The sequence below is a fragment of the Siniperca chuatsi genome, linkage group LG18 (assembly GCF_020085105.1).
Source record: "Siniperca chuatsi isolate FFG_IHB_CAS linkage group LG18, ASM2008510v1, whole genome shotgun sequence".
Classification (NCBI taxonomy): Eukaryota; Metazoa; Chordata; class Actinopteri; order Centrarchiformes; family Sinipercidae; genus Siniperca; species Siniperca chuatsi.
Window position 1 is genome coordinate 3,208,997 of NC_058059.1, and position 108,479 is coordinate 3,317,475.

Sequence of the window (108,479 nt, forward strand, 5' to 3'; positions counted from 1 at the left end):
AATAAGAACTCTTTAAAAATCATCTTTCATGTTCAGTACATTCACATGCTTGCTATGTTTAGTAAATGTAACCAGTGTTCCTCTTTCCTCTCTTCTTATTCTTTCTTTCGTGTTTGTATTTTACGTTTTAATATGTTAAGTTACATTTACAATCAATCAATCAATCAATCAAAGAATCATTCTCACAGTCTCCTAATTTTTGCATGCAAAGTACATGCACAGGATCTTATTCACACGCAGGTGCACACACACTCCCACACAGACACAAAGAACAGTTCCTCTAGCACAATTACAACATGTGCCGTCATTCGGCCTCCTTGATGGTTGTCATGGAGATGTCATTGATAAGGTGGACAAAATAATTTTCCTTTCTGCACGTAACTAAAGAAAGTCGTGTGAGGCAGTTTTCACAATTAACAGTCCTTTGCTGAATCAGACGTCCTTTAATGAAAAGACAAATCAGACACGCTGTGGCGCTGGGTTGCTATAGTGCTTCACCTTGCGCGTTCATCTCTGTCAACCTTTCCTGTTCTCCCTCTCTGTAACTCTCCAGAGCTGCTGCTGCTGCTGCTGCTGCTGCTGCTGCGGTGATGGATTAACCGTTTCTTAGACCTGCCTGACGACAAGCTTGTATCACTCTCTCTCATCACATACTTTGTTAGAGGAGCAAACACAGTCTGAAAACCCTTCACTGCTGCCTCCTCTGACTTACTGCCACACACACACATACATCAGCTCAGCACTGCCTGGTCACAGAGGACGTCAGCCGCAGCTCTGCAACAGGGGAGTAAATGACTGCAAGAGAGGACTAATCCTGACTGAAGGTTGGTAAGTAGTACAGACACACAGCAGGACATTTATTATCAACAATCCTTCAACTTAATTTTTTCTTCTTGTGACGTCTTGGCAGAATCTGATTGATAACTCAGAAGGAAATTGAATATGTGGATGTTAAGCTTTGTGGTGGCTGAAGAAATGATATTTAATGTTGCGTGATGCTGTATTTAATCATTTCTGACTAATGTTTTGTCTCTTCGAGAGTGTGTTACACCGCTCTGACATGTGCACCGTGAACACACACTGGCAATGAGCATATGTGCACGCACACACACACACACACATACAAACACACACACAGGTTTTTAATGTTAGTGGGCTCTTACAGAGGATGAGTGTTGAGCTGAGCCTGTTCAGGTGAAGTGGAGTTTTCTATCCTCAATCTGTAAAATTGTTAGCAGTCTGCAGGCAGGGTGGAAACAAAGCACTGCAATATAGGCTACTGTACAATACAAGCATTTAGTGTATGTACAGTGCAGTTTGTAAGTATTAAGACATTGGGTTTGAAGGGAAACCAAGGAGTGAGTACAGGATGAGGATAAAGTGCAGACTTTCAGCGTCAATTTGAGGCTGTGTGTGTTCAAATGAACAGTGTAGGAAATGTAGCCCTTTTTATTCATATAGTACCCTGATTTTAGGGCCTTTAATGCTCAAATATTTCTCAGAGTTGTGTGTTTTGTGTCACTGTTTCTTCATTCACAAAAGACCTGTAAAAGAAAAGGTGTCTGTTGTTGTTTCTCAACATGACGACCAAAGAAATGTTGATACCAGTGAAGCTAAAACAATAGTGGAAAGTAAGCACATACTTAAGTACAATTCTGAGGTACTTTTATTCCTTTCCTTTACTCTATTTTATGCTACCTTCTGCTAGTCCACAACATTTAAGAGGGAAATATTGTACTTTTTACTGCACTTTTATGTGACAGCTTTATTTACTTTGCAGATTAAGATTTTAAAACCTACATGAGTGTATAAAATACGATGCATTGTAAATCAAACCACCTCTAGCCTATAATCAGCTCCACCTCAACCAACTACAACATTAAAATGCTGTATGTTAATGCATCAGTAATGATTATTCAATACTATAATAATTAACAACATATCTCTGACAGAGGCCTGGTATTTTTTTACTCCAAGTGAGCTGAGCCGATATTAAAAGGTGGAGTTAAAACACTGCAGACTACTGATTGCTCAGACAGAATCATCACTAGAATTGACACTTGTGCGACACGGGACATCCTGCACAAACCCGCCATTTTTAAATAACCAAGTTACTGCATTTAGGGGGAACTATGTGCAGTGGAAAACAAAATTGAGAAAAGTACCTGGTACCAAAAGCGAGTCGATCCGAGCTGTACCATGCAGTGGAAATGATTCTTTAGGCACAGCGGTACTTTGAGCTAAATGCTAACGTCAGCATGCTAACATGCTCACAATGACCATACTAACACCCTGATGTTTAGCGGGTATAATGTTTACCATGTTCACGTCATTATAGTTTTGCAGGTATTTGGTCATAAACAAAAGTATTGGACAAATTAAACATGTTACCTTATGATGCCACTTTATGGAAAGTTGGGGATCACCAAACTTAATACAATTCATCCTAAGGGGAACATGAATGTGTGAACCAAATTTCATGGCAATCCGTCCAACAGTCAAGATATTTCACTCAAAACCATAAATGCCAACCTCATGGTGGCGCTAAAGGAAAAGTCAGAGGATCACCAAAGTCATTGTTGAGTCAGATTCATCCTCTGGGAACCATGAATCTCTGCACCAAGTTTTGTGCCAATCCACCCAGTAAATGTTGACTGGATAAGTGAAAACTTTGACCATCAAGACAACAATACTCAAGCATAACATCAGAGAGTTTACAAAGATACAACCAGCTGGTAACAACAAGAAACCTGTAGAAGTGTTTTAATGACTCAATGATTGACCTGTGCATCAGTGATGGAAAGATGAAAGTGCCGACCAAAAAAAGGAACAGCATGATTGAATGCATACCACCTCCACCTCATCTGTCAAACATGATGCAGGTGGTGTTTTGTCTTGGACGAGTGTGGCTGCCAGTGGAAAGAGCTCGGCTGTGCTCAGTGATGATGTCACCGTTGACGGCAGCAGCAGGATGAAGCAGAAGAAGACAGAAAAAATTGTCGTCGGCTTATCACCATGCCTGTGCATCTAAACTGGATACAATCAAGAAGTGAAGAAGGCCGCATACAAATATGGCAGAACAAGATACCAAGGCTCTACTGATGTCTGTGGGCCATGCACTTAAGCCAGTTATTGACTGGAAAGTATTTTCAACCAAATATTAAAGTCTTCTCTGGCTCTGGAGGAGATTTGTCAAGTCTGAGAAAAATAACCCTGATGATGTCATAGTGATGTCATCAGGGTTATCTCGGCTTGGGCTTGGAGAATTCAAATTATCAACAGAAACCCTTGTTCAAACTGTGGCCGTAGAACTTGAAAGACATGGGCGTTTACCAGGCAGGGAGGATCTAATAAAAGATACTATTGAGTTGCATTATGGGAAAGGTAGTATCCAGTGCTTTTGGAGTTTGTCCCATACAGGGGACTAAAACTGTACACTGAACACTGTACACCGTGACATCACTGTTGGGTGTGGCTACAGGTGCAACAGAACCACACCCATTAGTGATGCTGGGTGTGGTCAGAGGTAAAACAGGCTTGAAACTTTCAACCAGAGAGAGCAGTGAAACACTACTTTTCAACTTAGTGTTAAGTGACTCTGTAAATTCCTACACGGCTCATCTAATGTGGATGCAAACACCATCAATTATAACTGAAAATCTGCACTTTAAAGGATCAGTCTGGTGTTAATCTATATTTTCAAATTTGTGAGATTTAACCAAAACCAACAATGTGTTAGGTTGTTTTTTCAATACTTTCTGAATTCCTGTCTGTGCCTCTCAGCCTCAAGCCCACTGGTGCCTACTGAGGACGTAAGTCTTTGAAAATGGGTCACAAATATATAGTTTCATTTTTTTAAAAAGGTTCAGTAATTTCCTGAAACAGCTGCCCACTGTAGTTTTTAACAAACGTTACTCAAACAGGAGGAAATAGTGCATTTGTTGGGGACTATTTTCAGCAGCAGATTAATCCACAAATAAACTACAGTGTGTATGTTCCTGGTAATGAAGGAACATGTCACCCAGTGCAACACCAGTGGTTCACTGATGTGTTTTTAATAGTTTTTGAACAACAATGGAGCTTTATTTCACAGAGGAAGAAGATATATCAGGCTCTGATATACAGATAATTCTAGTTAGTAGGATCAATTAATTTTGGTTTTGATCTTTTTATTGGTTTTACAGACAAAAAGAAAATATAGAATATTACCAGACTTATCCTTTAAAATCATTGTTTCCCCTTTAAATCAAATGTGCTGAAGTACAGGTTGCTGGTTAAAAACATAAAGCAGTGTATTGATTTATTACTATGTGGAATCATAGCATTGCTAATAGCAACACACACTATAAATACATGCTGAGTGATGTAGGGCACTGATCATCATGTGATTTCAGTTAGGTTGCAGAATGAGGGTCACGTATGTACATAAACATATAGACATACAGTATATGATGCATTTAAACATGTATAGTCAAACATACAGACAGGTTTTAATGACTGTGTTGTACGGTTTATCTGGTCTATTTGTCTAATGTTTGAGACTTGAATTGAGACAATTCTAACTCTTTTTTTATCATACTTCATTCATTGTCATTACAGCTCCATTATGGTTGGTACAGTAGACAAATATTGGCCCCACACAATAACACACCCAGCAACTGTTGTTACTTTGCATACCGTTACAACATACAAAATAATTTAGTTTCTTTATAGATGTAAATCCTTGCCGTGTTTCAGTTTCATGGTCTGTGACTCGGGATACGGGAAAATGTTATGTTACTGTCTAAGACATTGGTAACTGCCACCTTATCTGGTCTAATAGAGAGAAGCAAGGACAAACCGTACAAAGGCTGATAGAAAGTGGCTGCCTCTGCTGGTGCTGCGGAGGACGAGTGCATGAAAAGGAACTGTTGAATGGATCATATATGCAAGCAAAAAAAAAAACAAGAACTTTATGTTCTGCTCTTTAAAACCCAAAACTACTTGTTTCACATACAAGTAGATTTATTGGTAAAGAAAATGGTTTATATAGCATAACATGATTTAACATGACAGAAGCTTTGCATTAAAAAGACTGGGAAAGAAGATAAGGCATAAGTGTAAGACAGAGTTGATAAAGTGCAGAAGTTCATGTATAGCATACAGTAGATGTGGTGCGTGTGTGTGGTTTAAGAGAAGAGATGGGCATTTTGTGTGTGTTTGTGTGTGTGGGCATATGTGTGTATGAGGCAGATGTAGATTTCCTTTTAAGGAAAAAAGCATGTATGTCCAAACAGTAAATATACACTTACTGTATAGTAAATAAAAAAAGGAAAGAAAGCTTTGGTTGCACTCAGTCCCTTAGGAGGAGGCCAACCAGAGGTCTTAACATTTATCCATACTCACGATGAAATGTACCAAACGTTGGGTGAACATTCCTCTGGAAGCCCAGTACTAACGTTAAATGGTGTTTTGTTCATTAGGCCACGTATTGAGACCAGGCTGTGCTGTTTATCTGGTTCCACAAATAGCCACCATTTAGCAACCCTTCTGGTATCAACTTTTCCACACTTGAATCACGTCCCTTGACCTGTCATACACACACACAAAGAAATGGTTTCAATATGAAGCTGAGTGTGAGTAAGAGTGTAAGAGTGCAGGCAAGTCCACAGGGTCATCAGGTGGGCGGCCTCTCAATGACTGGTGTTTCCTTTAGTTGGGCACACGACACTGAGAAGGCTCAACAATGCTAACATCAGTCTGCTACTTGCATGCAAAGCACCCTTTCCAACAAATGAAAACAGAAACAGAAACATAGCCGTCATCACCAAGCACGTGCTAGCCAGTGACCAGGCTTTACATGGCCATGAGAATGTCAAAAACATGGCTTTGGTATAGCAAACTAACTAATGTAGACAAGCTAGCCAGCCAGGCTAAGCTAGCCCTGCTAAGCTAACTAACATGCTAAGCTTACTATGGCACCAAACAAGCATCCTCAGCTGCCTCGTCCTAGCAAGCAACAAAGCATACACTTAGGTCTCTAACATGCTTGTTCCTCGGAGGTTCACAGCTCAGTTTATTATTATTTGATCTGTCCTGATTTGAACAAAGATGAGAGAAAACAACTGGAATAAAATTATGAATGATAAAAAAACAAATATAAGGGGGAATAGCTGTTGTGTAATGTGTTTGACCTGAGAATGCATGTGTGCCTGTTTCAGAAATTTCATAACTTTTGAATCAAAAGTTGATTTGGGGCTTGTCTATGAAAAAGGTTTATGTTCAACTGGTCTACTTCTGCATAATTCTCTAAAAGTGTTTGTTATTTTCAACAGAAACCTGTTATTACATCTACAAACTACATCTCCAAAACCACCAGCTGAGACCAAGAGGGATGGAGGGAGAAGGCTGTAATCCTGGGGTAGCTATGGATTCAGGTAACCCCTTGCTAAGAGCAGTCTTCCTCCGTCGCCTGCGACTTACACGGCTGCTCCTGGAGGGAGGTGCTTACATTAACGAGAGCGACAGCCACGGCCAGACACCCCTGATGGTGGCCTGCAGGACCCAGCATATTGACGCCCAGAGCGCCAGCCGGGTCAAGCTGGTCCAGTTTCTTCTAGAGAAAGAAGCGGACCCCAACATCCAGGACAAGGAAGGTCGCTCTGCGCTGATGCACGCCTGCCAGGAACAGGCTGGCCCTGAGGTGGTGTCTCTGCTCCTGGCCAGTGGAGCCGATATTAGCCTGGAGGATCAGTCAGGGACATCAGCGTTGGTTTACGCAGTCATGGCTGGAGACTGGAAGGTTCTGAAGCTGTTGCTTGACACATGCAAGGCCAAGGGGAAGGAGGTGATCATTATAACAACTGACAAATTCCCATGTGGGAAACTGCAAGCCAAGCAGTACCTCAGCATTCCTCCCCTTGATACTCTTGATCAGATGGACAAAATGACTTCAGCAGCTCCTGCATCTCCCTCTGAAATTCAGCTGATCACCTCGCCCCAGTGCACCTCTTCTTCCTTATGTCCCTCAAAGCCTATCTTCTCCTTTAAAGAAGCCCAGTCCTGTGGCGTAAGTTCCCATCCATGTTCCCCATCTCGGTTTCAAAGGCTCGGTCAAGTGGCACCGTACGGACTGCAGCAGCCCCTCATGAGGTTGAACTCTGAGCCCTGGCTAAAGATCCCAGCGTCTCTGCTCACACAGCAGCCACATGCAGCCTCATCTTCAGAGAACGGCAAAGACCTCAACCAAACTGAGGACCTCTCTCTCAGAATTCCCAAACTTGATGGGGGCAACAGCCCAAATTCAACAACTGACAGCTTCAAATGTTATGAAGGAAGATTGGCAAGGGACAAAGGAGTAGATGGAGACGGAAAGAATGAATGTGCCGAACATGTAGAACAAAAGATATCCTTACCAGGTCTCCTATCATCCCACTCTGCCTCCCATCCCAACCTGCATTCTGTAAACCTTGGAACAGATTCAATTGCCTCCTCTTCCTCCCTTTCTTGTGGCAAAAACCTTGGCACTCCACTTCATCCCAGCATGGCCTCGTCAAGCCTTTATAGCATAATCCAGAGGCGCAAGCTTGGGGCAGACATCTACAGCTCTGACCCCCAGCTAGCTGTAGACATTCCAAATCTACCTGAGGAGTCCACGCAGAGAGCAAGAGACCTAACAGATGGCAAGAGGCTGGCCCCCTTACGCTGCTCCAGCACACTGGGCTCCAGGGAGTCACTGTTGACCTCGGGCCCGAGCAGGAGAGTGCTGTCTGGGTATGAGCGCAGAGGGTCTGGAGCCTTCTTGTTGGACCACAACTCCCAGGCCAGGCCTAGATCTTTGCCACCTCTGACCCTCAACTCCACCAACAGCCCCATCCTTAATGTTTATAACCTCAGCTCCGGAGCTGGAAGAGGTTTCAGTGAGAAAGAGTCTGGCCTAAAAAATTTCCTTCCCTCTGCTCCTCCTGGGCACCCCAAAGAGCTGACCAGGAGGATGCTGCTGAGGAGACACTCGATGCAGACCGAACAGTTCAAAAACACAGCTTGAAATTCAGCCAGGAGGGAAGCGAAGTTCATCACTGTGTTTTAATGTGAAATGTTTTGTCATGTGATGTAATGTCTGTGTAGTGAAATCCAAAGAGGGAAACCAAAGAGGATATACAAGAAAAACAAAACATCCTTATCAATGTAACGTACAAACTGCAAGTACCTTCCTCTGCTTAGTGTGCTGTGTGTTGTCACTGTGCATGTGGCTTCAGTATGCAGTTTTTTCGTGCAGCAACTCCTTAAATCTGAAAGATTTTTTGGCCACTTGGGGGCAGCGGAGCTAACTGAAAACACAACATCTTTTAAAGTTCTTTAAGATAACATGTTAGCAAACATGTTAACATTTGTCCCTTAAATCCAATATTTACTCTCCTTTTAGTTCAGTTTTGGTCTTCACCAACTTCTGAGAAAAATATCTTGCTCTTTAGCTGCTAAATGCTCCACTGTGTTCACCAGTTACTCTCTAACTGTGTCTTTATTCAGTTTCGTGCTGGCCAGGTACTGTATAGTAAGTTTATCAAAGCTTTTTTTAATAGAAAACCAGGTTGGTGAGACTGGATTTTGTGGGTTCAGAACCTAAACAATAAGCTGAAAGAGGCTAAAAAGCAATGCAGACCTTAAGGTGTGTAACATTTAGGAGGAGCTATTGGCAGAAATGGAATATAATATTTATAAGTATGTTTCATTAGTGTTTAATCACCTGAAAATAAGAATCGTTTTGTTTTCATTACCTTAGGATAAGCCATTTATATCTACAGAGGGAACAGGTCGCCATGTTGAACCGCCATTTTTCTACAGTAGCTCAGAACAGACAAACCAAACACCGGCTTCAGACAGGGCCGTTCGCGTTTTCCGCAGCCACTGTAGTTTCCCCTACACGCTTGGAAGGGGAGGGTGAGGCGAGTGGTATTCAAATGGTTGCAAATTGCAATTTCACCGCTAGATGCCACTAAATCCTACACACTGGACCTTTAAAAAAAAAAAAAGAACAGCATAGTTGATAGTATGGTTGATTATTCTCTGTGGGTTTGTCACTTCAACTAACACCTTTCACATTAACTACAGTCATTTGATCCATTGCTAATATTAAAAATATCAATTAGTGCAGCTTTAAAGTCACTATGTGCAGAACATGAAAATTCCCCCCAGTGGTACTCACCCCCAAAAAAATCACTTTGGAAGACAGAAACACACACTGCTTTATTTTTCTACACACAATGCCTTCAGAATGATTTGAAAGATGTTATGAACACTTAAAGATTCTACACATAGTGGCTTTAAATCAACAGGGTTTGAGAGTTGGAATTGTTTTTACTCGCTATTTGCTCAAGGAGTCCCAAATGGATGTCTGTGAGAAGCCATTGTCAGCCACAATGCTTACTGTGTAAGAACAGCAAGAAAATTGTTTAATAAATGAATTTATTATAATAAAAAGGCATCACAAATCATCGTAAAAGTACATCACTATGCATTAAACTTGCATAATCATTTGAAAGTGTCCGTTTGTTATACCATCCATAAAGAAACCTACAATAACACACACACACACGTGAACTTACTTCCACAAACTGCTAAAAACATCAGTGTTTCCCACATATTTACATGATAAAAATGAGAATGGATTAAAAATTAAAATTAAAAGACAGTATAAAATTAGCATCACATGTTGAGTCATTGTAGCAAGAGCTATTAAAAAAAAACCAAACTGGGATTATCTAACAATTTGTATTCACTTTACAATGTAGTGGCTTAACTCCTCTACTAGGCAATTTCAGATCACATTAGGCAAAATAAATACATATAATAGTATCTATGGCAGCTGATAAATGTAATATTAACAGTGGCATAATCCAACACAGAATATTTGTTTTCTGTTCCACCTAAGTACAAACAACCTTTGCAACGTTTCACCACCTACCAGCTCAGACAAACTGTGGAAATGTACATCAGCGTAGCTCCGTCCTCTACAGTCTGCGGTTGTCAGAAAAGCCTCAAACCCCCCCAACAGCGGAAAACAAGATTTGATAATTTTCTGCCATGTCTTGGACAGGCGTAAAATCCTCATTGAGTTGTTCAGGCCTTGCGGTCATAATCGCTGACCATCTTCTTGATGTGGCTCAGTTTGGACTTCAGATATTTACACCTGCGCTTCTTCATCTGATAATCTGGAGACTGTAGTGATGATGGGAGGTTCAGGGGCAAAAAAACAACAACAAAAAAGACATAACGAGTATGAGTTATGAGTATGATCAACAGTTTGTAAGTTATAAAATAAAAAATAAAAAAACGTATTGAAATCGCTGTAGATCAATAACAATTCCACATACCTTCTTAACGTTCTTTATCCTGTTGTACTCATCCAAGGCATCCTGTTAAAGAGAACATCAACAATTAGTCAGACACACATTTCAAAATGGTCACCAAAATCTCACATTTTTATAACATTTTCATGGAAACATGCTTTATTTTGTCTCTATCACTTCCTCAACATAAATTTTTTTGGCCACTTGGGGGCAGCAGAACAAGCTGCAAACACAATATTGACATATTATCACCTTGTAAAGTTGATATGGCTAACTTGTTAGCAAACGGTGGCTTATTTACACATCCAGACACAGAGCAACGTTATCATTAATTTGGACTCGAATGTAAGTCCAAAATTCACTCCTTTTTGTTCTGGTTAGGTCTCCACCAACTCCTGAGGGAAACATCTGGCTCTTTAGCTGCTAAATGCTCCACTGGGTTCACCAGCTGCTCTCTAACTGTGTCTGTCTGCTGTTTGCTGCTGAGCAGCTCGTGTACAGTGGGTTTATCAGAGCTTTTTAAACTTTACTGAGACCAAAACATTAAATTTGTGGGCCATAAAAACCTAAACAATAAGTTAAAAGATGCTGAAACTGCAAAGCTGATGTTAATTCTCTCCTTTCACATTACACATTTGATTGTTTAGAATTATGAAAAGTTTGATTATAGCAGCTTTAATGTTGTGAATTTGAAAGAAAACTACATTTCTGGTGTCGATTCCAAAAACTCAACAAATCAACATGTTTCAAACTGAACTGACAGAGAGAAATATTGGACAGTTGTTCACGTGTTTCTAGTCATATGAACGAATAAAAAAACTGCAAACAGTGAATGACAGTAAGCTCTCACCAGGTACTGTGGGCTGCCCTCCTGCAGATCATCCAGCTCTCTGTCGACCTCTGACAGATTCTTGTTGACGGCGTCCAGCTCTGCCTGCAGGTCTTTGTACTCCTGGTGGTCGCGGTCAAATTCACGCTTGTAGTCGTTGCGCACCTGCTCATTTGCTATGGGAGGAAATTCACTGAAGTAGAACACAAGGGGAAAGAGAGAGAAGACAGAGAAAGATGGGGCAAATTTAAATGACAGAAAACACACAAAGTAATCTTAGAAGACCACATTTTGTGCTACTTTACACTTCTACTCTGCTACATTTAAGAGGGAAATATTGATCTTCTTACTGCGCTACATTTATCTTACAGCTTTAGTCATTTTGTAGATTAACATTTTGCAAAGTGCAAACACCTCAAAAATCTTCATCTTACCAAGTAATTTGTGTCTATTAAAGTCCTAAAAGTCTTATTTTCTCATAACTACTGACAAAATCTGCCACTGCAGTGAGTGATAATTTCAACCAGTTGTTATAGAAGTTAACTAGTTTTATGAATTTTCTAGAATAAGGTGACATTTTACTTGATTCTAAAGCAGCGAAACCTTATTCTGTCTTCTTTTAAGATTCTCACTTTCATTTGTAGAAAGTTCTTGAAACAAGTTGTTTTCTGTCAGAAACGGGTTGAAATAATTCAGCTAGACATCACTTATTTTTTCACTTATTTTGTGAAAAAGACTTTTAGTATTCAATAACTAATTAATATTTTTTTGCAGTGCAAAACACAATATGATCATCACATAAAATAGTTCGAATCAGCTCTTCCCTGATCAGCTAACATTAAAATGCTGCTTACATGTTAATGCATAGGTGATAAATATGTGTTATATATTAAAGCACTCTGAAAAGATTACACTTTTCTGATAATACTTCTGTACTTTTACTTAAGTAAAACTTTAAATGCAGGACTTTTACTTGTAATGGAGTAATTGCCACTGGTAATGCTACTTTTACTAAAGTAAAGGATCTGAATACTCCTCCCACCACTGAGAGTCGGACTCCTCTGCGTCAGCAGCTGAGATGTGGGTCTTTAACTTCTTCCTACCTGTCAAAGTCGTCGTCGTCCAGCTCGTCTCCTGAGGAGTTATAGTCAGTCTCGTTGTCTTGTCCATCAGCGCGACGCGGCCGGCCGGCCCGTCTCTTCTTGGGCCTTTCGGCCGAGCTGCCTACCTCTGAGTTGCTGCTGTAGGGAACCCCATTTTGCAAAGGCAGTTCCACTGTAGGCCTGTGGGACAAGGAACAGTTACAGTACTCATATTGTTAGATTAATTATACAGAAAGAATTAATAACAAGGATCATTAAAAACAGCAAGACAGAACTCCTGTAACTGTAATCTGTTTAAGAGCCGGAGATGATGACCTTCCATGAATTGCAAATGTGAGTACCCAAAGGCAAAATAGCACCTGTGTATCTAATAAACTGCTGTATGTATGTTTCATTTTCAAATCTCTCAACTCTTCAGTAACTTTTTTTTATGAGACGCAGGAGGAAGTAAAATGCAGCCATTTTGATTTGTAATCTACCAGTTCGTCTAGGTTGAGTTAACAGGTCATCAGTGACTTCCTGCATACATGTACCTTTTCATGTTCCCTAATCAGCACGAAAGTATTTCACTTAGTTTCAGTGTTGCAAGAAAATGTGATTCATGAATTCCTTTGCTGAAACTGGCAAAGTTAGTGACGAACGTAACGATCTAAAAAGAGAAGCTCATTCTGCTGAAACACTCCTAAGAAACCTGAGTAGTATTTGCTTACTCTCCTCGTTGCAGAAAAAAAAAAACCCACAACATGGTTCACATTTTTGCATAAGAACAAGTTCTAGCAATTTTTTTTTTGACAGCAGCAATCTGAAGAAAACCAGCTCCATAATACACACTAGTTCTATACAGCATGTACCATACGCTAATATTCTTAAAATAATAAGTGTTTATACTTGGTGACATTTTGTGTAAACAGGAAATGATACAAGACGAGTGCCAATGAAATGTCAATTTGGAAAGCTACATCCAATTCAACTTAAAGCGGCTATAATCAATATTTTCTAATAATTATTGAATGACAATATGGTTTCCGGTAGTGACGACCCTACAGAGAATGATCAGCTGAATCTGCAGCTCCGCTCGGCTTTACGGAGCTTTATACTGAGTTTCAGCTCGTTGTTTATCTGCCCGGCTACAACTTTACTGTTCTGGTTCACTCTCAGCGCTCTCATAGCGTCGTTTTCAGAGAGAAATCTGTAAAAAGCCACTGTACACGACCTGCTCAGCATCAAACGACAGACAGACACAGTCAGAGAGCAGCTGGTGAACACAGTGGAGCATTTAGCAGCTAAAGAGCCAGATATTTCCCTCAGGAGCTGCTGGAGACCAAAAACAGAGCTGACAGAGAGTCAATATTTGACTCACATTCATCAGGTGACACAAACACGCCTCCTAATGAACAATCATGTTGCTCTGTAACTGCTGGATGAGTAAATAAGCAACTGTTTGCTAACACTTTCGCCAGATCATCTTAAAAAGGTAGCGATATGTTCATGTGTTCATAACTTGTTTCTGCTGCTCCCAAGTGGCTAAAAAAAATAAAAAATAAAATAAAATCAATTTTGCAGGTTTAACAAGGAGAATGTTAACGGTTCATCCAAACAATACTTTACTTTTTGTTTTCTGAGATCTTCCTAAAGAGGTCTCATTCCTGTCCAGATCAGGTTTTGCCTTCAGGGACGATAGTACCCTTTAACAGCACACTCAAAATTCTGAATATTCAAAGATGACAGTTTATACAAAGTTCGGGTGAACATGCTGCAAACACAAACCCCAGGCGCCTCTGTGGTCTAAGACCCACGCCACGTAATTGCAACGTCCCCAGTCTGATTACAGCTGGGCGGTGGTGGAATGTAACGAAGGACATTCACTCAAGTGCTGTATTTCCAAGTACAACTTTGGAGGTACTTTACTTGAGTATTTCCATTTTCTGCCACTTTATACTTCTACTCCACTACAGTTCAGATTGAAATATTGTACTTTTCATTGTACATTTATTTATTAGCTATAGTTACTAGTAACTTTTCAAATTAAGATTCCACACAGTAGCCACTCTGCATCATGAGTACTTTTACTTTTGATACTTTAAGTACATTTTGTTGCTGATACTTCTGTACTTTTACTTAAGTGACATTTTGAATGCAGGAGTTGTACTTGTAATGGAGTATTTTTAAGAGTATGGTATTGCTACTTTAACTTAAGTAAATTATTTGAATGTAAAAAAGGTAATTTATGTATCATTTTACAACACAAGGTTGTATAATGAAATGAAAGTTTGTAGTCCCTTCATACTACACACACAGAACAAAGCAGATGATAAAATTCATATTAAAATAGGGTAACATATAAAATAAATCAATATATACAGTTATTTATATACATATATACTTCTTCCACCACTGCAGCTGTTGCATGTCACCTTGCTCTCTCCCCATATTTCCCATCTCTCTCAACTGTGAACCATCAAATAAAAAAAAAGGCAAAAAACCTTTAAAATGTGTATGTAGTATTGAATTGAGTAGCAACTCGCTCTATGCTGCCATCTGCATCGCACTGGCACGCAGTACATAACACATCCCCTTTTGTCGCTGCAGATCTTTATCACAGTGCACAGCTCCTGTCAGTATACTCACGATGGGGTGGCGCTGTACGGAGGTTTGTCATAGTTGGTGCTTTCGTCATCCAGGTGACTCCTGGAGCCTCTCAGCTTCTCAGGGTAGTCCGACATTGGGAGTGCGTCAGGGGAAACGGACACATTGTTCACCTTTGGGAAAAATTCACACATTACACTTGTGGACATCATTAAAATGTATTAACGCTGCAACGATTAGTCCATTAATCGCTGACTGAAGAAAAAATTAACAACTATTTTGATAATCAAATAATAGTCCAAATAATTTTTTAAGCAAAAACGCCAAATATTTGCTAGTTCCAGCTACTAGAATGTGAGGATTTGATGCTTTTCTTTGTCAGACATGACTGTAAACTGAATATCTGTGAGTTTTAGACAGTTGGTCAGACAAAACTAGACATTTGAAAACTTCTAACAGCCATTTTTTCACTATTTTCTGACATTTTATGGGCCAGATGATTAATCATTAATGAAAATAATCATTAGTTGCTGCCCTAACATGTAGGATTTCTAATATTTGTTGTACCACAAGAGAATACAAAACATAGCTGCACCCAAATCAAGCTATTGCAAAAAACTAAACGGGGCTTTCACCAATGACCATTTGACGGTTGGTTCCCTTCAACAAACACACTGGATCTCTTCCAGCTCTGGTATGATCAGCCTGCATGGACTTGTCCTCTGAAAATATGTGACATAACTGAGCTACACCCTACTGCACCTCCAAAACAACAGTCTACATGTATGTGCTGCAGGTCGATATAGTTACACTGCTCAGCACTTTCAAACTGGTTTCCACAAGCTACAGTGAAATAAGTGCCTCTGGTTCCCAGTATCATGTTGCTCTCCTTGTTATGTGTCTGCTAACTGGTGGACTTTATTTTGGAGTACCAATCCGACCTGTTCTTCCTCTTCATTGCTCTGCAGTGAACTCAGCTCAAGTTCTTTGCTGTGCTGAATGTCAGCATGACTTTTAACTATACACAAAATGACTTTCCTACTCATCGCTGCTTACTAGGGTATGTCAAATGTTGAGAGTCGTTGCAAAACATTTCTGAAAATAGCTTCAAAGAATGATTCATCGTGAAATGTAAATACTGGATCTTAAATGTTTGGATGCACTGACAGTATTTATATACTATGCGACATGTCGGCTACAACTGAAACTGTCATCCGTGTCCGTGCCACACCTTGAAACCAAGCTTACTGCTCCGCACTTCCCCTCCCCCGCTGGTAAACAGGTGACTGCCACCAAACTGGTTGAACCACTTCAGCTGATACGCACTCTTCTCCTGTGCTTCATCAGAGCACACAGGCAGACACTTTACCTGAGACAAGCTTTTAGGATCAGCTATGACAGCTTCTTTTGATTTTATCTCTAGAAGTGTCAGGTGTAGAGCCGAAATGAAAATTTGATCAATAATTAACCGTTTAGGGCTGCAACTAATGATTATTTTCATGATCAATTCAGAAATACTTTATTGATCCCCGTAGGGAAACTCTTTAGGATCAATTAATCGTTTTGTCTAAAAAAATGCCGGAAAATTATGAAAAAAATGCCTGTTTTAATTTCCCACAGACCAAGGTGACATCTTCAAATGTCTTGTTTTGTCCAAAACAGCCGCAGACATTCAGTTTACTCTCATGTATGACAAACAAAAGCTTCACATCCGAGAAGACAGGAACAGCGAATGTTGGCAGTTTGGCTGAAACGACTAATCGATTAATTGACTAATTGTAGCAGCTCTATAACCATTTAAGCCAATCATCAAGGAAAAAAGGAAAATATTTCCTAGTGAAAGCTGCTCGCTTCTAAAAACAAGTAACATAAATAGTCTATCCAGGATTTGCTGCTTTTCTCTTTTGTTTCATTGTAAACTCAATATCTTTGGGTTTTGGACTGTTTGTCGGACAAAACAAGCAATATGAAGACGTCACCGTGGGCTTCAGGAAAATGTGGGGCATATTCTAACATATTGATTGAGAAAACAACATAGATTAATCCATAATGAAAATAATTGTTGAGTCTATGAAATGTTTCCCAGTCCAAAACCCAAAAATATTGAGTTGAAAATAACATAAAACTAAAAAAAAAAGCAGCAAATCCTCACATTAGAGAAGCTGGAACGCATTTATCATTTTTTTACTGTTGTTGCTTAAAATATGGCTAAAACGATGATTAAAATAGTTGCCAATTATTTCTCTGTCGATCGACTAGTCGATTAAACGACTAATTGTTTCAGCTCCAGTCAGGTTGAATAATTAAACAATGCACTCACCCACGCCTCTACGTCTTGAGGAGGCTCCATCTCGTCGACGAGCTTCACTTTTTTCCACAAAATGTTGCTCTTGCCAAAGTTCTGGATTTTCTGGCGAGTCTTCAGAGCGAAGACGAGCATGATGATGAGACCGACGGCGACCAGGAAGCCCAACACCACAGCGATGGCCTGAAAGGAGACATCAACCACTGAGTTACAAACAGAACAAATCCTAAAAAAGCACAAAAAGGAAATAAACAGGGAAGTCAGATCAGTGTGCTCACCTCTTGTGGCTCCACGACACAGTAGTGGTACAGGTACTGATTGACAAATACTCCTGAAAGCTGTGGTTGTTGGTACTGGGCACACAGACCAGCAATCTGGCTGCCGTAGACCGATCCAGTGGACTGAGCCATGGGGTTCACTGCCATCAAGTACACTATGGAGGCTATTAGCATTAGCAGCGCAAGGATGGCGCAGATGATCATCAGCGCTAGGTAGAACCTCCTGCTCTCTGTTAGGCTCTGGTGAGACACGATGATGATGAAGACGGCCAGGGATGCGATGAAGGTGATGGCTGCCATGGCAATCATAAACCCTTTGGACTTTTGGGGGTCATAGTAGTTCCCTCCGAGTGAACTGTAGCCATAGTTGTTTGCAGCTCCAAACCCGCTGCCACCAAAGCTGCTGTACCCGCCGCCGCCATAGCCTCCTCCGTACCCTGCCCCATAGCCTCCCCCGACGCCCCCGATGCCCCCAAAGCTACCCAGGGCTCCCTGACTGTCATAAGCCAGCGTGGAGGCAACACAAGCAAATATGGCCACGCACATCACGAGGACGATGACGGCCATGATTTTGAGGATGCCTGGTGGAGACGTCCAGCGGTAGAAATGCTGGAACTCGTCATCTGGGTAGTAGGAGTAGGCCGGCTGGGAAGGGACTTTACTGGAAAGAGAAAGAACTAATCGTAACTACCTGAGTTTCATCGTAAAAGCAGAAAGTTAGCAAAGAAAGGCCATAAGGATTTTAAACTTATAAACAACTGTGGAATTAAAACACCACAGAATTTATAGCATTGACATATTTTACTTTGAAAACCATCTGTCTGAATTCATGAGGTCTGAATTATTACTACATTTATTTTACGTTGTGCAATTCCAAAAACTTGATTTTAAATTGTTTTGGGTTTTTTTTTTTTTTTTTACAGACAGAAAATTCAAGTGTCCAATAATCAAAAAACTATATTCAACTTGCTCTAAGTCAGCTGGTTACTTCCGGATCTAAAAATTTGCTCAAACTGGATTTGTGAAATTTAGACACCGAAATTTAAGATGAAAACCTCAAACTTGAACATCCGGGCAACTAAGCTTAATCAGTCGAGCCTGAATGGTATTGATCAGACCTCGATCAGAGAAAGAAAAGTGCAGATGAGCAGCTGAAAACCCAGAACACTTGAATTTTCTCTCTCGGCCTGTGAACCCACAAAAAAATAAATACAAAATAAAAGTTTTTGAAATTGCAAAACTTAAAAAGGGAGAGTCAAGTGGTCCAAGTATTCACTAAAGGTCACATTTCACAACATTTAAACAAAACACATGTGGCCTTTCTTTGGGTGGGTGTTCATATACATTCTGTATATACACATACAATACATATTAAAAAAAAAAAATCAATCAAATCAATAACAGGAAGGTTTACTGCACATCCAAGGAAAGAGACTCACTATCCAGTATCTGACTCGTAGGGAGGTGGACTCCCATTGGGTCTGGAGGACATTACTGCTGGGTCCACTGGGTGCAGCTTAGTGGGAAAAAAAATCTGGAAGAAGATTTCTATTGTTAGGACAGATTCACTTCATAAAACATCTTTGAAAAAGAGCTGTAACTGATAATTATTTTGATTATTGATTAATCTGCGGATTATTTTCTCAGTAGCATCACTTGGTCTGTAGAATATGAAAAAAATGCTCATCACAGTTTCTCTAAAAGACCTTAAAAGGTGTTTTGTTAAAACAAAACTCCAAAACTTAAAAAGATATGAAGTTTACTATGGCAGAAGGGCAGAAAAGCAGCATTTCCTCACATTTAAGGAGCTGGGACCTGGGGAGATTCTTTGGCATTTTTGCTTGAAAAATGACTTAAACGATTAATCCATTACCAAAAATTGCTGCCGATTATTTTTCTGTCTTTCAACAAATCGATTAATCGTTTCATCTTTATTTTAAAATCATACTACAACCATCATAACGTACTGTGTGATTTTAAACGGCCATTTTCAGAGCCAGAGCCGGCAGCTGTGAATCAGCTCAAAGTGAAACATCTCTTCGTTTATATATTAAACTGTAACTATAAATGTTTCATCCTAATAAACAATAATCCCGCACGTTTCACACAGTTTGGCCCATTATCATTACAACACAGCAGAGCTGCTGTCAAGGAGATAATTGATTTAAAGCCGCCTCTAACAACACACCTTTGTTTGTTGTAGCTACAGGTAACAAGTTATTATGGATTTACAAGCACAAAGTGAAAGAAGCCTCTGCTGCTCATCTCTCAAACTAAAGTCCACGCACTCACCCGTCTCTGCCTTCTCTCTGCTCCACCTGAAATGCTTCAACTGAAACTGCTGCTGCTGATAAAAACAATCCAGGCCACACCCAGGTGAGCTCCGCTCTCGGTCAACTAAGCCCCGCCCCCCCCAACAGGTGTCACGTTACCGAACAACAGGAGGTCCTCACGCTGTCTTCCTTCCAATCACCTCGCTATTGTTCAGTAAATGTCGGAGGGCAGGAACAACTGTGTCAGCTTTGGTCAGATTGGTCAGATTGGACGCAGAGCAGCGTGGATGCACAAGGAAACTGACTAAACCTACTACTATACTATAATATCCCACAAAGTCATTCATGTTATTGAACTTGATGTGTTTTCACATCTCGAAAGGACTATTGCATTATTGCATTTGTATGGAGTCTCGGGACTGACAAAATGTAGTAAAAGACAAGTCAAAAATATAATTGAATATAAAAATCTATCAATAATGTTGTTAATTAAATCATTATAGGAGCCCGGAGGAGTCTCTCATCACCTTCATGCCATTAGTCTGGTCTTGCTGCCCCCTCTCACTGTGGATCACCGTGGATCACCGCGGATCACTCTGGATCACCATGGATCACTGTGGAACACTCTGGATCACCGCGGATCACCGTGGATCACTCTGGATCACACTGGATCACTGTGGATCACTGGATCATCGTGGATCACTTTGGATCACACTGGATCACAGTGGATCACTGTGGATCACTCTGAATCACTCTGGATCACCATTGATCACAGTGGATCACTTTGAATCACTCTGGATCACCATGGATCACCGTGGATCACTTTGAATCACTCTGGATCACTGTAGATCACCGTGGATCACTGTGGATCTCCGTGGATCACTGTGGATCACCATGGATCACTCTGAATCACTGGATCACTTTGAATCACTCTGGATCACTGTAGATCACCGTGGATCACCATGGATCACTCTGGATCACTCTGAATCACTGGATCACTTTGAATCACTCTGGATCACTGTAGATCACCGTGGATCACCATGGATCACTCTGGATCACTCTGAATCACTGGATCACTTTGAATCACTCTGGATCACTGTAGATCACCGTGGATCACCATGGATCACTCTGGATCACTCTGAATCACTGGATCACTTTGAATCACTCTGGATCACCGTGGATCACTCTGGATCTCCATGGATCACTCTGGATCTCCATTGATCACTGTGGATCTCCGTGGATCACTCTGGATCTCCATTGATCACTGTGGATCTCCGTGGATCACTGTGGATCTCCGTGGATCACTGTGGATCACCATGGATCACTCTGGATCACTTTGAATCACTCTGGATCACTCTGGATCTCCATGGATCTCCGTGGATCACTCTGGATCTCCATGGATCACTGTGGATCTCCGTGGATCACTCTGGATCACTTGGATTTAACGGTTTCATTTTGATCTTGAACTGAGATATGTGGATATACTCCTGCTTGTTAAACACTATTTCACAGAACGACGGACTGCTTCACCATAGAAACCTTGATGATGGTGTGGATGTCATCCAGTTCATAAAAACTAATAATATCTAGAATATATGATGAGATGTTAGATTGCACCTCCCGGGCTCCGTATAATTAAATTGGAGTGTAAGAAGAAATATATAACTTTACACTTTTCTTTTAACCTCCAATCGGCTGATAAAATAAATTTACTCTCCTATTTACATCATATATATGAGCTCATTTTATTTTTCAACTCCTTCATTTTCTTTTTTTTTTTTTGGTCTTGGTATAAAAATCGACAAATAATGAAATGCGTGCAAAGACCAAACAAAAAGTTTAAATTATCGACTGATTGGTGGTGAAGATAAAAAACTAAAAAGCTTTTTTTACCTACTGAAATGAAATGTATACAGTAAAGCTTTATATTTCTTTATAATTATTCAATAAAATATTAATTGATATATTCAGTATATATTCACCCTTTTACTACATTTTGTTAGTTTCGGGGCTCCAAAGACAAAATAATGTAAATAACTGAAAACAAAGAGGCTCTAACAGGTTTCTTAATATCAAACATTGCTACAGTACAAGTGTCATTTCAGGCACGTTATTATATTTATGTAATCATTGAGTTAAGGGCTGCAACAAAGATTATTTTTATTACAAATTAGTCAGCTGATTATTTTCTCCATTAATCCATGAATGGTTTGGTCTGTAAAATGTAGTAAAAAAAGAGAAAAATGCAGATCACAAATACCCAGAACTAAAAGCGACGTATTCAAATTGCTTGTTTTGTCCAAAACCCAAACGTATACAGTTTACTATCACACGAGACAAAGAAAAGCAGCAAATCTTCGCATTCGAAAGGCTGGAACGAATGAACGTTTGGCATTTTCGCATGAAAAGTGACTCGAACGATTTATCAAAATTTTCTGTCTATCAGCCATCAATTAATCAACTACTGGTTTCAGCTCTAATTTTAGTTTTGTGTTTCTCCGGAGTTCCTTTTAACTTTATTCTGCTGAGTTTTGCATAGCGCCACAGAGTTTCGTCTTCCCTTTTCCAGTAAAAGAAACTGTGCCTGCCTGCTGATGAATAAAGGAAAGGTAGACCGGACTGTCAGTACATTAGCAGAACCGTATTCTGAAGACAGAAAGCACCAATCGATCACTTACATTATGAAAGAATATTGACATTTACAGCAACATATTTACAATCATACTTAACATAAGAGAGATACAGACCTTAAGATAAAATGGAGATGTGTAGGCACTTAGGATATTGAAGTGATTACAAAGTATAAAATGTTTAATCTAGGAAATGGTTGAACCAAGTCACAAGTGTTACAAAATACACAACATACAACATTTCAAATCCTTCTATAGGACATGCATTTTTCCAGATTGAGACATTTATCAAAAAAAGTTACATAAAGACCAAACAATTGTCACAGCAGTTCAAGAAACCAGCCTGAGGGGCATTTGTCAGAACAAGCAGAGGTTTTCGTTTCGGGCTGGGAAGTTGTGAAATGTATGTAGACAACTGACAAACATGAACGCTGACAGACAGGTAATTAAGCGGACTTTCAGCAGAGGTAAACATTGACAGAAATAATGCAGCATCTTTCATTTTGCCTGTCTATGCTTCTTCCATCTTCCCCGAACTGACAACATCTCCTACTGATTACATGAAGACATTCACATCGGAGATCCAGTGTCATTTGTGAAATTTAGTGGTAAAGCCTCAGCTACAATCATAGTCACAGTATCTCACGCGCTCTCTCTCTCTCACACACACACACACATATACATACATATATATATATATATATATATATATATATATATCGAGTTCTTTGCAGATTCTGACCATTTTAAAGGAATAGGTCGACATTTCAGGTGCGCTCATTCGCTTTCTGGCAGAGAGTTAGATGATCTCATATCATTTAAATATGAAGCTACAGCCAGAAGACAGTTAGCTTACCATAAAGACTGGAAACAGGTGGAAACAAAAGGAAACAAAACCCAGCTACCAGCCCACCAGTGGAGGAGAGTAACTACATTTACTCAAGCACTGTATTTAAATACAGTTTTGAGATACTTAGTATTTCCATTTTCTGCTACTCTATACTTCTACTCCACTACAATTTCTTATACTTTTTACTCCACTATATTTATTAGATAACTTCTGTTACTAGTTATTTTGCAGATTCACATTATTCATACAAAATGCAACTTTATCGGGGGGTGGTCACAAGCTACCCAGCAGTATATAAAATAATTAAAATGAGCTCCACCTTCACCAGCTGCAACATTAATGGGATGAACACATTAATGCATCAATAATTATAATCCAGTAATATACAATGGGCCATTCTGCATTATGAGTACTTTTACTTTTGGTACTTTAAGTATATTTTGATGCTGATACTTTTGTACTTTTACTTAAGTAACATTTTGAATGCAGGACTTTTATTTGTAACAGAGTATTTCAGCACTGTAGTGTTGCTACTTTTACTTATGTAAAAGATCTGGGTACTTCTTCCACCACCACCAAAAACGTTAATTCACTGTTTTATTGGGGGTTTTTTATTTCTAATTTCTATTTCTAAGAAAATAGTCCTGCACATAAAAAGGATAATTGTCATTTTTACACTAGAACGAGACAGAACATATAAATGAGTGAATTTTAGAGGTGCTTGCAGGCTGACTTTGTTTTTATTGGACAGAGCCAAGCTAGCTGTTTCCCCCTGCTTTCAGTCTTTGTGCTAAGCTAAGCTAAATGGCTACTGAACAAAGCTTTATAGTTACCCTATGGATGTGGGAGTGGTATTGATTTTCTCATCTAACTCTCCACCAAAAAGCGAACAAGCGCATTTCCCAAAAATGTCGAATTAATGCTTTAAGTATAAAACCTTCTTCCCCTTTGGTTCTACACAGACATACAAAACTTTTGATAGATGTTTGCTGACAGACAAGCTCTGAACAGATTTAAAAAGACACAGCAGGCTGTGGTCGTGACGGGGTTTTACTCTCCAGTTAAAATGTCATTGTCACCACCAGTACTGCTCATCTGTCAGCAACAGTTCTGTATTTGTGGTCCGCGGTGGTCCAGGGTAGAGACGGCTCAGAGGTTTAGCTGTATCCGTCGTTCCACTCCATGACTTTATCATATTCTTGGATCTTCTGTTTGATGTGCGACAGTTTGCTCTTCAGGTACTCGCAGCGCTCCTTCTTCTCATGGAAACTAGGGTCCTGGTACGGTAAAGCAGAAACACAGACGGGAAGAAAATTTTAATTAAAAAGGTTTTATTTTCAGATAAACCAGGCAAACCAGTCACTTTAATGATTATTTACTGTGTTATTTCAACTATTCAGGAGCAGACTGTTATACCTATAATGCTGGTGATATTCTGTATTTTTCTTATTGACAACAAATCCCATGAAAAGACCAAAACCAGAGCTTTTTGAGCCTTTTTTTTTTATTTATTTAAATATATATTTGTGAGCTGTTTTTAAAGATTTACATCTTCAGATGGAACCAATGGGTTTGTTGCTGAGAGCCACAGACAGAGTAGAGACGTCAAAAAATATTAAGACAGACGGACTAACACAACTGTTGGTTTTGATCATTGCTTGGGATTTCTTGACAATAAGAAACATATAAAATAACACCAGACTTATCCTTTAATCTATTACAGTATTGAGGTTTTGTGTGGAAGATATCTTCACTGACAGACACAATGCAGTTCATGGGAATGTTTGAAGATGTAATACTGAATCTTATATACAAAACATCAACAAGACAATAGGCTCACATTTTTCTTCCTCCGGTATTCCTGAAGGATTCTGTTAATGCGATCAACCTCCTACAAAAAGAGAAAGAGACTGTATTTAACTTAACGTCGAGTGAAATACAGAACAACCCTTTAACAAGTATGAAACTTAGGTGCAATGATGCCGTAAAATCAGCCTTCTGGATGAATCAGAGAAGGAATTTGAGGGTGGAGGGGAAGTTCAGCGGGAACAGGAAGTGTAAACAGAGGAAGTTACAAGATAGGGAAATGAGGCGCATTTTAACAACAAAAGGACGGTGCAATATTCCAGACATGTAATCCGTCTCTGACCACAACATGCTTCCTCAGCACTCACATAAAACCAAACACTGAAGGAATCTGTTTACTGCTGAGCACAGATGATGCACAGAATCAGATTGAAGGGGTGAGCTTTTGTATGTCAATGGAAAGCACAGTGCAGTGTGCTGTGACAGTGTTTGTGTGGTTTGCACACATGAAAACTGTGTGGGATTAAAGGCCCTGAAAAACTCTTTTCTCATCTTCTTCATCAGTTTCTTACTTTTTAATTTTTGTTAATGTTTTGTTTTGTCAATGTCTGACGGCTTTTAAGTGATGGCAAAGACAGCATAGTGCGTTTTACACCTGGATTCAGCCCCAAGAAGCTGTGTGAAATATGTGTTTATTAGTCTGTATTTTTTACGATGCTGTTGGTACACATGGTGTCTTGTTTACTTGGTCACAGCCGTCAATTCAAGTAGCTAAAATGAAATGGAAACCACGTCACAAATCGGCACTGTAGCGGCCGGGTTTTGGTGTGGTGGGAGTCGGTGGGAGTGTGCCTATAAATAGCAAGCATTTCTTTGAAACCAAAGGCGAAAAATACAAATACAAAACCTGACTTCAGAAACAATAAATGCACAAATAGGCAAATCAAATTAAAATAGTAGACAGATAAATCTGGCAGGTTTTGCAGTGAGTCGGGCATGGAGAGGGAGAGGGAGCTGAGTCATGACAAAAGGTACACAGAGAGAATGAAGACAGAGTAAAGATAGAAACCAACACTGGGGTTGTAATTGACTGTGGCTTCTCTACTAAGAAAATAACATTATTGAGTATTATTCTGTGAAGCAAAGGAGACCAATCACCATCTGGCTGGTGGGGTTCTGGGGCAGACTGCGCATCATGGCATCCATCTCGTCAAACTTCTTGAGAGTAACCTGCACATCTGAGTGGAGCTCTTTGTACTCTGCATACTGGTCGTTGAACACGGCTCGGTACTGGTCCCGCTCCTCATCTGACCGGATTGTTGGGTACTTACTGCAGGATGGAGGTAGAGAATAACGCTTCATTTACATTATAAGAGTAAACTGTACTACATGTACACACTTGTTAGGCCAAGCTAAACATACAGCGGTTACTCTATATCTTACCAAAGCAGTAACACATATCTGGTCGTAATATATCATGATGTCGAGGGACTGGAGCAACCTTGTCTGGCTATATTTACTTTGTGTAAAAGTTCTCTCAGTGTTAGAACGGTATAGTGTATATTTCAGCTGAAACAATTCGTCGATTAGTTGGCTGACAGAAAATGTATCTGCAACAATTTTGATAATCGATTTATTGTGTATTGTGTATTCACTGGTTTCATATCCTCACATGTAAATATTTGCTGGTTTCCTTTTTGGTGCTTTCACACCTAACCTGTTGGGTTCAGTTAAAAAAAATAAAATAAAAAAAAACTCAGATGCATTTGCCCATTTAGTGTGGTTGGCTTGGGCTGGTGTCAAGTGAGCAGCAACTCGACCGAGACCGCTTCAAAACAATCAGACTCCAAGCAACCGGACCGACCACAGGATTTTATGATAGTACATGTGGGATTTTTAGCATGATTTCAAAAGCTGAACTACCATTGAATCCATCTGCTGGGTGTGAACTGTTCAGGAAGCGATCTGTGTAAGCAATATAATGTATATATCTATGCAAATCATTTGGTAACCACGGTAACATGTATGTGTGTCATCACAAGTGCTGGGAATTTTCCCTGATCAAATCAAACAGTCAAAAGTAGTTAAAACTGCAGTGTGATGTGCTTGTATCCTACTCTGTGTACTTTGGCTGTTCATTAAGTCCATTAAAACGTTTGTGAGCGATCCCACAGTAATCCCCCCGTTATATTGCTGTATAAGACACCTCTTTTTCACCCTGTCCCTACCTGTCTACCTTATTATTCATAACATGCGTCGATTTGCAGTCTAATAACACTGATATTCTGTTATTTCTTCGTGAGCTTTGTGACACCAGAGAACATAAATATACACATAAGAAGCATTAAAGTGCTGCATAAACTGCGGTCCTGATGATGATGAGTCGCCAGAACTGTCCAATCAATGTGTCAGTCCATATGACGTCATGTTTACTCCTCTTGATTTGTTTTTAAAGCGTTGGTGTGAACACAAATCGGACCAAAACGAAGGCAGCCGTACTGTATATTACAGTATATCTACTTCTCTTAGGATACACAACTCACTATACAGTATATTGTATTTTTTAGCAACACTTACGCAATGTAGTCAGGCACAACAACAGGTTTTGGAATGTGCCCTGAGGGTATAGTTCCCTGCAAAACCTTTGGTGGAACTGCTTTTGGAGCAGCCTGGATGGGAACGACTGAGGATCCTTGGACCTGTTCTGGACCTTTGGGTGCAGGAGCTGAAACTGGAACCATCTGCAGGGACACAGCAACAGAAAAACAACAATGTCAAAATAATTGTGCAGATTGAGCTACCGAATAAAATAAAAAGAGGCAACTTTCATGAACCCAAATGTGGGTATGTTACTGTATATCCTGAATATACAGTGTCTGTATTACAGAATGCTTACCAATGATTGTGCAGCTCTTGTGTCGGAAGGATACATCTGTGTATACAAAACATACAAAAATATAATCCCATTAACTTTTAGCTAATAATGAGGATTTACTATTAAAAGGAATAGTTTGGACATTTTGGCAAATGCGCCTATTTTCTTTCTTGCAGAGAGTTAGATGAGAAGATTGATACCACTCTCGTCTCTGTCCATTAAATATAAAGCTACAGCTACAGGAAACGGTTAGCTTAGCATAAAGCCTGGCTCTCACTAATTTACATGTTGTATCTTGTTTGTTTAATCTGTAGAAAACCAAAGACAACAAAAAACGACATCTTGTGGTTTAATAAGGGGTTATGCAGTGGATGTTTTGGCCAGGAGCAGTGATTTCCTGGAGTTCACAACATGTTTTTACACTTTGGTTTTTGATTAATCAAACAAGCGTGTTAATTAGTGAGCTGACCGATTCTGTTACCTTTGGACAGAGCCAGGCTAGCCGCTTCCCCATTTCCAGTCTTAATGCTAAGCTAAGCTAACCGACGCCTGGCTGTAGCTTTATATTTACTATACAGATATGAGATTGGTATTGATCTTCTCATATAACTTTTAGCAAGAAAGAGAATGAGCATATTTCCCAAAATGTTGGGCAATTCATTTAAGAGACCAAATGACAAACCAACAAACAAGACACAGACAGGAGTTTCATATTGTGCATAGTGTGTGAAATTAGCATAGTTATAAACAAGACAGTGTGTGCACCTTTTTGCCCTCCAGCAAACCCTGCCAGCACAGAGGTAGGATTCACAGACTCCACCTACTCACTTCTCCACAGCTGTAAGCCTGTGTGCACATTATGTAGTTTGCCGTTGCATTGCAGTCTGTGAAAAATCCTTTAAGTTTAAGAAGATTTTGAGGAGTCCCAGGATCCAACCCTATAAACAAAACAATAAGGCTGGCTGAGATCTTACCTCCCGGCCGTACCTCTCCCGGTATCTGCGTGCAGCTTCATGTCTCCACAGCTTCAGACACACCATGGCTCCGATCAGATACAAAAGCAAATTGAGAAACAGAAAGATAATGGCAGCAGTCTGGCCTGCCTCTGTTCTGCAGAACGCCCCATTGATGCCATTATTGAAGACCGGGTAGTAGCAGAGCCCTCCACGGGTTGTGTCTCGGACATAGACAATGCCTGGTTAACAAAAAGCAAACATGCTATAGGCAGTTCTAGTGTGTAAGAAAATAGATTTTCTTACTTTGCTCTAGTGGTATCTAGCCACACAGATAGTTTTGGTCTTATTTGTCAAGATTTTGCGAGGTCTGTCTTTGAGATTACTGATGCCACGTCAATAAAAAGGAGTTGAATGGAAGTTTGTTTGTGGTGCTCTCACATATATATAAAAAATAGTATAACACTCAGTCTGAGTAGATCGAGGTAATTTGAACTACGTAAGTCTTCAACAAATCATTATATTTTAGAGGCTGATCATATTTGTATATCTGCAAAGTCACTGTAGCTGCATCTGAAATGTAGAGGTGTACAAATATAAAGTTGCATAAAAGGGAAATACTCATGTAGAGTGCAAGTACCTCAAAAGTACTCCATTACAGTACTTGAGTAAATGTACTTAGTTACTTTCCACCACACAAACAGTGTTCCTGTTACTCTGGATAACACGCAGAAGACACTGTCAAACTGTTGACTGTGTGGATAATTCAGAGTAGCAGGAACACTGTTCCTAGAATGGGAGGTTGCTGTTTGCAGCTTGTTTGTTTTGGTGTTTTTTTACATGTCATTATCACAAGCAGTGAGTGCCACAAACAAAATCTCATTCTCCTCTATTGTACTGGGATGAAGACAGACATGTCAGAGACAGATACAGACATGTCAGAGACAGATACAGACAGGATCGCACAGGGGCTTGCTCAGTCATGTACTACTTTGGAAATTGGCAAGAAGAAAGTTATGTTTTCCTCAAAAAACTAAATACAGCCAGCCATTTTCATCAAGGGGGATAAGACTGATATAGTTACTGGATTTAAAAGGACAGGTTCACAGTTTTTCAGGTGTTCATACTGGCATTAAACCACAAACAAACCTTAAAAATTCTGAATGCAAAGCCAATTCAATATCATTATTGCAGGATACTGGAGAAACATTCTTCTGAGCTTTGATAATTTAAGATTTTATTCTAATGTGTGTCTTCTGCACAAATTTTTAAATGACTATGCCCCTCATCTGATAGGTGACTTTGTTTACTTCCGTTCAGACTATAAACTCCTCAAGAATTGATCGCACTGTGTTTGGGCAGTGAAAGCCACAACTCAGTGGAACGCCCAACCAGACGAAGAGTTGCATCACCATCAGCGGCTTTAAAATCAAGGTCTGCTGAAAGCTACAAACTCTGTAACCACTGCCTCTGCATTTTATTGGTTTTTGCTTTGTATACAAATAGTCTTGCTTTTAAATCTGTCTAACATACACTGGTTGCTGACATCATGTGTGTGATTCACTGTTTAATTTTGTATTATGTGTCCGGTCCTGTTTGTTTAGTGCTGTTCTGTCACTGTATGTTTTAGTTGTGACCTGCCAAGGGGCTGCAGATGAAAATGAGCTTTAATCTAAATATGGTACAATACATCAACTGGTAACCGTATGTGTTTAATATTGTACACGGTCCCTTCAAAAAAAATTTAAATAAAAAAATAAATATCTCAAAACCTGAATAAATAAAACCAAAACTATCTGCGGGGATACATAGCGTCAGGGGTAAATGATGAAATGCGTTACCTACCTACTGCCATGTACAGCACTGCCAGCGCCAGGTTTATGGTAAACTCAGTCAGAGGCCACCAGGAGGAGTCCAGCAGGATGGTGCGGTAGTACATGGTCATCCCCAGCACTAACATTATCACAGTCACCAACCAGGCCAGCCCTGCCACCACCAACACAAACGGGGTCTTGGGGCCCGTGTAGTAGGTGCCATCTGTGCCAGCACCGTATAAACCTCCTCCATATGCTCCTCCAGGAGACGAGTATCCGAACATGTTGAACCACTCGTTGTCTTTGTGGATGTAAGCACAGACGCAGGCGAACACAGCTGCTCCCAGCAGGAGCTGCACACAGCCCAGAATCCTCAGCAGCCCTGCCCAGGACTTCATGTAGGCGTAGCGCTGATGGTACTCCTCCACTCGCTCGCTGTAGGTCAGACCTGTGTGGTAGGTGCGCCCTGACACGGACTCATGGGCGTCCGGTAGTTCCAGAAGCTCCTTGCGTGAGTTGTAGCTGCTGCCTGAGCCGCCATAAGGATCACGGTATGATCCAGGAACAGAGGGAGAGTGTGGAGGAGAGCAGCGCACCCCCTCACTGGTGCCGTTGTTGTTTTTAGATGAGGCGGCAGACATGGACCACGGCTTGTTACTGCTGTGGTTACTTCCTCTGAAGAAGTTCTTCCAGGAGTCGGGGATGAAGCGGTGGACCGGTTTAATGTCGAGGGCGGGGTCGGGTGCGGGGTCGTGGCCTGGGTCGGTGGCGTCCTCGCTGCCGCTGGGATCGAACTCGGGGCCCACAGGAGGCTGGTCTGGCAGAGGCGGGGGCGGGAGGGGGTCGGCGCTCTGTGCGAGATGAGCCGCTCTCTGCTCTCTCAGCGGCTGCAGATCGTAGGAGTCTGCTCGGGGTAAGGACCCTTGTGGTACCTGGTCATAGTGGGGCGCCTGGCGGACACGCTCAGTGCGTCCGTAAAAGCCTCCTCCATTGGACATGAGGATGGTGATGGTCCCTGAGAGCACACACACACACACAGGCAGTCAGGAACACACACATGCATTCATTTAGTATTGTTTAAATGTGTATTGTTTCAATTTGGTAATTACTTACAATAATAGGATTACACTAGAGCTGAAACAATAAGTTGCTCGACAGGAAATTATTTGCCAACTATTTTGAGAATTGAGTAATTGTTTAAGTAATTTTCAAGCAGAAATGCCAAACACTTTCTAGTTCCGGCTACTCAAATATGAGGACTTGTTGCTGTCGATCGACTTATCGTTTAAGCTCTCAGAACTGTAGGCAAAGAAAGAGGAAATATAAAAAAGGGAGAAGGCAAAATAAAAATCTGACTGATTCAAACTGGACATTCGGTAATATCATTCATGCAAGTCTGCACCAAATAAAGCTAACCCCCAGTACCTGAGGTCACCAGAGAAAAAGCCCTCATGAGTGAAGATGTTATCCCAGCATTCACCATGCAAGCTGGGTCAAGAATACATTTTTGTGCTGCAACCAAATAAGTAGCACAAATTCCCCTGTTGTTGTGATTTTGTATCCAGGAAAGCTCAACTTACCGGGAGTTGTTGCAAACAGCACAAAAATACATTCCTGACAAACCGATCAGCCCTAAAAAGCCCATTTCTTTAAGTGGACATGATCTTGAGAGGTAAAAAATAATATGAATTGTGCTTGAATACCTCTTTCACACGCAGTCACTCAACACGACTTACATTGGCTTGCAGGTCACAATGCAAACCTGGTATGAACGTACAGTGTGCCGAGGAATCACCTGTAGAGACAAACAAAGATGTGAAGGTCCGAGATGTGAAGATGAGGTGAACCGGATGCTGTAACTGACCCTCTTGGCCTTGATGGACTTTACTAAGGCTGCAACTAATGAGAATAAATACCATCACTGTCATCATTGTTCAATTTGTTCAACCAACAGTCCAAAACCTAAATATAATCAATTTGCAGCGATTAAAAAAAAACAGCAAATCCTTACATGCAAGAAGCTGGAAACTGCGGAGCCCCCTAAAGGTCAGGGCGAAAAACATTTTGAGGACTACTTTTTTACTTCGCAATATTTTGCGTTACCTCGCAATACTTTTCTTCTTCCGTTCCTTCTGAGCCGTATGTCTGCTTGTAATGGAAGGTAGTGAGGAGATTCTCAAGTTAATGCATTTAGCATTGTTTATGAACACCTCACCTTTCATGACGTCCATTGCAAAGAAGTTATCGGATAGAACATTATCAAACTTCTGGGTAGGAGCTGTGCGTATAAGGAACATCAATTATTGCTCCACGCTTAGCAACAGGCCTTCTGCCAAAACCTGTTTCAGCACTGAAGGTTACTTTAATTTGTTTAATGCAAAGCACAGATGACCCTGTGCAAAAACACAAAAAGCTTTCCAGCTTGGTCTGCGTTCGTGATGTATCTCTGCAGGTGGTTCAGTGCTGTCTGCTCTTTGTGTGGCAGAACCACAGACTCTGTTTGCAGCTTTTCAGTCGCCTTCTTGTTTGTTGCTTTTTTTGACTCGTACAAATACAGCACATTAGCTTTATGAGTAGATTCAACTGCACATCTGTAATTCCGCCTCTGGAGACGCCTCCTCTTCCTCAGTGAAAGCCCTCTGGGGTCCAGCACAGCACAGAGGACAGTAACTGTTCCCGAACGAAACCGACAGCATCCTGCAGATCACCGTACTGCCTTCTACGGTCTAAGAAATGATCTAAGAATTCGTTAAATTTTACTTAAACTAATTACATAAGCATGCATGCCTATTGAGCAGTAGTACTATATCAGCATACTTAATGCCCAGTTCAAAGTAACATTCAATGAGCTGATATACTGTGTATAATATATTGCAAGGGAATGCAAAAGTAGCCCTCAAAGAATTCTTGCTGTGACCTTTAGGGCGCTCCGTAGGACACAGACAATGTTTTGACAAATTACTTCAGCTATTAATCAATTTATCAAAATCGCTGTTGATTAATTTTCTGACTAATCGACTAATAAGTACTACAGGTGTTATCCTGGATGAGAAGACAATAACATGTGCGGGTGCTGCTGTAAAAGCGCATGCATGTTCAGTAAACCTACTCTGTTTAAAAAAAAAAAAGGTAAATAAAAGTAAACAAAAACTTCGGGGCTGCAACTAACGAACGATCTATAGATTGTTTTTTAAATTCATCGCTCTGTTGTTTAGTCTGTAAAAGACCGAAAAGCTTCATGAAGGAGGATTTAATGCAGGACTGATGTAGTGGTGGATTGTACATTTACTCAAGTACTGTACTTTAGTACAACTGAGATACTTTTACTTTACTTGAGTATTTGAATTTCATGCTACTTTCAATGGTAAATATTGTACTTTTCACTCCACTACGTTTATCTGACGGCTGGAGTTACTTTACAGATGAACCAAACATGTGATCATGTGTTTCTAAAATACGATACTGTGCTGTAGATTAACCGACCCAGCAGTATAGAAAGTAGTAAAAATGTGCTCCACCTCCACCAGCTGTGATATTAAAACACTGCTTGAGTGTTAAAGCATCAGTAATAATATGCTATCCATAATAATAATAATAATAATAATAATGATACAGCTCTCTGAAAGGGACTATTCTGCCCAGCAAGTACTTTTACTTTAATACTTTAAAGTATATTTTGCTGTTAACACTTCTGTACTTTTACTTGTGAGAGAGTATTTGCTACAAGTCACAGAGTACTTCTTCCACCGGTGGACTGTTGCATTAGACTGCATTACATTTAGCTAGGTGTACCTAATAAAATAAATAAGTGTATTATCACCATGTTAAATAATTAAGAGAGAAAAAGAAAGAAAAGTATTAAAAAAAAGTAACAAGCCAGAAGATATACTAACAAGTCCTAGATATTAAAAGAATATAATTCATGCAACGTCATTTAGAAAAGCAGCACATTAATCATCGACACTGTTGATTAACTTTTTCTATTGATTAACTATCTTTTGTTATGTATCAATCACCTGTTTGCTGTGGTGAACAGCAGAATTCAGGATATTATGATTTCACTGACTTCTGTCAGCTCTGCTAATATATCATCAGGTTGAGTCAGACAGACGCCCACTCCTGTTTATTATAATAATAATAATAATAATAATAATAATAAAGGGGTCTAGAAACAACAACACGGAGCTGCTTCTTTATAATATCCAGTCCACAGTGATCCGGTGTGCAGCGCAGGAGGCCCAGCAACAAACCCGTGAACCCTCAGCTGGCACGCAGCCACAGGGCTCGGTCAAAGTCAACGAAACTCTTTCTTTTCTCTCCGTGTTGAGTCTGCATTTTGGGGGGGTTTTTTTGGGTGTTATTCTGTAAAACACGATACAGACTGTAGCTTTTACAACAACAATAATAATAATAGTAATAGTAATAATAACAATAACGTCGTTCAAACCCAGCTGACGACAAGCAGCGAGGTAAAACTTCACCCGTAGCGGCCCGTTGAGCTAACGCGCCGTTAAGTTTACTTGAGCTTCGCCTTTCGACGCACAAAGCTCACATTTCAAATTATAAACCGCTGCTAATCAATGCCTAACTAAACGCGCTGATCAGTACTCACTTTATGGGACGTAAATACAGTGTGTCGCTTGCTTGCTTACCTTGTTTGCTTCGCTTCCTTCTCCTCCTCCTCCTCCTCTTCTTCTTCTTCTTCGTCCCATTTCAGTAACGTTAAACCACAGGTTTCCACCGGAGGCGACCACGTGACCTGCCCATCCCCGTGACGTCACGCAGAGTGTGGGGAAATGTACCTGTTGTTGTAGCACACCTGACGCAGCCGCACACTGATACTGTGACTGATGTACTCAGTGATAAGCAGTGCTGGAACACAGCTACTTTTACTCAAGTACTGTACTTTTATTTTACTTCACTATTTCCATTTTCCGACTTTATAATTATATAAATATTGTACTTTTTTTTTTTTTACCACACTACATGTATTTGATATATTTAGTTACTGGTTACTTTGCAGCTTCAGATTATTAATACAAATGTAAATCAACAAATAAATTATGATGTAATATTATGCATAAAGATAAGACTTTATTGATGCTTTGGTGAAATTCACAAGCTACCCAGCAGTGTAAATATATATGTGTGTGTATATATATATATATGTGTGTATATATATATGTGTATATATATATATATATATATATATATGTGTGTGTGTGTATATATATATATATATATATATATATATATATATATATATATATACTGTATATATATAGTAAAACAATCAACAACATTAAAGTAATGTACACATTAATGCATCAATAATTAGAATTCAATAATATAATATACACTATTCTGCAATGGGCCATTCAGCATTATGAGTACTTTTACTTTTGGTACTTTAAGTATATGTTGATGCTAATACTTTTAATAAGATTCTGAATGCAGGACTTTTACTTGTAATGGAGTATTTATACACTGTGGTATTTAAGTAAAAGAGCCGAATACTTCTTCCACCAGCTACCACATAATATAACAGGCTGTCATAGGATGGACGGGCAGATAGACAGACAGACAGACAGATAGACAGACAGACAGACAGGCAGAGTTTGAGATCCACTGGTTTATATGATCTGAAAAGTAACTACAGCTCTCGGATAAATGTAGTGGAGTAAAAAGTACAATATTTCCATTTGAAATGTAGTGGAGTAGATGTATAAAGTAGGACAACATGGAAATCCTCAAGTAAAGTACAGGACTTGTGTAGTTACATTTCACCACTATGTGACGATATAATATAAACATGTTGGGTTGGGCCTGAGCTTCTAAAACCTCAAGGATGCTAAATGTAGTGGTAACAAATGCAGTAGCCTATATTTGATAGGCCTCTGCCTCTGTGTCAGATCAATAAAGACACTCAGAGGGAAGCCTGACACATCACCAAAAAAGATTTCTTTATTTGTTTTGAAGTTTTAAAATATTTCACTGACCTTATTTTCCATCAATAGGCTGGATTCATTGAAGTGATGGTTCAACATTTTTGGAAAATATGTTTATATGCTTTCCTGCCGAGAGTTGGATGAGAAGATAAAAACCGCCGTCATGTCCATCCTATCCCGTCACATGTCGGTTAGCGTAGCTTAGCTTGGCAAAGGTAGCACCTCTAAAGCTCACTAACCTTTTACACTTTTTGAAAACAAACATGATATTCTGTGTTAATTAGTGACCTTTAGAGACGCTCTTAGGCGAATTATTATTTTTTACACTTTGGACAGAGCCAGGCTAGCTGTTTCCCCGTTTCCAGTCTTTATGCTAAGCTAAGCTAACTGGCTGCTGGCTTTAGCTTCATATTTAGCGTACAAACATGAGAGTGGTGTCAATCTTCTCAGCTAACTCTGGGCAAGAAAAACCCATGTCACATTTTTCCACGTCGAACTACTCCTTTAAATCTGTGTTTTAAAGAGTGTGTTGAGATAAATGAAGTCCTGTGGCTTTACATTTCGTCAGACTCATAGTAGCTAATGTGCTCATTAGTGTACATTTTAAACACGTGACTGGTCGGCCCAGTTAACATTCAGTGAGCGAGGTATCGTTCAGTTTAACTGTAGTGACCTCATGCTTGTTGCATTGCACACAGGAATGTGCGGACTGAGCCAAGGCCGTGCCTGAAGCCTACAATATTTATCGGCCTGCATGAAGTCATCCGCTGACTCAGAGTCTGTCTACATACAGGCAGTGGAATCTCTTTGTCTATAACCTGTTTTTATTAACCAATAAATATATCTTTCCTGCATACCTCAAGGTAATGGAGGATTCATGCCCACATTCAAAGTGACTGAAATATCACACGTTAAATTAAATGCTTAAGAACTCAGAGTTTTCAAATTAAACACATTTGGGCCTTTTCTTTAGATAGCTGCTAGCTGCTGACCGTATGGAACAAGTGAAGTCGAGTGGATTATTTGATTAACTGTATTGTCACAAGTTCTTTTTTTATATATATTTACACACACAAATTATTATTTAATGTATTTACTCAAGTTTCCAAGACCGCTGCTCTGTCTACAAGTCTTTTCTCAATAAACTTACGTGGTAATTCAGTGATGGCATCTTTAAATGCAGTTTAAATTTGTTTAAATTCAATGTTTTATATTTTTCATAGGTAAAAGTTTATAAAACAATATTGTCTTTCTTATTCTTGACTAAAGCACAAGATAATATGACCAGCTGTATGATGAGGACATTTAAAAAAAAAATGAGAATCCTAAAAGCAGATCAAGTATAATTCTTGAGAACATTTCCGTTCATTGTACTACATTAGTTAAATGTCAGTCTTCATCATCTACATCACATTCTTATGGAATTACTTATGCAGGAGTCCAATGATACCAGTGATATACCGGTGACTAATAATAACTGTTAAATACAGCCTGCATCTTGGCATCAGACCGAACATTGTGGTAAAACATATGATAATAATAAGCACAATATATAATCTGCAGTGGTGGAATGTAACCTGCAGCTGATAATACTCACATACTTTTACTTAAGTAAGGTTTTGAAGGACCTTTACTTGCTGTGTGGTGTTTTCAGTGTGATATCGATACATTTATTTAAGTAGACGTCTGAAAACTTCTTCCACCACTGACAATCTTCTTGCTGAGCACTAGATGGCACTCGGTAGATGTGATATTGTCAGTGCAGGGTGAAGGAAAAAGGTGAGAGCTCTGTTCAACAGAGACAAAGTTCCTACTAAGTGTCATTTTACAGTATTTTACGACTCAGTTTTCACAACAGAGTTTCAATGTACAAAAGCCTGAACACAAAATGCTGTATTCCTAATTTTGACACATACGGTGAGTTTATCAGAGCATCACAACATCGTATATGTTTGCATTTTAAAATCAAATGATCCTTATCAAATGATGCTGTCAAACAGTAACTAATTCTCATCATGACAGTCTGCAGGGATCATTTCATCAAGATTACATTTTTTGCAATTTAAGCAAAAGTAATTATTTGAAACGATCCAGAGTAACCTTTATTTACTGAATATGCTGCATTACTGTAAATATAGAAAATGAGGTCCAGAGTCTGACTTTACAGTAAATCCACATTCATACAAGGCGAAGCAAAGTTGTACTTTTACTGTTTCTGTTCTGTATCGACCACAAACAAAAGATATTTACATCACTTAAACTTGAGTCATGTAAAATACAGCTACAGTAGTACTGTATATGCTGGGAAGCACAAGATATTAAATCACAATTTCTACTTCTGTAACAGATACTCTATACATTGCACTTGATTAATTAAAATTAAAGAAGTTACAAGTTATTAGCAATTACATTATAATGCTGATCATTTGGTTAAATAAGGAGAAATGCTTGCAAACACAGGCTGCATTGATTCAGTGATCAGATCTGAATCAGAATCAGAAATACTTTATTGATCCCCGAGGGGAAAGTCTTTCGTTACAGCTGCTCACTGTCACGTCAGTGCACACAGGAATAGAAGTACTAAGCAAATCAACATATAATACAGGTAAGATAAATTAAGTACAAAGTGGATAAAAGTATAAAAGCTAAAATTAGTTTAAGCACCATGTTTAGTAATAAGCATTGAAACTTGTGCTAATATCAGCTATTCTGAGGACTGAAACGGTGATTTAGTGTTTTGCACTTTGTAAGGACAGCGCATTGAAACTCTGAAACTGAGCCAAAGCAATCGTAAAATACTGCACATTAATAATACTGTCCTTTCTGTCTGGCAGGAAAGACATTTAAATACCTGCCTACGTAGTTTTCAAACTGAACTCATTTTAGTTCTGCAATCAATCAAAAAATATTATTTATCACTAATTAGGTGCAATGTTAGGGGCCCACCCTACAGGCACACCTGAATGTAACAGAGCCATAACTACTGGCAGTAGTTTCACCTGTGCGTTTCCTGCTGTGACAGGTCAGCGTCAGAAAGGTGTGTTTGTGTGTGTTGAGTTTTGCCGGTGACACATCCACCATACAGTGTATTTGTTATTTCAGAAGAAGAGGATGGCTCATTTGTGGACTGGCTGTTCAAGGTTTATCAGCAGTCACCATCTGTAGCTCAGCCACGCTCCTCTCAGCCTGCTGGCCGAGGTTTAGCAGTGTATGTGTGTAACTTGATTTCAAACAATATTTGTCCATTTGGCTACATATTTTATCTATGTGACTCTCGCTTTGCCACAGTAAACTCTGCTGGGCTGCAGATCTGTGCGGAGGGAGAGCATCATCACCTGTTGACACCTGGTTCATTTGAAGCAAATTTTATTATTTTAATAACTGCAGTGCCGTGATGGAGGAAGAATTTAGATCCTTTACTTAAGTAAAAGTACTAATACCACACTGTAAACATACTCTGTTACAAGTAAAAGTCCTGCATTTAAAACCTTACTTTAGTAAAAGTATGTAAGTATTATCAGCTAAATGTAGTTAAAGTAAAAGTCGTCCCTGTGCAGTAAAACGCTCCTGTCAGTGTTTTATTATATCTGATGTTTCTGGATTCATATTCCTGCTGCATTAATGTGTCTGTTGTATTTTACTGTTGCAGATGTTTAAGGTTGAGCGCATTTTAACTACTTTATATACTGTTGGGTAGTTTAATCTGCAGCAATGCATCATGGTCTATAAGATCATCACGTGTTTGTAGCGTCGCTGTCCTGCGAGAACCACGTATCTCTAAAAAGTCGACTTTTCATGAGAAAAACAGTAAGCTTGTCAGTAAGCTGTCAAAATAAATGTATGTATGTCTTCTTTTTAGTAAGTATTCACTTTCAAAATATGTGTTTTGTCACTCAGACCTTATATATGAAGAATGTTTTTGGGCTAACTTGTTACTTTTATTGTTTCTAAACCGAGCCAGGCCCACAGCTGGTGAAAAATAGAAAGAAGGAAAGAAAACATATAAAGTAAAATGCACCAGTAGCAGATGAAATGTACACACATTTAATCTGGAAATAAGTTTTCAAACATTATCAGAATAAGAGACATGGTCTTAATCTGAATCGGCAATGATGTCGCCACAAACCGAGCAAATACAGACAAAAACCGCACACACACACACACACACACACACACACACACACACACACATATATAGACCAACACTTCTGGTTCACAGTTAATGGTGGACATAAGGGATGACTAACTTATTTAAAATAACAGCAACTCAAGAGTTGATCAAGTCTCTTTTTATAAGCCATGAAACAAGTACTTCTGTGTACTTAAATGCTTCATGTTCACCTCTCAGTTATGTAAAGACAGTAAATCATAGCTGCAAAATAAAACACTTTTCACACAAGGATTGGGATGGAAGGAATTATAGCAACTTCATTTGTTGAACACAACACAAATACAGAATATACATGAATATATTGCATAAGGTTAGGGTTTTTTGTCAAGTATTACTAAAGTTGCGTTTCTACCAATGGTAGGAGAAATGGCTTCTTAGGTATCATCATCATCTGCATCAGTAAATCATCCAACAAAACCCAAACCCAAGAGGTTCGATATAACTTATATACTGACAGAGGAATGTTTCCAAACAGGGTTACAGATACTGTAAAGGGTATGCAAACATGTAGAACACCTGCATTCTGACACACTTTATTAGACAGGACAAAAATATACCTCAATGTCTATTTGAGACAAACATGCTGTGACGTAGAGCAGCGAGAGCTCCTGGTCCACCCTGTGTGCTGTATCAACTCTTTCCTATTGGCCTTTTCCACTACAGGAACCTAACATGTAGCCATTGTCACAGGTTCTGCTTTTATTTCCCGCCGTCAGGCCGACGTTGCCATTGGCTGTGCCACTAGCGTGGCTACAGGGCTGAAGGTATTTGCAGAATCCTCAAAGACTCTTTTAACCATCTGGATGAAAAAATGTTCCATCTGTCGCACGATAAACATTTTTAACCAGTTTTTGTTGTGGCTTCATTTCCTAACCCAGGAAACTGAACCTGACAGACGTCCTGGCTCTTTTTGTAAAACACGAGCAGAATATTAACATGTCATTTTGTATGACAATATTATCAACATTTGAAACAAACATGAATATATACCTCTTTAACTAATACTAATAATACGTTTTTGAATTTTGGTTGACATTGTACAAATTTAGATTAAGAATATTTTGTATCGGTAAACAGACCAAATATTGTTTTCATCCAGATGGTAAGAAGAGTTTTCTAAGATCCCGTAAAGAACTTAAGAACAGTGCTAAGTGTTTTTTAAAGATTTATTTATCAGAAAATCAGATGTTTAGTTCTGTGACTTGAATGTAACGGTAATACATGCGAGTATTATAAACTGGGGCGACATCAGCGGCACTTACGCCACTGTTGTCTGTCCCACAACTGCACTTCTTAAAAGTCAGGTTACGGGCCGTTAAGTTCCCATAGTGGAAAAATACTTCTAAATAACCAATTTAAGCTAAAAGCTGACATCAAGGGGTGTGACATGACTGGCTTTGAGGATAAGCATCAAAGCAGCACAGTTAAGAGTTTTTAAAATCTTCTGATAAATATGTTCTTCACATATAACTACGCAAATCACAGAAAAATACCTGCGATCTTGATGTGATTCTACAGTAAATACGACAGCATAATTACATTTGATTCTCTTAATTCCTTTACATTTATAAGACTACCGTTAGACTAAATGCTGATTGATTCTTGCATTGATTTTTTTGATCTATCTAACAACACCGGCTTGTGTTCTACTAAATCAAAAATACTGCAATTTTATTGATCAAATAAAACTGCAAGATTGTTTTAATCTCTGATTTCTGATCTTGATCATAGGCAGGTGAATCCAATGAAATACTGTGATCTATAAAGTGCATAAAAGTGGATAACAGCATAGTATATAACAAAATGATAATAATGATGATAACAGCTCCTTTGACAAACACTAAACGGCTCCCTTTATGGCCAACTTCCTCTAGTGTGACGGTTTAGTTAGTGTTTGCTGAGTAACAAATAACAGCATCAAGAAGAAAATACTTAAAGGGTGATTCAAATACCTCTTTTGGTAAAAGTCGTACATTGTTCTTTACTCTCAAGTTAAACAAAGAACTACTTTAAAACGCAGATGTGCATTATAAAATCTGACAACTTACAAGAGTATGCTGAATAAAACTGGAGCATTAGGGTCAAAGTGCCATGTTGTTGTCTCTCTAAAAGGAGCAGAGTGGTATACAGACCCGGCTGGTGCATTCACCACCTTATTTAAAATCATCCAAAAGAAGGTCTGCATCGCTTGGGTAGAGACGTTTGTATATTGGACGTACAGTGGAGGTCTGGCAGAAGTCCTTCAGTAAGGAATTTGGTTCTGGTAATACTGCAGCATGTCGTACGTTTTGCTCCTGTTGAAAACAAGTTCAGGAAAATCTATTAGTGAGAAGTTCCACCAATGTTATACAGTAGATAGTGCAGTAGCCAACTTCTTATCATGTTGGTGTTTGCATGATGTTAATGTCATGTGAGATTACCTGCTACTGAGGAAACAGCTTTGGATGACTTTGATGATGAACGCTGCTGCTTCTTTCTCACTCATTTGGGGATTAAACCGTCCTCTGGTTAGAAAGAAAAAAGATAACCATTAATGTTTGAGGCTGCATTAATTGATTTTCTTGCCACTTGGGGGCAGCAGACGACGCTGGAAACACAACACTGACATGCAGTTTGTGCACCAAAGTTTTTTATATGGTAAACACATTAGCAAACAGTTGTTTATTTACACATCCAGCAGATACGGAGCAACATTATCTTTCATTTGAGGTCATGTTTGTGTCACCTGATGAATGTCAGTCCAATATTCTCTCTTCTTTTAGCTCCACTCTCTGCTTTTGTCTCTACCAACTCCTGAGGAAAATATCTGGCTCTTTAGCGGCTAAGTGCTCCACCGTGTTCACCAATCACTATAGTAGTAACTAAGCATTTATACACATTTTATACACACAGACATCCTACTGTTGGGACTTACTTGAGGAGTTTAATGGTTTGTCCTCTGAAGCATGGCAGTCCAGTGTCCAGCATGAGGGTCACTAGAGAAACCACTGCATCCATGTAGGGTCTTTATGTTCAGAGAAGAAGCACAAAACAACAACTATTAGTGATCAACAAAGTTACACAGAGTTACAAAGTTAAACCACAATATAAAAGTTCTCTGTGTGGATTATAGACTGTTTCCTTTGACTTTAATCTGCAAAACCCCACATTTCTGCTCTTCTCTCCTGTAACAAAACCTGGAAGATAAACAATCCTTGGCAGAAATCTTAAAACAGCATGGATAGCTTTTCTGTTTCTTCAAACCTACTGCAGACATTTATTTTTGCAGTTTCTTACCGTACAGCCAGATATCCTCTGACACACATCTCCATGAACCATTTGAAAGGCGTGGCCTCCATCTTGCCTCCCATGATCATCACCATCTCGTCCGTCAGCTTGATGTCTGGCTCCCAGCCCAGGTTACCGCCAGGAGAGCTCTCAAACATGAAGCCAAAGTCTGGAGAAAACAAGGTAGATATGAACACAAACAATCACCGTTGCTCTGTATAAAAACAGGGCGGATAACGGTATCCACTGAGGAGATCACATTCAGAAGAATCACAAAATTATGTGACCACCACAACGACGACGAGTCCAGACCACAGTGAGTCCACGTCCACATGCCATACCTATGTGGATGAGGTGGCCCTTGCTGTCCAGCATGATGTTGCCGTTGTGTCTGTCTTTGATCTGCAGCAGGAACAGCAGAAGGCTGTAGGCAGCCATGCTGCGGATGAAGTTATACCGAGCCTGTGGAAAGGAGAAGAGGACATCAGCGATACCTCAGTGAAATTCTGCTTGGGTTTATTGACACGGCATCTCTGGCAGAACTGTGATTAATGTTCAGGAGGTAGAAATCCTATAAGGAAAGTCTTACAAGTGACTGTGCTCTGTAATAGACAATAACTGGACCGTTCACAGTAATACCAACATGTAAGGAGACGCAGCAGCGTGTTTTTCATTTGAGGAAGCTGGCTAAGTTTTATGTCCCGTACTGATCTTTAATTAAATCAGGTCTGATGGTATCTGGTGGTGTCAAACTGAAAAACAAACAGAAAAATACACAAAATGTCCACAGCATAATCACTGATACGCAACAGAAAAGTCTGTTCTGTATAACAAACAAGAAAGCGGAGTCCATTCGGTGTTACAGCGAGTTTCAGCTCTTTGCTTCTGGTTCCCTTTTTAGACTCCCATTAATCAAAACTAACATATATATATATAAAATATATATATAAGATATAAAAACTCACTCTGTCAAACCCCCTGCCATCTCTCAACTAAACTCTTTGAGGAAAATATACCCATTCAGGATCTAAATTCTAAATATATTACGATTTATTATAAAAACTTAACTCTAAATTGTTTTAACCCGTGTACTTTGTATTTATTACTAATTTCTATTTTGTATTTATATGATGTGTTTATGTGCTTTGTGTTTTATCCTGTTTCTGTTTCACTGCTGCGCAATCAAATAAAGTGATCGATCGATACATGATCACACACATTTTACTACAGCTCACTACTCACTGACACATTCTCGCTCCTAACCTTTCCATCCATCCTTGCAGTAATCTCGGACAATATAAGAAGACCACATAAAACAGGGTTGACAGTGGACCCTCACTTTGAAATTTTAGAAACAATCATTAAGGATGAATAAAACGGAGGCGGTCAAAGGTTAAAACCTCCGAACCTTCTGGAAGGCGAGGGTGGATTCATCGCCGTACTGGTTACGGAAGTAATCATACATCCCGAAGTCCGTCTGTCTGCCGAGTTGGTCTCGGGACTTGCAGTCTGGGATGCACTCAATCACGCCACACTGAGGAAAAGAGGATCAGTTAATAAATACCTGATTATGAAAATAAAATTCTATGTTACGAGCCTTGTTTGTAAAGTTTCTGCTATCATTCCTATAAATTATGATACATTTACCAGTGTAATTGTTGAGATATGGGGATGCAAATACACAAACCACACAAGTGATAAGACTAGGTTTTTAAACATGTTTAAGTCATTTACATTATCTAAACCACATTATTGGAAATGAAAACAAATGTGAAAACTGACATAACCCATATATATTACCCAAACTTTTCATTGTCGACATCCACCGTATTGTAGAGATTCTCTCCCTCAATTTTAACCTATCGTACTTTGAGTTTCGCAATGCAAAGAATGATTATGATGGACATTTTGGGTATTTTCACATTTGTTTTCACTTGCAAAAATAAGTGTTTAACATTTTGTTCAGACTGTGTTAAAGCCAGACTTGTCACGGTTGTCACGTTTCTCTATCTCAACAATTATACTGGTGAGTAAAATGTAATCGTAACTATTAAGAAATGATGGACAAAACTACAAAAATAGGATCCAAGCTGTGAAAAAAAATGGATTTAACTGGAGAGAGGTGGTGCAGATAAGAGAGATTTGGAAGGAGTAATGGGACATGAAGTCTTACCCCTGGTGCAGTGGCCACCACTCTGTATGGGAAGACAAACAGATCCAGGCCTACCAGCTGGAAAATATTCTTAAAAAGCCCAATGATCTGCAGCGCGAGCATATCCTGGAGACAGAGGGTCACAAGAGAAATCGAGTCAAAGTTTCCTTCCCTGAAATGTCCCAGCGAATAAGTTCAGTGCACCTATGAGTGGGCGAAAGAAGAAGTGGGGTACCTGTCTACAGTCGTCTCCCACTTTAAAGATGGCAGCCTGCCAGCAAATCCTGTGTGATCCGTCTGGATTCTCCTCTCCGTCTTCCAGAGAATCCGTGGGGCAGCGGAGACCCTCCCTTTCCAGTTCACTCACCCCACAGCGCTTCACCTTAAACTTGGCCAGATAGGGAGCCTTGGCAGCACTGTGACGACAGCGAACACAGAGATAAACACCATATATACGTATCGATCCTGAGAAGCAGTGTCTCAATTTGCACCGATGTTTCAGAAGCAAAATCTCTGCATGAAGCATGAATTAAAATCTGTCATTACCTCTGCATGGGTGTTCCAGACTTGTAGTCGATGTCCAGCACGATGGCTTCAGGGTTACTTGGGAGGTAACAGCCTAGAAAACCCCAAGAAGAGACATACAACAGTAGTCTGTGTTCAGAGACTCACATTTCATTGCATGTTTTAACATATTTTGACAAATATTCACATATTCATACTTCAATGACTTGTGTTTTTCACAGAAGAATATAGTTAGAAATACCTATTTTACAACACAATGGGCACACAAAATGTTATATATCACAATACAAACAGAGCTTTTTATGTAACTGGAAGAGCTTCTATTGAAGATATGATAGCCAGGGTCAATACTGTCCAAAGCAAAACTAGTCAAATTTGGGATAATTTTCTGACAAACATTAAGGATGCAACATCTTAGAGAGGGTTTGGGATATTAGTTAACAAAAATATCGAGGTGTCAGTGATTGACTGCCTTTTTTGTTCACATTGATGTTTTTTTTTCTTTGGTCTTTTTTGCTGTTTGCTTTTCTCCCTTTTTCTGTTTTTCTATTTTTAAATATCTCTGAATAGAGACTAGACGAGACTAGAATACTACAGGAATGTGTCCAATAAAATACAAGTTTGCATTTTTGAATGTTGTATATTGTCAAAATGCTGAAATGAAGACCTAAAAAAACCTCATGTTTTCCCTGCAGCACAGATCTAGTGGAGCAGTCCGTTACCTGGCTGGACTTTGATATCCGACAGAGCTTTGAGACAGGCCCTTTTTCTCTCCTCTCCCTTTGGAACCGGTCTGAAAAAATAATAAAAAAAAATCAGGGTTTACATTACGCGAAAACATTTCCTTGTTTGCTAATGATTTGTGGAATGATGGTAATGAATTTACTTGAGAATGGCAGACACATTGGTGATCTTGTTGAAGAAGTCAAACTCTCTCTGGTAGAAGTCTTTGGCCGGACCCGACAGAGAACCTGTGATCTCCTCAACCATCTGCTCCAACAGCTCCCCGATGTCAGCTACACAGGTCAGATTAATGAGGCAGGAATAAATGTGATTACATCAACGTAATTTAATTTAATTAGGCCTAATAAGGGTTTTCCCATTAGGCAGACAATATAATTACACATTAATAGGAAAAGATATCACATTAACTTAACACGGAGGAGCCAGAAATACACTGCTAGAAGGAAAAAATATGATAGCAAATTGAAATTGCAACGTGAAATTGCAATTTTAGATTTCAATAACAAATAAAATTAGTCAAATGTAAATGTAACACTATCCAGATTATTTGATTATCTGGCAATATTTTAAATATAAAAACTAAAAGTATCTTTGAGGTGGAAAATATACAATGCCACCCATATGGAATTATTGGATCCTCTGTTATTTCGCACATCCTCTACTAACTCTAATATGTCCGAGGAGTGTATGGTGATCTTTACAGCGCTGACCTTAGCTTTTTACTGCATTCGGTGTCAGGGAAGGAAAATCCATTGCATTCAGCCATTTGGCATGTTGTTTCGGGAGCATTGTTCTTGGATGTTTAGTTCGGGCTATCTTCTGCACTGCATATGTCGAGTGCCAGTCTGCAGGCCTGCGTGTCTGTTTTAAGCTACTTTTGCAACACATCTGCACTGCAAGTTGCCATTTTAGTGTGAAAAGTAACTGGAGAAATCACCACAGCTGAAAATCTGATCAAGTTATATTACTGTAATAATGGAATTTCAAGGTCAGACTTCAGTGTTTAGCTACAACAGTCGTGTGGCAGCGTTGATATGGTTTGGAGAAGTCTTTGTTTCACTACATACACTCGCCAGGTTCCTGCAGGTATTTTTCTCAGGAAAAGAGCGTAAATAGTAGTATTAGTATTAGTATTAATATCCCTGCTGCTCTCGCTCACAATCGAAGCGTTAGAGTTCACTGAAATGTGGAGTCTCTACTCACGATCTTTGTGGTGTCCCTCCTCATCCATGAAGATGTTGGTCTTCATGTTCCAGATGAACTGGTGGGCGAGAAGTTGAGACTTCTGCGCCGCCCACAGGATGTACTCTCTCACATAACCCATCTGAGCAGGACAGAGTATCAGAGTTTATTACTACTGCTTCATAAACCATTAACAAAACAACTTACTTGTACTTAAAATAAGCATGCCATTATCGACAGTCCCTCTTACTGATTGGCTACTGATCATTGAGCTGCATTAAAGTAACTAAATATGATGAACTTCTTGATAAGAAAGAGGCACTATTCTATCTCACATCATCTAAAATTACAGTATGTACTCATTTTCTATCACCTTTGTGGGCTGTATGAAGTCAGCGAAGGCAGAATAGTTCATGTTTACCTTATCATAGCGGAGAGCCTGAACAATCTGAGGAATGTAGAACAAGATGGCATCCTAAGAAGAGAAAAAAATAACACAATGTAATGTTTAAGAGAGATGTGATTTTCCTAAACTTGTATTTCTCTACTGCTGTTGCAGTTAGACCATAGAGGAACTCTGAGCTGATGCAAAAATCCACGAGTGTGTGACTTACTGGAGGAAAGGAGCGTAGCACCTTAACCCCGTACTGAGCGGTGAGAGGATGAGGAGGGTACATGCTGCTGAAGTAGGACAGACCGGTGGGTGGGTCTGCTGGAGCCCAACACAGGATATGACTCAGCTCAGGAGAGTCAGCATCAATAGTGTGAAATGTCACCAGGAACTAGGAGGTAAAACAGTGAAAGAAAATATTAAAATGTATTCACAAACATAAAAAAAAAAAAACATTTCCAAAGCTCATTAGCTGAGCTTCACTGGACTCAGGGTTCTCACCTTGACGGCCTCAGGTACATCACTGACAGCTCCGGGGTCCAATCTCACCAGCCGGGTCACTTCAGCAACAATGGCGTCATTCTTAAACCTGGGAACCAAGGAGTTAAAAATAAATGTAAATAATCTACAGTCTGCAACAGGTAGGACTTCACTTTTTTTCAATCTCCTTAAAAAGTGTATTTTAAGCAAGACTATGTAACTTTTGGTGAACAGGAGCCATTGAGGTCACAAGTGACAACAAAAAGCCAAAGTACAACTGTAACTTCCGGGTTCTGTTCCACAAGTAAGAAAACCTCATTCAAAATCACATTTACATTTGTAATGATGCAAATTTGTAAAAAGTGAATATAGCCAAATGGGAGCTGTAGCTTTTGTATGCTAACAAATTAATTGTTGTTTAGCTTTGTTAAAATCAAAAAGGTTTCTACTTCTAAAACAAGTGCTGAACTAGATACTTATGTATCTCAGAATATGGAGAGTAAACCCAAGGAACATGTTTCATGGCTTGCTTGAGGTGAAGTCAGGACTTCTGCTTTCTGTTTTCCACAAGCAGGAAACAACAAACATGTCTCCCATTTGGGTAAGGGTGTGTTTACTACGTGTCTTACCTTTGTGCTAAACTATTCAAATGTTTATCTGTTACATGCTATAGCATAACTGTAGAACAAGTAGAGTCATAAAGTCAGCAAACTGATTCAGCAATGACCCATATAGAGCCATATCTATCTATAGTTTGCTAATAGCCACCATAAGCTACTGGTCAAACCAGACCGAGTAAGGCTGTAGCAGCAAAACCCCTGAGTGTGTTGAACTGAAGGGGCGTTTTATTGCAATCAAATTCAGTTTTTCATTTTAAAAAGGGAGAAGTGTTGTTCCTTCTTTCATCAAGTTACATAGAGTCACTTTAAGAGGTATTTCAGTCTTTTTTGGGGGATATGTATGACACAAACAGAGAGAGAGTGACAACCTAGTTGGTAACTGCATAGCCAGGTAGGGTGCGATACCCCAGGCCAGGTTGACATTGTCCTTCCACTGTTTCTCAGTCAGACTGATGTATTTGGACCTCCAGTTAGCGATGCTGGTCTCCACTGACTGCTCCATGGCGATGGCCAGTTCCTGAGTGGAAAGAGGGTTGTACCACGTCGTCAACCGTTCGATCTCACTGGCCTGGAAGGACAGGGGCAGACAGAAAGGGCAAGGCAGGAAAGAGAGCATGAAGAATGGCTGATAATGAGCAGCAGGGTTAAAAATCAGATCAATTCATCATCAGCCCTCACCAGTAAGGCCAGCAACAGAGTCCTGCGTTTCATGTAGTATTTGTGAAGCTGCGTCCCCCTGTTGCTCTTCTTGGACGTGCCTAGGAGGAGAACATGTACAGACAGTCAAACCATTGTGTTAGTTTAAGTTCTTTTCTTTTCTCAGTCTGTGTTTTTGTCTGTATTTGTGTTCTCGTGGACTTGAGAAAAACGTCTTCAGTCAAAGCCAAGGTACTGTTCCAATTTGAATCTAGCCAGGTAGAAGTGTTCTTACTCTGTGCGTTGTATGAAAGATATTTTGGGACTTGTGTCAAGCTGGGTTAGACAAGTATCCCAGCATGCATTTCACATCAACAAGCAGCCATGGTGGAGAATTTGAGCCAGACTAACAAGTGTTTTAATTTTGGTCCTGTTATTGTGTCACCAAATCATGTTTTGATATTTTTAGCTTTAGCTTTGATAAGATATGATATGATGTTGATTTATCAAAAGTAATGCCTACGTTTTTGTAGCTGTGAGGACACACGAGGCAGGCGAGACAAGCTGGTCATTTCAGCATCTAGATGACGGGCTCTCGAGATGACTGATTGCCCTTTGGTAATCCAGTGGTGGCACTGATGGCTCTTTAGTGTTTTAAACATGAGATATAATTGCTTTTGTAAGATCAACGTAGGTAGGTATCAGAGAGTCGAAATCTAATATTTGGTTACGGTTTATCATTTTATCGGACAGTTAATGTTGTATATCGCTGCCTTTGTGTACCTTTGGCTCTATATATATTTACAGATCTTTCCACACTTCTAAATATATATAAATGAAAACAGTGGCAGTGAATTACAATAATGTTGTGTATTGTAAAGATACTGCACATTACAGTAAAGATAACAGGTGTATCTTACCGTATCTCATGGTTGATGCAGTTGAAGTTAAGTGGACGTTTGAGTTTAAATTATTTACAGTTATGTTGAAGTGTAACCACCTGAACCCCGTCAGCAAGAATTGGAAATTAAGAATACTGCTTCGTCCCCTTCTCAGGAGTTTGGACTCTCAAGTTCAACCTCCTTATTTTAAATGCACATCACCCAAAGAGTCTCTACACACTTTACAGGTTAAAATATAACATCGGACACACAACCATGAGACTTTACATGTACAAACACACACAGGCAGAACACCAAACATACAGGTAAGAATGTTAATATAACAACAGGACTGAGGTTAGGAAACTGAAAACTCCCAAGGATGGGACTTTGAACTACTGTCTGTATTGAGAAAGGCGTCTTTTCTCCGTATTATTATTGTTCACATGCTGTATGCTAGCAGTAACCTGATTTCTTGGATGCAGTGGACATGCCACTGGACAGTGGGTAGGTGTTGATCCATCCCTGGCCGCTCTGCTGGGAGCGAGAGCTGGAGTCCATGTTGCTCCTGAGGTCGGCAGCGGTCATCACTGACAGACTGTTCAAGGACGGGTCCTGATTATCTGTTTTCATATAAATAGATTTAGTATGGCCAAGACACAAGCACATACAAACTGTAACTTTACTCTTAATTATCCAATTCAACTTGTACAACTCAAAATAAAAAGGTCAATATTTTTTCATATAGTAAATTTGAAAGTAAAGTTTTTTTACACACATAACACCATCCAAAGTCAATATTACAGCTTCTAAACACTGAAAAACATCAACAATATGATCGATGATGAGGGAGTTTCTGAAGAGCGAGATGAGCTGTATCAGTTAGTCCTCTGCTGTTGAGATGGTCATGCATTTGAAAGCAGGGAAATCCAGCGGGATTTACATGTAGGTAGAAGTTGCCTTGAATCACTGATACTGGGTCAGACATTATTTTGTCTCGATAATGTGTGGGGGGGGCTTGAGGTGGATTAATCTGATCCAGGATCAGCGATTAGAGGACTCGTCTACCTGAAGCGCTTTGATGTGTATGAGAATGAGACCATGTCTTTTATCGAGGTTGTCGGGAATGAAGAGGAGAGGATTTTCTGGGGTGGAAGAAAAAACATTTAAAATTTGAAGTTTCTTCTTTTGATACCACATTGATCAATCGAGGAGAGGGGCAGACGGGTGGGCTGACATGATGAATAATCGTGCATCTTAACGCAGATGACAAATTTGCGCTTTTCCTCACAGCTGCTAAACATTAAGAGTAAAAAAAACAGATTGATTGTAAAAGTATAAAGAGTAAGATACGAAAAGGTAGGAGAAAGAGGAAGAGTAAAGGCGGAAAGTGTAAGAGTGATAAAATAAGAGGGACCAAGAGAAGAATGTTGAGAAAAAAAAGCTATAAAAATATCAAAAGCTAGATTGATAGCAGGATCTATCAGCAGCATAGTGAGGACAAACAGCGTCAAATTTGACACGCGTAAAAGCATGCCCCTGCTGCAGTGCAGTCCGAGCTCCACCGCTTTAGGCTTACTTAAGATAGATATCGGAGAAGTGCTGGACACGATAAGCGATCCAAATATCCCGGCAGAAAGCGTGCTCGGGGCTGGGGTAGTACCAAGCTCACCAGGTGGGACCAAGTGGCACGCTGCCAGGTACTTCTTGTCGGACAGGATGCTGGCGTAGAAACGGATGATGATGCTGATGTCTTCGCGGAGATGCTTGTCACCTTGGGTGGGAAACTTTGGAGCCACGCTGGAGAGACAGACAATGGAGAGTTTGATCATCAGTAGTTGAGTTAGTTAGATAATCTATAGCTGAGTTAGTTAGCAGACAAAATTATTTACCAATTAATTGAAAAAATATTACACAGATTAATTGAATGATTGCATGAAAATGTTTGTTGCACCTCTGGATTTGACTGCGTGCACAGGGTGTGTGTAGGTACCTGAAGTAATCAAAGGCTGTAGAATAGATCTTCTCTCGAAGCACATTTCTTACAGTTGCATTGGTGAGGACGTCGGAGTGGAGCAGAGCCAGACCCAGAGTCAGCAGCCTGAAGCACAGAGAAATATGATCACTATCCTCACATGCGCCTCTCAAAATTCTGCTCTTTTTCAATCTGCATCATTTGACCAATTTCCTTAAAAACCAAGCTTATTATGAAGACAACTAAAAGAGTAAACAGACATCAGATGACAGGAAGCTGCCTACAGAACATACCATACATTATCTTTAAGCTTTGTGTGTGTGTTTATGTACCTGAAACGAGGTCCAATGGCAGCTACATGGCGGTTCAGGCTACTCTTAGCCCCACCGACGTTGAGGGACATCGAGCGCTGTAGCAAACTGCTGAAGATCTCCACTTGATCTGCGCTGGAATACTTAGCGATCTCAAACCTCTGGACTAGAAACTAGAGGAAAAGAGGCAGACATAAGAGGCAATAAGTGGAAGGTGAGAAGACTGATAAATACATGTAGTAATAACCAAGCAGAAAGTCTTTTGTCTGACCTCAATCCATATGTGGTGAGGGGTAACATCTGGAGGGCAGGGGATAGGCTGACTTTCCTCTGATGCAGCTAGAGGATCAGCCTCCACCTGAGCGTCGGCAAACAAGCCCATCTTAAGCTCCACGGTCATCTGCCATGCTCCCGCCATTTCTCGCATAAACTAGGCAGCCAGAGAAGAAATTAGTAGTGTGTATACAATACAAATGCACTCACAAGACGAAGGCACAAAAGCAAAAATGTTAAAACATCTCTGTACCGGTACTTCCACTCCAACACGAGCTGCCAGCAGCCACTCCCAGCAAGCGATAGATGTTTCCATGCCGTGCGCTGTAAACATCTTGAGAGGAGACCAGCAGAGGTGATGCAGGAGCAGAGGGTCGCAGTCTAGAGTCCAGCCAAGAGAAAACACACAAAAAGGATAGTAGAAGCCAGAAAGCAAATCCAGAGCATTTTAAAGAGAACACAGAGCCCTGCATTTGGTATAAAACATAATCATGTGTTAACAGCAAAGACAAGCACAGAGAAAAAGTGAAACCTTTGGTGCTGATGAGCAAGGCGGCCAGTTTGAACATGGCCTCAGTGAAGGCCTCAGGCTGCGCAGAATCCAAAGCCTCTCCCATCTGCTTGATCATCAGCCGGCCCAGATCGGACTGTCCTCGAATTGCCTGGGCAAAGTGGATCATACCTGATACCTACACACAAAAGAGAAAAGATGTGAGCAGGAGAAGCGCAGCATAAAAGTGTTTCATCTATTAAGCAGAGTTTATGTCCACAGGATCCGGCTGCATCTTATTCCAGTTGACTACGGCTCCATTACCGCTCCAACAAGGTTCCAATCTCTACCAGAAAAGTTTCAGAAACTAAGCATCTGTTCCTCAGCAGCCACATTTCTAATGTAGTTTAAAAGTTGTTTTGCAGACATTTTTTTTTACAAGCATATAAAAAAATGTTTATAGCTCATTTAGATGTGGTAACATATCATATATGTGGTTAAATATCAATATAACCGATCACCCAGTACAGCTGTCGTCATTAATCTGGATTTGTGTTTACTTTGTCAAACGACGTTATGATCATAAAATAATGACTTTATCAGCACAGCAGCTTGGGTTCACAGGGAGTATTTATCAGCCACGATCAAATCACTGTTTCATACTGTACTCACTCCGTTGTCTGGTAACAGAACCAGAAAATAATAACAACTAAATTGTGAAATCGGCTGTATCAAGACACAGTATAGGTGATAACAGAGCGTGACAGAGCTGGAGTGTAACATAGCATGATTTGTTGGTTTTACCTCTCCAGCGTATCTGTTCCTGAGGTTGAGGGAGGCCATGAAGTTAGAGTAGTCCTTCTTCACACAGGCTGGCCTCTCAGTCAGCTGAGTGGACTACAGGAATATGAATTATAATTGATTATGTAGAAAGAATGTAAAATGTCTTAAACACAGACTTTATTCAGGCCTTTTCAGACATGGAATACGAAACATTGCTGTCTTCTTCTATCTGATCTGGCTTTTTGTCATTCACACATACTGTAGGTGTCTGTTATGTAAATGTTCCTCATGGCTTTATTCAGACATGACAGGACATTTACGGAAAGAGCCACGTTGTTTGTGCGATATTTGGCAGCTGGTGTGCGAGAGGGAGCAGTGTCATCGCTGTTCTCAATTCTCTCACTGACAGAGAATTCTGCTGCCTATCTTATACCATCGTACAGTGCACAACCACAGAATGACAAGACGTTAACATGGGGCTCTAATTCAATTCCTATTTGCGGTATGTAAAGCATTCTTCTGGATAGCCATACTTTCATGAATACAGTTGGCAGGCTTGAAAATCACAAATATCTGAAGGAAGTGCTGCTCTAATTATTATTGTGGTTGTACGAGTTGTTTTTTCTTTTGGGCCTCTTCTGCCCCAGTTGCACAGCAAGGGGAAGAAATCCTTTGTATAGACTAATCTGACATGAGAAAAATCTCATTAAGTTAAACAGATTTTTCTTTGAGCACTGGAGATGATACATTTAGTAGAGTGATCTTAATCGGAACAATCGGCTCTTACTCGCCAGAACAAGATGTGTGTTTAATTTCTCTCTGTGCATGTTTAACCTTGTACTGCTGCAGTCTTTATGTTAACCGTTGACAGTATTTAAGTTGGACTATGTCATGTTGGAAGTGTTACTGAATTTTGTGGTGTCCCGCAGGGCTCCATTCTTGAGCCATTTTTGTTCCTGACATAAACCAATGATGGTGCTGCCACCATCACAACCAAATGAAACCATTAATAAGCATTAGCATTTGAAAAGTCAGTTTGTGACCTACCCCCAGTGTGGTGCTCTGTCTGTTGTAACCAGCAAAGTGCAGGATGCTTTCTGTGGCCATGGCCAGGCCTGTGTGCTGGGAGAGACCCGACACCCAGTTCTGGTGTTTGTTCAGATATTCCTGAAAAAGACCACATGAAGTACAGTGGTTAAAACCATGTTTAAGGCCACCATGTAAACTTTATTTATTACGTGTGGAGGTTCTGAATTTTACAGGGCTCAGTGTTTCAAAATAAATGTTACCTGGAGGTGTGATTTGGTCACAGATGGCGCCCACTTCATAGCCTCTTTAAGGATCTCCCCACATCGGGCAGCAAAATCCTTCACTATGCTCTACAATTAAAGATATAACATGTCTTGTATATGTGACGCGTTTACATTTGTTGTCACATTTCTTTCACACTCTTTGATCATTTTAGATAAATTCCACATGCAGATGGTGAAAAATTAGTAACAACAGTGTACAGTGGTGAGTACTGAATAAGTGAAATGATGAATAACTGGTTCTGAGTAAAATAACATTACCTCTCTGGCTTCATATGTATCTGGGACAGTGATTCTGTATGGCGTGTCTGGGATGTCGTAATAAGGTTGGTCTTTATGAATGTCCTGCAATTCAGCATAAACATCACTGTTAATGACATGGTATACATATCCATTAAGTATAAAGACAGACTGAAAGATAGATGCTACACCAAAGAACAGTCCAGTTTTTCATCACTTACTGCACTGAGTGAGAGGGAAAGCGTCTGCAGGATGTCTAACATGGTCCTCAGCACACGGCCACTCCATAACAAGTGGGGAAAACTGAGGAGAGAAAAATGCTGAGTATGAACCTGCATTTTAGTAGTTTATAAAGTCAGTGCAGTATTCTGAGTAAATGAGCATGTGTATCAATGCACTCTCACGTTTCAGCCAGGCCAGACAAATATTTGTCAGCCACTCTGCGGATCCTCTTGTGGATGTGGTTGAAGTTGACCAAGAGGAACTGAGCGTGGCGTTCTAGCTCCTCCTCATGGGCTTTGGTTTTTGCCTGAAAATATAACATTTTATTAAGATTATGTCTGCAACTAACCATTATTTTCATTACTGATTAATCTGCAGATTATTTTCTCAATTAAATCAATTAATCGTTTGGTCTATGAAATGTCAGAAAGTAGCACAAAATGCCCATTTTAATGGCCAAGGTGATGTCATCAAATGTTTTGTTTCGACCAACAGTCCAAAGTTTAGTAAAGTTTAGTTTGCAATGATATAAAACAGAGATAAACAGCAAATCCTCACATTTGAGAAGCTAGAACCAGAGAATATTTGGTATCAAAATAGTTGCAGATAAATTTTCTGATAAACAACTAATTAATTAATCGATTAATTGTTTCAACTCTAATCAAGGAGCACTAGTGGTATTTCCTAAGCCTACCACAAATAACCGTCAAGGGCAAAAAACGTTGCTTTGCCTATTTTCAATTTAGTGGGTTATTTACTAAGACTACAGATGTAAATGAGCCGCAGTTCATCTGATTTTAAAAAAGTGCAAAGTAAAGATGTGTGCATGCCTGGAAAGCAATGGAGTGTAAAACAAAGTTGTTTTCTACTGTTGGATATTATTGAAGAGAAGACACTTTTGGAACTGCAAGAGTATATTCATCCCAGAGGAAGGCTCTGTGAGGAAGTATTATAAATAGGCTAAAGTTGTCAACTCAACAAAAAAAATCAGATTTGGTAGCAGTTTTAAACTCAGAGCACACTGGAGTGACCCTGCTGTGAGCCATAATAGAGTGTTGCTCTTTTCAGTTGTGGGGCAGAATGGAGAGCTACTGTAAAGTAACTTTATAATGCATGTTTTAATTTGCTGCAATATTCTTTACTGCTGTAGTGTTTTTATTTTCCAAACTATTAAGACTTTATCACTGTTTCTCTCTCACACTGTTTGGACCTGGCTAGTCTCTGTTATCCTGTGAATGTGTGATAAAACAGTGCTGCAGATTTTACACCTGCTTTTCCCAGACATTACATTTTAGACAGTTTTCTCTGCTACAGTGATCAGTCAGCAGTAATAAATCAGGTGCAGATGTTACTTGTATTCATTTTCACTCCCTCATCCAATATTTTTTCCGCCTCTACACAGGAACAGCTTAAAATACATAATGTATGAGCCCAAACAGTAGCAACTAATCTCAACTGTGCTGCTTTTTTTCTATGTTACTGGCACAAAAACTGGTGCAGTCCAGTAAATAAGAACAAATGCAATTTGACTGTTTAGTGCCTAAGAAAGGGCCTCAGGTCCTGAGTAAATATCCCCCACTGTGTGATGAAACAGAGGCTCAGAGTCAAAATACACTCTAAACAGGATATGAGTTCTTCTTAAGTGAAAACATCTCACTTTTTCAGCCATCATTTGAAGGAAGACCTCAAAAACCTTGTCGCTAACAGCAATCACACACTGCATCATGCCTGCAAAGAATATATTAAATATTAATGCATATAACAAAAAAGTCACAGCACATGTTTTTTAGAAAGTCTTTTTTTCCTTCTGCTTACCAGATTTATCCTTCTGTATCGCTCTGTCTTCAGAGTATCGAAACATGACCTGAAAACGGTCAGAGTCCAGAGAACGCAGCATCCTAGCAGATGATATGATAAACATAATAGAATAAAAATTACATATAAAATTATAATCACTGAACATGGTCAAGCACATAAGCCAATATATACTATGTAGACATGTTGGCATACCTCATGTATTCCAATCTGTAAACAGACAGCAAATATGTGGACATGGCAAAGTCCAATTTGTTGATGAGAGCAGCCACCTCAGGAGGAGGATCCAGCAGGTTGATGATGGTGCTACGCAGATCATTCAGCTCCGCCTGAAATGCAACAATGAACCATAAACTATGGTATACTTTATGTGAGCATATTTGTGCATGCGTGTGACTGTGCTCTCATACTGGAGTGACAGTGTCGTTCTTCAGTGCAGAGTTGTACTGCAGTTCTGAGCGTAAAGGTTCCCCACTGGGAAATGTGAGCAGCGGTGATTTGGTCGCAATCTCACAAACTCCCTCATACCATTCTTCCGGCCACAGACCTGAAGATTTCAACAGAAACAAATCATGATGCTGAGGTATGATACAATAGATCATTTTTAAATTAATTGCAAATGCATTAACTAATTTAACGTTAGGTATTTTGTCCATAAAAACAATGATGTAACATTTTTCAGAACGAATATGTTATGCAGTGAAGACAGAAATAAAAATGGATAATTAAACAAACTGTACCTGAGCCCTCGACAGCAAATCCCATGACAACAGAGTAGAGCCAAAAGTCCCTGAAGAGCTTCTGCAGACGTGGCTTTGCTTCCTTAATTGGTAGCAACCTCTTAGTCAGCTAACAGCATAAGAAGAAGAGCAAGAGAACAGATCTCTGTGGTTATTAAGGTACAGTAGATAGAACCCTGTGCTCCGGTTTTCCTCACCATCAAAACATGTATGTTAGGTTAATTCTCCTGTCAGTGCCGTTGACCAAGGCACTGGCTTAGAACTGGAGTTGGTCTCTATCCTAATACTTAGGATGGGTTAAATGCGAAGAACGAATTTCGCTATGCATTGTACTGTGTATGACTGTATGTGACAATAAAAAAATTTTAAAAAACACTCACCACTGCAATAACTGGAATTAGGACACCGAGGTTTCCAGCACTGCTTGATGCCTAGAGAGAAAAAGGAGAAGACCTGGGTGTCAGAATGATTCAAATAAAGTGCTTGTTGCATCGTTGAACAGCATCTAAAACCCCCTCCACCCACACATTTCTGATGTCGGAATTCGGGGGCTGCATCTGACAATTTCTGTAACTTTCCAAAAGAAATAATCCGACAATCACGCACACTTTACACAGTGACTGGCCAGGTCTGAGAAAATAGGCGGGGTTTGAACTTCTTTCTCAAGCTCTCTTTTTTACTACTTCCATCACTTTTCATGTTATACAATTCTCAGAGAGATATCAGGGAGGCAGTGGGATGCGGCCCGGGGGAGGCTATTATGGCAGGCTTTTTGCCCTGCCTTCGAGTGCGGCCATGCAGAACAGGTTCAAACACTTCTGTCTTTAGATGAGGTCATAAGGCGAGTTGTCCGTCCACGTCTCAGTTCATTTCAAGCATACTGAACCCTTTAGCCATCTAAGACGGGTTCAGACTGACAATACTGCTGTGCCAAAGAAACCTGCATGTCATACCCCTTTCTTTGTCTCCCCGCGTTTCCTGTATCTTTAATGTCACTATCAAAATAATGTTAGAGATGAGAGGATGAAATACTTCTCATGGCAGTAAAATCTTTTTTAATGTACTTCTGACATGCAACAAAGCTGGAGGTGAACTGGGGGTGTTGCTGTTCATGGTCGGCATCTTTAACCTCTAGGCCACCAGGACTCCCCTGGCAGTAATAACTTGCGCCTCCATCTTAGCACTTGTACACGTACACGAGATATTCTAGCTGGAACGCTTGCATGCTTTCAAATGGCCCACACAAAGCATTACCAGATAAAGCTGCACTGCACTGCAGCAAAAAGAGTCAGGATTTTTGCTGGACTATCTTGTGTTTTTTTGGGGGGGGGGTTTCGGAGCACGCCCCCCGCCAATATTGCAGTTTGATTTCTACTGTGTTTGTATATGTGTGTGCCATACCTTCAGAGTTGGGCCTTTGTCTGAGGCTCTCTCGCTGGCTCTCTTCCCCTCTAAGCCCAGTTGAACAAAAAGCTCCAGCAGGTTGACCAGCAGCTCGTCGACCATCTGCTCAGCCTGAAGGTTGGCTGCTATATTACCCAGAGCATTTATCACAGCCAAGGAACAGTGTCTACATACAGAAGAGGGAACATTTATTTACTAGATTCTCACGACAAACTCTGGATAATACTCGGCAACATGAGGAGTGTATGAGTAGCATATTCTCCCACTTTATGTATCACTTTGTACTCAACAACTCAAAAGAACTGTTATTGTGTCATTTAAGATGGTGGTCACCTGTATCCATGGTCCTTGTAGTCTTTGGTAGAGTAGACCATGGAGCTGGCTTTGACACTGATCTGCTGGAATAAATTCCACACCTCCTGGTAGATGTATTGCTAAGGTGAAAGAAAAAGAAGTTATGATATTAGATATGTTCTAAAACTAGGGGTTTACATTAGCTGAAACTGTTTAAATACACAATAGAGAAGGTAGAGATATTTTTACTTACATTGCCTGTGATGACCATGCAGCCAAGCTGGTCTATGATGAGGACGTCAAGCTGGGAGGGAGGCTGACAGAACTTCTGCTGTAGGATCTGGAGGATGGGCTCCATTACTCTGGGAGTGTCCCGTAAGGCCACAGCAATGTGACCCAAAGCCCTGATGGTGTGGTCTGGGATCAAGTGAGCATCCCTGGGGAAGAGAGGGTAACACATGTAAATACACTTTCAAATGAAGACTTTTCATTCTCAATAAAGGCATCAGATAATATGATGATTGACTTACTTATCATTTTCCTGATAGATGTAGAGACGATTGGACAGACTGGCGAGAAAAGCTTCTACAATGACATTATCCATAGTCAGTCCGGCTTTCAGGCACCTGAGGACAGATGGAGAGCGACAGGTAAAGGCTATGTTGATAATAGTGTGTGTGCATATTCATTCATTCATTCATTTATTCAACATTTATTTATACTCGAGAGATCATTGAGGGGCGACCCTCATTTACAATGACATCAAGTCAATTACAAAAGCAAAGAAAAGGAAGAACAACAACAAAGATATATATTAACAGAGAAAAGGCAAAACCACAGTTAGCTAACAAAAAGCCATTAACGCTTTCCGATTAGGGAAGATAATTTGATAGAATTAAAATGTTTAAAAAATACAGTTATGTAAAACAATTACAAGTAGAGGATGGGAGGTTTAAGATCAAATTTCTAAAAAGTCTTTTAGTGTATTGATTTTAAGGAGGTGCCAGAATATGCTGTACAAGTGTGTATGTGGGTGAATTCACCTGCAGATGTTATCTATGGAGATGTCCCGCAGCTGTTCGTACATGGAGGGCTGGCTCTTCTTGCTGGAATGGGTACTGAGGGTTGACTGGGAATGTTCATTAGTCACATGGATCTTTATCTCACCACCACCTTAAAAAATTAGGATTTGGTAAGAAAACACTGAACTGGAAATAATACTGCCATTGAATGATGGCGCACTCAGCTGTTCGGTTGTTACCTGAAGTGTACTGGCTGTGGTATTTGTACAGCTTCACCAAAACTGGAGAGGGCACCACCAAGAAGTCTCTCAGGGACATGGTGACAGAGTGGGCCACCACAGGAAAGCGCTCACACAGACGACCCAAACCCTGAAGACACAGACACATGTGTTTACAAATTAATAACTATGGCTGAACTCCATTATGGCTTTATAAAAACAAACACCTGGAGCTAGTTGCAACAGCTGTTTGCCTAGTTCTAACGTAACGTATCAATACATTAAACGTTGCACTACACAAACTACTTCTTATGGAAAGATTAGTTATTTCTAAATATTCACATCCACTAACTGCCAGGTGTAGCTGTTGTATAGCTAACTGAACTGACAAAACTAATGTTAGTTTGCTAATAAATGACCCGTTTAGAGTCAGGAGTAAAAGAATATGGAATACTGTCGTATATATATATATATATATATATACATATCTGACCTGAATTGATAAACGCTGTTTAATAATGTTGTAAATCTTGAAGATTTTAAATCACATTTCACAAAAACAACACAACATACCTTAAATTGTGAAACGTTATGCCGATAACATTTGACTTACTGAGTAAATAACGTCCGTTATGTTAGCAGAATCTAAGATTTCTCACTCATTCCAAACTGTATGAATACTACAAACTCTGAAACTCACATTTCTCCATGTATGCAGACATGAATAAAACAAAGTAAAACTTATATAGATATATCTTTTGCTTCTCTAAAACTGTAATTTGGGAAGTTATGCTAGCTTGTGATGCTACAATAACTTCCTGTTTTCATAGTTGATTGCTCTTGAATGGACAGCACTATAGATGTTTCCTAGCAACCGATTTACACACAACCACTCTAAATCTTTGCTGTCAGTTTTTAGTTCAGCACTACATTTTTATGCACACATGAACATAAAGTTTCTTTCCCTTTTGTCATTATGTGGTTCTTAAAGGAGAAGATGACCAGAGAAAAAGGAAGGTGGATAAAAAACAAGCAGTTAACTGTCACCTGTAAGCAGCAAATGAGGAGGGGCATGTGAGCGATGATGACTTTACTGGACGTCTTGGACTGCAGCTTCTCTGATAGTTTGGTGCAAAGGTTCTCAGCTCCTGGTGTAAAAATAAAGAGAGACATTTTGCAGAGCTGACTTCTAAGACAGATTACTTCCTGTCTGAATTAATTGATTTCTCACCCTGCTCTTCAGTAACAGCCCACACCATGAGGTCCACACAGGCAGCGTTGGCCTGACAGCGCAGTTTGAGCGGGCTCAGTTCACTCTGGAGGTACTCGACATCGTGCAGGATCCTCTGTAGCTCCGACTGGCTACTGCTGAACTGCTCCAGCACAAAGTCATGGACCTCCTTTACGTAGTCTGTCTGAAGGTCTGATGAACACAGAAAATACATTGTTATTACTCTCGTCATCATTTGGAAGAAAAATGTGTGGCTTTAAAGGGCTAAATTTCAAAATAATTTGAATAGAGAGGGGGAAACTGGATTCTTTACCTTTTAAATTGTACAGAGTGTCTCTTAGCATTTTAAATATGGCAACGTACAGAGGATCACTGAAGGTTTTGTAGTAGAGATGAAGACCAGGATTCAACTGTCATGAAAGTAGCAGAAATGTATCAATGAACCAGTAAAAAAAAAAAGAGTAGACAAACATCTATAGTGATTTAAGAGTCATACCTCTAGAAGTTCTGACAAGGATTCGTCCAGTGATTTCAAAAACGACTCCGAGACAAATTGTTCAACCTATTTGAGAGAAACAACTGAATAAATCTTCACTTTTTGTAGATCAAATTTACATTTTGCATCAAATTCTCTTAATCAAATGCATCTGTTCTGCTGCTGTGGCTGCTAACCATGTTAAGGAGCTGTCTGAGCATATCCAGAGGGACATGAAACTCTCCAGAGCTGCTTCCCGTGAAAAGAGGGGAGACAGAGAAGCTGGAGCTGATGGTGGAGAAGTAGTAATCAGGGTCCACTGCGCTGCCATCAGGCAGGTATGAACCTGAAGAGGGACAGCAGAATTATTTGAAGCATGCTCCTCAGCAAGTTACTGATGTTTCCTGAAAGCCCAACAGCCTCAACTGCTTCTGCTAGGTTACTTACCTTCAAAGTACTGTGCAGAGGGATCAGCAGGTGAGCTGGGGGTCAGGCAGGCTCTCTCTGGACTGGCCTGAAAACACAGAAAAACACAAGTGTCTGTGAATATGTGAAAATATAATTAGGTTTGTCAACTTTTCTTTTTAACTTCATTTACTTTTTCCAAATTCTCTATACCTGTTGTGACACACTGGACAGGGAGGAGGCTTTACGTTTCAGAGTGTCTCCCTGACACACCGTGAGCAAAGAGCTTGGCAGGATGGAACGGAAGTCATTGAAGGACCGTCGGTGCACCGTGTCACTATCGTCTCCCGTAGGCAGAACAGGAGCAACTGGTCGAGGGAACAGCTTGGACAGTAGGGGCTCATCGGTGTTGCTGTATCGGCCAAATGCTCGGGCGACACCGAGCAGGGTGGGCACAGTGTACCTACACAGGTAATCTGTACAGAAAAAGGGTTACAGAAGGTGGAGCAAAATATTAATACGCAGAACGGCTAAGTAACAAACAAAGGAAGCATGAGGTGTGTTATGTTGGTACCTTTATCATGAGCCTCTGGATTCTGGCAGATATCTTGCAGGACCTGCATGATGTCCATGACCACCTCCAGGATCTGACAACGATGTTACATCATCACATACTCCAATAACTATCCATATCAACAAGATAATATTTAAAGGACAGATTCACATTTTTTTATGTCAATACTCACACGCCCATATGTATACTGAAAACATTTTTTGGTCGCTGTAATTGTTCCTCCTGTCTATACTAAAGCAATTCAAATGTAAGTAACGGGGGACAACAGTCTACAGTCCTCATACTGTGCAAAAATTAATTCTAAAGTTCAACTGAAGTTACTATGAGGCTTCAGCAGTCTGAGTAGTCAAATAAAGTAGGTATCTCCCAAACTTCCAGGCTTCTTAGTTCAAAATACCTTCTTTATGTTCCCATAGAGCTTCTGGACGCCCCGGTAGCGTAATGGTTAAGGCGAATACCACATAAACCCACCGTCCATGGTTTGATTCCAGCCGAGGACCTTTACTGCATGTCATACCGCCGCATGTGTCCTGTCTATCTACACTGTCATCAATCAGCTAAAGGCAAAAATGACAAAACAAGAAAAGAAACATTGATAGATACCTACCCAATTTGGCTCTTATTAGCTTCAGCTAAATCTTAGAATCATTTTTTGCAGAGAGATTGACCCTTATGTCTTACACTGGAATCCTGTCTGGAAGGAGTCTCTTTGCAGCCAGTATGGAGAGGAGGAACAATATCAGCAACCGAAAATACACGCACAAACGCAAAAACACACACACACACACCTGTCCTCGTAAGGTCTCATCACGTTGGGCAACATCTGAGAGTAGTGTTACAAGACAAAAGCTGAAGTTCTCAGCTACAGGAAGGGTCTCTGCAAGACAGGTTCACCAAATATTAAAAAACAGCAAATTATATTACAGTACAATGGCGTCCATACTTGACTTGATAGAGTAACAGACAACACATGTGTATAGTTACCCCTTCCTTTGCGTTCTGAGCTTTCTTCAATCCACTGAACTTTAGGAAGCCCTTTAAGCAACCCAAGAAGGTAGGGGACGATAGCATCTTTGTGCTGCAACAGAAGTAGGGTTACCACTGCAATATCAACATCCTGTAAATTCACTGTTAGCACAAATGTATCATGAAGTGGAAAGGTAAGTAGGTACAATGTTTACCTGCAGGTTTGACTCTACTAGAAAGATGCCCAGCGCAATGACAGCATCTCTCCTCCTCTCATCCAGCTGGAAGACTCCTCTGAAGTCCACGGGGCACATGCATTGTAGCTTCTGGACCTGTGAGAGGACAACACATGGATCACATCCGCTGCTGTTTCGATTAAGATGAGCTGTAAACATAAGCTCTTTGGATAATACTATCTTTTAAAAGTAAAAGCAGAATTCCCCTGCCCACAGGGCTTAAACCAACACATCGTTCATGTCGGGTTCCATTAGCGATAATGATTTTTTTTTGGCCTAAATGTGCTTCAGGAATCGAGCCAAACCTGCCTCTGGCATTAATTAGCCTCATGCTAAAGGGCCATAATTACACTCAGAGGGATTTAAACACCATTTAAACACAGAGTGAGATCATTAGTTTGTACATGTTTTATCCGTTACTCCATGCAGACGATCCTTTAAACTGACAATGCTGTTGATGGATGAAAAAATATTAACATTGGATTTCAAAAACTAAAGATCATCTCAACTCTATGTTTGTCAGTGCCAAAACAGTAATAAAATGCAAAACAAAAGGATATGGGTTTTCTGCTGGTTGTTTGCCAAAGCTCAACCTGCTGTGCTTAGACAACACCTCAGCCTTTTATTGAGCCAGGAAAACCTTGCTTATGAAAACACAAAACATTTGAATAAGAAAAAGTTGGAATTGAACCCACAGGATACTTCCATCGCACAAACACATTTTTAAGCCAATAAAATACAATAATAAGTACCAAAGGCTGTTCTGACGCCCACTAAAAGTGGGTTATTGTACAAACAATGAGGCCTATCATGCTGAAGCAGACCTCTGGGGTTTCCCACGCTGACGTTCAGAGATTAAATTGTGTCAACAGTCACAGGTCTAGAACTCAAACGGTTTGTCAATAAGGCAGTTAGGTGCTAAAGTGAGGATTTGCTGCTGTTCTTTGTCATATTTGATAGTTAACTAAATATTTGATGGTTTTAGACTGTTGGTAAAACAAAACAAGCACTATGAAAAGGTCTCTTTGGGTTCTGGACAATTATAACTATATCATTATTCACAATTTTTTTTTTAAATATTAAATAGGCTAACCGGTTAACTGATTTATCAAGAAAATAATCAACAGATTAATCAATAATGTTTAGTTAGTTGCAGCCCCACATAGGTCAAATAGATGGTTGATGCTTCTAGCTGCACTTCTTAAAGTGTGCTTATACAGCCCTTCATAACAAGCCAATTTAAAGTGACATTACATAGACATAAAAAAGCAGAAAAGGTCACTAATCTTACAGGCTCCTAATCTTACACAGTCCACTTATAAAGTGGGCTGACTGCTATTATTGCTACTACAGCTCTTTCATATACTTCCTGTTTAAGTCGTGGTTAACATTTCCCCATTTTGAAATTTTGCGGGTTTATTGTCTAATCAGTTCAAACTCTGCCTGCTCTTTTAAAGTATTTCAGAAGCTGCCTTGTGGCCTCCTGTAATCCCTGACCACAAATCCTAACCTCCTGAGTGAGTAACATAGTAGTCAAACGCATTATTCCAACATCTTAAAGGGACACTTCACCCCAAAATCAAAAATACATATATTTCCTCTTACCTGTAGTGCTATTCATCCATCTAGATTGTTTTGGTGTGAGTTGCCGAGTTTTGGAGATATCGGTCGTAGAAATGTCTGCACTTTTTTGAATATAATTGGACTATATGGCACTGGGCTTGTGGTGCTCAAAGCGCCAAAAAAAAAACAAAAAAAAAACCACATTTATATAACTCAACAGCAATGTCTCTTTCCAGAAATTATGACCTGGTTAATCAAGATAATCCAGAGACCTTGTTGACATCTCTGCGGCCGATATCTCCAAAACTCGGCAGCTCACACTAAAACAATCAAGATGGATCTATAGCACTACAGGTACGAGGAAAAATGTGTATTTTTGATTTTGGGGTGAACTGTCCCTTTAGGTTTTTAGCAGTACTTCAAAGCCATTTAACACTGAATTTAATTTAATAAACATTTGATACCTTCATCTAACATGTTTTGCGAGATGAAATCCCATTTCAGGCAGCATTATGTCTGCATTATCTGGTGGGAATTAAAGCTGGTTGCCTCCCTTGTGTGATCCCTTAGACTGCATGTCATGACTTGTGCCTACTTAATAATACACCTTGCCTTGTTTATTTTAATTATGACAGGAATATGGAGTTCATGCCTCCTCCTTGTAACGGCCAGATTAACCTGTTTGGGGTTCCTGTTGCCTCCAAGTTCCCATCAAGTACAGTGCACACTGTACACTATAGATGGCAGATTTATTTTTTTTGCACAGAGACCAACTAGTACTTCTATACTGGAATACTACTTTCTGTATGTCAGTTAGTTTGTGGTAATTTAGAAAAATGCATCACGTGAGCACAATATAAACACAATTATTAAAGGTGTTAGAACTAGATTTTGACACAGGGCCACAGGGTTATATAGTAATGCAGGACCTGGTTGATATTGTATATTAGTGGTGCAAATTCCCAGACAAATTTGAAAGTAATAAAAGTACCAAAAAGCAACACACAGTGAACCCTGAGGCAGCTGCACGTTTCGCCTGGTTAGTGATCCAGCCTTGTAGTTATAGTTGTTCTCATTTACTATTGATTGCTCCTGCCAGACACATTGACAACTTGACTGTATCACTCAAAAAATGCTGCAGCTAGTTCAAAGATACATTGATCCACCCTATATCGCTATCCAATACATTTTAATTAAGCACTGATTGCTTCATTGTATGGATTTATGGATCCCAGCACTTTTCTGACTCACCAACGAAGTAAAGACTGCTCTTGCTTTGAAAGCCAGCGGAAATCGCAATGACTGAATTAACTGGGTTTTTTTGTAAATACAGTATGTTGCAGTTTTGTGGACTGCCAGATACACTCACACGTGTTATTAAATTTACCCTCAGCCTTAAATTAGACATTAGATTCGGGCTACAACGAACTATTATTTTTTTAAACGTTATTGTTTAATCTGCCTATTATTTTAGTGATTAATCAATTGATTGTTGGTCTGTGGAATATTAATATTAAATACACATCACAATATCCAAGAGCCAAAGGTGACTTCATGAAATGTCTTTTGTCTGACAGTTTGTTAACAGTCCAAAACCCAGATATATTCAATATACTATGGCGTAAGACCAAGAAAAGCAGCAAATTCTCACACTAGAGAATTATTACTAAATGTTGGCATTTCTGCTTAAAAAAATGACTCAAGCAATTATCTAAATATTTTCCCCAATTAGTTTTCTGTTGATCGACTAATCGTTGCTATGCATTAAATAACCCCTGTACAGGCATTTTAACTTTACATGTAGCATGTAAGCACATTATTTGGGAATCTGGTGGTTAGTCTGTGGCACAGTCAAATGTGCAGAGAAAATTGAATGACACAGGATTGTAGCATTTCTTTTTCCCTTAATAAAGATTATTAGTATTATTATTACAGAATAAAACATCATAAAGATCTGAGTTATCCAACTTCTGTTTCTGTGAAAATGGATAGAGAACATCGACAGCTGACACTGGCTGTATCAAAGACAGCCAAATGACCTACTGTGAAAAACATATTAAATGCAAAACAAATCACATTTTGGGCGTGGTGGCAGCTTTCCTTCCCTTTTACATATCAAGTATTAACCTAAGGGAAGATTAACTACAGGTTCAAAACAGCTAACGTTAGCCGACGTTAGCTGTTTTCAGTCAGTTACAAATGCTACTGTGTCGCGTGCGCCATTAAATCTTAAAATGACATTGAATTCATACATTGACAAACTGAAAGGACATGTTAACTGTGTTGTCAAATCAATAACACAAATCACACCGGTCGAGAATCGAAGTTAAGGACGGGCCTTAATGTCAAAGACTCTTTGACAGGTGTTAGCTTGTTACTGTCGTTAGCTATCGCCACGTAAACCGGTACCTTGTCTATCGGCGCCTGCTGGTGAGCTGCCAACGACCGTGCCAAAGACAAGACGGTGTTGAAGTAAAATCCTCTGCTTCCCCCTCCATTGAGAGACATGTTTAAAGATGCCTTAATGCTGCCACACCAACACAAACATCTTCTTTCATTCGTCCCGAGGAGGAGTCCGCACTGACAACTACGGCAAGCGCAATGTCCAAACAGCGCAAAGCAAGGTCACAATGCAAAATGCTAAAAACAAATACTGTAATCCTTACAGTTGAAATAAACACGACAATATTAACAGTGTGATCCAATGTTTATTTGTGAGCATACATATTAAATTTATTAGACTGAAGGCACAATACTTGGTGTTAACTACTGGAAATTATTCATGTGTTAATATGAAAACTCCAAAAGATATTTAAATAGCTATGACATAACAGTGAGTCTACATGTATGCAAGGTTAGGTTGAAGCTGATAAAGGTAGCTCAAAGTAAACATTTGTAAAAGAGTTAAATGCATTGCATGTAAACATGCCAGACTCTCAAGCTACAAACTCCAGTCTATAATATGTCATTAATATATATGAGCAGCAGTTGGCACATTGGGTCATCAGTTGGTGTAAAAAGTAAAAGGCAATTAATGTTACATAGTTCAAAATTAAACAGAATCTGAAAACCTGCAGTAAAAGCTATCCTAAACCACTCGTCCTCCGTGGAATGATATGGAAGGCACTATTAATGGCATTTCAAAACAGGCATGTCTATGCAATAAAGGCAATTTAACATTTAAAAAGCAAAAATTCCTCAAAACACTAACAGTCATGATGAATTGAGAAGATATGAACATCTCAGAAATAACCTCAGAAAATGCCTGGAATTAAATATATGGCACCACTGCAGTATGTGCAACTAAGTACATTGTTAAAAAATCTGTAGTGACTAAGTACATACAACATTCATTCATTCTCAATCTCAAAAGATCTCAAAATGAATCATAAAATACATTAGGCACTTTTTTAGAGCATCAATCTAGTAAGTTAACTGATTTAAAACATCTCTGCAACTCAAAAGTGAACCCTCTTTACACCACCTCAACTACCGTTTTGTGGAAATTTGCATGTACATATGCAAGATAATTACAACTTAAAACTGCATCTCTATGGATCCTACAATCCTGATTAATTTAATTGACAATCACGATTTAAGGCATTTATTTGTTAATGTACCTGTAGCCTCTGCAGCATGTGACATCTGAATGTAAATTATTTCATCAGGTACTGATTGAAATAATGGTTTAAGTCTTGCTAAGAAAGAAAAAAAAAAATCTATATACTTGCATATAAAAAGGGCTTTAAAATGTTTGCGCTCTGGTATAATCTCTCATTTCAAGTATAATTTATTTGCCTACAGTGTAAATCACATTATGTTGGGTCGGGCATTGGTTTCTCTTTGATTAAGTACATACAGCATTAGTATAACTGAACTCAAAGCGCAGTAGGTGAGACACACTTCTCTGTGCTGATAGTGTTACTATTTCTTTAGTCAATCGGATCCAAATAAATGCCCCATTCCTTTCCCTGAGCTCTTAAGGAACTTCCCCCGTCTGGAATTAAAGAGAAAACAGCAAGTGTGCAATCACAGCAGTGACTGCAATCTGGAGCTTTTTTTCATGCAGATAACGCTTCCACTTGTAATAGCTGTGTTACAAATAAAATCAAGAACATACCGATCCCTTTCCTTCTTTCTGAAAATCACTTAGAGGTAGATATTAGAACCTAGAAGCAGGGTTTACGGAGATTGGTTTGGGACTTGGCCTGGTTAATAATGTGAATGGCATTGTCCCAACACTCCTGCTTGTGTAGCACTGGGGTGTCCATTTCAGTCCGTCTTCCAAACTATGTTCAGGACCTTCACAACTTCCTCATAGATAATGAAGACTATGGCCACGTCCATACATACCCGACCCAGCCGAGGAACGGTACCTTTGTAGAACCTGAATGGGACAAAGCAAGAGAGTGAATATGCTACTTCAGGGCACTGACATGCACTAAAAGATGCACCCAAAAGGTTTCAAATCCATTAGCCACTTACAAATGTTATTTAGAAATGCATTATCACAGAAACCAGGTTGCCTTTCAGGGCAAAACACCACTGTACTAATACTACTAACAATAACATTATTTTTATTATTTTAAAATCCAAAACTTATGGCAGACATGGGCAGTTAAAGTTATTCTCCATAAATCATATCAACTTACGCCATTGGTCCCTCATGCTTCATGATCTTGACGGCACAGTCCACCGTGCTTTTGTACTTGTGAGCTTCGAGACCCTTTTAAATAACACACAGACATGTTAGTTACTCTGCTCAGGGATAAAGTATGAGAGTCTAAGAAGTGACGACACAGACAGCACAGACGACACGCTAACTCGGGATTGCAGAGCGCCGTGCATTTGCATCTAAAAGCTACAAACCGCTCATTTGAAGACAGCGAGGTGAAGATTCTAAGTGAGAGAAGAGTTGGTTTGAAAGAGGAGTCAAAGAAGCCATTTTTGTGGAAAAAAAAAACCCTCTTTGAACAGAAATGGTGGTCTGAGATTCAATCTGCCAAAAGTCTATCACAGTGTTTTAACACCATGGTTAAGCCAATCATATGCTAATCAGGTACTTAACAGTGATGAAGTAGTTGCAGCCAGAAAACAATAGGCCTGATTACTGATTACTGATTACTGGGCCATCATGGAAACAAAAGAAGGTCAGTTTCAGGTGAAACTAGGCAGAGTAAACAGCAGAAACTCAGGAAGACTCCTCCCTGAGGGCGGGGCTTAAGTAACACAGAGTAGCTTAAATTTCTAAGTTCTCAGACCATTTTCACAATTGAGAATGACTTCCGGATGGGAGCCAAAACGTCTTGATTCTGAAAACAGTGTCCAGATGACTACGACTGAAACCTTTTCTACGATGGGACACTCCTGGACGAATGAGGGACTACACCGTCTTTAAGAAGTGAACATGTTATTCAACCAACCTGCATTCTGGTCTTAATGACATCCAGAGGAGTGTTTCCAAACACACTGACAGCACCAGCAACAGCTCCAAACAGTCCAGTTATCATAGGGTTAATGGCTTTGTTGGGGTCATCACCTTGGTGTTTCAAAAAAAGACAAAACAAAAGATGAGTCTTTGGCTGCGTTTTTGGTTGTATGTGCTGATTATAAAGACGTGGAACAATTTATTCACTCACGCACCTTTGTACCAGTTCCTCAGTGAAGTCATGACATAGAAGCGGATGGCCTGGTTGGAGCCTTGTTTCAGCACGGTGGCTGTTAGGCCTTGGTAAGTCCCCTTCAGTCCTGAAGATACATCAGTATCATCAGTTAACTTTATCAAACGCAAAACCTTCACAGCTTTCCAGTTTAATTTCATAGTCACCGACACTTAAATAAATGACCTTTTCAGGAGTAATGAGGCTGAGGAAGAATATTATCATCTAAATAATAGACGCGATGACTCAAATACATGGGAAATGATGAACAACCTGAAGAGTAATTTCCTGTATGGCAAAATCATTATGTGGTGGACTTGGAACAGTAGGTGGCAGTAAAATCCAACTAACCCTGCACAAATGAAGAAACCCTCCTTACCTTCAGTCCTAACAATCTCCCTCACCCCATGGAAAAATCCCTTGTACTTTGGGTTTGCTGACGTCTGATCATGGATGAATTTGACCTAAAATGACATAATAAAAATGATTAGTAAATTCGACAAGCCAGAGGGTCAAAGAATCAAAACAGAGACGATTGCAGTAGCCCTTACTGTCGGAGGCCGCAATGTGCAAAACAGCATTAGAAATATTTTATTTGAATGGAAGTACAATGTATCTTTAACTCATGAGAGGGACTGAAAATTACCAATAAAGCAAACTAAAAATACTCCAGTACAAGTAAAAGTCCTGCATTAAATATCCTACTTAAGTAAAAGTCCATAAGTATTATCAGCAAAATGTAAAAGTACTCATTAGTGTACTGTCAGTGTGCTCTTTCAGTGTTGTTAATGGCACACCCTATTGTCAAGTGGAAGCTATCTCCCCTGTACATGGGCATGTGATCTGTAGACTCTGACGGTAGGGTCCCGACCGCCAGCAACACAACATTTCTCAGTTATTAGGATCCAGAATACAGAGGAGCCTAACAGACGAGACAGATTTGTCCAGTCCCTGCAGCTGACTCTATTTAAATATGTAATTTTACAGTGTGCAGAGATTCTGATTGTAGGTCTGTTACATATTTAAACTGCCATGAAATCATAATCAGCCACTTACACATGAAAACTAGTGACTCTGCTCTTCATTTCATTTCAGATTTTAAAACTCTGAATTTCTTTACATCATGACACGTATCCATGTACCCACAAACACTGGATTTTATCTAACTGGAGTTTAGCCCCATAAAAACAGGTAAATGTAACTAAATATATATAGTGAGCTAGCAACTGAAACACCAAACAATGGTCAAAATATCCATTCGGAAACATGTAGCCAGTGTGTCTTTGGTTGGCCAGTTGTCTCTAATGGGCCTTGATTCGGAAGCAGAAAAAGTCTGAAAAAGCTTTTCTTGGGCCTTCACTGTTGTGCCTGACAGGATTAAAGCTGCACTAATCAATATTTTTATATTAACAACGGAGAATGTAATATGAAAGGTGTTGCTCTGAGAATTATGTGAGAATTCCCCTCAGCTCTATAAAGCACTTTAGCATCTTTCAGCTCATTGTTTTGGTTTTACGGCCCCAACTTCACCGATTTGTTCACTCTCACCGCTCTCATCAGCCTTGTTTCCAGCAGCAGCAGGCAGCTGTTCTAAGCAAAAGCTCTGATAAAGCCACTGTACGCTACCTGCCAGTACTAAACGGCAGCCAAAGTTAGCACCTAGCTGGGAAACATAGTGGAGCTTTTTTCCTCAGGAGTTGGTGGCGACCAAAACAGAGCTAAAGTTAGTTTCCATGCATCAGGTGGACACAAACACACAAATGAGAATGTTGCTCTGTGTCTGCTGGATGAATCAACAGGCAAGTTATGTCAGTGTTGTGCTTACAGCTTGTTATGCTGACCCCTAGTGGCCAAAAATGTATTAATGCACATTTAATAATGCTGGGGTTTTTTTTTTTTACCTTAACTGTCTCCATAGGACAGACTACGACCACAGCCTCCGCCACTCCGGCCCCCAGGCCACAGAGGAATCCTCGCTTGCTGTCTAGTTTACCATTTTCATCGCGCATTTTATTACTGAGGAACTCAAACATCCCAAATCTGTTGGAGTTAATGGAGAGTAAAAATTAAGATTAATGACTCAAAATAGAAAATAATCGGTACCACTTTTTAATAAGGCAACCTTTATAAAGTTGCAGTGGTTTTGCTAATAGTTAATAAATAACTACGGCCTCTTCAATCAGTTATCGATCATTAATAAGCACAACTTTTGGGTTGCCAGGTTGTGAAAAAAACCTTTTGAGTGGTTGGACCGTTACTTGAAAAAAAAAAAAATCGATTTATTAACAAATTATTAACATTTACAACAGCAGACTTGATGGTTTAAGAACCCTTTATTAATTGACTTTGCATTTATAGCTGCAAATTAGACGGGTTATTAGAAAGTAAGTAAGAAACCCATGAGCATTTACTAATGAACTGCCAACAACTATAACTGCATTATTACCAAACAGGAAGAATAAACACCAGCCAAAAGGTTTTTTTCACAACCGTTGCTACATTTCTTTGTTTTATGTGATGGCAAACTGAATATTTCTGCAGTTTGGACAAAAAAAATTGATGATGTCACCTTGGACTTTAGGAATTTGTGATAGAAAACATCAAAAAATATCCAAACAATGAATCGATTAATTGAGAAAATAATCTGCATATTAAAATCGAATATGAAAGAAATCGTTAGTTGCGGGTCTGGTTCATATTAATGACTTTAATAATAATCTATAAAGAATTAATAAATGTTTTATTAACCAATAAAAAAATGTTACAAATGATCAGAGTTTCAACTAACAATTATTTTTATTATCGATTCATCTATGAATAATTTACTGTACAAAACATCAGAAAATAGTAAAAAATGTCCATCACAATTTCCCAAAGAACAGTCCATAACCCAAGGATATAACTAATGATTAATTGATTAATTGTTGCAGATTAATTTTCTGTCGATCGACTAACTGATTAATCAACTAATCGTTTCATCTTAAACACTTTATAAAGGGTGCCTTGTTAGAAAGTAATCAATATATAAGTTTTGTTTCACAAGTCTAGCAGCCACACCCGACATCATCATGGAGCTGTATTGGAAATAAGATGTTCATTCATAAAGTGTGTGTGTGTGTGTGTGTATGTGTGTGTGCAAGCACAGGAGTGTGAGGTTAGAGGGTTTCAGTACCTGACAGCTGCTTTAGGTATCGATCCATACAGCAGTGAGCTTAGACCTCTGTAAAGACCCCTCACCCCATGACTGTTCACTGTCTGCTTCACACAGTCAACTGCAGGAGAAACAGAGAGAATGAATGAAAGAAGAAGAAACAAGTAAGATGAAGAAGCAGTCAAGTTGAAAGATTTCTTGGTTCGACACGTGTCCACTGCAGCCTGAAACAACAGCCTGTCATACCGGGTTTCCACAGACAAACATGATCTTTGCCAAAGTTCACAAGCTCTTATCGAACAGATAACAAAGACTAACTTTCTACTCAAATACGGATCTGTTCATTTGTTCATGTTTGCACTCAAATCTGCAACAACACAAGGTCTGAAGTTACTATGGGTTGTGTTACTCTAATCTAAAGGGGCCTGTTGTGTCTAAACTTTGGATCCTAAACGTCAGTTGAGATCATTGAGACAGCTGCTGATTAACTCGATAAATCATTAATCAACAACCAGTGTGAGTTGCTGTGGGATCTGTAGATTTATACTCAAAACAGTCACTTCATAATGTTTGGGTCCCGCCATTAACCAAGTAGATCTACTGTACACGGCAACTACGGCAACTCAAAACTGATCAACGGTTATTTTACTTGTTTGGTTTGGTTTAATGACGACATTCTATTATATCTATAAAATACAACGTCACAGTTTTCCAGGGTTAGAACATTTATTTCCACTGTTGTCCCTGGTGTTTATACAGCCCATTAATCAGAAACAGGCATTCAACGTCTGACATTGAGCAATATTAGAAAATAAGAATTTAATTATATTAACTTATATTATTTTTTTAGAGAGCAGAAAAAAGTTAAAAACTATCAAAGACACTCACAAAAGAAAACTGCATTATAAAAGACATAGCTCAAGATGCAAAAATCCGTGTATTCAAAAGTAAAGCATAAAAAACATACTAAAATATCCACATTCTATTACAGAATATAATCTAGCAGTTAACACTTGATACTGTATTAATTAAGAGGTATTAATTTAACTATATGTTTATTATCGAGTTCGTAGTTTGCTTTGTTGTTGAACTGGACTGCATTATATTGAGAGGTGTTTTTAATGCTTTGCCCACCACATTTACAAATAAGAGGGGGGGGGGGATATTAGAAACACATGTCAATATCATGCAGTCCAGTTCAACACCGCTGCAAACTACGACCTCAGTATTATACATATTAATACCTCCCTGACAGTATCAATCACAGCGGAACATTATTATCTTTGTAAAGGTAGAAATTATGGCACAGCTGCTGTATTGGATTGCATTAGATTTTACAGGTGTACCTAATAAAGTGGCCACAGAGTGTAATTAAACAGTTCAGGTCAATTAAAAACAGACGGAGAACATAAACTCACCGATGCCTTTGTATTTGGGAGGATTTGCCTTCTCGTCTAGCTGCAGCTGCGTTTTAACGTACTCTGTGGGGAAGGTGATGCAGATCTCTATGCCTCCTGCGATCCCACCTGAGATTACAGCAAAAAAAAAAAAAAAAACATTAAGTACAGGCCGATTCTAATAAAGAGCCAAGAAACATGAACATTTTAAACTTTGTTTCTGTCAACACCAAACCCTTACAGACAGCAAGTAAAACTACAACCAGCTACTGATAGTAAAAATGCTTTACAAATGCAAATGCTTGTTTCTTATAATACTGTTCACTATCCATAATAATTCATGATCAATTTGCAATGTGGGAATTTAAAATGTTATACTTTTACACTCAAATACTTTATATAGGCCAAATTAATTACACTGTCCTGGATGGTAATTCTTACAGTATTTCTCACAATTTATAATGATGATAGTAAAACTTTATTTATATGGCACGTTTCATACAAAAAGATGCAATACAAGGTGCTTCACAAAATGTGAAAAATGCAAAGAAAAACAAAGATGTAAGAAAGCAGTAAGGATTTTCTTTTTTAAATAATAAAAAAATAAATGAAAAATATTGTAGGTGAGGTACAGTTAAAGTTTCTTGGTAAAAGCAAACTTGAAAAGATGAGTTTGAAGTTTTCCTTTAGAAGTTGTGAGGTGCACATTAGTAAGAATCAGAGTGACAGTTGTTATCCATCGCTGCTATACAGCATTTAATCCTCAGCATAGACCAGAGCTCCACCTTAAAACCACGGTTGTCACACATCTGCAGTTCAACAGCAAACAGGCAGCCGGCAGCTGATTGGCTCGGCTGACCTCAGTGAGATTCTGCCTACAGTTACTTCCCCTGGCCTGACTCCATCTCAAGGGGGTGTGTAGCCCTCAGAGCACATACTATCCACCACATCACCATTTAGCAACACAGACTAGCCGTCAGAGAGCCGCCTGATTCCTCTGACGTGCTTAGAAGTGACAAGTTTGCAAGGAAACTAGAGCTTTCTGTCAAAAAAAGCACAGTTAAGTGTGCAGCTTTTAGTACAACAGCTAAACAAAGTTTGACAAGTTATCCTCCTAACATCCATGCATCTACTAAAATATGCCTGGATTCAAAAAACTCAGCTACAAATGCCTTTACGGGTTGCGAGTAATTGTTAAAACACAACACATTTTTGCAGAAGTGGTTAAAAAAAACCCCCCTGAAAACTAAAGGCTGAAAAAGAAAAAGGCTTTAATATGAACAGTAGATGGTTGACATTAGTGGTTAACATTTATTTAAGCTTAATTTATTATTAAAAGGGGGGGGGGGCCTTTGTTGGTGCTTTTAACATGCGTTCTTTCTACCAAAATGTCGTGCAGAGAAATCCAACACACCAGTGTTGCAAGCCTGCGCTCACGCATGCCAGTCAGGCTGCTCGTGCAAGATTACAGTTTGACAAATCACTGTTTTCAAGTGCATTTGGCGACCAAACTGGAGCTCTAAAAGTACTGGTTATGGCACACACCCGGCATTCCTTTGGTTAGAGACTGGCTTCACAGCTGCAGCTGCACCCACAAATTAAGCTTTGAATCAAAAACAGTCCACATCATCATCTGCAAACAAGCCTCCATGTAGTACCTGCATTACGTCCCCGTATTCAAGCTGGAAAAAGATATAGAACCAGTTTATCGAGTCCAACACGCATGGACACTTGAACAGGTATTTTGAAAGTGGGCTGTCATTGTTATTTGCTGCTGACCCTTCAAAACAGGCAATGCTCATTTACTCCTTCATTTTAAAGATGCTTGCAACTGCTTCTAAAAAAAAAAAGCAGCCTGTAGTTCTTCAGACAAAACTTGATTACAGATGGCCACGGGTTCAGTGGTATCTCTGAAAAGTGGAGGCAATGTGGCTTTATCACAGCAGGAAGAGCGCTGGTGTGGTTGATAACATTAATAATGGCTGCATTGTTGACGTTCAGTCAAAATGTATGCCATGAGAAAGGCCTGTCATGTTTTTGACTCACCTGCATCAAACTTTATCTTTTACATTTACCTTTTAAACCATTAAGATAGAAAAAATGACTACTGTTGTATGTAATACCTGTTAGTTTATTTTCTGGTTTTATTGTTTTGTTTGTTTTTTGGGCTTTTTGCCTTTATTTTGATAGTGCAGGAGAGAGAGAGAGGGGGACGACGACATCGGGCTCACAGGATGAAGTTATGCCTGTATTTGTCGTGGATTAGATAAGGTTTGCGTGAATACTTTTTACTTCAAAGGAATGCTTCAACATTTTAGAACATATTTCCTTTTTTTGCCGAGAGTTAGATGAGAAGATTGATACCACTCTTATGTTTGTATGTTAAAAATGTGAAGCTACAGCCAGGAGTTAGCCTAGCTTAGCATAAAGACTGGAAACAGGGGGAAACAGCTAGCCTGGCTCTGTCTAAAGCTCACTAACACGTCGTTATCTTTTGTTTAAAAGTCGAAGTGTAAAAACTACGGGGTGTAATGTGCTGGACTATTTCTTGGCTAGGCAAAGAGACGTCCTGGGACAGAGCCAGGCTAGCTGTTTCCATCCTTTATGCTAAGCTAGGCTAACCATCTCCTGGCTTTAGCTTCATATTTAACGGACGCATGTGAGAGAGGTACTGCTCTTCTCATCCAACTCTACGCCAGACAGCCAATACGTCCCAAAATGTCTTGTCGTTTTTTCATGTTTATGACCAAAATAAAGAAAACATGAGGTTAGTCCACAGTTTCCCCGCGGTGTAATACACAGTAGATGTCTGTTTCAATGGGGATGAGTGGTTTTATACAGCCTTGGCATGTGATCTAGTTATTCTCTTGTGACTTGCTGATAGATGCCTTGTCATCCTATTAGTTCAATGAAAGTGAGCCATTATTATTTTGTCATCTGATTTTGGGCTGTCATGCCTACCATACTCTATATTAGGACTATAATACATAACATAAACCCTTCCTTACTGCAGCTTTAATGCAGTTATGGCCATGACTGAATTAAAAACAGCATGGAGAATCATTTTGACTGTTCATGCCCCTTTGCAAAAGCTCCTGAAGTGAACTTGTGACAGGCATGTTGTAACCCAGATGAAAGTGTGCAGAGGCTGACAGAGCAATGTGCTTTGTCATCGTGGCTCATGCAACTGAACATGGAGACCTGGGCCTCTGAGCACACTGTATAAGGGCACTAGGTCAACAGAAAACACCCAGCCAAACAGCTGACAGCAATGTACAGAAAATGACAAATGCTTTTCTTGAACTTTTAAGCTTCAAACATGATCAGTAGCACCTTAGATTCATTTAGTGTGACACCCTATTGATGTTGCAAAGTTGCTAATAATGATTGCCCTGCAGTGCATGCTCTGCCCTGTATGAAGTTTGAACATCTGTCACTGATTGACTAATAAGACAGGAGTGTTTGGCTGAAGTTTAAAGGTCCCAGGAGACACCAGCCCCCCCCCAGCCAAAAAAACAAGTCTTGCTACTGTGTGCAGAGATGATCTGTCCTGACAGGCTTGACAGGACCAAGGTATGAAGAAAGTGAATGAGTTTAGCCATTAATCTGGTGGTACAAAAGTTTTTAACTCCCACTATGAAGAGGAGAGCCAGTGTGCCTTTAAGACCAGCTCAGCATGATGATTTCACACAACCTTTCCTATGCATTTACGTGTATCCGAGTACTTTTAGACAAAAAGTGCTGCAGCCAAGGCCCTCTGATCACATCTGCACACAAAGGTTCAGTGCTAGAAGTTGTAAACAAGTTTACCAGCCGCCTCGCCTGCAGAAGAAGCTCGCTCACCCAGTCCCACGCGGACTCCCTTACCTGCCAGGATGGCCTTGCCGGGGTGCGTGAGTTTGGCTTTCCCCGCCGGAGCTGCAGCGGCCAAACACTGGGGTCTGTGAAACGGGCTCACAAATCTGTGTGGTCCAGACATGACTGCGATACCCCGGGCCTAACTTTTCTGCACGGACTCGCTCGATTGCTTCAAACCCGGGTCAGCCTTCAAGCCCTCATGCAAGTCTGGGTGCCGTGTGCAGGAGTCGCGACGCAAACACGCAAAGGCCAGGCAGGCGGTGTTGACCATTGGACTTTCGGTCCTGATCTAGAGTTGGAGAAAAAAAAAATCTCTGTGTACTTTTCACAGCGGAGCTCCCTCCACGGCACACGGAGAGGCGGATAGCGTCGAGTCAGTGCTCATTCAGGGAGGGGCAGGACTCGACACACGCCATGTTTGTCACAAACATTTAAGGAGGACCGGAGTGGTTCTCTGCAGAGCGCTGCAACGAGCGTTTCTCCGCCTGTTTGTCCCAACAAAACCTCCGGCCCACTTCAAAGGGGGCGCTGCAGGGGGCGCTGTTTCCCCCCAACCACACTCCTGCACAGAAATACACAAAAACTACTGCACTCAAGTACAATTTTGAGGTACTTGTACTTTATGACTCATTCCATTATATCCACTTTTGTACTTATCTTAGCTGTATTGTAGTGCATTATGTTTTGATTTGCACAGCTCTTATTTCTTACTAGAAATAATTGTCTCGTAGCGGACTTATTTTTATTATTATTTCTTTTTCTGTTCTATTACTACTGTGCAATATCCTCTGTCTCATTATAATCTTAATAAGCTTAACTTAACTTGACAGTTCATGCACTATTACTTACTACTTGTATTATTACATTGTATTATTATACCGTATTATTATCATCAACCGGTAAACCCACTTTGTACTTTACACTAATTTAAATTTTATACTTATATCCACTTGGTACTTAATTTATCTGACCTGTATTATAGTGTATTATATTTTTTGCTTAGTACTTCTATTCCTGTGTGCACTGACGTGACGGCGAGCTGCTGTAACAAAAGAGTTTCCCCTCGGGGATCAATAAAGTAATTCTGATTCTGATTTTCTGCTACTTTCTACTTCTACTCTACTCCATCTCAGAGGGAAATATTGCACGTTTTACTCCACTACATTTATTAAACAGTTATAATTACTAGTTGTATAATAAGTATACATTGGGGCTAAATATATGTGTGTGTGTGTGGTTTTTAGGACAATTTATCATGTACAGGCATTATCACTTCCAAAAAACTTAACTTCTCGCTGTGGAGGAAGAAGTACTCAGATCTTTTACTTAAGTAAAAGTAGTAATACCACAGTGTAGAAATACTCTGCTACGGGAAAAAGTCCTGCATTCAAAATTGTATGTATGCATTATTAATCTGAATCTGCAAAGTAACTAGTAACTTAAGTTATTGAATAAATATAGTGACGTAAAAACTGCATTTTTCCCTCTGAATTGTAGTGGAGTAGAAGTGTAAAGTAACAGACAATAGAATTACTCCAGTAAAGTACAAATACCTCAATATTGTACTTAAGTAAAGTACTTGAGTACATGTACATAGTTACTTTCCACTCTTCTGATTTTACCTGTAAAACAACTGAATATCTTATAAAATATGACACACTGTTAAATATTAAACTCAGAAGTTTTTCAGTACAGTAGTTAAAGTTAGCTGCACCTTTTACTTGTGATACTGTAAGTACATTTTGTTGATAATACTTCTGTACTTTTACTTTGAATGCAGGACGTTTACTTGTAACGGAGTATTTTTACACTGTTGTATTGCTTCTTTCACTTAAGCAAAGGACCTGAATACTTCTTCCTCCACTGCCATTATCTTCTACTTTACTTCATTTCAAAGGGAAATATTGCACCTTTACTCTATTACATTTATTTAACAGCTATAATTACTATTTACTTTGCAGATTAAGGTTTTACATACAAAACATATATGTTCAGTTCATAAAATATGTTGCATTGTTACAGATTCAAGTGCCCAACAGTAAAGTGGTTATATAATTAGCTCCACCTCGACCTGCTACAATATTAAAATACTTCTTCGTACATGTTTATGTATCACTAATAATAATCCAGTAATAACGTGCATAATGCGACAAAGTCTAAGGAGCTGGTTGTAGACCTACGAAGGGCCAAGGCACCAGTGACCCCGGTTTCCATCCAGGGGGTCAGTGTGGACATCGTAGAGGACTACAAGTACCCGGGAGTACACTTGGACAATAAACTGGACTGGACCAAGAACACTCAAGCTGTTTACAGGAAGGGCCAGAGCCGCCTCTGTTTCCTGAGGAGGCTGAGGTCCTTCAACATCTGCCGGACAATGCTGAGGATGTTTTATGAGTCTGTGGTGGCCGGTGCTGTCCTGTATGCTGTTGCATGCTGGGGCAGCAGGCTGAGGGCAGCGGACGCCAACAGACTCAACAAACTGATCCGTAAGGCCGGTGACATTGTGGGGGTGGAGCTGGACTCTCTGGCGGTGGTGTCAGAGAGGAGGATGCTGGCCAAACTACACGCCATCTTGGACAGTGTCTCCCACCCGCTCCATGACGCGCTGGTCAAACAAAGGAGCACCTTCAGCGGAAGACTCATCCCCCCACAATGCACCACAGAGCGCCACAGGAAGTCATTCCTGCCTGTGGCCATCAGACTCTTTAACTCCTCCCTCTAAGTGTCAGTCTGTATGACCCGAAGTCACTAAACTGGACATTGATCATTAACATCTCTGCAATACTTGACATAATTGTGCAATATTCTCTGTTTAATACTGCTGTGCAATATACTCTTTTCAGTTTTAAATTCCCTATTTATTGATATTTATTCATACTTCTATTACTGCTGTGCAATATCCACCGACTCATAATCATCTTAACAAGCTACACTTAACTTGACAGTACATGCACTATTACTAATTACTTATTATTACATTGTAGTATTATTATACTGTACATATTTATCATCAACTGGTAAATCCACTTTGTACTTAATTTATCTTAACTGTATTATAGTGTATTATATTTTGATTTGCTTAGTACTTCTATCCCTGTGTGCACTGACGTGACAGTGAGCAGCTGTAACGAAAGAGTTTCCCCTCGGGGATCAATAAAGTATTTCTGATTCTGATTCTGAATAACATAATACTGACATACTTTTAAAATAAAAAAGGAGCCACATTGGATTAATATCCCCTGACTTTCAATACTGTAACCCAAATACAAAATGATTCAGTGACTACATGACATTAATGCAGGATGCATGCTGTATGAAATGATGCGTCCACTAAACCTGCTAGTAACATTAACACCAAGCTCAGTGCAAGGACCTTTAAGCTCACCTGAGTGTTGGAAGAAACGTTGACTGCTGTTTGGTTCCACCTAGTGTTAAATCGGATTCGCTGGAGACAGGTGACCCATCAGATGTTTTACACAAGTACTGGTAGGTACTGTAAGGGGGGAGTGAGGGGTGAGGCCTGAATCTAACTAATATCAATCTATTATAAGGCATTCCAACGAACACATAATCCACTGATCATACATTTCCAAGAATATGGCATTTTCTTCTGCACAGCATGCATCAGTGTTCCCTTTGAATGCGTATTATTTGACCAGGTCACACATGCCCCATCATGTAAGCAGTCTGTGCTCCAGCACGTCCCATGACAAATCAGTTCACTGAGAATCTGAAATCCTTCAGAAAGATACAAGAATACTTCATTTCTTTCTTCTGAGTGAAAGCTGTGATAAAACACCTAGTGGTGGCCTGACCTTGAGTCAGTTAGGGCTTTGTGCCTGTGTTATATTAAACCGTTATTACATTGTAACAGTAGCTTACACTCTTGGGCAGCGGTTCCCAATGATTTTTGTGGGCCCTTAAAACTTGAAATGAATCAATGTCTTCCTGTGACCCCTAATCACAGGCTGTGAACAGTTAAACCAAAGAGAGATTCCCTCTCGGTCTGTTTCATTTGAAGGATTTTCAGATAGCCTACAGGAAGAGGTGAACGTATCCAGGCTTTCACAAGAAAAAAGCAAGAATTAGAGAAAAGTCAGAAAAAATATACAAAATTGTGTGTAACAGAAATGTGTATATTTTTCTTTCTCATCCCTTTAATCATCTGGTGACGGTTGGGAACAACTGCTTTCAGGTATGCAGCAATAACATTAGTTATATTTCATGCTAAGCTACATTCACATAGGCCTACATACATTTTCCTTTATACTACTATTACTTACTTACTGTTTACAGCTCTGTTTATATATATATATTTATTACTACCATTTATACCTGCATACATGACAGTATGTATTTAAATATATATATATTTACTATCTGTTTACAAGCTGTTTAGCCATCACAGTATATATATTTATTAGTGCACTGCCTGTTTAAAATCCTGTTCTTACCTGTCCATAACATTACAGTTTATTTTATCATTACTGCCTACCACAGTATATTTTATTTTATTGTATTATATATATATATATATATATATATATGTTATTCCTATATTTTAACTTCTGTAATATTTTATGTAGTGTCTTAGATTCTCTTTTTCCCTGCATGATTTTCCTTTTATACATATTGTTTGAGCATTGTTGGAGGGAGCCTGAGGATTAAGACTTTCATTGCCAATGGCTGCTTCACTGTAATTGTTGTGCATATGACAATAAAGAACTTGATATGTTTGGTTTATGATACTTACCTGTGCCACAAGCCACACCCCTCGGATCAGCCAAAAAAGGTGGGGGTCCACCTGGTCAGAGAGCCATGGGCTTCATGTAAATAAAAAAAACAAACATTTCTGTATCCCTGATAAACGTTTGTTGGTCCATTTCTGCGTCAGAATGTCTTCAGCTAAACGTTTCTCACTCGTGTAAACCTGCTTGTGGTCGTGGGATTGATCTCTTGCTTTTGTATTGACTCTTTGTTCGCTGTTCGCACTGACACCGCGCATGCGCCAAATGTCTCCTTCATTGTGCCCTGTTCCCCTTATAGACATTGCTAAGCTAAGCTAGCTGTCAATCCACTCAGCAGCATCACGCCAGGGACACTCCAGGCTTTGCAGACTCCCCTTCCAAACACATTTGCACTGGTAAGGAGAATACACAATGCTAATTAATCTCAAATATAGCTGTGAGTTTTATAATACTTGTATGATCATTTACGTCACTAATTTCGCCTTTGCTAACGGTACGTTTGTCTCCAAGGTTAGCCACACACCTAGCATGTTGAGCGATTTAGCTAACGGTAGGTCTGTTATGTAATGATGTTTAGCCTTGTAATGCACAGTTTAATCCTTGGATGATAGGTTTCCCGTTTGATAGTGCAGAGATACACAACTGTAACGTTAGCTACGCATTTAGCAACTTTATCAGCCGGGTTTGTGACTAACTGGCTGTTAAGGGGTGTGTGTGATGTGTTTTGGGGGACAGGCAGAGTAACGTTACTGTGAACACGAACATTATCAGTTAGTCAGCTGCTATCTGTCGTATCCTTTTCTTGGTAGTTAGCTAGCTTGTTACTGCAGCTCACACAGCAGCTAGCTAGCTAGCTAGCTGTCAAACCCCCCCACACCTCTTTCACTGGCCCATCTGCTGTCCTTTGTCCCAAATGAGAGATGCAGCATGTAGCGCCAACCATTTGTTAATACACAAAAGACTCGTTCAGCATTGTTCACTTGGGAGTTTATCTAATCTAGCTGTTCATACAGAGGACACATCTCCAGTAACAGATGTAGATTTGTCTGAACAGCAGCATCACCAGGATGAGGTTCAGGGCCCTTTTCACAACCTTGAGATATGATGAGAGCCTTTTTGTTCTGATGCTTTAACATCTGCTAGCTTAGCAATTTCATGCATTTCTGTGTACATTTCTGCTTATATGCGGGGTTACATTTATTTTTTGTGATGCAGTTCTGGCTTGACTTTTTTTTTTTAGCTGCCCCAACAGCTTCTTGTTTCAGCCGGATGCAGAGCCCATTTGCTTCCCAGCTGCCTCTAAAGGAACAGCTTGTTCCCTTCTGCTGGAGCTCACCCGGAGACTGGGCTTCAATTATATGATAGCTATTGGATTGTTTGGGTATATGACAAAACCCCATTGACTTTAACTACTGACTGCCTTCATTCAGAATAGGCTTTGCTAGTGTTGCAGCATCATGGAAGACTCAAATGTGACTCTCTGCCCTGACGATCAGGGCCTTTACTGTAGCACTAAATCATTACAACACCTGTGCAGAAAAGTGAAAATGTGTGGTTCAACCTGCTTTCTAATTTGTTCATTGACTTGTAAAATATGCGGCTTAAACGGAGAGTAAATGGCACTGATCACGTCACTGACTTTCTGATCTTCTCCAGCACAATGGCTGTCCCTCCTTCATACTCGGACCTGGGCAAGGCTGCCAAGGATATATTCAGCAAGGGCTATGGTGAGTACTATTTTAGCCCAAAGAGTAAATTATTAACTGTTAGGAATTCCTGAAACACAGAGCCTGTTCAAATCTGCAATCTGCAAAGCAACCAATACAAACAATTATCTAAAATGTTATAGAAATAAATATATATATATATATATATATATATATATATATATATATATATATATATAACATTTTACTGGAAAATCAATCGTGTGATCGTTAACGGGTAAATTAACCGGATAGGAGTGTGTGTTTCAAACCCAATCCAGCAAATGGAAAAACAAACCAAGGTACTTTATCACACTGATGCAAAAATTATAATAAAATCATGTATTGCCATAAATCAGTTGTATTAGGCCCACAATGGCCTAATACACCAAGAGACATTAAAGGAAAAGCCATTAGAGCTGCAATCTATTAGTCGATTCATCGATTAGTCGATCAACAGAAAGATTAATTGGACACTATTTTGATAATTGCTTAATAGTTATTTTAAGCAAAAATGCCAAACTTTACCTTGTTCCAGCTTCTCAAATGTGAGGGTTTTCTGCTTTTCTTTGTCTTCTGTGATAATTAACAGAATATATTTGGGGGTTTGGACGGTTGGTTGGACAAAACATTTATGAAGACGTCACCTTGGACTTAAAGAAATTGTGACGGACATTTTTCACTATTTTCAGTCATTTTTAGATCAAACGATAAATCGATTAATTGAGAAAATAATCGACAACTTAAATGATAATGAAAATAATCGTTAGTTGCAGCCCTAGACAGCTCCCACGGTAGAAATGGTTTGGCAAATCTCTGATGGTTGACAAATTTAGATCGTCTCACGGTATATATTGTCATATTGCCTAACCCTAGTTTGAACACTGGACAATCCAAGGCTAGCAAGTTTTAGCTTGGCCATCGCACATCTGTTGATCCCAGCTGGAGTCATTACTGTGAATATGTAGGTAACAAGGCAGACTTAAAAGTCAGATCCGCCATCAGGCATCAAAGGACTCCAGAATTTTACATTTGCCTCTGCTCACCCCAGAGAAATATCAACACCCACATGAAGTACAGCCAGTGTACCTCCACGTTAGCCTTCTGTATAGAAAATGACGACACAGCAACCTGGTTGAAGTTTCATAGAGGGAAAAAAAAAAATGCAAGTATTAAGCTACAAGAGACGAGAGTAATGTTATCGTATTTCTTTCTCTCTTGGTCTTTGGTGCTGTAAAGAACCATCTCTGGCGCTTACAGAAAGCTGACATGGAGCTGCACTAGCAAACTTGGTGTACATTATGTGGACAGAACAAACTTAACCTGTGTTTTAGTTGACATTAACATGAGGGTGAGTCGTCATACTGGTCATATTTTGTCCAAAATATGAAAAGATTAACCCGTATATTGAGGTGAGTCGGTGAGCATATCGTTGCAGATACTTTGAATTAAAGGAATAGTTTGACATTTTGGCAAATGCGCTTATTCGCTTTCTTGCTGAGAGTTAGATGAGAAGATCAATACCACTCTCTTGTGTGTCCGTCAAATGTGAAGCCGCAGCCAGGTGGCGGTTAACTTAGCTTAGCATAAAGAAACAGCTAGCCTGGCTCTCTCCAAAGATTAGAAAGGAAGAAGAATCGGCCTGCCAGCACCCCTAAAGCTCTCTAATTATACCTCTCATGTTTTAATCAGTACAAAAACTGAAATGTTAAAATGACAAGTTGTGGTTTTACAGGGGATTATGTGCTGGTCTTTATGCTAAGCTAAGAAAACCGTCTCCTGGCTCCAGCTTCATATTGAACAGACAGATATGAGAGTGGTTTCAATCTTCTCATCAAACTCTCTGCGAGAAAGGGGATAATCTTATGTCGAACTATTCCTTTTTAAATCTTCTTGTATTTGATTTATTTGCTTTATCTTGCACCCAATTACCGCTAACACACAGCTCTTGAACTCTTTTGAAATCCACCAGGCTTTGGTGTTGTGAAGCTGGACCTCAAGACCAAATCACAAAGTGGAGTGGTGAGGACGCTTTTGTTGTTTTGTTTTGTTTTGTTTTGTTTTTTAAAACCTGTTGTCATTTCCTGGATGCTTTCTGCCCAGTCCATCTCCCTGCCGTCCCTTGTTGTGCCATCACTTGGCATACCTGCTGCAGTCTCTAACCCCCACCCCCACCCCCACCCCTCACTGCACCGAGACCCCCAGATAAGACTCCACTCCACACAGCTTTTAACCAGACTGAACCCTGCTGTAACCTGGAGGTTTCTAGGTTGACGAGCAGGTGCGGATGCAGACCTGCTTGGCTGAAGCTGTGCTCTGTTCTAGAGAAACATGACAAACCCATGTTTGTTTTGTGGCCTGTCTGTCTCTCTACCTGCCTTTCCTAACCGCTGCTCTGTCTCCATGCTGCTGCCGTCTGTACTGGACTGCTCGCGCTCTAATGTAGATGGTAAGATCGGTGTCAGAGCTGACAGCTGTTTATGCACATAATGACACCACCATCTTGTTTTTAATCACACGTTGTTTTTCTATTGTTATCGTGGTCTAATGTTTTTCTTTTTTGTCTTTGTGCTAATCATTCATACAGCATGAATATCAATGTGTTTTACAACAAAAATTTACAGTCCGTGTTCTGTCACGTCACACTCATTCACTTCTAACCTTTCATGTCTTTGTGGAGAATTTCTTTGAGTCAGTCTAATGTATTCGTCTTTAGTTTCGTTTTCATTATCAGTTAATCTGCCGATTATTGTCTTGATTAATCAGTTAATCGTTTGGTTCATACCGTGTCAGAAAATAGTGAAAAATTGCCATAGTTCTTTCCTTAAGCCCCAAACCCAAAAACATTAAACTTCATACTGCATAAGATTGCCTAATTTATCACATTTCAATTGCTATCCATACTCCAGATGTTTCCAAAATGCAGGAGTGAACAGTGTAACACATTTTTTAACTCAGCTCTTCAGACGGATACACTCGTGGCAGATCTGCACTACAGATTTTTAGCCATGCTAGCTGCATGGCTGTAGGGATGACAGTGTTGGTCAGTTGGTCCAGACTGAAATATCTCGACAACTATTACACGGATTGCCATGACATTTTGTTCAGACGTTCATGCTCCCCAGAGGATGAATCCTACTGACTTTGGTGACCCTCTGGCTTTCCCTCTAGCGCCACCATGGGGTTAATATGTGTGATTCAGAGTGAAATGTCTCAACAACTATTTGATGGATTGCTATGAAATTTACAACAGGTATTCAAGATCCCGAGAGGATGAATCCTACTGACTTTGGTGACCCTCTTGACTTTTCCTCTAGCGCTACCATGAGATTAACTTTTTATGTCTTTATTAAAATATCTCAACAATTGGATGGGTTGCTGTGAAATTTGGTACAGACACTCATGGTCCCCAGAGGATGAATTGTAATAACTTTGATCTCCTGACTTTTCTTCTATTGCCATCATCAGGTCAAATTTGTAATTCGTCCAACACTTTGGTTTGTGACCGAATACCTGCAAAACTGATGACATTCCCATCAGCCTCAGCTGTACTTTACATTTAGTGCTAATTACTTAAAGGCTAATGTTAGCATGCTAACACACTAAAACAACACGGTGAATGTGGTAAACCTGCTGAACATCAACACGCTATCATTATCATTGTAAGCATGTTAGCATGCTAATGTTAGCATTTAGCTCAGGCACAGCCCCACAGAGCCACTAGCAGGTCTGATTGTCAGAAACTGGTCACCGGAGTCAGTTTGGAAAAGACGGAGACAGAGAGTCTGTGGTTAGTTAGGTGCTAAAACAAGCTGAGAAGCAGCTCCGCTGCAAAGGTTCACTGCAGGCTGTCTGGCCAAGTGGATGTTTCTTTCTATAAGTGACTTTCATATGGCTTGGATATAATTTCCTACAATGACTTTCACATCTGTTCACATTATAAATATGTTCTTAGTTACTCCCTAATGTAGCTGTACTGACATTTCTTTCATTAGTGTCTCACTGAGTTGGATTTAGATTTCCTGAGCTACAGGTTGGACTGTCGTCACTTTGCACTCACATTTCCTGCCTGTCATTTTGTTGTGGTGGGTTTTTACACGTTCCTTTACTAAGATGGAAACAAAAACTGTGCTGCTTCTTTTCAGCACTATAAATCTATTACGACCTTCCTGTTATAAAATGCAACATTGCGTCATCTTACAGTTCTGTAAAGAATTAGACGTACAGTGCAGACCATAAGTATTTCGACATTAACGCATTTTCTGTTATCTCTGAGGGTACAGTTCTGCCTTTTACCTTCAGTTTGAGGGTGTTTACATCCAGATAGGGTGAATACTGTAGGAACTGTAGCCCTGTCATTGTCGTCCTGCACTGTCCACAAATTGGATACTGTCTGAAACTCTCTCATTGACTCATTCACTTCTCCCTATATAATAGACAATCAATAGTTCAGTAAGTAATATTCGGAAAGTAGCGTGCATGCCATGGATTCTACTTTTTACGCTTTACTTTTTTGTTACATTGTGGAATTTTTGAGGAAACTTTAGCATAAATTTACACACTCGGATGGCGGACAGTAAATATGGTGCGCTTTGTAATAAATAGGGAGTGATTTCGGACACAGCCGGGAAGTCTGTATAAAAAGTTGGCACTTAAAACCTCATAGTCGCTGTTTTAGATAAAAATGAACATGCCGAGGTACAAAAGAAAATGTCTCGCTGTACAAATACTTACAGACTGCACTGCACCGTACACACTGTATCGCACATTACATTAAGTGAGCGTCACTTGTGTTCTCATGTTCTGATCATATGTAAATTAATGCAAATAGAAGGAAAGGACTATGGCAGCCATATGAAACTAAATTTTTAAAATTAAAATATCTTTTTTTATTTTTTGCACCTGTCTGCATTTTTTAACCATGCTGTCTGGCTTTGTCAAAGTGAATTTTAATATTAAGTGCCTCAGTTGTATCGCAATTCAAATCCCAATAGCAATATTCATGAGACTTATCAGTGTGATTTTCTGTCCATCCTGTGTTATTGGCGTCTTGCATGGATTAATGTTCGGGGCTGTCTGGTTGTCTCGCAGTTGTCTGTCAGCTGTATTGTCTGATGTGTACAGTGTTATATGCCTCTGATATTCCTTATTTTATTTACTATTTATTATTTTACAGTTTAATAGTTGTAAAGGTCTCTCTCTAGTTTTTGCGAATGCTTTGGATATTCTTTGATAATCTATACACAAACTCTCATTAATCCATTATTTTCACACTTTTAGCAGTCAGTTATTATTTGCTGTGTCGGACTGACTTTGGCATGCTAATGATTTGTCCTCCCGATCCTCCGGTCAGGAGTTCAACACATCTGGCTCCAGTAACACAGACACAGGGAAGGCGTCCGGGAGCCTGGAGACCAAATACAAGATGAAGGAGCTGGGCCTGAGCTTCAACCAGAAGTGGAACACGGATAACACACTGGCTACTGAAGTCACTGTGGAGGACCAGGTACGAGTGTATGCTAACAGAGTGTTCAGACTTGGTTTTGCAACTGATAAAATTGCATTAATTTAAGTCTCACATGTGGTTAAATACCTGTTAATTGTTACTTTACCTACAGCTGACTCAAGGACTGAAGGTTGCCTTGGATACATCTTTTGTACCAAACACGGGGTAAGACTACATTTATTTGTACGAATGACATGTACAATACATTTGTACATGCCTTATGGGATTACATGATTATGTAATAAGTATAAACTGTGGGTCAGGCCTGGTTGTATGGAGAACACTAAAGTCGAAGCACAGTGGAAAAAGCTTGAACTAGTTTCTCACTGCTGTGTCTGTTTTTTTAGTTAATAATTAGCTGCTATTTTCACACTTCTGAATAGCCTGAGGAGTTAAATGCCACACTTCTCCCTTTTAAAAAAAAAAAAACTACATTGGAAGTTTGATTAATTTATGCAAATTAAGCGAACTTCTTTTACCTAATTTGAAAACAGCTCACAAATATATAGTTTCATTTGGAAAAACGTCTCAGTAATCTCCTCAAACAGCTGCTCACTGCAGTTTTTAATCAAACGTCAAACAGGAGGAAACAGTGCATCTGTTGGGGACTATTTTCAGCGGCGGATGAATCCACATGTGGTGCTGTAGTGAGTGTTTGGGGCAGCAGGACGGTGTGTGTGGGACTGAGTCAGAATAAACTACAGTGTGTGTGTTCGTGGTGATGAAGGAACATGTCACCCAGTGCAACAGAGCGGCTCGCTGATGTGTTTTAATAGTTTCTGGACAACAATGGAGCTCTGTGGCTCAGAGGAAGAAGACACATCAGGCTGTGAAACACAGATGATACTTGTTAGTCGACACATTCAGTGTTTGTTTTGGTCTATTCATGGGATTTGTTGACAATAAGGCAAATATCACCACTTATCCTTTAATATTACAGTATTAGAGAGAAACTAACATTTAACCCTATAAACCCATTTTTCAGTAAGAAGAGCGGCAAACTGAAGACGGGCTACAAGCGCGACTTCGTGAACCTGGGCTGCGACGTTGACTTCGAGGGTCCCATCATCCACGCTGCTGCTGTGTTGGGCTACGAGGGCTGGCTGGCTGGCTACCAGATGGCTTTCGACACAGCCAAGTCCAAACTGGCCCAGAACAACTTCGCCCTCGGATACAGGGCTGGGGACTTCCAGCTGCACACCAATGTGTGAGTGCTCCAGCGATTTCACACATCAACTACTTAACCTGTACCAACAGCTGTATAATGTCCTCTGTGGCTCTGCAGGGAGAAAATGATGATCAGGGTCGTTGTCCCAGAGTTTTTAAAGCTCCCATCTTCGGTTTGAGATTGAACAATACACATTTTTAGTAGAAAGCATGCATGACCAATATTTTGAAAGACTAAGTTTACATGTGAATGTTAACCAGGCAGGGAAAGAAATAATGAAAAGAGGCTATCAAGTTGCATCATGGGAATTGTAGAATTCAGCATTTTTGGAGCAAACCCAATGCTAACTAAAACTAAAGTTTTATTTATTTTAAGATGTAGAAGATTAGGTTTCCTGCTTAGCTTTAAGTATTTTGTCTCCTGTACCAATGTTTCCCAACTTTATTGGCTTGTGACTTAAAACAAAACAATGTCCACCAGTTGTGAACAGTAAATTTTTTTATTTGAATAGTTTTTAAAAGACACTCCCTTTGAAACTCCAGCTTCCCTGTCCTGTTGGTAGATCAGTCAAATATCAGTGCTCCGTTAATATTTTACACCACTGTGTGATACTGATGGTGTTTACAGGCATGATTTATCCTGCTATTTGCTCAGTATTTAAATAAATATTGTTACTTAATATTAAGAGGGCTGTAATTAAAATGTTGAACCCCCGATGATCGCGGGGAGTAAAGGGTCTGCAGGATTTGGTCTCTGAATCGGCGTCTTTTCTCTCTCAGTAATGATGGGACCGAGTTCGGCGGCTCCATCTACCAGAAGGTGAACGACGAGCTGGAGACAGCGGTCACTCTGGCCTGGACCGCCGGCAGTAACAACACTCGCTTCGGCATCGCTGCCAAATACAAGCTGGATAAAGACGCCTCTCTGTCTGTAAGTGCTCCTCCTATTCATTTACAGAACTATTTGTTAAGGCAAATTCTCATGAAACAGTTCTTGCTGTTTTGTTTCATGTCTCTTCCTGTTTCACCCCACAGGCCAAAGTAAACAATGCCAGTCTGATTGGAGTAGGCTACACCCAGAGCCTTCGGCCAGGTAGGCTCCCGTCCCCAGCGGCGTGGCTCTCATCCACCCAAATATTTTGTTTGGAGTCAAAACTGTATCAACCACATTCTTGAGAATACAGCAAATCTTGCTACTAGGTGTCCTCCTCAGTGGGGCTGAAAGGTCCTGAAGTTTTCACAACTGAAAACTAAGAAACTGAAACTCCTAAGAGAAGGGAAGCGATGAATGACGAATCACGTTTCATAAATTTATTTACTCACTCATGTATATAGTGATTGGTTGACAGGTGATCGGTGTCTATGGGCGTCACGGATTTTGCCATCAAACACATTTTTATCCTTTTGTCGGGAAAATATTCGGCCATGAAATCAGCTTTATTCACTTTTTGCAGTTGCTGATTATTTATCGCACATTTAATGAACTGTAGAACAAATTGGGGTCTGATAAGCACGTTTTCGGTTTGATGAATAATTCTCAGCTGAGATGTTTCAAGGTCATCAGTGCTGCAAACTGCATTTCCCCGCTGTCCGGGTAGTGGAGCTGGTGATTGTCGGTCAGCTAATTGGATTCTTATTAACTCACCTGCCATCAAAATATGCTTTTCATACTTCATTATCATTGTAGTTTTGTGAGCAGATGTTAGTGACTCAGGAGTCCTCTTCTCTCAGACTGAGGAGCTAGTTTTAGTTTTAAAAGGCTTTGTGAACTACTCTTCGAGTCCTAAAGTTAGGATTTACACGGCCCTTATTTTTTTAGAAGTTTCTCCTTACTGGGCCTTTCAGGAGCTACTTATAGCCTTAGGATGTTTTGTGCATACGGCCCCAGATTTTTGGAAAGAAGGCGTTTAATGTACTACACAAAGAAAAAAAAGTAATTTGGTAAAAAAGAAATTAAAAAGCTGTGGCTTGTTTCTGAGACGTCCCTGCTCTTGCAGGGTATCTGCAGGTCTTAAAAGTATTAAAAAGCATTGAATTTAGTTTCGCCTTAGAAGATGTATTAAAAAGTCTTAAATTTCACTTACAGTGAAACCTACAGTAGCTTGGAAGCTCATTGACTCATAATGGGTTAGTGTCAATTGTAGCAGAAACTTAAATACTAAACTTAAATTAATACTTTTTTAATTGGTTAGTCCATCCACCCATTTTCTGCTGCTTCTCTGGCCCAGATCACTTTAATTTAATTAATTATATCATTAGAAACTATTGTTATATACTGCTGGAAAGTACTGAAAGAAATGTGATATGAATGTCAATAAATCCATGTATTTAGTGAATAATTGTAGGCTATATCGTCCCTACTGGTTTTCTGTCATACTTCTCACGACTGTCAAACAGGTATTAAATACTATTTGGTATTAAAAAGATCTTAAAGTCTTAAATTGAACTTAGTGAACCCTTCAGAAACCCTGTTTTGTGTCTGCAGGTGTCAAGGTCACCCTCTCAGCCCTGATCGACGGGAAGAACTTCAACGCCGGTGGACACAAAGTCGGCATGGGCTTCGAGCTGGAGGCATAAAGGGGACAACTCAGAACCACCAACAAAGGAAAAAAAAGCCCCGAACCACATCACCACACACTCCTCTGCCCCCAGTCCACCACCACCATCATGTAGCTTCTCTCTGGACTCACCCCCTTCACACATTTCATGAGCATTTCTGACAGTAATAGTCGCGTCTCAGCATCATGCTTAAACACCCCTGAGAGGAGTTGTAAGGTTGCGTGCTGATCCTGAAACCGACGACGCATAGTTGTGGATTATTATCATTTTTATGGTTATTAAAGTGACACTATAATATTTCCCTGTCTGTCTTGGATGATGTAGTTGTTGGTGTAAATGTGTAGCGCATTAAAGCTTCTGTATGCAGTCGTTCCTGCCTTCCTGAAAGCATGTAAGAATGAAAACGTGGATGCAGAGCTGAAGGCTTATTTGCTTGGTTAAGAAATGGTGCTGAGTGTCTGTTTTTTTCTTTTTGTTTTGTATTGGTTTGAACACTTTTGGCTGTCTTGTTGCAATCTGTTTAATCCATATAAATGTTTTGAGACCACATATTTCATGAACATATGACTGAATTATTGAAGCACTGGTGGTTGAAGTCGAGAGGTAAAGACTCCTGCATTGACTGAATGAAGAATATTTAAAACTGTCAGCTTGCGTTGCTTTATAGGAACAATGAAAACCTGTTCAGATGCTCCTAAATGATCTTTTAATCTTTTGTGACTTCTCGTTTTTGGTAGGTGAAATCAATGTAGTGGAATCTTCTGGTAGCTTATGTAGTTAGTTTGCATTTCTACAATATTGTTTGCATCTATCTGTCTCAGCACAGCAGTCACAAAGAAGTGAGATATTTTTGCATCTACTTATACATTCTCGTAGGTATCTCAGCTGTTCACTGGCACCAGGCGTCTTAACTCGATGGCCAGCTGTTTCCTCATGTTGCTGGGGGACTGCACTTATTGCTGTCAGTGCTCTCTTCTCGAAAACAACCTACACTCCTCAGATCTGTACATAAAATACAGTTGATTGTCCTCTAAGTTATTCCAGTCCAAACACTTAATAGGATTATGTTACAGGTCGTTCTGTCCCACATGACTATCATATTTCTTTTTCTGCAATCATGCATCAAAATGTGTTTTTTTTTCTCCATCTAATTGTGTTGTCATGATTATAAGGCAAATTTTTCTTTGTCACTTAGACACAGTACCTCATTTTTTTCCAATGTCAATTAAGGGAATTCTAATAATAAAAGAAAATGTATAACATTGTCTGAAAGTTGTACGTCTTTTAATAAACCTGCAACATTATCATATCAACTTTATATGGCAAACTTAACATTTACACATCCAGCAGTTACGAAGCAATATTATCATTCATTTGGAGTCGTGTTTGTGTCACCTGATGAATGTGAGTCCAATATTCACTCAATTTTAGCTGTTTATGGTCTCCACCAGCTCCTGAGGGAAATATCTGGCTCTTTAGCTGCTAAATGCTCCACTATGTTCACCAACTGGCCCCAAACTGTACAGGTAGTGTACAGTGGGTTTTTAGAGCTTTCCACTGGAAACAGCTGCCTGCTCCCCTTTCACATTGTTTTCACATTGTCATTTGATACATTATTATTATAAAAATATCAATTATAGTCGTTTTAACTCAGGGCCCACTTACTAGCCTTTTCTGGAGCTTTAACCACATCTGGAGAGCTTCCTTTGTTCAGTTGTGGACTTCAACAAACTCCATCTGCTGAGAAAAACAAGTTGAAAGCAGTGGGAAAAGCTAGTAACTGGACCCCGAGTTAAAGCAATAGTCTGACATTTTGGGAAATGCGCTTCTTCGCTTTCTTGACGTGGGTTAGATGAAAAAATGGATACCACTCTCATGTCTGTATGCTGAGGATGAAGCTACAGCTCAGATTAGCATAAAGACTGGAGGCAAGGGGAAACTGAGCCGGTTCTGTTCAAAAGTAGTAAAAACACCTACCTACTAGCACCTCTAAAGCTCACAAATTAACTCATTATATCTTGTTTTTTTAATCTGCACAGAAACCAAAGTGTAAAAACAGCACGTTGTGGTTTTAGGACAGCTTATGTGCTGGACTATTTCTTGGCCGGGCACAGTGACTTCCTGAATTGTTGGACAGAGCCAGGCTGGCTGTTTCCTCCTTTTCCAGTCGTTATGCTAAGCTAAACTAAACAGCTGCTGGCAGTCTGCTTTATGATTTCCTTTTCTTTTTTCCTTTAAAAAACAAAAAGCGCTGTATTACGCTTCGCAGGCTGCTGTAAGAAAACTCTCCTAGCCATGTTTAAATGGTGTCTTTAATTTCAAGGCACTCACTACACGTTAAAGTTAGTAAATATTAGAAAACCGATGAGTAATATTAATGCAAGTCTGCGTTGACTTAAAGTTAATTTCTTTGGATGTGAACACAGTAGGCCTATATCCATGCAAAAAATATTGCCTTTACTTTCTTTAATAAATAAACTTCAGTGACTACATATTCTAAAACAAAGAGAAGAGATGCCTTGTATGCAGGTAAGATTCATTCTGCTAATAGCTAAATCACCAGACTTAGCGAGTGGCTAAATCTAGTGATGAGCCACCGGCTGTTGCTACTAGCAACTTTCCATCTGCAGGTCCAAGGCAGTATTAATTTAATACTTTAATACAGTTCTTATACTGTATATTATTTAAGTAGATCCACAGGCTTATACATTGTAGATTGTGTAGAAATAGCTACAGAATCTGCTGCATCACATTTGACATGTCTGACAAAAAAAAAACATCCTAAAATGTGTTAGTAACTGATGCATTATAAGTATCTGAACTTCCTCTTATAAATGAATATATAGTCCTGCTCATCTCCTACTACTTCTGGTTGACTTCCTAATAGTAGTTGGGAGTTAAAAAATACATATATTCTCAATTACCTCTAGTGGTATCTAGTAATTTAGATAGTTTTGTTTTTATTTGTCCAGGTTTTTACATAACCCTCTTTGAGATTTCTGCCTCCACCCCAATACATTGGAGATGAATGAAATTTGCGGTGCTCACAAAATTACATTTAAACAAGACTAAGAGTCTGCATCCACGCTAGCAGCTTTGTGAGGCTGTACTTAGGCACAGCGATGAGTTGAGCTAAATGCTAACATCAGCATGCTAAAATGATCAAAATGACAATGCTAACATGGTGATGTTTAGCAGGTATGTTTACAGTGTTCAACACGTTAGTTTAGCGTGTTAACATGCTAGCATTTGCTAATTACCACTAAACACAAAGTATAGTTGAGGCTAATGGAAATGTCTTGGAACAATGCCCTCATCACTCTTGATAAGACGGACCCCCCCCCCGTCAACAGTTTTCATTTAAACTACAGTATTTTCTACTGAAGAAATAGTCCTTATAAAAAGTGTTTTGTTTTTTTTAAATGTATCATTTGTAATGCTGTGAGCATCTGTATGGCTAGATACCACCAGAGGTAAGTGAGAAAATACGTTTTTTTTCATAATTTGGATGAACTGACCCTTTAAAGACTGTGTGTGTGTGTGTGTGTGTGTGTGTGTGTGTGTGTGTGTGTGTACTGGACGTTTTCAAACCTCTTCATAGGATTCACACCATTTCCCAGAACAGAGCCGAACGTCTTCAGCGTCCTTTGTCTGGGAGCAGACTGCTCTTTTTTTCACTCTTACATAACTTTATCTTGAAAGCTCTGGCTCTGAGTTGTGTCATTCAAGTTTCGTAACCAGATCCCCTCACTTACTTCTCAAGCACTATTTCTTCATGGTTTAAAGAATGTGAGACATCCAAACATTTCCTGCAGAGGATTTCACAGCAGGTTGACTTTAGCCACCACTTGCTTGCAGCCTGTCTGGGAATATTCGCGCCCCCCTACCTCGGGGTAGTATTCAATCTCCCCTGCGAGGCGCTCTATGTTGGTATGATCCGGGTAGAACCCCTCTCGAGTCATTTCATCCAGGAAGCACTCCATCACGTGCCCTTTCTCCAAAAGGCCCAGAGGTAAGATGTCAGCCTCTGTCCACAGTAGGTGACGCTTCTCCAGAATGTTGCGTAATATTGGAGTCAGCTCTTTTCCTAGGTTACTATGACGACCAGATGCTGTCATTGCCATAGAAATACTTGAGGAGTTGTGTAGCATATGTTTGGTGATGTGTGCATGACCCAGATTGCTCAGGAACAGGTAGATAGCATTCAGGTATTCATTGGACTGTTTGGAGGCCACCAGCTGCCACAGCTCGTCCAGGATCTCGTCGTGCATGTGCTCGGCCTCGTCGAAGATGAACAGCGGGATCTTCTCCTCCTCCTCGGCCCGTTGGACCATCTCTGAGATGAGAGTGGAGAGGTTGCGGGCGCACTGCAGGGCGTCGGCCTCCTGGGGACAGTGGTGGAGGACGTAGTACTGCAGCACCAGCGTCTCCCCCACCACCGAGCGGAAGTGTCCGGCCAGGAGGCGTCCCAGGTGGCTCTTGCCCACACCGCTGGGGCCGTGCAGGGAAACCACCAGGGGCTTGTTGTGGACGTAGGTGGACAGGTAGTCCTTCAGGTGGGACAGCAGAACCTCCACCACTCCCTGCTGCCCAAACACCTCTCTCCTCAGCGTCTTCTCCAGCCCCTCCAGGTCGTACCTGAGAACGTGGTCATCTAGGTTCTCTATGGCGTTGTACACCTGGAAAGAAACAAGTGACGGATAGAAAGGATACGATGACAGAATATAGCTGTGTCCCAGTTCAGTATTACTGTTACATACTAATTGTATACAGTATACTAATCGTTAGAGCACCACTTTTGCAGTGAATATACAAGAAATCAACATACCTAGCTGTTATATACTAACAGGAAATGATACAATACTTGCGCCATTGGATGTCAATCAAACTGCAAAGTCAGAAAGTTACTGACAATTAAACTTAACAAAGAGACAACAAGAAGTTTGTCCAGTAACTATCGTTTTCTCAGGTGTTCCTGGAGCTGTGCCACAAACACCCACAATGAGTTGTTTTTCCCCCAGTTGTGAGCAGCTCCTCCGTTTTCTGTGTACATCAACAGCACACTCAAAAATCAAGTTTTTTTTTTTAATATGCACACTGACTCTTTTGACACTTTCCCACTGTGAACAGATTACATATTCAAAGTACACTAGTCTCACAGATCATCCAATTATCTAAAAAAATAAATAAATCTACACTTAGAAAAAGCCTAAAATTTAAGAGGTAATGAGCAGCAGAGGGGACATTTTGGACTGTCACATGAGACATATTCAGAACTTCTGTACATTTCTCAGACATGCCCTGACAGTCCACTTGTTTACTTCTGCGAACTTGTAATCTGTACAGATCCTTTTTTTTTTTTTTTTTTTTTTTTTTTTGGAATCGCATTGCAAAAGGGAAACAGCTCGTGTTCCAAGTTTATTTCCGCTCAGCAAACTGGGAACAGGAAATACACACGGACCCATTTAAAATGTTTGTGTTTGAAACTGCAAAATAAACTATTAGTAATGCTGTGGGATACACGTGACAGTAAAGCAGTCATAAATGAGCTGTGGGCAAAGCACCTAGACTACTGAATAGTGCCTCAAGATTAGGTGATGTAGGACCCACCTGAGGCCTGAATGACAGCATATTTCTATTTCTAGTCTGAACACTGACATGACCGAATATGAAGACAAACAGTTCAGTCTATATTTACACCCTGCCTAGTCACACAGGAGTTGATGGTAATACAAATTCCTCACTCTCATTATTTACAGTGTTACTGGAGATAGAGGAAGCAAACTGACGTTCAGATTTAAATAACGAAATATCTTACTGAATAGTGCAGTGGAAGGAAATCCAACTTAAATGGTACTGTTACTCAACTAACAGATTCATTAAATTCAGTTTACTGTATTTCACAAACCACTCTGTATAAAGTCTGCAGCGTGCTAACATGGTCACAATGACAATGCTAACATGCTGATGGTGAGAAGGTAGTGTTTACCAGTCTTAGCTTAGCATAAAAGCATGCTAACAATTGCTCACTAGATCTTCTTGAGTAAAAGCACAAGATTTCAGCCAATGTGACATCCTAACCCTACTCATCCAGTTCCTGTCAAAGTGGCGACCCCCTTTTCTTCATGAAAAGCTTCCCCGCAGATTGCCTGTTGAGGGAAAAGAGATCAGCTCCAGTCACAGTTGTAATTAGTTACTTTACCTGGATGAAGACGATGGCAAAGAGCAGGTAAAGGCAGTATTTGGCTCGGCTTTGCTCTTGCTTCGGCGGGGCCTTGCACCCCCCGCTGTTGGGATACAACACCCGTTTCCTCTTTCTCCTCTTTTTCCTCTGAGCGATGGTGGACGTCAGGGTGGGGAAGCTGGAGGGGGTGAGTCCGTCGAAGGTGAAGATTTTAGGGCTGGTTCTCGCCGGGGCTCCTGTGAGGGCCCCTGCTCCTGCCAGCCCCAGGCTCATCTCCTGACGCCGCTTCTTCATGGCCTGGTACTTCTGTTTGATGCGTACGACGGCGCGCAGAGACGGGGAGAAGCTGGACAGACTGGGGGCCGGGCTTTCCCTGTGGTATTCATCTCTTTCTCCTTCCCCGTCCACCTCTCCGTCCATCTCTCCCTCAAATTCTCCCTCTGTTTGAGAGGCCGAGGCGCTGCTGTCTTGGTCACTCATCTGCAGAGAGAAAGAGGAGGACTTGAAAGCAGCTGGTGGCCAAGTGGCCAAGAAAATCAGTTATTGTAAATTGAATAAATCTTATTCTTCATGTGTGGGAGTTGCTCTGTGTCTGCTCGACGTTTAAATAGGCAGCTGTTTACTAACAAGTTCGCCATATCAACATAAGAGGTGTCAGTGTTATGTTTCCGCTGCCCCCATGTGGCCAAAGAAGAAGTCGTGATGTTATACCAATTTGTATGGAATTTCATTAAAGGGGCTTTCCACCAATTTTACATGTAAAAGTAAATGTACTCGTTCCTTTTGTTTGTTTTTTTTGAAAACTAACACAATATGTATGTTAAGTAGGAGAAAATTACTCAATTACTGAAGTGACATCGCCTGGGTATCTCTGCTTGGGCTTATGGGAAATGTAGGATCCAGTGTTTTTGGAGCTTGAGACATAGTAGAGACTAAAGGTCAGGAGATTTCACCCTCTACTGCAACAGTTTTGCATTCTTTTTTAAATTGGTTTCTTGCACGTCCTTCAACTTAACAGAAAAGAGTTTTTCTACTCTAACCGTCCTTCCTCTCTGTTATCTAACCATTTGTTTCTCAACATCAACGACATCCTCGCCAACGAGTCTGGCACCAATAACCACAAACTGATATTAGATACTAAACTGCTAAGTCACGCTATCACTTACAAAGCATTAAAAGGGCAACCTTCTCGTTTATTCAGAGGTATATTGGGACTGACAGCTGCATAAAATGCACAGATGTCTGTTATAGTAAAAGGATTGCTGAGAAAGGCAGAGTCTCTGGCAGCAAGTGAGAGAGGAAGAGTGTTTGAAATAGTTGTAGGTGCAATACTATGCGTGGCTATTTCCTCTTGTCTGATGCGAGAGACCAATATTGTGACTACTAGAAAAAAGTAAAATACCACTAACTTATCAAAGAAAAGCTGGATGCCAAAACTGATGAACTAGATTTATGACTCACATACAGTGGCGATGATGTAGTTTGAGTGGATTCTGGGTGGTGTTAAAATAACTGCAGCCAAAGCCAAATTTCTAAACAGTGACCTGATAAGATATCTTTATGGATCAAAACTCACTTAGCAGACAGCTCATATCACTTTTGATAGCATCTATTATGTAACATTTCTCTGCTTTATCAGTTGAAATCAGACTTATTTTGTAATTTATACCTTAATCTGATCAACAGAGTTCAACATGGACATAACACTGCCGCTGCTTCCCTTCAAACATGATATTCAAATGAAGTAAATGGTACTTTGGAAATGTTCCTGCAGAAAGAAGGAAGTTCAATCCAGGAACATTCGGTCCTGCATAATAACATGGCCTGTTTAAATCCACACAAGTGAGCTTTGTAACAGCTTCTGCATGTATCATACACTCACTATAAGTTTTGTTATCGTATAATGCATCACATCGGGTTTTAAAACAAGTTGTGGTTGGTTCAACTAATTCACATCCTTAGGTTAGTTTGCAGAAAATTAGCCAATCGGTCTGCAAAGATACACTAAATGTGAAATCATGCTCATCTTTGTGTTTTAAAGCACGTAGTGTGTGTGTGGTTTTTTGTTTGTTTTTTTTTACTCTTACAGAAAAGGAGGAACTATCAGTTACACCCAGAGGAGGTCAGATCAACAACAAAATGTGCCATCAGTACTTGAGTCAGTAATTCATTTGACTTCTGAGAAATGTATTTCTGTTCCTGGCACAGCAGGGAGGAAGAATAGCACCAGTGCAGAATGAAAACATTGTATGCTTTGTATGACTGTGATAAGATTTCTGGTAAAGTTATAAAACTCGTGTGCTAAACACGGTTTTACTTCAACACAAAAGAATTCAGCAAAGCACAAAGGGGAGAGAAAAGGGGGGAGAGACTGTATCAGTGCTTTATCTGCCTCTTAGCTGTCCTTTTACATGCAGGGACCTGAAGGGACCGGCTGCATACCAGGCATTTTAGAGCTTTTCAGCACTTATATGATGTTTACTGTGTAAAAAAATCCCTCTTTAGTGACCCTTCTTTCCTGAGTGCTGTGTGAGTTTGGCTGCAAAAACATGCAGATTCTTAAAGCTGAGAAAACACACACAAAGAGACACAAGTAGTAGGTTAGTGGCTTTCTATAAAAAAATGTGCCTTTTTTGTGTGAAGTTTCACAGATTTAACAGACAGGTACTGAATTACTACTTCACACCCAGCTGCACACACATACTTCAGCCTGTGAGCTGTGTATGCAAAGCAAGGAGAGGGGAAATGGGACAATGTGAAGTAAAAACATGCAAGAAAAAAAAACGGTTTTCTTACCTCCGATGTGGCTCAGATCTTTCCAAAGAGAAGTAACTTTTGTGTAAGTTTAGTCCATAGTTTGGGAGTGGAGGAAGCGGAGAAAAAGCCCCACACAGCCAACAGCTCAACTCAGGAAGAGCCCTCCTATCTGTCTATCTTACCTCCAAATCCTGTTCTCAACCATCTGCTGGCTCCTCCTCTTTCTTCCTCTTTTATTCTCTCATTCTTCTTTCCAGTTTCTGCAGTTTTTTCTCAAAGGGGTTGACACATCACACCACCCTGGGTTCATTTAACAGCTATTAACTTTCACTTGTGCCTTTTAAAACAGCTCAAATCCAGTTCAAGTGCTCTCCTTTTCACTTTTTTCTATCATCTTTACAGGTGGAAATCAAATTATAACAAAACCCAAGCTTTATTTTTTAATTAGAAGTTCCTGTATATTCATATGTATAAACAAAGGAGGATACCGTTCTTTTCTGAGATCTGGTTTTAGCTCATTTTGGTTGTAATTTATTGATAAAATGCTCTCATCTGCAGTAAACAAAATGTGCCTCTCATCTGTGCAAATACTCTGAAGATGTAACACTGCTTTAAGTTTCTAAATGGTTATATATTGTAACCGCAAACTTAATTTCTCATTAGCTCGCTCTTATCAGTCATGGTGCACATTTTATGACCCGTGATGGAAAGTAACTACAGTAAGGACATTCACTCAAGTAACGTACTTAAGTACAATTTTGAAGTACTTTAACTTGAGTATTTCCATTTTCTGCCACTTTCTACGTCTCCTCCACATCTCAGACGGAAATATTGTACTTTTTACTCCACTACATTTACCTGACAGCTTTAGTTACTTTGCAGATTAAGATTTTACATATAAAAACACATAAATTAATAAAATATGGTACAGAATAAACTGGCCAACAGTATACAAGTGGCTCTAAATATGGTAATGTGAGTCTGTCGGTCGGTTCACCACTTTGATCCAGACTGAAATATCTCAACAGCTATTGGATGGATTACCAAGACCTTGTGAACAGATATTCATGATCCCCAGAGGATAAATTGAAATAACTTGCGATCTCTTAACTTCTCATCTGGCGCCATCATCACTTTACGACCAAACACCTACAAAACTGATGACATTCCCATCAGCCTCAGCTGTACTTTGTGTTTACAGCTAATTAGCTAAAGTTAGCATGCTAACAAACTAAGATTGTGAGCACTGTAAGTTTTCCAACGCTGTATGACTAATGAAATTAAAGTAAAAACATTGAAATGGTGCCATCTACAAGTTCAAACGTGACAGAATTGAGAGGACAATGTAGATGTTTGTGACTGAAAACACCAAAAACTGACAGTTGGTTTTGCAAAATGATCGGGGTCAAGGGTTGCATGTAGAGCTGAAAAGGAGAAAACTAAATATTTCAGCAACTATTTTGTCGATGGGTTTTTCGTTTCAGTCATTTTTCAAGTGAAAATGGCAAACATGACAAACACATGGTTCGATCTTCTCAAATGTGAAGATTTGCTGTTTTTCCACTTCTTAAATGACAGGAAAGCAAATATATCTGGGTTTTGGACACGTAAT

General features: G+C 39.8%; 6 protein-coding genes across 9 annotated transcripts; 2 read left to right on the forward strand and 4 right to left on the reverse strand.

The window, feature by feature from the left end:
• Positions 1 to 315: 315 nt before the first annotated feature.
• Positions 316 to 8,381, forward strand: ankrd34ba (ankyrin repeat domain 34Ba). Of its 2 annotated transcripts, none has more exons than XM_044173749.1 (2): positions 316 to 828; positions 6,315 to 8,381. In XM_044173749.1, exon 2 carries the CDS (start codon positions 6,374 to 6,376, stop codon positions 8,024 to 8,026), a length of 1,653 nt encoding a protein of 550 aa, XP_044029684.1. In that variant the 5' UTR covers positions 316 to 828; positions 6,315 to 6,373; the 3' UTR covers positions 8,027 to 8,381. The 2 variants fall into 2 exon arrangements, with proteins under 2 accessions (XP_044029684.1, XP_044029685.1); XM_044173750.1 differs by having other exon boundaries at positions 316 to 824.
• An 825-nt stretch (positions 8,382 to 9,206) lies between these two features.
• On the reverse strand, positions 9,207 to 35,348 carry marveld2a (MARVEL domain containing 2a). The gene is made up of 19 exons (XM_044175087.1): positions 35,283 to 35,348; positions 32,334 to 32,425; positions 30,662 to 31,645; positions 28,838 to 29,058; positions 27,885 to 27,920; positions 27,566 to 27,729; positions 26,147 to 26,318; positions 25,023 to 25,073; positions 24,345 to 24,459; positions 20,368 to 20,404; positions 19,722 to 19,755; positions 18,869 to 18,963; positions 17,430 to 18,090; positions 17,167 to 17,334; positions 14,889 to 15,019; positions 12,261 to 12,440; positions 11,179 to 11,350; positions 10,353 to 10,394; positions 9,207 to 10,197 (listed from the first exon to the last, which is right to left on the reverse strand). The coding sequence occupies exons 3-19, from the start codon at positions 31,626 to 31,628 to the stop codon at positions 10,099 to 10,101; spliced, it is 3,345 nt and encodes a 1,114-aa protein (XP_044031022.1). The 5' UTR covers positions 31,629 to 31,645; positions 32,334 to 32,425; positions 35,283 to 35,348; the 3' UTR covers positions 9,207 to 10,098.
• Positions 35,349 to 40,606: 5,258 nt separating this feature from the next.
• pi4kaa (phosphatidylinositol 4-kinase, catalytic, alpha a) lies at positions 40,607 to 70,790 on the reverse strand. Of its 2 annotated transcripts, none has more exons than XM_044173627.1 (54): positions 70,584 to 70,790; positions 66,591 to 66,707; positions 66,394 to 66,487; positions 66,198 to 66,286; positions 65,410 to 65,482; positions 65,049 to 65,311; positions 64,878 to 64,944; positions 64,628 to 64,776; positions 64,452 to 64,517; positions 64,269 to 64,365; positions 63,956 to 64,147; positions 63,772 to 63,872; positions 62,746 to 62,875; positions 62,528 to 62,657; positions 62,015 to 62,110; positions 61,738 to 61,921; positions 61,524 to 61,624; positions 61,188 to 61,356; positions 60,167 to 60,217; positions 59,787 to 59,895; positions 59,457 to 59,593; positions 59,242 to 59,375; positions 59,047 to 59,129; positions 58,889 to 58,959; positions 57,414 to 57,538; positions 57,231 to 57,312; positions 57,031 to 57,114; positions 56,749 to 56,838; positions 56,507 to 56,626; positions 55,481 to 55,573; positions 54,719 to 54,875; positions 54,440 to 54,567; positions 54,185 to 54,343; positions 53,935 to 54,086; positions 53,621 to 53,728; positions 53,300 to 53,427; positions 52,095 to 52,250; positions 50,789 to 50,868; positions 50,479 to 50,678; positions 49,512 to 49,599; positions 49,234 to 49,401; positions 49,041 to 49,094; positions 48,641 to 48,761; positions 47,580 to 47,709; positions 47,416 to 47,486; positions 46,715 to 46,787; positions 46,404 to 46,584; positions 46,190 to 46,294; positions 45,425 to 45,550; positions 44,358 to 44,478; positions 44,026 to 44,185; positions 43,664 to 43,753; positions 43,170 to 43,253; positions 40,607 to 43,043 (listed from the first exon to the last, which is right to left on the reverse strand). In XM_044173627.1, the coding sequence occupies exons 1-54, from the start codon at positions 70,680 to 70,682 to the stop codon at positions 42,992 to 42,994; spliced, it is 6,288 nt and encodes a 2,095-aa protein (XP_044029562.1). In that variant the 5' UTR covers positions 70,683 to 70,790; the 3' UTR covers positions 40,607 to 42,991. The 2 variants fall into 2 exon arrangements, with proteins under 2 accessions (XP_044029562.1, XP_044029561.1); XM_044173626.1 differs by having other exon boundaries at positions 53,207 to 53,427.
• A 72-nt stretch (positions 70,791 to 70,862) lies between these two features.
• Positions 70,863 to 82,809, reverse strand: slc25a1b (slc25a1 solute carrier family 25 member 1b). Its single transcript, XM_044173628.1, has 9 exons — positions 82,250 to 82,809; positions 78,404 to 78,511; positions 77,007 to 77,106; positions 75,736 to 75,874; positions 74,214 to 74,298; positions 73,818 to 73,922; positions 73,598 to 73,713; positions 72,827 to 72,900; positions 70,863 to 72,561 (listed from the first exon to the last, which is right to left on the reverse strand). The coding sequence occupies exons 1-9, from the start codon at positions 82,359 to 82,361 to the stop codon at positions 72,447 to 72,449; spliced, it is 954 nt and encodes a 317-aa protein (XP_044029563.1). The 5' UTR covers positions 82,362 to 82,809; the 3' UTR covers positions 70,863 to 72,446.
• A 4,418-nt stretch (positions 82,810 to 87,227) lies between these two features.
• zgc:56235 (Voltage-dependent anion-selective channel protein 2-like) lies at positions 87,228 to 99,191 on the forward strand. Of its 2 annotated transcripts, XM_044175322.1 has the most exons (10): positions 87,228 to 87,383; positions 88,645 to 88,715; positions 90,667 to 90,716; positions 91,141 to 91,143; positions 94,048 to 94,200; positions 94,313 to 94,365; positions 95,186 to 95,407; positions 96,148 to 96,298; positions 96,403 to 96,460; positions 97,853 to 99,191. In XM_044175322.1, the coding sequence occupies exons 2-10, from the start codon at positions 88,649 to 88,651 to the stop codon at positions 97,942 to 97,944; spliced, it is 849 nt and encodes a 282-aa protein (XP_044031257.1). In that variant the 5' UTR covers positions 87,228 to 87,383; positions 88,645 to 88,648; the 3' UTR covers positions 97,945 to 99,191. The 2 variants fall into 2 exon arrangements, with proteins under 2 accessions (XP_044031257.1, XP_044031258.1); XM_044175323.1 differs by lacking the exon at positions 91,141 to 91,143.
• A 2-nt stretch (positions 99,192 to 99,193) lies between these two features.
• tor4aa (torsin family 4, member Aa) lies at positions 99,194 to 107,628 on the reverse strand. Its single transcript, XM_044175321.1, has 3 exons — positions 106,907 to 107,628; positions 104,129 to 104,590; positions 99,194 to 102,605 (listed from the first exon to the last, which is right to left on the reverse strand). Exons 2-3 carry the CDS (start codon positions 104,588 to 104,590, stop codon positions 101,748 to 101,750), a joined length of 1,320 nt encoding a protein of 439 aa, XP_044031256.1. The 5' UTR covers positions 106,907 to 107,628; the 3' UTR covers positions 99,194 to 101,747.
• Between the last annotated feature and the right edge of the window lie 851 nt (positions 107,629 to 108,479).

Excerpts from the sequence above, each read along its gene's own strand:
- tor4aa (XM_044175321.1), bottom strand. The coding sequence starts at position 104,590 with ATGAGTGACCAAGACAGCAGCGCCTCGGCCTCTCAAACAGAGGGAGAA. Across the intron at positions 102,606-104,128 it reads TTGCCATCGTCTTCATCCAG|GTGTACAACGCCATAGAGAA; the intron begins GTAAAGTAACTA and ends GTTTCTTTCCAG.
- ankrd34ba (XM_044173749.1), top strand. The coding sequence starts at position 6,374 with ATGGAGGGAGAAGGCTGTAATCCTGGGGTAGCTATGGATTCAGGTAAC.
- pi4kaa (XM_044173626.1), bottom strand. The coding sequence starts at position 70,682 with ATGTCTCTCAATGGAGGGGGAAGCAGAGGATTTTACTTCAACACCGTC. Across the intron at positions 46,788-47,415 it reads GGATATCAAAGTCCAGCCAG|GCTGTTACCTCCCAAGTAAC; the intron begins GTAACGGACTGC and ends GGGGTTTTCTAG. Across the intron at positions 43,254-43,663 it reads CAAACCATTAAACTCCTCAA|AGGACGGTTTAATCCCCAAA; the intron begins GTAAGTCCCAAC and ends CTTTCTAACCAG.
- zgc:56235 (XM_044175322.1), top strand. The coding sequence starts at position 88,649 with ATGGCTGTCCCTCCTTCATACTCGGACCTGGGCAAGGCTGCCAAGGAT. Across the intron at positions 88,716-90,666 it reads TATATTCAGCAAGGGCTATG|GCTTTGGTGTTGTGAAGCTG; the intron begins GTGAGTACTATT and ends GAAATCCACCAG. Across the intron at positions 95,408-96,147 it reads TTCCAGCTGCACACCAATGT|TAATGATGGGACCGAGTTCG; the intron begins GTGAGTGCTCCA and ends TTTCTCTCTCAG.
- slc25a1b (XM_044173628.1), bottom strand. The coding sequence starts at position 82,361 with ATGTCTGGACCACACAGATTTGTGAGCCCGTTTCACAGACCCCAGTGT. Across the intron at positions 78,512-82,249 it reads CGGCAAGGCCATCCTGGCAG|GTGGGATCGCAGGAGGCATA; the intron begins GTAAGGGAGTCC and ends CTGTAATCTCAG. Across the intron at positions 72,901-73,597 it reads TCATTAAGACCAGAATGCAG|GGTCTCGAAGCTCACAAGTA; the intron begins GTTGGTTGAATA and ends GTTATTTAAAAG.
- marveld2a (XM_044175087.1), bottom strand. The coding sequence starts at position 31,628 with ATGTCCAATGGAGGAGGCTTTTACGGACGCACTGAGCGTGTCCGCCAG. Across the intron at positions 20,405-24,344 it reads GGAGTGGAACGACGGATACA|TGATCCACGATGATCCAGTG; the intron begins GCTAAACCTCTG and ends TGTGATCCAAAG. Across the intron at positions 18,091-18,868 it reads TACGAGTCAGATACTGGATA|TAAAGTCCCTTCCCAGCCGG; the intron begins GTGAGTCTCTTT and ends TTCTCTTTCCAG.